Source organism: Salvelinus alpinus, chromosome 1 (assembly GCF_045679555.1).
Source record: "Salvelinus alpinus chromosome 1, SLU_Salpinus.1, whole genome shotgun sequence".
Taxonomy (NCBI): domain Eukaryota; kingdom Metazoa; phylum Chordata; class Actinopteri; order Salmoniformes; family Salmonidae; genus Salvelinus; species Salvelinus alpinus.
Genome location: NC_092086.1, coordinates 101,600,903 through 101,745,081, shown reverse-complemented (window position 1 = coordinate 101,745,081; position 144,179 = coordinate 101,600,903). Strand labels below are relative to the sequence as shown.

The 144,179-nt window shown below is 42.6% G+C and overlaps 2 protein-coding genes and 1 long non-coding RNA gene across 3 annotated transcripts; 2 read left to right on the top strand and 1 right to left on the bottom strand.

Moving 5' to 3' along the window:
- The first annotated feature begins 8,053 nt into the window (after positions 1–8,053).
- LOC139536960 (uncharacterized) lies at positions 8,054–14,003 on the top strand. The gene is made up of 2 exons (XR_011667433.1): positions 8,054–8,844; positions 13,262–14,003. It is a non-coding gene; the product is annotated as an uncharacterized lncRNA (long non-coding RNA).
- Positions 14,004–25,928: 11,925 nt separating this feature from the next.
- LOC139536953 (ankycorbin-like) lies at positions 25,929–111,530 on the bottom strand. Its single transcript, XM_071337720.1, has 18 exons — positions 111,310–111,530; positions 110,677–110,756; positions 66,774–66,904; positions 61,481–61,569; positions 58,775–58,839; positions 57,546–57,603; positions 56,499–56,569; positions 35,770–35,876; positions 35,349–35,536; positions 34,926–34,954; positions 34,355–34,441; positions 33,852–33,941; positions 33,460–33,613; positions 33,016–33,113; positions 31,282–32,814; positions 30,467–30,628; positions 29,315–29,380; positions 25,929–29,215 (listed from the first exon to the last, which is right to left on the bottom strand). The coding sequence occupies exons 2-18, from the start codon at positions 110,710–110,712 to the stop codon at positions 29,129–29,131; spliced, it is 3,051 nt and encodes a 1,016-aa protein (XP_071193821.1). The 5' UTR covers positions 110,713–110,756; positions 111,310–111,530; the 3' UTR covers positions 25,929–29,128.
- A 21,517-nt stretch (positions 111,531–133,047) lies between these two features.
- On the top strand, positions 133,048–135,025 carry LOC139568390 (relaxin-3 receptor 1-like). The gene has a single exon (XM_071390179.1). It carries the CDS (start codon positions 133,373–133,375, stop codon positions 134,633–134,635), a length of 1,263 nt encoding a protein of 420 aa, XP_071246280.1. The 5' UTR covers positions 133,048–133,372; the 3' UTR covers positions 134,636–135,025.
- The last annotated feature ends 9,154 nt before the right edge of the window (positions 135,026–144,179 follow it).

Below are 144,179 nucleotides of genomic sequence, written 5' to 3'. Positions count from 1 at the left end.
TCCGACTTCAACTGTATATGCTTTATTCTATTCCACTGTATTTTAGTCAATGCCACTCCGACATTGCTCGTCCTAATATTTATATATTTCTTAATTCCAATTATTTTACTTTTAGATTTCTGTGTACTGTTGTGAATTGTTAGATACTACTGCACTGTTGGAGCTAGGAACACAATAGTTTTGCTATACCTGCAATAACATCTGCTAAATATGTGTATGACCAATGACTTTTGATTTGATTTAGTGTCCACCTTCCTTTCAAAAAAGCCCACCTTGGTGGAGGGACAGGGCCAGAGCACGGAGCACCGCCCACACAAGTTGTAGTCTTTCAGAGACTGGAAAAAACATGTTACCTTGTATATTTCGTTTTTAATCCGCTGATGAAAGACGTCCAGTGGATCTATCAAACAAGGACAACCTTATCTACCCACAAAAAACATACAGTGCGATCGCTATAACCTAGAGGCTTTGTGATATGCCACAAAGCAGGACTACATTTTTTTTCAGATCTCGCACACCCCTCAGATCTTGCACACCAGAAGTCGTCATTGGGTGTATTGTTCGGCACGTGAAGCCCATCATTGGGTGTATCGTTCAGCTCGTGAAGCCCAGTCTCGCCCTCTTCATGGCCAATTATGTGTGAAACACATCTCACTGACTCTAGAAATCCCTCAGACATGATCAAAACAAACCCAGGGGTCCCCCAGGGGGAATTTCCCATATAATGGAAATACCCAGTCTTTGAGGTGACATTGATCTTTATACTGCTCTCATTGTTTTTCTGTGTAACTACTTTCAACCGGGTCACGTCCCACTAAGGGAAGGTTGGATTTGTGTTTAAAAGTGTCCAATAGGTGGAGAAACAGTTGTCCAAAACAGAGAGTGAGTATTTCAAACCATGTGTTACCCATTCCTCAACCTGGGTTCACAGCATGTATTCTCTTACCTTTGCTTTACTAAAACAGCAATGATACAGAACTCTGTGCTGAAAACACCAACTAAAATATGTGCTGTGGTCCTATGATGTTAGAATCTTTATTAGATTTACCTTTCTCTAACCAACATGTTTGGTTTGTAATCAAACACATTCACGCTGGTGATCTGAGATAAAGTGATTCAGTACTGGGAGACAGTAACACAGCACTGCACATGAAGTTGTGGAATAGCAAGTTGCAGTTTTTTTTTGTGAGAGACATGTATGTTGGCCAGATATTTTTATTTTATTTATTTCACTTTTATTTAACCAGTGAGGCTAGTTGAGAACAAGTTCTCATTTACAACTGCGACCTGGCAGATAGACTATAACTCTTCCAAATCATTAAAAACATATGGTGCAGATGGCATGATTAATTTGGAGGGAGTTGCACTGTTGACCATAAAAGCCTAGAACCGTCCATCTAAGTAACTACATGTTGATGCATTGCCTCTGCAGCTAAAATTAATCAATGCAGGTAACGTGTATTACTTTACCTACATCAAATGATGATTACTAGTACAGATGTAGGATCTTAAGTTGATCACCCTGTTGCCGGAGAACTTCCCTGCAATGCAGAAATGTTTTAACTTGTAGTGTATTTGAGGTTTTAAAAGGCTTCTGAAGTTTGTAATTTCCACTTAGAAATTTCAGACTTGATATTCCCTTAGGAAAAATATATCAACCACTACAAAAATGTCCATTAATTGCAATCCACATAATAATTCACATTTCTTGTTGCTGCAGGACTCATTTCCTGCTGTAGCAAACTGGCTCGAATTAAGAACCTACATCTGTAGCTTAGACAGTACATGACATCATTATAGCAAGAGAGTAGAAATATGTCTCTATTTGGATCAGAATTTTTCTTTGTCATTCTAAAAGAATTTCCCATGTTGATTTGTTGCCACCATTACAGTACTGTACAAACATAACACATGTACTTAATATATTTGTTTTTGTTTGTAATTAAGGCATATTACTTAAAGCCAAGTTTTCCAGAGGCAGAGAGAGAGAAAACGTAATGTCCCATAAAACATAATTAATCACTCTTTAATTATTTTCAGATTTTCTTGAGGAAGCCATTTCAAAGGCTCAAAGCCCAACATTAATAACATTAAAGGCGAAAAACCCTCAGCTGAGGAATTAGACTGATAATAAAACATAAATATAATGAGCTGTGAGTGAGTCGCAGGGACACAGCCAGCAGAGTAATAGGGTTCAGATGTGACAAAGCGATAATTGAGCAATTGTATTGGAATGGATCCACAGGCATTAGCCAGGAGTGTGTGGACAGTTCAAAAATATCTCATGGTTTCATTTCAGAGATTATTAGGAACAGTATTTCACTCCTTGGCCTCCACTCACACCACAGAGCCTATGGGACAATTTTGTATCTTTGTTTGTAAATGGAATGTAAGCGTTATTTACTAAGATGAGATAGACACCCACATTTTTTACAATTCTATACATTTTCACTTCTTATTAATGATATTAAATCTTTAGAGAAATAAGATATATTGCACATATAGAGTTGAAGTCGGAAGTTTACATACACTTAGGTTGGAGTCACTAAAATTAGTTTTTCAACCACTCCACAAATTTCTTGTTAACAAACTATAGTTTTGGCAAGTCGGTTAGGACATCTACTTTGTGCATGACACAAGTCATTTTCCCAACAATTGTTTACAGACAGATTATTTCACTTATAATTCACTGTATCACAATTCCAGTGGGTCAGACGTTTACATACACTAAGTTGACTGTGCCTTTAAACAGCTTGGAAAATTGCAGCAAATGATGTCATGGCTTTAGAAGCTTCTGATTGACATAATATGAGTCAATTGGAGGTGTACCTGTGAATATATTTCAAGGCCTATTTTCAAACTCTGTGCCTCTTTGCTTGGCAACATGGGAAATCAAAAGAAATCAGCCAAGACCTCAGAAAAAAAATTGTAGACCTCCACAAGTCTGGTTCATCCTTGGGAGCAATTTCCAAACCCCTGAAGGTACCACGTTCATCTGTACAAACAATAGTATGCAAGTATAAACACCATGCAAGTATAAACACCATAAACACCACACAGCCGTCATACCGCTCAGGAAGGAGACGTGTTCTGTCTCCAAGAGATGAATGTACTTTGGTGCGAAAAGTGAAAGCCACCCTTTGCCTTGATGACAGCTTTGAACAGTCTTGGCATTCTCTCAACCCGCTTCACCTGGAATGCTTTTCCAACAGTCTTGAAGGAGTTCCAACATATGCTGAGCACTTGTTGGCTGCTTTTCCTTCACTCTGCGGTCCAACTCATCCCAAACCATCTCAATTGGGTTTTGGTCGGGTGTTTGTGGAGGCTAGGTCATCTGATGCAGCACTCCACCACTCTACTTCTTGCTCAAATAGCCCTTACACAGCCTGGAGGTGTGTTGGGTCATTGTCCTGTTCAAAATCAAATGATATTCCCACTAAGCACAAACCAGATGTGATGGCGTATCACTGCCGAATGCTGTCGTAGCCATGCTGGTTAAGTGTGCCTTGAATTCTAAATAAATCACAGACAGTGTCACTAGTAAAGCACCCCCACACCATCACACCTCCTCCTCCGTATGTCACTGTGGGAACCACACATTGAGAGAAAATCCGTTCACCTACTCTGCGTCTCACAAAGACACGGCGGTTAGAACTAAGTATAAAAAATTTGGGCTCGTCAGACCAAAGGACAGATTTCCACCGGTCTAATGTCCTTTGCTTGTGTTTCTTGGCCCAATCAATTATCTTCTTCTTATTGGTGTCCTTTAGTAGTGGTTTCTTTGCAGCAATTCGACCATGAAGCCCTGATTCACACAGTCTCCTCTGAACAGTTGATGTTGAAATGTGTCTGTTACTTGAACTCCGTGAAGCTTTTATTTGTGGTGCAATCTAAGGTGACGATTTCTGAGGCTGGTAACTCTAATGAACGTATCCTCTGCAGCAGAGGTAACTCTGGGTCTTCCTTTCTTGTGGCAGTCCTCATGAGAGCCAGTTTCATCATAGCGCATTATGGTTTTTGCGACTGCAAAGTTCTTTCATTTTTCCGGATTGACTTACCTTCATGTCTTAAAGTAATGATGGACTGTCGTTTCTCTTTGCTTATTTGAGCTGTTCTTGTCATAATATGGATTTGGTCGTTTACCAAATGGGGCTACCTTCTGTATACCACCCCTACCTTGTCACAACACAACTGATTGGTTCAAATGCATTAAGAAGGAAAGAAACTCCACAAATTAACTTTTAACAAGGCACACCTGCATTCCAGGTGACTACTTCATGAAGCTGGTTGAGAGAATGCCAAGATTGTGCAAACCTGTCTTCAAGGCAAAGGGTGGCTGCTTTGAAGAATCTCAAATCTCAAATATATTTTGATTTGTTTAACACTTTTTTGGTTACTACATGATTCAATAAATGTTATTTCATAGTGGTGATGTCTTCACTATTATGTTTCTATTATGTAGAAAATAGTAAAAATAATGGAAAACCCTGGCATGAGTAGGTGTGTCCAAACTTTTGACTGGTACTGTATATGACATATCATGGAGTTACTTTGTTACTTTACGTATTTTCTTATTCTTCTCATTGAACAAAACAAACAGTAAATCTAACATGGTAGTCCTACTAAAGTTTCTGTTACCACTCATTTCTGTGTGTAATCCTAGTTGAGGTTCATGGAATAGCCCAGCCCAGCTCTGCTGCTGAGAAGTACACACAGAGGGAAGAGAGTACACAGAGAAACAGGCTTACAGCTCTGCTGCTGAGGGAAGAGAGAGGAGAGACAGAGTACACAGAAAAACAGGCTTCCTGCAACAACAGTGTGATCAAATTAAGATCCCATATCTGTTCTGTGGTCTGGCTTTCCCCTAGGCTTGTGACCTAGCCAAAGCCTGTATGAGACACAGGATCTGACCAACTCAGTCTGGAGAGGTATAAGTAAAAATGAACTGACATAATGTCTTGTACTTTAATACCCACTAACTAAAACTTAATTACAGATACAGATTATACATTCACAAACAATTATTCAATATACTGTGGAATAAAGCAAGTTATAATGCATATTGTTGGTGTACCCCTGGTTATGGTGCTATGAAATATTGAGCTCTATAAATGGACTGACTCAGTGGCCTTGTGGTTAGAGTGTCCACCCTGAGTTTGGAAGGTTGGGAGTTCCACCCCTGGCCAAGTCATAACAAAGACTGTAGAAATGGGACATGATGTGTCTCTGCTTGGCACTCTGCATTAAGGAGATAGATTGCGGATAAGGCCCTGCGATAGACTAGCGTCCTCTCCAGGGGGTGTACTTGTACATCAAGATGCGTCATGCTACAGAAACAGGAGAACGGCTCCTGCTCCTATGAGATGTTCCGGCTTGCCCAAGGCTACCTTCTATAAATGGACTAGGAGTGAAGATGTGTGGTCCCTTACAGTTGCGTGCATAAAAGGGCCTGTCTGATGAATGGAATATTTCCAGAGCTGTTGATGGGAATGTTAATGTGAGCTCACAATAAGGCTCTGGTTGCCCGGACTCCTCTGAGAGTGTGTGTTTAGTCTGAGTCGGGTGAACCATCTGCTCCACAGCTGCCTGCTTAATTCGAAAATAACAATCTATACAACATTAACATCTAACCAAAGGTGTAAGGGACATACTTTGAGAGTCAAAGGATTTAGCATTGACTTTAAGTTAAACAGCAACCATTTCAAGAAATCTCTCACTCACTAATATGCATTTTCTGCTTACTCATCTCTGGTTCACACCCATTGCACTTCCAGTGCTACAGTCTAAAAGTGTGAGTGTGGCCGATGTTAGGCAATTAACATCTCTCTCCACCAGGGACACGGGGTAATTCAGCATGTCTTAAACCACCTCCTCACCAGTCTTATTCATGGTCCTTCGAGCCGGACAGGGACAATTATCCTGGTCACATGACCAGTATTGAACAGGATGCAGTACCCTCAGCCCCTGGACAACATTCAACCTTAGACCAGGCTTTCGATTTGGTGGTGCTGAGCAACAATTATGTTGAGATCTAAAATTGGGCAGATGGGGAAGATTCTCCCCAATGATTATAATACAAGGAATTATCATGACCTTAACTGCTTTGTTAGTGCAGTGAAAGCTCTCTTCCTTGGCATTACTTCCTACACCTCAGTCTAATCAGGTTTCAGACAGAAATGCTAGTAGATCTGTGGAGCTAATTGTAATGTATTCCAGAGTCAGACTCAAAGCCGTGCGGATTCTGATTCTAACCCTCTTCCTAAAGCCCTGAATAAATTCACAGAGAACAACTAATCCCCACTAGAACAAAGTTTCAATATTGCAGAGGAAGAACCCTGGTGATGTGCCAGTCTGGAAGCAGAGCAGAGCAGGCCCTATGCCACAGAGAATAAACTCAACCTCACCAGAAAATACAGCCATTTCATCACCTCCGCAAGCTGGCAGATGACAGGGTACGACCGTCTGGAATAAATACTTTCAAAGCCCATTGAAGGACAGAAATTGATTAGATATGTCAGTCGGACACAGAATACCTGCTGTAAGATCAATAATTGTCCTTGCCAGACCTCACCCTCAGTGAAAGCTCTCCACGTACAAGGTCACCCCGGTCTTAGTTGCCTTAACCTAATTTACCCTGTTGAACCTTAACCCCAACCCTAACCTGTTCCAGTCCCGTTAGACTCTACCCCAGTCAAGCTTGTTCCTGTCTCCATTGCCCCTGTTAGAGGATTCCAGCAGGGCCTTAACCAGGGTTTGAGTTTTAGTGGAGTCTGGGGGTTTATCCCAGCAATTGTTTTAAAAAGTTCAAGCTAATTTCATACATTTCTATACGATTCAAATGCTATTTGGAGAACAGCAAAAACAAGCTAAAATGACCCAGCCAATATCTATCTTGGCTGCTGTAGGTTCATTCACCTCAGTTGATCTACAAACACCTAGCCTATTAGCTATTAGGGAGAAAATATGATAAATTATTCACACGGACACTTAGCATCAGCGACTGTTCAGTCAGTTGCAATGATTGAATTGCATAAAAACATCAACTATTTTTTCTCAAATTAGATAGCATTCATATTCATGATCAAATCAAATTGTATTTGTCACATGTGCCGAATACAACAGGTGTAGACCTTACAGTGAAATACTTCCTTACAAGCCCTAACCAACAATGTAGTTTTAAAAAAGGCTACAGAAAATAAGAATAATAAACAAAAGTAACAAATAATTAAAGAGCAGCAGTAAAATAACAATAGCGAGGCTATATACAGGGGTGTACCGGTACAGAGTCAATGTGCAGGGGGACCGGTTAGTCGAGGTAATCGAGGTAATATGTACTAATAATGTTCTATTCCAAGCCATTACTAATCAAGCTCTGCACAAACAGACATCAATGGAGCACACAGATGATCGTGTAATCACATTCACTTTAATTATTTGAATATTACTTATGAGTCTGTATTAATATCAGGGGTGTAGTGGTAAAAAAAAGTGGGAAGTGGGTGGTGGGTAAACTATAAACTCCAGTGGGCGACAGAGATAAGACAAACAACTACCGATATAACAAAAAACAAATGACATTTTTAGAACTGTATTGTTTGCATTTTAATATCGGCCTATAGGGAAGATGGGCCATGTGGAGATGTTCATATTTAAACAGATCTTATTTTTTAAGTTCCTAACTTGTTTGAAGAGATTAGTAGTTCCTTTTTCTCAGGGAACCCCACATGGGGACCGACCTAAAGTTTGGAAACCACTGTACTAGCCACTCTCTCTGCTTGCTTCCTCTCGCTCTCTCGGTCTCCTCTGCTTCCTCCTGCATGCATTACAACCTACCTCAGCCTTACCAGTGAGCGCCACATCACTGTCTGTCTCAGTCGCCAACTCTTTGTAAAGCAAAGTTATTATGAGAACATAGTATCCTATTTTTTAGTCCTGCTGAGGTAGGCTCTGTTTAATGTTAGCTTCTTACTTCATTCTTCTAGCTGGCTAAGTAATACTTGTCACGCCCTGACCTTAGAGAGCCTTTTTATGTCTCTATTTGGTTTGGTCAGGGTGTGATTTGGGATGGGCATTCTATGTTTTGTTTTCTATGTTTCTTTATTTCTATGTTTTGGCCGGGTATGGTTCTCAATCAGGGACAGCTGTCTATCGTTGTCTCTGATTGGGAATCATACTTAGGTAGCCCTTTTTCCCTCCTTTCAGTGTGGGTAGTTGACTTTTGTTAGTGGCACTATAGCCCTGTAAGCTTCATGGTTGTTTCTTCGTTTGTTGTTTTGTTGGCGACATTTTAAATAAAAGGAAAATGTACGCTCACCACGCTGCACTTTGGTCCACTTCTTTTGACGGCCGTGACAATACTAGCCAGAGCCCTTCAATGTTACTGTAATAGAAGTCTTTGCCGACAGCTAGCCACCTGACTGACTGACATACAGTACAGTACAGTATCTACTGTTGAATCTGCAGACGTGTTGCTGTGCGTTTTGTTGCTGTGCGTTTTGCTGCCAACTTTACTTTGCTAGCTGACAACTTTACGTTTTTTTGTTTTGTTTTTGTTTTTAATTAACGTTTATATTTTTTGTTTTTTCCATCGCAACTTTTTTCCCTCATTCAACTTTTTCACTCCGGACGCTTTATCTGGACATGGTTCGTCAACACCTTCAACAGCCGAAGCTAAGTAGTAACATTAACATGATGTCTTCTAATTGCAGTCGCTGTACTCATAATATACAGGAGAACGATCGCCTTACGGCGAGAATAGCTGTGCTACAAGCCCAGCTTCAGACGCAATCGTTAGGCAAGGGTAATTTCAGTGTAGGAAAGGAAGAAACAGCGTCTGTGCCACCAGTAAGTACAGATAGTAACGTTAGTATAAATCCCCCCGCACAGTCCCCGCAGCCGGACAACTTTCTCATGGCTTCTGGAGGGAAATGCTGTTGGAATGCTCAACCGGTGTCGCTCATTCAGCCGACAGAAACTTTCAACCGGTTCTCCCCATTATGTAGCGAGTCGGAGTCTGAGTCTGAGTCTTCTCTTGTCTCTACTCCTCCCGTTACGGGGTCTGAGACGCCGAAGGCTCCCACCATTAGCTCTGACAAATTGAAAACCCTAGTCATTGGCGACTCCATTACCCGCAGTATTAGACTTAAAGCGAATCACCCAGCGATCATACACTGTTTACCAGGGGGCAGGGCTACCGACGTTAAGGCTAATCTAAAGATGGTGCTGGCTAAAGCTAAATCTGGCGAGTGTAGAGAGTATAGAGATATTGTTATCCACGTCGGCACCAACGATGTTAGGATGAAACAGTCAGAGGTCACCAAGTGCAACATAGCTTCAGCGTGTAAATCAGCTAGAAAGATGTGTCGGCATCGAGTAATTGTCTCTGGCCCCCTCCCAGTTAGGGGGAGTGACGAGCTCTACAGCAGAGTCTCAGCACTCAATCGCTGGTTGAAAACTGTTTTCTGCCCCTCCCAAAAGATAGAATTTGTAGATAATTGGCCCTCTTTCTGGGACTCACCCACAAACAGGACCAAGCCTGACCTGCTGAGGAGTGACGGACTCCATCCTAGCTGGAGGGGTGCTCTCATCTTATCTACCAACATAGATAGGGCTCTAACTCCTCTAGCCCCACAATGAAATAGGGTGCAGGCCAGGCAGCAGGCTGTTAGCCAACCTGCCAGCTTAGTGGAGTCTGCCAATAGCACAGTCAGTGTAGTCAGCTCAGCCATACCCATTGAGACTGTGTCTGTGCCTCGACCTAGGTTGGGCAAAACTAAACATGGCGGTGTTCGCCTTAGCAATCTTATTAGGATAAAGACCTCCTCCATTCCTGCCATTATTGAAAGAGATCGTGATACCTCACATCTCAAAATAGGGTTACTTAATGTTAGATCCCTCACTTCAAAGGCAGTCATAGTCAATGAACTAATCACTGATCATAATCTTGATGTGATTGGCCTGACTGAAACATGGCTTAAGCCTGATGAATTTACTGTGTTAAATGAGGCCTCACCTCCTGGTTACACTAGTGACCATATCCCCCGTGCATCCCGCAAAGGCGGAGGTGTTGCTAACATTTACGATAGCAAATTTCAATTTACAAAAAAAAAAATGGCGTTTTCGTCTTTTGAGCTTCTAGTCATGAAATCTATGCAGCCTACTCAATCACTTTTTATAGCTACTGTTTACAGGCCTCCTGGGCCATATACAGCGTTCCTCTCTGAGTTTCCTGAATTCCTATCAGACCTTGTAGTCATAGCAGATCATATTCTAATTTTTGGTGATTTTAATATTCACATGGAGAAGTCCACAGACCCACTCCAAAAGTCTTTCGGAGCCATTATCGACTCAGTGGGTTTTGTCCAACATGTCTCTGGACCTACTCACTGCCACAGTCATACTCTGGACCTAGTTTTGTCCCATGGAATAAATGTTGTAGATCTTAATGTTTTTCCACATAATCCTGGACTATCGGACCACCATTTTATTACGTTTGCAATCGCAACAAATAATCTGCTCAGACCCCAACCAAGGAGCATCAAAAGTCGTGCTATAAATTCTCAGACAACACAAAAATTCCTTGATGCCCTTCCAGACTCCAAAAATCAGTTAACCACCTAACTGAGGAACTCAATTTAACCTTGCGCAATACCCTAGATGCAGTTGCACCCCTAAAAACGAAAAACATTTGTCATAAGAAACTAGCTCCCTGGTATACAGAAAATACCCGAGCTTTGAAGCAAGCTTCCAGGAAATTGGAACGGAAATGGCGCCACACCAAACTGGAAGTCTTCCGACTAGCTTGGAAAGACAGTACCGTGCAGTACCGAAGAGCCCTCACTGCTGCTCGATCATCCTACTTTTCCAACTTAATCGAGGAAAATAAGAACAATCCAAAATTTCTTTTTGATACTGTTGCGAAACTAACTAAAAAGCAGCATTCCCCAAGAGAGGATGGCTTTCACTTCAGCAGTAATAAATTCATGAACTTCTTTGAGGAAAAGATCATGACCATTAGAAAGCAAATTACGGACTCCTCTTTGAATCTGCGTATTCCTCCAGGGCTTAGCTGTCCTGGATCTGCACAGCTCTGCGAGGGCCTGGGATCGGGAGAGACACTTAAGTGTTTTAGTACTATATCTCTTGACACAATGATGAAAATAATCATGGCCTCTAAACCTTCAAGCTGCATACTGGATCCTATTCCTACTAAACTGCTGAAGGAGCTGCTTCCTGTGCTTGGCCCTCCTATGTTGAACATAATAAACAGCTCTCTATCCACCGGATGTGTACCAAACTCACTAAAAGTGGCAGTGATAAAGCCTCTCTTGAAAAAGCCAAACCTTGACCCGGAAAATATAAAAAACTATCGGCCTATATCGAATCTTCCATTCCTCTCAAAGATTTTAGAAAAAGCTGTTGCGCAGCAACTCACTGCCTTTCTGAAGACAAATAATGTATACGAAATGCTTCAGTCTGGTTTTAGACCCCATCATAGCACTGAGACTGCACTTGTGAAGGTGGTAAATGACCTTTTAATGGCGTCAGACCGAGGCTCTGCATCTGTCCTCGTGCTACTAGACCTTAGTGCTGCCTTTGACACCATCGATCACCACATTCTTTTGGAGAGACTGGAAACCCAAATTGGTCTACACGGACAAGTTCTGGCCTGGTTTAGATCTTACCTGTCGGAAAGATATCAGTTTGTCTCTGTGAATGGTCTGTCCTCTGACAAATCAACTGTACATTTCGGTGTTCCTCAAGGTTCCGTTTTAGGACCACTATTGTTTTCACTATATATTTTACCTCTTGGGGATGTTATTCGAAAACATAATGTTAACTTTCACTGCTATGCGGATGACACACAGCTGTACATTTCAATGAAACATGGTGAAGCCCCAAAATTGCCCTCGCTAGAAGCCTGTGTTTCAGACATAAGGAAGTGGATGGCTGAAAACTTTCTACTTTTAAACTCGGACAAAACAGAGATGCTTGTTCTAGGTCCCAAGAAACAAAGAGATCTTCTGTTAAATCTGACAATTCATCTTGATGGTTGTAAAGTCGTCTCAAATAAAACTGTGAAGGACCTCGGCGTTACTCTTGACCCTGATCTCTCTTTTGACGAACATATCAAGACTGTTTCAAGGACAGCTTTTTTCCATCTACGTAACATTGCAAAAATCAGAAATTTTCTGTCCAAAAATGATGCAGAAAAATTAATCCATGCATTTGTTACTTCTAGGTTAGACTACTGCAATGCTCTACTTTCCGGCTACCCGGATAAAGCACTAAATAAACTTCAGTTAGTGCTAAATACGGCTGCTAGAATCCTGACTAGAACCAAGAAATTTGATCATATTACTCCAGTGCTAGCTTCCCTACACTGGCTTCCTGTTAAGGCAAGGGCTGATTTCAAGGTTTTACTGTTAACCTATAAAGCGTTACATGGGCTTGCTCCTACCTATCTGCCGTACATACCAATACGTACGCTACGGTCACAAGACGCAGGCCTCCTAATTGTCCCTAGAATTTCTAAGCAAACAGCGGGAGGCAGGGCTTTCTCCTATAGATCTCCATTTTTATGGAACAGTCTGCCTACCCATGTGAGAGACGCAGACTCGGTCTCAACCTTTAAGTCTTTACTGAAGACTTATCTCTTCAGTAGGTCATATGATTGAGTGTAGTCTGGCCCAGGAGTGTGAAGGTGAACGGAAAGGCTCTGGAGCAACGAACCGCCCTTGCTGTCTCTGCCAGGCCGGTTCCCCTCTCTCCACTGGGATTCTCTGCCTCTAACCCTGTTACAGGGGCTGAGTCACTGGCTTGCTGGTGCTCTTTCATGCCGTCCCTAGGAGGGGTGCGTCACTTGAGTGGGTTGAGTTACTGACGTGATCTTCCTGTCTGGGTTGGCGCCCCCCCTTGGTTTGTGCTGTGGTGGAGACCTTTGTGGGCTATACTCGGCCTTGTCTCAGGATTGTAAGTTGGTGGTTGAGGATTTCCCTCTAGTGGTGCGGGGGCTGTGCTTTGGCAAAGTGGGTGGGGTTATATCCTTCCTATTTGGCCCTGTCCGGGGGTTTCTTCGGATGGGGCCACAGTGTCTCCTGACCGCTCCTGTCTCAGCCTCCAGTATTTATGTTGCAGTAGTTTATGTGTCGGGGGGCTAGGGTCAGTTGGTTACCTGGAGTACTTCTCCTGTCTTATCCAGTGTCCTGTGTGAATTTAAGTATGCTCTCTCTAATTCTCTCGTTCTCTCTTTCTCTCTGAGAACCTGAGCCCTAGGACCATACGTCAGGACTACCGGGCATGATGACACCTTGCTGTCCCCAGTCCGCCTGGCCTTGCTGCTATTCCAGTTTCAACTGTTCTGCCTGCGGTTACGGAACCCCTACCTGTCCCAGACCTGCTGTTTTCAACTCTTAATGATCGGCTATGAAAAGCCAACTGAGATTTATTCCTGATTATTATTTGACCATGCTTGTCATTTATGAACATTTTGAAAATCTTGGCTCTCTCTAATTTTCTCCTTCTCTCTTTCTTTCTCTCTGAGGACCTGAGCCCTAGGACCATACGTCGGGACTACCGGCCGTGGTGACTCCTTGCTGTCCCCAGTCCGCCTGGCCTTGCTGCTATTCCAGTTTCAACTGTTCTGCCTGCGGTTATGGAACCCCTACCTGTCCCAGACCTGCTGTTTTCAACTCTTAATGATCGGCTATGAAAAGCCAACTGAGATTTATTCCTGATTATTATTTGACCATGCTTGTCATTTTTGGAAATTTTGAAAATCTTGGCTCTCTCTAATTTTCTCCTTCTCTCTTTCTTTCTCTCGGAGGACCTGGGCCCTAGGACCATGCGTCGGGACTGCCGCCCGTGGTGACTCCTTGCTGTCCCCAGTCTGCCTGGCCTTGCTGCTATTCCAGTTTCAGCTGTTCTGCCTGCGGTTATGGAACCGCCACCTGTCCCAGACCTGTTGTTTTTCAACTCTTGATGATCGGCTATGAAAAGCCAACTGAAAATTATTCATGATTATTATTTGACCATGCTTGTCACTTATGAACATTTTTGAACATCTTGGCATAGTTCTGTTATAATCTCCACCCGGCACAGCCAGAAGAGGACTGGCCACCCCTCATAGCCTGGTTCCTCTCTAGGTTTCTTCCTAGGTTTTGGCCTTTCTAGGGAGTTTTTCCTAGCCACCGTGCTTCTACACCTGCATTACTAGCTGTTTGGGGTTTTAGGCTGGGTGTCTGTACAGCACTTCGAGATATTAGCTGATGTACGAAGGGCTATATAAAATAAAATTTATTGATTGATTGATTGAGTATCTATAAGTGACTAATTGTAGGATTTTAATTTGATCACTCTTTGGTTGCTGAGAATTTTCCAAAACAGAAGGAAATGTAAACTTGAATTGTATTCAAGGTTAAAAAAGGCATTTCAAGTTTGCAATTTCCACTTTAAAATGTCAGACTTGATTTGCCCAAATGAAAAATGTCTCAAACCTTACAATGTTTTTTCATTGATTAAAATCCACATAATATTTCACATTTCCTGCTGCTGCAGGATTATTTTCCTTCTGTAGTAAAATGGTTCAAATTAAGATCCTACATCTGTAACAGTTGTGCACTTATTCCCTGAGAATCTGTTTTTGTTTGTTTGGGGGATGTCTGTAGACACCACAGGAGTCACAGAACAGTTATAAAATGGCAGTTTGTCCAGCATCTCACAAACACACAGTCAGCAGGATATCTAGTTGCCTACTTGAGCTGACTCCAAGCTGGGGTAGTTTGTTTCACGTCTCGGGCCCTCGAACTGTGCTGCGAGAGGGCGGAGTTATCAGTTTGAGAGAGTGGTGAATGTGCTGCTTAAAACGTAAATCCTGGAGGTAAATCCGGGGGACGCAGACAAATATAACGAACAAACCACTTCGTGATTCCACTCGTTCGCAGAGGTAGGTGCGATTAGAACTCTGTCAGATCAAGAATATAAGCATTCTGAGCTTTAATCCTTAAGAGTCTAGCTTACATATGGAATTGTTTTAACTTCTCTGAGATATGTGGGATGGTAGCGTCTCACTTGGCCAAAAGCCAGAAAAAATGTAGCGCGCCAAAATTCAAATATATTACTATAAAAATCTATATTTCATGAAATCACACATGAAAGATACCAAATTAAAGCTCAGATTTCAAAAAGGATTTAAGGCGAAAGCACACCAAACAATTACGTTAGCTCAGTACATAGCCACAGAAAAACACAGCCATTTTCCCAGAAAAAGATAGTAGTCACAAAAAGCAGAAATAGAGATAAAATGAATCACTAACCTTTGATGATCTTCATCAGATGACACTCATAAGACATCATGTTACACAATACATTTATGTTTTGTTCGATAATGTGCATATTTATATCCACAAATCTCGGTTTACATTGGCGCCATGTTCAGAAATGCCTCCAAAATATCCGGAGAAATTGCAGAGAGCCACGTCAAATAACAGAAATACTCATCATAAACTTTGATGAAAGATACATGTTTTACATATAATTAAAGATACACCTGTTCTTAATGCAACCGCTGTGTCAGATTTCAAAAACACTTTACGTAAAAAGCACCATGCAATAATCTGAGACGGCGCTCAAACATAACAACATTTCTCCGCCATGTTGGAGTCAACAGAAATACAAAATTACATCATAAATATTCCCTTACCTTTGATCATCTTCATCAGAATGCACTCCCAGGAATCCTAGTTCCACAATAAATCGTTGTTTTGTCGATAATGTCCATTACTTATGTCTAAGTAGCTACTTTTGCTAGCATGTTTAGTGCACATGTCCAAACGCTCGCGCAAATGCAGGCGAACTCGGACGAAAACTTAAAAAAGTTATATAACAGGTTGAATAAACTGGTCAAACTAAGTAGAGAATCAATCTTCAGGATGTTGTTGTCATAATTATCCAATAACGTTCCAACCGGAGCATTCCTTCATGTCTGTAGAAGTTATGGAACGCAAGGCGATATCATGAGGAAAGCGCATGACCATTAACTGGCAAACTGCCAGACCACTGACTCATTCCCCTCCCATCCGGCCTCACAACACAGCATATGCTTCATTCCACGTTCTACATACTGTTGACATCTAGTGGAAGGCGTAGGAAGTGCAAACAGATCCATATCTTACAGGGAATTGAATCGGCAATGAGTTGAACATTGACCAGTCTCAGAATTCTCACTTCCTGTTTGGATTTTTTCTCAGGTTTTTGCCTGCCATATGAGTTCTGTTATACTCACAGACATCATTCAAACAGAGTGTTTTATATCCAATAGTAATAATGATATGCATATATTAGCATCTGGGACAGAGTAGGAGGCAGTTCACTATGGGCACGCAATTCATCCAAAAGTGAAAATGCTGCCCCCTATCATAAAGAAGTTAAGATGGTCATACCAAGGATCATTTAGCTATTTGATTTTGATCAGGAACCTATATATATATACACTACCAGTCAAAACTTTGATAATAAAAAAAACCTGATATTCTACATTGTAGAATAATAGTGAAAATATAAAAACTAGGAAATTACACATATGGAATCACATAGTGATAAAGGAATGTATATGTTTAAAGTAATGATTAAAGTATTCCACCCTGAATTCATATAATTGTATGAAATGTGTTAGAGTCATAATTTAATAATGTGTGTGACTAGACCATTGTGTTACTATTTCGCAATATAAGCTGGGTAGAGTTGAGACATTCAAGGCCAACTGAACTGTTGACTTGTGATAACTCTGAAAACTGACAACAGGAAAGAGGCCCCTTCCAAGGCCCCTCTAATCTAGGGAGGAGAGGAACGGCTGGAAATGGCTAGGCTTGCAGAAGATAGTGGGGGGGGGGGGGATTATAACATGACTGTGTTCTCATTTTTTACTTCAGAGTACTCTCTGAATAAAGGATTGATCTATTGCAGACTGGGGGCTTTGTCTAATTCTTCATTAACCAGGGTCTTACAAACTTCTGGGAATTGGTCAAAGCTATAGTGATAGTTGAGTTCAACCATTGGGATAAAAAATCTTGTGACACATAGTAATCCAAAATGTGTTATATTTTATATAATATTTGAGATTCTTCAAAGTAGCCACCCTTTGACTTGATGACAGCTTTGCACAAGCTTGGCATTCTCTCAACCACCTTCTCCTGGAAGGCTTTTCCAACAGTCCTGAAGGAGTTCCCACATATGCTGAGCACTTGTTGGCTGCTTTTCCTTCACTCTGCGGTCCAACTCATCCCAAACCATCTCAATTGGGTTGAGGTCGGGTGATTGTGGAGGCCAGGTCATTTGATGCAGCACTCCACCACTCTACTTCTTGGTCAAATAGCCCTTACACAGCCTGGAAGTGTGTTGGGTCATTGTCCTGTTCAAAATCAAATGATAGTCCCCCTGCGCAAACCAGATGGGATGGCGTATCGCTGCAGAATGCTGTGGTAGCCATGCTGGTTAAGTGTGCCTTGAATTCTAAATAATCACAGACAGTGTCACTAGCAAAGCACCCCCACACCATCACACCTCCTCCTCCGTGCTTCACTGTGGGAACCACATATTGAGAGATCATCCGTTCACCTACTCTGCATCTTACAAAGACACGGCTGTTAGAACTACGGTGGGGCAAAAAAGTATTTAGTCAGCCACCAATTGTGCAAGTTCTCCCACTTAAAAAGATGAGAGAGGCCTGTAATTTTCATCATAGGTACACTTCAACTATGACAGACAAAATGTGGAGAAAAAAATCCAGAAAAATCACATTGTAGGATTTTTAATGAATTTATTTGCAGATTATGGTGGAAAATAAGTATTTGGTCACCTACAAACAAGCAAGATTTCTGGCTCTCACAGACCTGTAACTTCTTCTTTAAGAGGCTCCTCTGTCCTCCACTCGTTACCTGTATTAATGGCACCTGTTTGAAAAAAATTACAGGCCTCTCTCATCTTTTTAAGTGGGAGAACTTGCACAATTGGTGGCTGACTAAATACTTTTTTGCCCCACTGTAAGTATAAAAAATTTGGACTCATCAGACCAAAGGACAGATTTCCACCGGTCTAATGTCCATTGCTTGTGTTTCTTGGCCCAATCAAGTATCTTCTTTTTATTGGTGTCCTTTAGTAGTGGTTTCTTTGCAGCAATTCAACCATGAAGGCCTGATTCAAGCAATCTACTCTGAACAGTTCATGTTGAAATGTGTCTGTTACTTGAACTCTGTGAGGTGCAATCTGAGGTGCAGTTAACTGCCGATTTCTGAGGCTGGTAACTAATGAACTTGTCCTCTACAGCAGAGGTAACTCTGGGTCTTCCTTTCCTGTGGCGGGCCTCATGAGAGCCAGTTTCATCATAGCACTTGATGGTTTTTGCCACTGCACTTGAAGAAACTTTCAAAGTTCTTGAAATTGTCCTGATTGACTGACCATGTCTTAAAGTAATGATGGACTGTCGTTTGTCTTTGCTTATTTGAGCTGTTTTCGCCATAATATGGACTTGGTCTTCTACCAAATAGTGCTATATTCTGTATGCCTCCCCTACCTTGTCACAACACAACCGATTGGCTCGAACACGTTAAGAAAGAAAGACATTCCACAAAGAATTTTTTAACAAGGCACACGTGTTAATTGAAATGCATTCCAGGTGACTGCCTCATGAAGCTGGTTGAGAGAATGCCAAGCGTGTGCAAAGCTGTCATCAAGCCAAAGGGTGGCTACTTTGAAGAATCTCAAATATAAAATATATTTAGCTTATTTTAACACTTTTTTTTTATTACTACATGATTCCATTTGTGTTATTTCATAGTTTGGTTGTCTTCACTATTATTCTACAATATAGGAAGTAGTAAAAAATTAAGAAAAACCCTGGAATGAGTAGTTGTGTCCATACTTTTGACTGGTACTGTACAGTATATATATATTTTACATGAGGTTAACCCCTTATTTTAGGCACTAAACTATCTCTATATATACTATACTTCCATACATTTTTTTACTGGTGTCCAGCTACCTTCAGACTAGTGTTGTGAGGCTTGTGTGCGTCCTAGAGCAAAACAATTGACGTACGTTTTTGTGAGAAACTCACCTTTCCATATATGGGTCATATTATCGTGCAGTCCAAACTGTTAGAAGGCTACAGACAGAAGTTGGGAGATCAGCTGTACCGACTTCAGATGAGTCCCATGATGCTTGTGGGGGCCGTAGAGCAAAACGGAGAACACCATCGTTTTCTTTCATCTTTCCATACTTTCTAGGCCTAACCGTTCAGACGCTACAGACTGATTTTCGTAATGTATCATGGTCTGACAAACATTGCTCTAGCTCTGCCACCTTTCACTGCAGATGGAGAGGGGCAAAATCAGTGGATGCAGTGGATTGCAAAAAAAACCATATCTCCAGCTTAAATAGCTGGATTTTGATGGGGATGTTTCTATTATGCTAATTAGATTTCCAGCTGCGGCGGAGCCATTGACTCTAGGAGATTAATCAATGCTGGGAGATGCTGGGAAATGTTGACCCATAATTTATTTTCTAATTTATTTTCTTTATTGTGTATAAAATATACACAGAGTCCACAAAAGATTAAGAACACCTTCCTAATATTGAGTTTTTCTTTAATCTCTCTCCTCCCCTTCATCTACACTGATTTGAAGTGGATTTAACAAGGGACATCAATAAGGGATCATAGCTTTCACCTGGATTCACCTGGTTAGTCTGTCTTGGAAAGAGCAGGTGTCCTTAATGTTTTGTACACTCAGTGTATATATATATATATATATATATATATATATATATATATATATATATATATATAAAAATAAAAAATAGAAACAATTACAGAGGTCCAGACCTCGTTGTCCTCATATGTAGTTACGGCCATGGCTACCTGGACAGATGTCTGTGCCTCTTTCAACCTTCCCTCTCCAACCAGGCGGTGTGTCTCCCTCCACCTCCCCTCTCCAACCAGGTGGTGTGTCTCCCTCCACCTCTCCTCTCCAACCAGGCGGTGTGTCTCCCTCCACCATCCCCCTCCAACCAGGCGGTCTCCCTCCACCTCCCCTCTCCAATCAGGTGTTGTGTCTCCCTCCACCTCCCGTCTCCAACCAGGCGGTGTGTTTCCCTTCACCTCCCCTTTCCAACCATGTGGTGTCTCCCTCCACCTCCCGTCTCCAACCAGGCGGTGTGTCTCCCGTCACCTTCCCTGTCCAACCAGGCGGTGTGTCTCCCGCCACCTCCCCTATCCAACCAGGCAGTGTGTCTCCCTCCACCTCTCCTCTCCAACCAGGCGGTGTGTCTCCCTCCACCTTCCCCCTCCAACCAGGCAGTGTCTCCCTCCACGCCAAAGAAGCGAACCCTTGCTCCCTGGGTTCCCTTCACATGTTTGCTAACACTGCACCAACACCGCTGTCCTTTTTAAAAGCACAAATATTCCCCCCTCCAGACAGTACACTCACTTCTCACCTTTTTAGTAAGCCACTCATAGACACTTTGGCAAAGGTGTCAGACTCTTAGACCTTAAGTGTGCCCATAAATTCTTTGTCACTTGGTTGCAAACATTTAAACCTCTTCCCCCAAGGTGTCTGTTTGCTTGTTTTTTGACTCGGTGCAAATGCAGCTTGCACACCTTTTTGGTGAATCAGGTGGGACTGGATGTTAAAGAAGCCATTTCTTAGGGAGCTGGGTGCGCTAATTGCTTTATATGTGCCACCCTGAGTTCAAACAAGGCACATTGGGCTGGTGTGGTTAGGGTTAGAGTGGCACCTCGGCGGGTGGTTAAGGTCAAAGGGGACCAGGGTTTTAGTTCAAGGCGGTAGCACCTCTGTTAACAGCATGTGTCTAACAGAGTGTGTGTGGGGTCGGCTTGGGATCGGGGTAAGCTCTGTGTGTTGAGCAGTTACTAATGAGACAATCAGAGGCATTCTCCGGTTCTCCCTGCTCAGAGAAACTTCCTTAGTAGAAACCGTGTGTTGAGCTATTTAAGCCCAGCCTTTGAGAAGTCCCCCCCCAGCTTGAAGCTCTCTTTGTCATTAATAATAAAATATTACTGGTTTTGAAATCCAGTTGTGGCACGTTTCAATTTAGGCTCATCAGAACTTGATGTGGATGCTGTGTGCGGATTTAAGGATCCAGAGGGCAATGGTAGGTTGCCTGGTTCAGCAGCACAGTGTGCTGACACTACCTGTGATGAGTGAGTCTCTGCCCTGCGTACTCTCAAAGCCTGCGTCCCAGGGAAAAGGCATGTCTGCAGAGTATTGTGGATATCCTAAATAATACATAAAGTTAGGCTATATGAGTGAACACTCACACATGAATACAGTCGTTACACACAGAAATAAGAGATAAAGAGAGAAAGCCATTTGCCCGTATATGATTAGATTTGCCATTCGCTGTGGATAGATCTTTTCAAACCCACATTATAACTCAAATACCTAGCTGTGTGTAAATGTACCAGAGCAGGCTCTAGGATCCCACAAATTCTGATTGCAAATTTGCAGCGGAACTCAATCTCCCTGACCTGGGTTCATGAGCGAGCACCACCACACTATGTGTGATCTATGGGTAAGAAGTTGGCCATCCATCTTGCAGCAATTTAGCAGCATGCGTCTTGTAAAGTGAATACATTAATCAGTTCTGATTCTGGGCCAGTCTATTAGGCACAAATTTTGATGGCACGGTTGAGGCATAATGAACAGAGGCAGGAAATGTTGCGGACATCAGTAAATTACTCAACAATCAAATGCGGTTGCCCAGATATCCCTGGAGGTTTGGGAAAATCATGGGCCTGTGCTGCATAGATGCATGTTTGGCTGAAGACAACACCATTGTTTTGGAAATCAAATATTGACAGCACATCAGTAGCAACACTGACTGATTTGAAAACGTCATAAATTATTGGGTGATGAATTACAACAATACAATAGGAGTTTTGTATAGTAGAAATAATAAACTTTAACCTAGCTAATTTCTCTCGTGGACAACTTTATAACTTTTTCAGAGACAAGAGATCATCTTTCTACAAGCATAGTTTTTATTTGTACCTATAATTTTATTTAACTAGGCAAGTTTAAGAACAAATTCTTATTTTCAATGAAGGCCTAGGAACAGTGGATTAACTGCATTGTTCAGGGGCAGTACGACAGATTTTTACCTTGTCAGCTCGGGATTCAATCTTGCAACCTTTGCGGTTACTAGTCCAACGCTCTAACCACTAGACTACCTGACTTTATTGAAAACTTCATCAACACATCTTTCATATTTTTTATTTCCCCCAAATTTCCTCTATGTCCCTATAAAGTCCAGATGCAAAGCCTAGAGACAGGGTATTGATTAGTATGACTTACTTTTACTGCAGTTGAGATTGATGACTTCACAAAGCAATAACTCACACAAAGTTGAACTTCTGTCTATAATTTAGCCAATATTGTGTGTGACCATAATGTTGGTAAGTCCATACTGCCACCTACCAGAGGCTGAGAGAATTGCTATGAAGATGTTTCCACATTCCCAAAGAGATGTTTAATACAGTATATGGTAAATAGTAGACTTCTTCACTGGTGAAGTAAAGATATATGGTCAATGACACCATTAACATAGTGCATGCGAACCATAATTCTAAAACCATTTTCCTGAACTTCGTCAAACTAATTTTAATTTGAGTTGGACCTCACAATCTTGCACTGGCTTCAATGCACTGGAAGGCCTAGTGCAGGGTTCCCCGACTGGTGGGGAATATGGCCTGCAGGTGGTTTTATTTGGCCCCCCAAGTTTTCTGAGCACAATTCTTTTTAATTATTATAATTTTTTATTGTTGGACATAAAAGACTGTAAAAACACCAGGAAATCAACCAAGTAATTTTAATTTAAGAAATCTGTTCCAAAGTATTCCCATGCATAATAGAGAGACACGTGATCATATACAAATGTAAGCAAGGTTTGAAATGATTATGTTTTAGTAAAACATATCTCTTTGGGCTTCTTGCGGTCAATTTGCAGTCTACAAATTATTTGTAATTATGTTCCGGCTCCCCGACCATCCACTCAAGAAAAAAATTGGCCCGCGGCTGATGATCCCTGGAAACTGCCTGATTTGAGGAAATATGGCAGTAGGATTGCAAAATCACTTTCCCACATTTCCAAGGTTTTCCAGAAAACCTGTTTTGGAACCTGGGAATTTTGCAACCCTACATGGGAGTGTGGTTGACCTAAATCCTTGAAGTTCTACAGGTTTTATCATTGCCTCTCCTAGCAACAATTCAGCCATTAGCCCACCAGAAAAACAACAATTATTGAGAGGTTATAAAGATCTATTGTTATGAGTCATGAGATGTGTACTAGTCTGTTGGAGTGGTTTATAGTGGTGGCTCTCTGTTCTAGCCCTAGGGGGATGATAGTGGGCCAGGGGAGGAAACTCTAAAGGGTCGTGCCACTGGGAAGAGGAAAATGGAGCGGATAAATTACCCGAAATTCAGCTGGCAGCACATCTGAGACCACGGCACAGCAAGGAAAATCTGTTGACGTGAGTGTGTCGGGTGCATACCAAAAGGAGCTGTCAATGTCCTGAGGTCAGCACAGGCCTGTGGGGAAGTAGAGTGCCCTCCATCCTTGTCAGCCCATCTCCTAACTTCCCTGAATCTTTTAACAGAACAGCTTTCCTGTACCGAGGTATAGCAGTGATGTCGATATGAGTTTCAGGAGAAATTAGAATGCTATTAGAAAACCACTTTCAGGGTAGATTACAATCATAAAGAACCGCAGATACCAGTCATGCTCGTCTGAAGGCACAATCATATGGACATACAATTAGTGTGTGTCAGCAAGAGCATGACTGTGCAGTAGATGTCCACAGGGTACAATAACCTTATTTCCACTTCTCTGAAGCACATTATCAATTTCAATTATCAATAGAATGTCTTCAGGATAAATCAGATTCTCATCTCAGCCTCAATATCTTCCTATGCCACATGATGACTCGCTAGCAGCTAGCTGGAGGGAGAGACTACAGCAGCAGTCAGTGAGGCTACAGCAGCAGTCAGTGAGGCTACAGCAGCAGTCAAGTGAGACTACAGCAGCAGTCAGTGAGACTACAGCAGCAGTCAGTGAGGCTACAGCAGCAGTCAAGTGAGACTACAGCAGCAGTCAGTGAGGCTACAGCAGCAGTCAGTGAGGCTACAGCAGCAGTCAAGTGAGACTACAGCAGCAGTCAGTGAGGCTACAGCAGCAGTCAAGTGAGACTACAGCAGCAGTCAGTGAGACTACAGCAGCAGTCAAGTGAGTCATGAGTCCTCCAAATGCTCCTTCTGTCTCCTGGAGGGGAAAAGAGGGGGGTTCTGTAGCAATCTGAAAAGGGGGTGGAGGACAGCTCCAATTCTCACACACTGATAGACAATTTACCTCTACCTACATGTACAAATTACCTTGACTAACCTGTACCCCCGCACATTGACTCGGTACCGGTACCCCCTGTATATAGACTCGTTATTGTTATTTTATTGTGTTACTTTTTATTTTTCGTTTATTTAGTAAATATTTTCGTAACTATTTTTTGAACCGCATTGTTGGTTAAGGGCTTGTAAGTAAGCATTTCACGGTAAGGTTGTATTCGGAGCGTGTGACAAATAAAATTTGATTTGATTTTAGGGTCTCTGCATTGGCTGCCTGTGAGTTTTAGAATTGATTATTCTATTGGTTTTTAAATCAATCCACGATTGTGCACCCCAATACATGTCAGACATGCTTTTAAGTTATGTACCCAGTAGGTCCCTCAGGTCCTCCGACACAGGCCTTTTAACTATTCCAAAGCCTAGGACCAAGAGGCCTGGAGAAGCAGCCTTTAGTTAATATGCCCCACGGCTCTGGAATAGCCTGCCAGAGGATCTGAGAGGGGCTGAAAATGTGGACATATTTAAAAGATATCTTAAAACACACCTTTTTAGCTTTGCTTTTCCTTAGTGTACTTTTTAATCTGTCAGTTTTTATTGTTATTCATTAGTGTTTTATCCTCTTATGTTTGTTGTGTAGTAAATATTTAAGATTTTATTTGCATTCCATGTCTGAAATGTGCTGTATAAATAAAGCTTGATTTTTAATAATAATAAAGAAATAGCTAAAGCAACACAATATGGAGAAAAGTATCAACTAGATAGAATACTTTGAGCTTTTCCCACTGTCAGAAGGGTTTGATCGGAACCTCCAGGGTGGGTTTACATACTAATAAGAGTGTTGGACACTGAGGGCTATACTTTTCGTTGCACGAAAGATCTGTGTTACAGCGCAATTGTAAGGTAATTTCTGATTGAGCAGACATATGCAGTTTACCGTGAATGCGGTCTCAGCGAATGCGGGAACAATGCCTATAAATTCAAATTGCGCTATAGCTCAGATCTTCCGCGGTACGGATTGAATCTAGGCCTGAGAGGAACAGACGTGAATAATGACCTGAGATGGGGCATTGTGACGGTCCAGACTTTTATACAAAAGGAGGATGTCATCAGGGCTGTAAATGCAGTCTACTGTCAGGCTAGTAGAGATAAATCCTTATCTAATAGCCATTATCAAACACAACTATCCATGCCTGGGGTAACCTAAGCAGCTACCCATATCAACATCCATCTAATGCTCTACAACTTCTATAAATAACAAGCTAGTTTTGCAATTATTTCCACCTGCTTTACATCACCAAAAGTGGTGTGTGTGTGTGTGTGTGTGTGCGTGTTGAAATCAGAGCCTAGCCATTCTTTATTGTTTGGCAGAAGCCCCTCTGTCATCATCATTGATTACCTCTATCATCCTAATTGATTAATGATCAATTGATCAAGGGCCCTTGCGCTCTCTGGCGGGTTGAAATAAAAAGTAATCATCACCACAGCCATTCAATGCCATATTTATGGATAAGGGAACAGGCGAGGCATTCACAATTTATTGAAGTGGGTGAAAAGCAATTGGCAAACAAACACAAAAATCAGTTTGAATTACAAAAACAAGTTGGAAAACAGGAAACACAAAGGACATGTATCCTTCCTTATCCCTTTCTAAATTTAAAACATTCAGGCAACGCTTATTAACCTCTCTGTCATTGAGAGAGGAGTCTTCTTTTTTACCTTATTAACAAGAGTTATTTGAGAAACTCTTAGGCTGCGTTTACATAGGCATCCCAATTCTGATATTGTTTTCACTAATTGGTCTACGGACCAATCAGATCAGCTCTGAAAATAATTTGATGTGAAAAGATCTGATGTCATTGGTCCAAAGACCAATTAGTGGAAAAAATATCAGAATTGGGCTGCCTGTCTAAACACAGCCTTAGTGACCTGCGATAAAAGGACAACTTCACTCCTGTCTTTACCGTATACTTAGTCTGAAAGATCAAGTACTGATAGATATTGTAAAGGTAATCTTTTCTAAATGTATTCCAATGAGTAGTATGAAGATGTAGTGCATAATCCTAAATCATTTAGGCTGCGTTTACACAGGCAGCTCAATACTGATATTTTGCCACAAATTGGTCTTTCTTTTTTTCTCCATTGGAGAAAAGAGCAGAATTGGGCTGCATGAGTGAACACAAGCTGTAAAAAAAAATCCTGTCGTTTTTACAGTAACTTACTGGCAGCTGTACGTTACCTGTAAGTTACTGTAAAACTAAAAAAAAGTACAGTATGTACTGTTAAACCCAAGTTTATTTGGAATTTATGGTAACATATTGTATTTATTTTTTTACAGTAACTTACAGGTAACTGGCTGCCAGGTTTAAAAAAATGTTTTTTTACAGTGCAGCATCAGAGGAGCCTTAAGAGCAGAAATGTATGATAAGAACATCAAGTACAGCACTTTGGTGGGTTTGTGTTATGTACAGTATGTCATCCATATCTGGAGCTATCCTGCATATCACAGCTCTGATGTAATTGTACATCAATCACAGTGATCATTCTATGGGAGTACACTATGTGTAAGATATGTCACATTCCATGTAATTGTGACAATCCTGTGTGTTCAACCCACTAACATACTCAGCTATTTTTCATTGGATGCATCTGCTGCATTGTTCCTTGTAACATTGCAGTTGTACAACCGTAAAGTTGCTTGTACTGAAAAGAGTTCAGATTTCCTAGGCTGTTGAAAAGACATGATTTGTAGAGGATAACAGTGGAAGTGAAGGGCTGAAATAGTGCAGTTGTTACACTTACCAGGCTACAATGAGATCATACAGCACTTGATTTAAACTTAATACAGTACAACAAACAGCACCACAGACACATTGGAGCCATACTTATCTAGGACACACGGAACTAAAATCTTGAGTGATTGTGTCAGATGCTTGTTTAAATTTTGGGGGGAGATGTGTTAGAAAAGGTACTAACGAGGCTAGCGAAGTCTTCGCCCCTCTATACGTAAAATCTCAGCCAGTTTCGGGCAAGTCTAGGGGTCAAATATCCCCTCCCCTTCTGAAATTTGAAAGATGTGGGCACCTGCGAAATTGTGATTTGTCCAAATGATCAGTGACAAAAAATCTGCATACCGGTACAAAGTTTCTCGTTAGTCGTCAGATCCCACAGTCTGTGGACAGATGCTACTACCATTTACTGTATGTTACGAGCATCTGTCACCGAGGATTAGAGTTTTCTTACTTATGCGTAATGAATTTCACATTTCACAATGCAATACAATACATACTGTACTGCTCAGGTATAGTAAGTAGGTGGATGAAATGGATTGAATGAGGCTGAGCAACTTGCTCAACAGCCCAAGAGCCTCACATGCTGCCATACCAACACTGAAATGGATGGATGTTTCATCCCCAAAAAATCAAGAAACTATATGACTACCTGATACAGCTTACACTATAATGATATTACAAAAGGACGGAAGAAGAACACTGCAATATAACTTTTAAACCCTTCAAGAATCAAGACATCTGTCAGGCTTCAACACAGAAAGAGCTAGCACAAAACAAAGGTGTAACAGGTAATCTGCAGAAGCCATATATTCTTGCAGACTATAGAGTTTGAACGGGAGGACAGCATGAGGAAAGTGCATTAGTCACATGGGTATGTTCTGTCCTCAGAGAGACTACCCAGAGCTCTGATACCACATCCCCCTTCAAGTACTGGATTATTGCTCAATAAGTATAATTGTTGAAGCAACGAAAGGTGGGTTTCATTATTTTAAAATTCAATTCGGTTCATAAAGTCATATTGAGTTAAAAAGACTCCAAGGGAATATAGTGTAAATGAGGACAAAACCCACAATTGGGTAAAATTGGCATTCACAGATTGCAGACACTAAAAAGGGCCTAGGTTATCACACACAATATTGAATTCATACAAAAACCACCAAATAGGGTTGTTAAAAAATACAACTGCCAAACTTTGTTTTCATTTATAAATGTATCTTGAAAAATCTTGCATATATTTGAAAATATGACTTTTATAATTTGAAGTGTCGCTAAAGCGTTTAGCAGTGTTCTTCTTTTGTTGATTTTGGAAGTTGCATGCAGAGATCTAAAAAGTCATTTTGATTAAATCATGAAAACCATTAGCCTGGCTGACGCGACTCACATGGTACACAGCCGAAAGAGAGCTGTGACACAATGGTCTGGAGAGGAGTCTGTTGTGAATGCAGTATTTGCGCAGAAATGGGTTGAGCTTTGATTGGTTCTCTCAAAAATGGCTTCTTTCCTGGGGGGTTGAGACCTCACGTTGTTTGGATTTGAAAATCCAACAGTTGTATTGGAAGGGACGGCGCTCAGGGGCTGTGAGTGGTCGTGCCGACAACATCAAAATAGCCTTTTCAGACTGTGAAGTCAGAAGGACTTCGAGTTAGGTGTTAGCCAGACTAGAAAACTAAAAAACATTACAAAACGAACACTGCTAGTTCAAAGGTAGGATGGCTGTCGAATCTATTGACAACAAGTCTTTATAGGTCCCCTCTGACATCATTTGTAGACAGATGAAGAATGTATTTTATTTAAATGTTTTATCATTATCTTTGCTTTTGATGGGCACACGTGCACTGTAGTGTGATAGATCAGATAGGTTAGGAGACCAAGGATATAGTTTCCTTGAGTCTCCTCTCCCGCATGGTCAGTAAACAGATAGGCTGTTCCATTTCAGACGCTTAATTTGGCTTCTGTTGGCATCTTGCACATCATCAGAATCTGCTTCAAGGCTTTCTGAACATCCTCATCCATCTGACCCTGTAAAGAATAAAGTAATGGTGACATAACATTAAAACTACACCTGCAACGTTTAATATGAGATCATATACAGAGTACACAGTATGCATAAAAACATACCTGGACGGCGTATAGGAGATGCATCCTGTAGACGGACACTATCTCATGGTGCTGCCTCTTTGACTCCTATAGTAAAGAGATGCAGAAACAGTTTAGGGTGTTATTTTTACACATAGCAGACGCTCTTATCCAGAGTGCCTTACAGGAGCAATTAGGGTTAGGTAACTTGCTCAAGGGCACATTGGCAGATTTTTCACCTAGTCGACTCAGGGATTCGAACGAGCAACCTTTCGATTACTAGCCCAACTCTCCTAACCACTAGGCTACCTGCGGCCCAATTAGCTAGTGAAATATCCTTCATCAGCTATATAACCATGCTGAAATTGCTCAGAATTATGAAAGATAACCATAAAAAACTAAGACTGCATATTCAGGCAAACCCCCAGCAGTGACATAGAAAAAACGCATAACCTTCAGTAGACTTTCTAGATCAGCATCTACATTGTCTTTAGTCATAGCTATCGAAGTACTTCCAAAGAAACAGGGTGGTCAATAACTAAGAAGCCGTGTGTACTGCAGCCTGTGAGAAGCAGCCACAGATAGGGAGATGCAGCCCGCTGGGCACAGACATCAGTTCAACGTCTATTTTAAATGTACATTTAGTTGAGTTGTCAACTAATGTAAATTCAATGTGAAATCAACAAATCATTTCACCATGTAATTGGATTTAGGTTAAAAGATGAAATTCCCTTATGTTGATGACTTTTTGCAAATCCAATCAGTTTTCCATGTTGATTCAATGTCATGACATATAATGTTTTTGTTGAAATGACGTGGAAACAACGTTGATTCAACCAGTTTTTTCCCAGTGGGAGTATGATCCAGTGTGGCTGCCCAGTCCACACATGCCTGTGACTCATTATGTCTTGGACCAGAGGAGGCTGCCCTGTATCAGGACATTAGATGTCTTGGCTCTAAAAAACTAAAGGTATTGGCTAATCATGACAGTACAGAGATTCACAGTAACTCACCCAACTGTTAGCTTCTAACTGTCTGACAGATGTTCCAGCAAAGTATTTAGTCTTAGGAATTCGTGTGAAATGGTATATCCTGTCTATTGTCTCTGATACTATGTGAGTGAGGTTGAATGCAGTACACTGATTGTTGGTTGAATAAGCCATATTATATTTAGTTTGAACGAGTATGACTTACCCCTAGCTGGTACTGCAGCTGCTTGACTTGCTGCTGTAGGTTGTCCAGCTGCTGCTGCTGCAGGGTCTGCTGTCTCTTGGCTGAGCCTGCACTGTAAGACAGCTGGGATAGGCTGTTTAAGGCATCCTTTAATTTCCCCACTTCTCTCGACAGGTCATCAATCTGAGACACAAACATGGGGATCAATAAAAGTGCTTAGACAAAACTGCTTTTCTATCATAACCAAAGACGAAACAAAATGTCATAAGAAAGCAAAATAGAGGGATACCTCTCTAAACTCTTTAAAGGTCCAATGCAGAGGTTTTTATCTCAATATGAAATCATTTCTCGGTAGCAATTAAGTACCTTACTGTTAAAGTATCTGATTGCTTTCAATTAAAATGCTCAAAAAGAAATACAAATTAATTTATTAGCAAAGAGCAATTTCTCAAGCAAGAATGGTCTGAGTGGGGAGGGGAAAACTGTAAACTGTCTATTATTGGCATAGGGGTTTGGAACTCTCTTATTGGTCTATTAACTAATTTAACACCTGGTGATGGCACCAGGCAGGCCAAAACTCCATCCCACCAACACAGACTGATGGTGGTCTTTTCAAACAGCTCTTACACTAAAAAGGCATTATCATCATTTTCACAATTTCACAGTATTATTCCAATCATAGTGTGGAAATATATATACAACACAGGAAATTCACGTGTTTGACTGCACTGGGCCTTTAAGTGTTTCCTTTGCCAAACCAGGGAATTTGCGAGCTATTCATTACCATTGAACGTTGTATAAAGCACTCTACCAACAGAAAGCAGTACATAACAAACCTTCTTATTCTTCTCTCTCTCTGAGCTGACATGTTCCTCCACCAGTTTCTTCAGCTGAACGATTGCATCCTGGGCTTCTCTGAGCTTGGTGCTCAGAGTGTGGTTCTCCTTCTCCCTGCTGATGGCCAGCTCCTGCAGGGCCTCCCTCTCACTCCTCCCCTCTCTCAGTTCCTGCCACGCTGCAGCCGCCTCCAGAGCCATCTCATCCTGCTTCCTCAGGGCCCCCTGGAGGAGCTGTGTCAGGTTGCCCTCCTCCTTCTCCAGGCCCTCTCTCATCTGCTCGTGCTCCAGCCGTGATATAGAGTCGTCCGGTGTGTGGTCCTTCTCCATGGTCAGTCTGTTCTGTAGGGTGTCCACCTGCAGGGTCCTCTGGGACAGCTGTTGTCTTAGAGCATCTGCCTGGGCCTCCAAGTCCTTGATGGCGCTGCCCAGAGAGGACACCATCTGGGTGTGGTCAGATAACGCCACTGACTCCTGAGCCTCAGCCTCTTGCTTCAGGAGGGCAATCTCCTCCAGAGAGGCTGAGTACTTGCTCTGTGTGTCGGCTAGCGATGCCTGCAGCTCCTCTACTCTGCTTCTCAGCATGGCCTGCTCCTTGTCTGGGGAGGCTACAGGGCTGCCAGGCTTAGACTTGACAGCCCGGATCTCCTCCAGCTGGTTCCTGGTGGAGCTCAGTTCACTCTTGGCCTCACTGTAGGACTTGGATAGTTCCAGCAGGCGGCGCTGCAGCCCATCGATCACGCTCCCCAGCTCGCCTTTCATCTCCTCAAAGTCTTTAGCTGCTGCCTCCACGGGGACCGTCCCCCTCAGAGCCTCCTGCAGCATCCTGATTTCCTCCTGCGCCTCCTTGTACCGGTCCACCAGCAGGCTCTTCTCCCGATCACCGCTGTCGTCTGCTGCCTTCAGCCTGGCCTCCTGCTCCCTGATCCGGCCTACATCACTCTCCCTCTGCTGCTCTGACTGGGCCAGTTGGGACCTCAGCTCTTTCACTTCCTGCTCCAGAGAGCTTCTCAGTCTCTGGAGCTCTTGCTCTGTCGTTTCACTTCCTCCACCACCTCCTCTTTCAATATGTGCCATGAGGGCCAGCACCTCCTCTCTGGCCTGCTGGTGTTTCTCCTGTGTCTCCGTCAGCTTGTCCTGGAGCTCTGCTAGACTCTCCAGCAGCATCTCCCCCTCCCTCCCTGTCACCTCCCCCTGCTCAGGTTTGAGCCTGGCATGGAGCGTGCGGTTCTCCTTCCGCGTCTCCTGCAGTTTGGAGTGGACTCTCCCTAGGGTCTCCCTCAGCAGTCGGATCTCCTCCTCGCCTCCCCCCTTCCCCCGCTCCCCACTCTCTTCCTCTTCTTGTCTCAGGGAGGAGCTACTGAGCTCCAGGGCAGACCCCTCAGACATGTCCTCCTCCTCCGTCCCCTGGGGCTGGAGCAGGGGCTCGCTGGGGGACTTGTGGGTGATGTGGTAGGAGGCATTAGAGTTCATACTGTTGGGGCGGGACGAGTCCTCTTGGCCAACCTCACCTCCCTGGGGAGACGGACGCTTCTACAGAGAGATGTAGATAGAAGGAAAGATGAGATGGGGAAAGATAAGTAAACAAGATTTAGTTGATTATTTAGGATCTTATTAAGTGGATCTTTCTTAGGTAGAAGGCCTAATTACAGTAAACACCACACTGGGATATCACCATATTTCACCATATTGGGATATCTACGTCCCTGGGATGACAAGTTATATTGAGTATACCTTGAGTATTTGGGCTAACTGCTGGTTCTCCAGAGACAGAGCTGTAATCTTGGCATGTAGGGCCACTACCAGAGCTGAGTCTGCCTTCCCACAGTCCTCTGCCTGTATCAACACAATTATACAGTTAACATACAATGGTTTGGACCACCAGGGAATATTATGTTAGGGGTTTGGGACATCTCATGACACTTCCATTAGTAATATCTGAGGTACATGTAGTAATATTAGTCAACAGTTCAGACTGTGTTAAGTAAAGTAGTGCAGCGGGTGGTTAACTTGTACTGTAACTGACTAGATTACAGTGTGGGTTTTTGAGCTGCTGTGCTGTGTAAATGGATTCCAGAGAGAGAGAAATGGGACCGAGAAAGCTAGTGGACTGGGATCAAAGCAGCGCAGGCAAATTATAAATATATAAATATTAAAGGCCTGCGCTGTAGATGTAACTCGCCTTGGGCTCCGGCCCCGGCTCCGTCTCAGTCTGGCTTATAGTCACAGTCTGGTCCACAATCTGCTTCAGTTTCTCAATGGTCTCCAGCAGCATGCACTTCTCCTCGTGTAGCTTCTCCACCTCCTGAGACACGCCGCGCAACTCCTCTTCCTGACAGAAAGAGATAGGAGAGGGAAAGAGGAGGGGAAGAGAGAGAGAGAGAGAGAGAGAGAGAGAGAGAGAGAGAGAGAGAGAGAGAGAGAGAGAGAGAGAGAGAGAGAGAGAGAGAGAGAGAGCAAAACCAACATAAACAAAAGTTGGTGACACAGAAAATAAAACATGATGGAAAACAACCAAATGAGAGGCCTAATGACTGATAAGAAATGTTCTTGATTGTAAGTGCATGTACCTTATAATTAAATATTTTAAATCCACAACTTTTACTGCAGACTGGAGTTTCATTTGGGGTCATGTACGCTGGAGAGTTGGGACTAGACATCTAGAAAGTTTGGAAACATGAATTACATTTCTTATTGATTACTCCTGCGTTCTGCACCATAGACACAGTAATTACTATCTACACATACAAACACACTCACACAGACAGAAAAACAACACTAATGCAGCACTGAATTCAAGAGTCCTTGAATAAAAGCAGCAGACAGTAGGGTGAGGCTCCGGAAAAAAAAACACGGGAATTCAAACAGAACCTGACAAGGTAAACACATATTATAACGTTTAAGAACTTCATTAAGAGTAAAATGGTATCTGACACAAGCAGGGCTGAGGACCATTCAAAACGGACCAAAAAAGGAAGACAACAGACAGAAGGGAGACAGACAGACCAAAAACAGACAGGCAGACCAACATGATGACAGACAGACTGACAGACAGACAGAGACATGCCTTTACCTGCACAGGGCTAATGGGAGGTGGAGGTGCTTTTCGTTTTTTGGGAGTTGTGCTTCGATCGCCACCTAACCTAGCCACTTGATCATGCTGAGGTGTGAGTGAAGGAGTGGGAATAAAGAGAAGAACAAAAACAACAGAACGATCCAGCAGTTTTTAGTTAGGTTAGTTAGTCAAAGAGAAGAAGAATCAAACATTTGGAGAATTTGTGATCAAAGAGAAGGTATTTATCGAGGAGTAACAAGGCCCTGAAGATGTATCTGTTTAGCTATTGTTGTTATATTCGTGCTCATACATGCTGCTTGAGGTGCATTTCAAAACGAGTCATTACGTAAAAGAAACATAAGGTTTAAACAAAGCTATCCTCTCATTCAAGATAAGGTTGTCAATGACAACACTACAGTGGAAAGAGGTTGGTTTGACTGTCTAATGTGTACTATTCCTTCTGATTAGACTAATAGGTGTCATTTATCACATTGATATCAAGTTAAATGTGTGTAGGTTTAATGATTAATGGTTGCAGTTATAAAGCTTGGAAGAAGATAGAAAGACTGCACAAGCTGACCTAACTTACCTGAGGAGTTTTGGGGGACTTTGGGGTGTCTGTGTATAGGGAGGAGAGAGGGGAAGAACAACATTCAAGACACAGCCTGAAGATGGCAGTGTTGGATAAATTCTGCATGACAGGCCAACTGAAAAGTTGCATTTCAAAGCTTGACCACAAGGAGGTCAATGACGTATCTGGGTTGATTATGGAGGAAAGAAAAGCCTAAAGTTCTTCTAGTCAAAGCATCTCTCTTTTTATAACTTTACAGAGTGAACAATAGAACAATGCTTCATGTTACAACCATTTACATGCATCCGAAAGCTTGAATTTCATAACTTTCAGTCACCTCAAATGGATTTGAAGGGAAAATAAGCCTGAAGGAGTCTGCTAGTGTCTGGTTAATTGCCTCATAGTAGGCTCGATCAGTACTAAAGACAGTTCCTATCTCACCGCTGTCTGAGTGTGCACTGTGCAACTCGGCAGTGAGGACGGCCCTGATCTCACTGCTGCCAGACAGCTTGGCGTAGTGCAGAACGTCATGACCCAAAGAGTCCACAGCCTGAAGAGCAGCTCCTCTCTGGACCAGAACCTCCACTACAGACATACTGCTGCTCTCACTGGCCAGCATCACTGCTGTCCTGTATCAAACAGTCAGAAATAGTATAATCATCATCATCACCACCACCACCATCACAATACTCATCATTATCATATTCTTCTTCATCATCATCATCCTCATCCTCATCACCATCAACCACAACATCACCATCAGGTTATTATAATGTAATGTGCTTGAAGACAACCCTGTAATGATTAAATGAAGATATGAAGTAGAATGCACGTGTGATCTGACAGATGACTCCTTCCCTACCTGCCGTTCTTATCACACGCGTTGACGTCAGCTCCCCAGTCCAGGAGGCTGCTACAAACATCAGCATGGGCGTGTCTGGCGGACAGCAGCAGGGGGCTGAGGCCATCCTGCAGGACACACACACACACATCATAGTTCACTAACAGTATATTGCATACAGTGTGTTCAGATGCCTTGATCATAGTAACACGGAACAGAAGTTTGCATACTGTACTGACATACTGAAGTTCACATAATGTACTGTAAAAGGCTCCATGACCTTGTTTCTCGGGAAGTGAAAGGAAGAAGTGGTTGGAATGTAAGCTTTACAGTACATTCAGCTGGTGTACACTAGAAGATAGTACATTGTTTGGTCTGCTGCAATGAAAGCATACCATACTAGAAACAAGCTGTTTCAGTCATGTAGTCCATGACCACAATGCAATTCCAAAGACAACACTATGAGCGGTAACAGGCTGAGCTACATCCTTCAGCATCCTGCTAAAGTAGAAGCATGACTTTATAGCTCCAACCTCCACTGAAACACATGAAAGTAAAGCAGCCAAGTCCTTTTATTGTATCCTTTTGGCACACTGAGTTAGCCATTCTCCCCCACAGCTCAGAGAGAGGGAAAAAGAGAGAAAGAGAGAAATAAAAACTTTACTCTACCACCCCCTCTCTCTCTACCAGGCAGCCACACACATCCACATCCACCCCTCCACAAACATCCACCCCTTCTCCTCTGATGCGCAGACAGTCCTCACTATCAAATAATGCACACAACACAGCCAGACAGTCCTCACTATCAAACAATGCACACAACACAGCCAGACAGTCCTCACTATCAAATAATGCACACAACACAGCCAGACAGTCCTCACTATCAAACAATGCACACAACACAGCCAGACAGTCCTCACTATCAAACAATGCACACAACACAGCCAGACAGTCCTCACTATCAAACAATGCACACAACACAGCCAGACAGTCCTCACTATCAAATAATGCACACAACACAGCCAGACAGTCCTCACTATCAAACAATGCACACAACACAGCCAGACAGTCCTCACTATCAAATAATGCACACAACACAGCCAGACAGTCCTCACTATCAAACAATGCACACAACACAGCCAGACAGTCCTCACTATCAAACAATGCACACAACACAGCCAGACAGTCCTCACTATCAAACAATGCACACAACACAGCCAGACAGTCCTCACTATCAAACAATGCACACAACACAGCCAGACAGTCCTCACTATCAAATAATGCACACAACACAGCCAGACAGTCCTCACTATCAAACAATGCACACAACACAGCCAGACAGTCCTCACTATCAAACAATGCACACAACACAGCCAGACAGTCCTCACTATCAAATAATGCACACAACACAGCCAGATAGTCCTCACTATCAAACAATGCACACAACACAGCCAGACAGTCCTCACTATCAAATAATGCACACAACACAGCCAGACAGTCCTCACTATCAAATAATGCACACAACACAGCCAGACAGTGTCAGGTTTTGGCCAGGACTGTTCTGGTTTTGGTCACTAGATGTCCCCATTGCACCTTTTTTGTACCTTTTGTTTTTTCCTTGCTCTAATTATTGTTTGCACCTGTGTGTCGTTCCCTTGTTAGTATTTAAACCCTGTGTGTTCCTCAGTTCTTTGCTCAGTGTTTGTATGTTAGCACCCAGCCCCAGCCTTGTTGTGAACATATTTTTCTCTTATTGGATTTTCCAGAGGTTCTCTGGTTTAGTGCTTGTGTATTTTTGAGTAGTCTTTTGAGGTTTGTTTTTCCCTGCTGTTTTTACCACTTTGTGGAGTTTCTTTGTATTTTGGAGGATTTCCATTTTGTGCCTCTTGGCTTTATTTTTGGACGTGGTGGATTTATATTCTTTGCCTGAAGATCTTGTCCTTTTATTAAACCACCATCTCTAATACTGCTGAGTCTGCCTCATCTTCTGGGTTCTGCCGACTATTAGTGACTGTTTCTCTCACCGGGTCCTGACGGAAGCACTGAGCCCTTAAAATGAATCCAGAGGCAGCCAGTACCCAGGACTTTTTTCCCATGCTGTCCCACCACGAGGGGACTGTCCAACGTCACGAAGCTGCTCTGGTTCAGCAAGAGGCCTTACTGGCTGGACATTCTCAACTTCTGTCGGAGATGATGACTTCCATAAAGCAGATTTCTGATCAACTTTCCCCTGCAACCGCTTCTGCTCCAGTTCATCAGATTCAAGTGCCCGTGGCAGTTAACCCCCTGGCTGAACCTCGTCTGCCGCCTCCCCAACGGTTCTCAGGTGATCCGAGTGTTTGTAAAGGGTTTTTCACCCAATGTTCTCTCTCCTTCGAGCTGCAACCCTCATCGTTTCCCACCGACCGGTCCAAGATAGCATATATCATCACCCTGCTGTCGGAAAAAGCCCTAGCCTGGGCTACTGCTGTGTGGGATGCCCAAAGTCCCTGCTGTGCCAGCTACTCTACCTTTGCTGAAGAATTCAAGCGAGTGTTTCAAGATCCCACCAGGGGTCCTGACTCAGCCAAACAGCTCCTGACTCTCAGCCAAGGTCGGCGCAGCGTGACGGACTATGCCATCCAGTTCCGCACGGTGGCAGCAGCGAGTGGCTGGAACGACGAGGCGCTCACAGTGTGTTTTTTGAAGGGTCTTTCCGACACCATCCAAGATGAACTGGCCACTCGGGAACCACCGGACAACCTCGAGTCCCTGATCAAGTTGGCTTCACGCATAGACCAGCGTCTGAGAGAGAGAGAGCTCAACCGTAGATCTCTCACCCTAGCTCCTATCGGTCCCAGCTCCGAGTCTCCACCTTTATCCTCGCTGACTCCACCGGAACCCATGCAGGTTGGACGCATCTCCCAGGCAGAGAGAGACCGCCGGATAAGGGAGCGATGCTGTCTATATTGCGGCAAACCGGGCCATTTCCTCTCCACGTGTCCCGGGCTCCAGGGAAAACGCACTCTCCCGTGCAGGCCTGGGAGGACTGTAACGGGAAACATAACCTCCTCCCATCCATCCAACTCCCGCCTGCTTATTCCAGTTACCCTTTCCTGGGACAACCACGAGCTTCCCCTTCAAGCCTTGGTAGACTCTGGAGCCGCAGGTAACTTCATGGATGGTGTCTGGGCGAAGGAGAATGGCGTTCCCTCTGAACCTCTTAGTGACCCCATAAGGGTTACTACGTTGGATGGAAGCCCTTTGGGATCTGGACTTGTCACTCGTGTCACTACCCCCTTGCGACTTTCAGTTTCCCAACACCAGGAAGTGATGAACCTCGTGTTCCGAGTTCCCTCTCGTCCTTGGATACCCCTGGCTTCACAGCCATAACCCTCACATCGACTGGTCTGTGGGCACTATCAAGCAGTGGGGTCCTACGTGCCAAGCCACTTGTATCTTCCCTAGTTCCCCGAGTTCCCCTCCCGAGTCTCTAGAATCCATCGACCTGTCCCGAGTTCCCGAGTGTTACCATGACCTCAAACCGGTATTTAGCAAACAGAGGGCCACCAAACTACCACCCCATAGACCTTACGATTGCCCCATCGACCTGTTTCCGGGCACCTGCCCCCCCAGGGGTCGGATCTTTTCCCTATCTCCTCCCGAACGAGCTGCTATGGATACCTACATCAAGGACGCTCTGGCAGCAGGCCTCATGCGTCCATCCACCTCGCCGGCGGGAGCAGGGTTTTTCTTTGTGGCCAAAAAAGACGGTGGATTACGTCCTTGCATCGACTACCGGGAACTTAATGCCATAACCGTCCGTAACCGCTACCCGCTACCCCTTATGGCCACAGCCTTTGAGCTGCTCCAGGAAGCAGTGGTCTTCACTAAGCTTGACCTACGGAACGCATACCATCTTGTGCGGATCAAACCCGGTGACGAGTGGAAGACCGCTTTCAACACGCCTACTGGTCACTACGAATACTTGGTGATGCCCTTCGGTCTGACCAACGCCCCGGCTGTGTTCCAAGCGCTCATAAACGATGTGCTTAGGGATATGCTTAACATTTTCGTGTTTGTTTACTTGGATGACATCCTCATCTTTTCAAGCTCCCTTCAAGAACACACTAAGCATGTCAGACAAGTGCTCAAACGCCTCCTAGACAGCCATTTGTACGTTAAGCCGGAAAAGTGTGAATTCCATTCCTCTCGAGTACAATTCCTGGGATTTGTAGTGGAACCCGGTCGAGTCCAGATGGACCCCAAGAAGGTAGGGGCGGTAGCGGATTGGCCCACCCCCAAGTCCGTTAAGGAAGTTCAGCGTTTCCTGGGCTTCACTAACTTTTACCGCAAGTTCATCAAGAACTTCAGCTCGGTGGCAGCCCCTCTCTCAGCTGTAACCAAGGGTGGCAACACAAGGTTTCTGTGGGGAAGAGAAGCTGAGACGGCCTTCCAAGGACTCAAGCAGCGCATCCTCTCTGCTCCCATCCTGACACTACCGACGGCGGATGAACCTTTTGTGGTGGAGGTAGACGCATCAGAGGTTGGTGTTGGAGCTGTCCTGTCTCAGAGGGGGGAAGACAAGAGGCTTCATCCTTGCGCCTTCTTCTCTCACCGGCTTACCCCGGCCGAGAGGAATTACGATGTGGGGGATCGCGAACTCCTAGCGGTTAAGATGGCATTGAAGGAATGGAGACACTGGCTCGAGGGGGCTTCTCAACCATTTCAAGTGCTTACGTACCACAAAAATCTGGAGTATATCCAGCAGGCGAAGCGGTTGAACTCCAGACAAGCTCGATGGTCTCTTTTCTTCAGCCGATTCCAGTTTATCCTCACCTATAGACCCGGGTCGAAGAATCTCAAACCGGACGCCTTGTTACGAGTCTACTCTCCTGCCATTCGAGAAGATACTGACATGACTGTTCTTCCTGCCGCTAAGATCGTGGCTCCAATCTCGTGGCAAGTTGAGGATACCGTGAGACAAGCTCAAGCCATCGAACCGGGTCCTAAGGGAGGTCCTGCCAATCGGTTGTTTGTTCCCAAGGCAGCAAGATCCCAAGTCCTTCTGTGGGGGCACTCCTCTCGCCTCACCTGTCACCCGGGCGTAGGTCGCACCTTGGAGTTCATTCAGCGTAAGTTCTGGTGGCCCACCATAAGAGAAGACGTTGCCACTTTCGTCAAGGCCTGTCCCGTGTGCTGCCAGGGCAAATCTTCTCACCTCCGCCCTCAAGGACTCCTTCACCCTTTATCTATTCCCCACCGACCCTGGTCCCATATCTCGTTGGACTTTATTACTGGTCTTCCTCCGTCCCATGGTAATACTACTATCCTAGTCATCATCGACAGGTTTTCTAAGGCGGCCAGGTTTGTTCCCTTGACCAAATTACCTTCTGCCAAGGAAACAGCTGAGTTGGTGATTAACCATGTGTTCCGAGTCTTTGGCATTCCGCAAGATATGGTTTCCGACAGAGGTCCCCAGTTCGCCTCAAGGTTTTGGAAGGCCTTCTGCCAACTCATAGGGGCCACGGCCAGTTTATCTTCAGGGTACCATCCGGAGTCCAACGGCCAAACCGAGAGGATGAATCAGGAGTTGGAAACCACCCTCAGATGTATGGTTTCCAACAACCCGTCCACATGGTCATCCTTCATTGTTTGGGCCGAGTACGCGCACAACACCTTGTGCTCCTCCTCCACTGGTATATCCCCGCAATAAAGGCTATGCTCCTTTATTGTTCCCGGACCAGGAGGCAGAAGTCAGAGTGCCTTCAGCCTCGAGGTTCATCAGACGCTGTCGGCTTACGTGGAAGAAGGCCCGTCTTAATCTTCTGCATTCCTCACAGCAGTACCAGCGACAAGCCAACAGACGTCGCCGTCCCGGTCCTACCCTGTACCCCGGCCAGAGAGTATGGCTCTCAACAAAGAACTTACCGCTACGGGTGGAGTCTCGTAAGCTGTCCCAGAGATTCATCGGTCCCTTTAAGATTGCCAGGAGAGTCAATCCCGTTACTTTTCGCCTGCACTTACCCAGATCCCTTAAGATCAATCCAACATTTCACATTTCTTTATTAAAACCTGTTGTTTTTTCTCCCCTTATCCCGGCAGGCAGACCTCCCCCTCCGCCCCGTGTCATCGGAGGCCAGTCGGCTTATACCGTCCACCGGATACTGGATTCCCGCCGGGTGCAGCGGTCCTGGCAGTATCTGGTGGACTGGGAAGGCTGTTTCTCTCACCGGGTCCTGACAGACAGTCCTCACTATCAAATAATGCACACAACACAGCCAGATAGTCCTCACTATCAAACAATGCACACAACACAGCCAGACAGTCCTCACTATCAAATAATGCACACAACACAGCCAGACAGTCCTCACTATCAAACAATGCACACAACACAGCCAGACAGTCCTCACTATCAAACAATGCACACAACACAGCCAGACAGTCCTCACTATCAAACAATGCACACAACACAGCCAGACAGTCCTCACTATCAAATAATGCACACAACACAGCCAGACAGTCCTCACTATCAAATAATGCACACAACACAGCCAGACAGTCCTCACTATCAAATAATGCACACAACACAGCCAGACAGTCCTCACTATCAAATAATGCACACAACACAGCCAGACAGTCCTCACTATCAAATAATGCACACAACACAGCCAGACAGTCCTCACTATCAAATAATGCACACAACACAGCCAGACAGCCACCCATGTGTTTCTTTTTTTTATATTCCTTTCTGTCTATCCTTTCATTTCTACCTTTCTTTCCCAGGGTTTGGCTTGCCTTATTAACAAGGTTCAGGAAACTGACACCTCATCAAAAGCAGAGTCAGGCAATATCTACAGGCCCAGTCTTTGCTTCACGGAACATTACACACTGCACTGGGCATTGACTCGTTACTTAACAGGATCATATGGATCTACTGTCTCACTGGTAGATGGAAAATGTTTCAAAATCACATAATATCCCTGAAAGCTCTCTGAAAACACTTACAAGGACAACCATAAAACGTGAAATACTAATGGCTGACGCTAGACTTCATACTCAACTTCAAATTAACTTCGTAACTTCAAACTTCTACCATAGATTAAAACCAGGAGCCAGTTGAAAGATAATTCCACCAACGTACTTTCCCCAGAGACACATCACACATCACAACCCGTAGGTTGAGTGATTTCTCTGGTGATACAGTGAGCTCCAAAAGTAGAGACACATTTTGTTTTGTTTTGGCTCTGTACTCCAGCAGTTTTTTATATATATATTTATTTTTTATTTATTTATTCCAGCACTTTGGATTTGAAATGATAAAATAACTATGAAGTTAAAGTGCAGATGAAGTTAAAGTGCTTTCATTTGAGGGTATTTGCATCCATATCGGGTGAACCGTTTAGAAATTACAGCACTTTTGTACATAGCCCCCCCATTTTAGGGGACCAAAAGTATTGGGACAAATTCTCTTATATGTCTATTGAAGTAGTCAAAAGTTTAGTATTTGGTCCAATATTCCTAGCACACAATGATAACATCAAGCTTGTGACTCTACAAACTTGTTGGATGCATTTACTGTTTGTTTTGGTTGTTTTTCAGACTATTTTGTGCCCAATAGAAATTAATGGTAAATAATGTATTGTGTCATTTTGGATTCACTTTTATTGTAAATAAGAATAGAATATGTTTCTAAACACTTCTACATGAATGTGGATGCTGCCATGATTACGGAAAGTCCTGAATGAACTATGAATAATGATGAGTGAGAAAGATGCAGACGCGCAAATACATCGATAACAACTTGTCAAGACGCTGACTACCAGCCCTGTCCACGTGGTGAGGCTTCTGACAGCCAAGTGTGAGAACACTGACAGCACTTAAACACCAAGAATGACCTCCGATGACTCTTGGTGTATAAAATGGAACCTTCAGAGCTGCTTAAAGGGGGGCTGAACTTCCTGATTTAGCATCGGTTTCAATTCTCCTCATTAGGAAATGCGACTGAGAACGAGATTTGGGTTTTGGAGGCGTGCTTTGATGTGGGTATCTCGTGTGTTTGTTTGAAAGTGAGAAGCGTTTGAACTTTCACTCTGCCAAAACAGTACACAGTTACAGTCACTCACCCTTCTAGATAACTTGAAACAGTCTAACCAGGTCTTGTCTAGAAGTAGCCTAGACTAGCTGGCAAGCTAGCCAAATTCTTTCGCCAATTAGGTTCAGCCGGTCGGTGTGCAACCGTGGCAAAAGTTGGTTTGACTTTGGATAGCCTGTCTGTAGGGTCTGTTAGAGAATGTCAATAAATTATACAATATAAATTGGACAATTATTTCATATTGCACACCTTTTTGTTGTCTTATATGTATATGAATTCCTACAATTTATAGTTGTTTGTGGTTTTTATGTCATTGAAATGTGGAGCTATTGATAGTTTCAAATGTTGTCCCATGTACATTGTGTAATTTACTAATGGTCCCTAACTATCCCCATAGGGACATCGGCATTGTGCCACCCGATCAGGGTGGTGTGCAGCTGTGCTCCAAATTGATGATTAGTTGGGTGTTGCAATCTGTGGGAATTTGGGCAGGATTTAAAACCAACCCAAGGAAAACTGTTACGGTACCATTCATTCTAACATAATTTTTTTTAAACGAATTATCTCGCAAATCTCAGTTTTGGACGATACTGAATTTATGACCAAAATTATCTTATGTACACTTTGTAGTCAATTTGAACACTAGAATAAAAGTTTCTGACTCATATCGAGGCCACATACGTCGTCATCAAAAGGCCAGTTTCCACCTCATACCTTATTCTTATTCACTGAAATGACATTTGGTAAATAACATGGGAATCTTTTCAGACCACACTGTACAGTTTTAATAAGTGTTTGTATGTCTATAGGTGAGAGAGGACAAAATCAACCTTGGTAGGAAAGAGGAAACATTACTAGCCATTGTGTGCAGGTGTGACAAATATGACATTTGACACTCTTGGGGAATCTAAATGGGGATAGGAGATATGTCAGAGTCCACTGGAAATGTGTCAGACTTGCTTAATGGTACACTACTAACATATATCACAAAGGGCACAGCTATTATGCAGGTTTCTAAGGATTTATACGACAAAAAAACAAATCTCTGGCAGCCGCAGAGTGTGAATGTTTTCATACTCTCGCAGCCTGGGGGGATGAGAAATACGTGGTCTGATCCTCATGCCTAAATAAAGCCACAGGATGGCATCTGTGATTGAGGCCAGCGGAGCAGAGGCTGTCTGCCAGGGCCCAGGAAGCTTTTGTAACAATCTGACATTTAAGCCATGTGTAATCTCAGCACTCAGCACAGTGCACCACAGAGAGCTGTGGCTAAGGCTGTCTGGCCTGACACAGAGAGCTGTGGCTAAGGCTGTCTGGCCTGACACAGAGAGCTGTGGCTAAGGCTGTCTGGCCTGACACAGAGAGCTGTGGCTAAGGCTGTCTGGCCTGACACAGAGAGCTGTGGCTAAGGCTGTCTGGCCTGACACAGAGAGCTGTGGCTAAGGCTGTCTGGCCTGACACAGAGAGCTGTGGCTAAGGCTGTCTGGCCTGACACAGAGAGCTGTGGCTAAGGCTGTCTGGCCTGACACAGAAAGATGTGGCTAAGGCTGTCTGGCCTGACACAGAGAGCTGTGGCTAAGGCTGTCTGGCCTGACACAGAGAGCTGTGGCTATGGCTGTCTGGCCTGACACAGAGAGATGGAGAGGGTTAATCATGAAGGAGTGGGTACACCATGAAGGAGTGGGTACAGGGTCCTAGCAAAGCCACAATGGTACATCAATTACAGTGCCTTTGGAAAGTATTCAGACCCATTTACTTTTTCCACATTCTGTTACGTTACAGCCTTATTCTAAAATGGATTAAAAAATATATATAATCCTCAGCAATTTACACACAATAGCCCCCCATAATAACAAAGCAAAAACTGTTTCGAGGCACAGATCTGGGGAAGGGTACCAAAACATTTCTGCAGCATTGAAGGTGCTTTGGAAGAGTCTTTGGAACCACCAAGACTCTTCCTAGAGCTGGCCGCCCAGTCAAACTGAGCAGTTGGGAGAGAAAGGCTTTGGTCAGGGAGGTGAGCAAGAACCCGATGGTCACTCTGACAAAGCTCCAGAGTTCCAGAGTTCCTCTGTGGAGATGGGAAAACCTTCCAGAAGGACAACCATTTCTGCAGCACTCCACCTATCAGGACTTTATGGTAGAGTGGTCAGACGGAAGCAACTCCTCAATAAAAGGCATGTGACAGCCCACTTGGAGTTTTCCAAAAGGCACCTAAAGACCTGGCACCATCCCTACGGTGAAGAATGTTGGTGGCAGCATCATGCTGTGAGGATGTTTTTCAGCGGCAGGGACTGGGAGACTAGTCAGGATCGAGTGAAAGATGAACGGAGCAAAGTACAGAGATCCTTGATGAAAACCTGCTCCAGAGCACTCAGGACCTCAGACTGTGGAGAAGGTTCACTTTTCAACAGGACAACGACCCTTAGCACACAGCCAAGACAACACAGGAGTGGCTTCGGGACAAGTCTCTGAATGTCTGTGAGTGGCCCAGCCAGAGCCCGGACATGAACCCGATTGAACATCTCTGAAGAGACCTGAAAATAGATGTGCAGCAACACTCCCCATCCAACCTGACAGAGCTTGAGAGGACCTGCAGAGAAGAATGTGAGAAACTCCCCAAATACAGGTGTGCTAAGCTTGTAGCGTCATACTGAAGAAGACTCAAGGCTGTAATCGCTGCCAAAGGTGCTTCAACAAAGTACTGAGTAAAGGGTCTGAATACTTATGTAAATAAAATATTTCAGTTTTTCTATTTTAATAAATGATCAAACATGTCTAAAAACCTGTGTTTGTTATGGAGTATTGTGTGTAGATTGAGGGGGGGAAAAAACAATTGAATCAATTTTAGAATAAGGCTGTAACGTAACAAAATGTGGAAAAAGTCAAGGGGTCTGAATACTTTCCGAAGGCACTGTATGTATGTGTCCCACTGTCTATAGATCCCCTTTATTCTACTCTGTTTGTTCTTGCAAGTGAAAGGCAAGGCATGAGTGACTACACCATCCTGTATAATACTGAGATACTTCTGTCTCTGTGTGTTGTATCGGTACGTTGACATGAACATGGTTTACAGACAACCACACTATAAACATCCACTCCTCCATGACCGTGAATGTTTAAAAACTCTATGTGTGTAACAAGGACATTTTGTGGGGACATTTTGCTTGTCCCCACACGGAAAAAGGCTATTTTACGGTTTGGGTTATAATTAGGGTTAGAACTATGGTTAGGTTTAGGGGTTAATGTTCGGGTTAAAGGGATAATTAGTCAATTAAGCCCTTTATCTACTTACCCAGTGGATACCATTTGTATGTCTCTGCGTGCAGTTTGAAGGAAGTTTCTAACTAGCATTAGCACAATGACTGGAAGTCTATGGTAACTGCTAGCATGCTAGTAGATACCATAAACTGCCAGTCATTGCGCTAACACTAGTTTGCTTTGGCTCGCGAAACTACCTCTAACTTCCTTCATACTGGACGCAGAGACTTATAAATGGTATCCAATAGTTCATCAGACTATGGGGAAGTAGATACAGGGCTTAATTGTCAAAATCCCGAAGTAACCTGTTAAGGTTAGGGTTTAGGGAAAATAGGATTTTGAATGGGAATCAATTGTTCGGTCCCCACAAGGATAGTAAAACAAATGTATGTGTGTGTGTGTGCATGTCCACAGTACATAAGCTACAGCTCATCCCACTGAATGTGAAATGCAGCTAAATTACATTCTTTGACCTGACCTTGCTGACGACCGTCTCCATCACCTTCTAGTGTGGTCATACTCTGTAAAGTTACAAAACCTCTCAACAAGGATACCTACTACTCCCTATCTCCCGCCCCCGACTGTTTCTCTGTCTGAACAGCAGGCTCTGCCCACACAGCTAAAGTACCTCTGTTCAGATGGCATCAAAGCCCATTTATATCTGATGGATAGATCACACTGTGGAGCACTACACCATTACACTTGATTGTTTCTGAGAGACAATTTTGATTGCAGCAATAGCTCTCTGACAGAGACACAACACAGTCATCTTGTGTGTTTACCATCTAAAGGATTCAGTAATGATAACAAGCTCACAGTAATGAAGACGTGTCAGGCTTTGAGTGGGGCGAGAAAACAATGGACTTTTAAATGCTCTGACTGGTGTGTGACTCCCTTTCAGGACCCTCCACAGAATCCAGTTAGTTCCTTGGAGAATAACTGTCATGTTTTGTCTTTGATCATGTCTTGTCCCTGTGCTTCCCTCTGCTGGTCTTATTAGGTTCTTTCTCTTTCTCTCTCTCTATCGTTCCGTTCATGCTCCCAGCTGTTTCTCATTCTCCCTACGACCTCATTTACTCTTTCACACCTGTCCCCTATTTTGCCCTCTGATTAGAGTCCCTATTTCTCCCTCTGTTTTCCGCTCCTGTCCTTGTCGGATTCTTGTTTGATGTTTGCAGTTCCTGTGTCTTGTTCCGCCCTGTCGTGTTCTTTTACCTTCTTCAGATGCTGCGTGTGAGCAGGTGTCTATGTCAGCTACGGCCTGTGCCTTCCTGAAGCGACCTGCAGTCTGTGGTCGCGTCTCCAGTCGTTCCTCTCTATTGACGAGAGGATTTCAGTTTCCTGTTTTGGATTTCCATTGATTTATATCCAGGAGTATCATTATTTGTTTTATACTGGAATAAAGACTCTGTTACTATTACGTCGCTTTTGGGTCCTCATTCATCTGCATAACAGAAGAATCCGACCAAGAATGGACCCAGCGACTACGGATTCTCTCAACACTGCCGTCGAGTTCCAGGGAGCTATGCTCGGCAGACACGAGCAGGAATTGTTTGCTGCTCGTCATGCCGTTGAGACCCTGGCCGCTCAGGTCTCCGATCTCTCTGGACAGTTTCAGAGTCTTCGTCTCGTGCCACCAGCTACTTCCTGGTCTTCCGAGTCTCCGGAACCTAGGGTTAATAACCCACCATGTTACTCTGGGCAGCCCACTGAGTGTCGCTCCTTTCTCACCCAGTGTGATATTGTGTTCTCTCTCCAGCCCAACACGTACTCAAGAGAGAGAGCTCGGATCGCTTACGTCATATCACTCCTTACTGGTCGGGCTCGGGAGTGGGGCACAGCTATCTGGGAGGCAAGGGCTGAGTGTTCTAACGATTATCAGAACTTTAAAGAGGAGATGATACGGGTTTTTGATCGTTCAGTTTTTGGGAAGGAGGCTTCCAGGGCCCTGGCTTCCCTATGTCAAGGTGATCGATCCATAACGGATTACTCTATAGAGTTTCGCACTCTTGCTGCCTCCAGTGACTGGAACGAGCCGGCGTTGCTCGCTCGTTTTCTGGAGGGACTTCACGCTGAGGTTAAGGATGAGATTCTCTCCCGGGAGGTTCCTTCCAGCGTGGACTCTTTGATTGCACTCGCCATCCGCATAGAACGACGGATAGATCTTCGTCATCGAGCTCGTGGAAGAGAGCTCGCGTTAACGGTGCTTCCCCTCTCCGCATCTCAACCATCTCCTCCCACCGGCTCAGAGACTGAGCCCATGCAGCTGGGAGGTATTCGCATCTCGACTAAGGAGAGGGAACGGAGAATCACCAACCGCCTTTGCCTCTATTGCGGTTCTGCTGGACATTTTGTCATGTCATGTCCAGTAAAAGCCAGAGCTCATCAGTAAGCGGAGGGCTACTGGTGAGCGCTACTACTCAGGTCTCTCCATCAAGATCCTGTACTACCTTGTCGGTCCATCTACGCTGGACCGGTTCGGCTGCTTCCTGCAGTGCCTTGATAGACTCAGGGGCTGAGGGTTGTTTTATGGACGAAGCATGGGCTCGGAAACATGACATTCCTCTCAGACAGTTAGGGAAGCCCACGCCCATGTTCGCCTTAGATGGTAGTCCTCTCCCCAGTATCAGATGTGAGACACTACCTTTAACCCTCACAGTATCTGGTAACCACAGTGAGACCATTTCCTTTTTGATTTTTCGTTCACCTTTTACACCTGTTGTTTTGGGTCATCCCTGGCTAGTATGTCATAATCCTTCTATTAATTGGTCTAGTAATTCTATTCTATCCTGGAACGTTTCTTGTCATGTGAAGTGTTTAATGTCTGCTATCCCTCCTGTGTCTTCTGTCCCCTCTACTCAGGAGGAACCTGGTGATTTGACAGGAGTGCCGGAGGAATATCATGATCTGCGCACGGTCTTCAGTCGGTCCAGAGCCAGCTCCCTTCCTCCTCACCGGTCTTATGATTGTTGTATTGATCTCCTTCCGGGGACCACTCCCCCTCGGGGTAGACTATACTCTCTGTCGGCTCCCGAACGTAAGGCTCTCGAGGATTATCTGTCTGTTTCTCTCGACGCCGGTACCGTGGTGCCTTCTTCCTCTCCCGCCGGAGCGGGATTTTTCTTTGTTAAGAAGAAGGACGGTACTCTGCGCCCCTGCGTGGATTATCGAGGGCTGAATGACATAACGGTTAAGAATCGTTATCCGCTTCCCCTTATGTCGTCAGCCTTCGAGATTTTGCAGGGAGCCAGGTGCTTTACTAAGTTGGACCTTCGTAACGCTTACCATCTCGTACGCATCAGAGAGGGGGACGAGTGGAAAACGGCGTTTAACACTCCGTTAGGGCATTTTGAATACCGGGTTCTGCCGTTCGGTCTCGCTAATGCTCCAGCTGTCTTTCAGGCATTAGTTAATGATGTACTGAGAGACATGCTGAACATTTTTGTTTTCGTTTACCTTGACGATATCCTGATTTTTTCACCGTCACTCGAGATTCATGTTCAGCACGTTCGACGTGTACTCCAGCGCCTTTTAGAGAATTGTCTCTACGTGAAGGCTGAGAAGTGCGCCTTTCATGTCTCCTCTGTCACTTTTCTCGGTTCTGTTATTTCCGCTGAAGGCATTCAGATGGATCCCGCTAAGGTCCAGGCTGTCAGCGATTGGCCCGTCCCTAAGTCACGTGTCGAGTTGCAGCGTTTTCTCGGTTTCGCTAATTTCTATCGGCGTTTCATTCGTAATTTCGGTCAAGTGGCTGCCCCTCTCACCGCTCTGACTTCTGTCAAGACTTGCTTTAAGTGGTCCGGTTCCGCCCAGGGAGCTTTTGATCTCCTCAAGAAGCGTTTTACATCCGCTCCTATCCTTGTTACTCCTGACGTCACTAAACAATTCATTGTCGAGGTTGACGCTTCAGAGGTGGGCGTGGGAGCCATTCTGTCTCAGCGCTTCCAGTCTGACGATAAGGTCCATCCTTGCGCTTACTTTTCTCATCGCCTGTCGCCATCGGAACGCAACTATGATGTGGGTAACCGCGAACTGCTCGCCATCCGCTTAGCCATAGGCGAATGGCGACAGTGGTTGGAGGGGGCGACCGTCCCTTTTGTCGTTTGGACTGACCATAAGAACCTTGAGTACATCCGTTCGGCCAAACGACTTAATGCACGTCAAGCTCGTTGGGCGTTGTTTTTCGCTCGTTTCGAGTTCGTGATTTCCTATCGTCCGGGAAATAAGAACACCAAGCCTGATGCCTTATCCCGTCTCTTTAGTTCTTCTGTGGCTTCTACCGACCCCGAGGGGATTCTCCCTGAAGGGCGTGTTGTCGGGTTGACTGTCTGGGGAATTGAGAGACAGGTAAAGCAAGCACTCACTCACACTGCGTCGCCGCGCGCTTGTCCTAGTAACCTTCTGTTCGTTCCTGTCTCTACTCGTCTGGCTGTTCTTCAGTGGGCTCACTCTGCCAAGTTAGCTGGCCACCCCGGCGTTCGGGGTACGCTTGCTTCTATTCGCCAGCGGTTTTGGTGGCCTACTCAGGAGCGGGACACGCGTCGTTTCGTGGCTGCTTGTTCGGACTGCGCGCAGACTAAGTCAGGTAACTCTCCTCCTGCCGGTCGTCTCAGACCGCTTCCCATTCCTTCTCGACCATGGTCTCACATCGCCTTAGACTTTATTACCGGTCTGCCTTCGTCTGCGGGGAAGACTGTGATTCTTACGGTTATCGATAGGTTCTCTAAGGCGGCACATTTCATTCCCCTCGCTAAGCTTCCTTCCGCTAAGGAGACGGCACAAATCATCATTGAGAATGTGTTCAGAATTCATGGCCTCCCGTTAGACGCCGTTTCAGACAGAGGTCCGCAATTCACGTCACAGTTTTGGAGGGAGTTCTGTCGTTTGATTGGTGCTTCCGTCAGTCTCTCTTCCGGGTTTCATCCCCAGTCTAACGGTCAAGCAGAAAGGGCCAATCAGTCGATTGGTCGCATTTTACGCAGCCTTTCGTTTCGAAACCCTGCGTCTTGGGCAGAACAGCTCCCCTGGGCTGAGTACGCTCACAACTCGCTTCCTTCGTCTGCTACCGGGCTGTCCCCGTTTCAGAGTAGTCTTGGCTACCAGCCTCCTCTGTTTTCGTCCCAGCTCGCCGAGTCCAGCGTTCCCTCCGCTCAGGCTTTTGTCCAACGTTGTGAGCGCACCTGGAGGAGGGTCAGGTCTGCACTTTGCCGTTACAGGGCGCAGACTGTGAGAGCCGCCAATAAGCGTAGGATTAAGAGTCCTAGGTATTGTCGCGGTCAGAGAGTGTGGCTTTCCACTCGTAACCTTCCCCTTACGACAGCTTCTCGCAAGTTGACTCCGCGGTTCATTGGTCCGTTCCGTGTCTCTCAGGTCGTCAATCCTGTCGCTGTGCGACTGCTTCTTCCGCAACATCTTCGTCGCGTCCACCCTGTCTTCCATGTCTCCTGTGTCAAGCCTTTTCTTCGCGCCCCCGTTCGTCTTCCCTCCCCCCCCCCCGTCCTTGTCGAGGGCGCTCCTATTTACAAGGTACGGAAGATCATGGACATGCGTTCTCGGGGACGTGGTCACCAGTACTTAGTGGATTGGGAGGGTTACGGTCCTGAGGAGAGGAGTTGGGTTCCATCTCGGGACGTGCTGGACCGTTCGTTGATCGATGATTTCCTTCGTTGCCGCCAGGGTTCCTCCTCGAGTGCGCCAGGAGGCGCTCGGTGAGTGGGGGGGTACTGTCATGTTTTGTCTTTGATCATGTCTTGTCCCTGTGCTTCCCTCTGCTGGTCTTATTAGGTTCTTTCTCTTTCTCTCTCTCTATCGTTCCGTTCATGCTCCCAGCTGTTTCTCATTCTCCCTACGACCTCATTTACTCTTTCACACCTGTCCCCTATTTTGCCCTCTGATTAGAGTCCCTATTTCTCCCTCTGTTTTCCGCTCCTGTCCTTGTCGGATTCTTGTTTGATGTTTGCAGTTCCTGTGTCTTGTTCCGCCCTGTCGTGTTCTTTTACCTTCTTCAGATGCTGCGTGTGAGCAGGTGTCTATGTCAGCTACGGCCTGTGCCTTCCTGAAGCGACCTGCAGTCTGTGGTCGCGTCTCCAGTCGTTCCTCTCTATTGACGAGAGGATTTCAGTTTCCTGTTTTGGATTTCCATTGATTTATATCCAGGAGTATCATTATTTGTTTTATACTGGAATAAAGACTCTGTTACTATTACGTCGCTTTTGGGTCCTCATTCATCTGCATAACAATAACAGTGTTCATTGCTATTTTAGGACCAGGGAGGATCGATAAGAACCCACAGATTGATTGGAGAGGGTTTTTTCATCTACACTACAGCACACAAGTGCTTATTCTTATACTTCTGCAACAAAAGCTAACAGCTTTGATTGCGCCAAATGGATTCCTTTGTTAACAAAATAGTTTTCTAATTCCTATCTTGTTGTGTGTATAATTTTCTCTCAGGTGTTATAAACTTGGTAATGCAGGATTTGAGAAACGTTTAAAACAATCAAGTATGGAGGATTTTATGTAACACGAACCCTCACTAAAGGAAGAGTATGATTCTCTATGGCAGAGTTGAATCAGAGGTTCTGAATGTGCTGTATTGGTTATTTAAGCAATAAGGCCCGAGGGGGTGTGGTATATGGCCAATATAACAGGGCTAAGGCTGTTCTTCTGCACGACGCAATGCGGAGTACCTGGACACAGCCCTTAGCCATGGTATATTGGCCATATATCACAAACCCCCGATGTGCGTAATTGCTATTATAAACTGGTTACCAACTTAATTAGAGCAGTTAAAATAAATGTTTTGTCGTACCTGTGGTATACGGTCTGAATATACCCTGGCTGTCAGCCAATCAGCATTCAGGGCTCAAACCACCCAGTTCATAATACCAAGTTATACATTCTTAAACATGTATCTCCATGTTAGATTACTGGATCAGAATAACTGTTAAAAAAAATATTTAAAAAAACATAAAAGTCCTCACAGCTCTTTTTACGACCCCTGTGCTGCAATGAATGTAATTGGGGGAAAAACATGAGCATTTTTACATGTGGATGAATGTGTGCTGGGAGAGTTGGTCAGTGAAGCTGGTGAGAGGGAGGGAGACATCTTGTACAGCAGGGATGTGGCCTCACGCATCCCAAAGAGGAGGAGGAAAAACAACACAGAGCTGAAAGAAACCACAGACATGTAACCTCGCCCCAATGGAGACCACAAGTTTGCGGCTACTAGGGCTGACCCCATTTAGTCGGCTGGTCGATTGTTTGGCCGATAGGCTGTTGGTCGACCGAGATTGTAAAATCTATTCTGGAGAGGACTGCGCAAAGAGATCCAGACGGAGTTGGCGTGTCGGGAGGACAACCTATCCGTGGATGCACTCATCGCGATGGCCATCCGTCTAGATAACCTTCTTCGGGAGCGCCAGTGCCCACCTGGCCACTCGCCTCCCTCCTTTGGCCATCCAGAGAGAGAGCCTGAATCCATGAAGATATGGTCCACACACCTCCCTGCAGCAGAGCTGCGTCGCCTGAGGCAGCTGGGGCTCTGTGCATATTGTGATAAGGAGGGGCACTAACTTCAGCGATGTCTGGTACGTCCCAGCCCGGGATCCATAAGAGCAGAGGGGCGGTCATCTGATCATCCGACTCCCAGGAAAGGCGTAAGTACTCCATCATCATACTTTTCCACAAAACAGCTCCTGGTTCCCATTTCACTGGTTGGGTGTCCCACATGTGTTGTTTCTACCGCTCTAGTGGATTCCAGTGCCGCAGGGAACTTCATCGACCAGGCCCTCGTCTCCTTTATGAAACTCTCCTCGTACCCGCTCTCCTCTCCTTTTCCGGTCCTCGCTCTGGATAATCAACCAGTGGGATCCGGCATTATCACCCATGTCACAGCACCACTCACCTTCACCATGGGATCCATGCACCAGGAGAGCCTTCCCTTCCTCATCATCACCGCACCAATGCACAAAGTCCTGCTCGGCCTCCCGTGGCTCCTTCGTCATGATCCCACCATCTCCTGGTTGAGGATGGAAATAACCAACTGGTCACCCGGATGCCAGAAGACCTGCTTTCCCTTGTCCTGCGGTTCAACGTCGGTTGAGAGTCCTGTGGTTGCCCTCCAGCCCGACATCCCGAAGGTTTACCAGGATCTTTAGGAGGCTTTCTCCAAGACTCAAGCCACCTGTCTCCCTCCTCATCGCCCCTGGGACTGTGCCATCGACTTTCTTAAAGGCTCTGCGACACTGCGCAGCCGCGTCTACCCTCTGTCGGTGGCTGAGACAGAGGCCATGGAGGAGTACATACAGAAGGCTCTCCAGCAGGGTTTGCACACATAATACTCATGCAAGGCTTGCTCCTATACCCTCCTTTTTCTTGATTTCCAGTAGTTTCCACAACTAAGTCAAATGTCTTCCACAGATCTGACTTCCACATTCCCTCCTGAGCAACCAGTAAACATTTGCCCATTTCAAGTTTATTTTTCACATGCTCCGCATACATTTTGCTGTCACGTGTTACTGTGTTTGAGGGTTTGTAATAATCCATTTACTGATGTCAGGCCCTATTGGTCACATGCATGCGATGGTTTACATGTTTCACGTAAAGAGAGCAAGGGTTGAGGGGATAGGGAATGTTTTTCCTAAACAAATTAGGGATTTCGGAAACAGAACTTTTCAGTCAGAAACAAATAAGAAACTAAATGGCTGAAATGATGTTGCAGCTTTAGCATGGACAGTGCAATACACTTGCTGTGCTGTGGTGCCTTTTAGCTGCAGTAGGGAGGAGAGCGAGACAACGTGCGCCAGTCACACAGTCATTCGTTGTCATTCATTGTCATTTTTTTTAACACAGTGTGACCATTGGGCTCTTTCTTGAGTCATTTGTGTTTCTTAATTATTTAATCAAACAGTGTGCTTAAAGCATCAGACAAGCATATGTAGGCAATTTTATTCAAACACATAGGGTGTGTCTGTCTATATATGGACAAATAAGTTTAAACATTTCAACCAATCGATTGGTCAAGAGACAGGATGACTCTCGGTCAACCAAGATTTTTTTTAGTTGGGGACGCAGCCCAGCTACCACAACACAAATACGCAATGCATGCCTCTCACACACAGCAAACCCACATCAAACACACAGTTAACACCACAATAACATGACATCAACCCAAGAAACATACACTCACATGCACACCCCCACACAGTCAGTCATTCAGAGGATGTTAGTTTGTTTGTCATGTTTAAGGCACAGCAGAACCAGTACAATAGGACTGCTGCATGCTGCATTTATGTGGAAGTATTTTCCCTATTTCTTTAGTTTGAGTTGAAGACCTTCAAATAAGCCCTATACAAACAATTACTTTAAACTGAATGAGGGAACTGGACTGTATCTGATTGAATGGCATACATACCATGTCTCTGACGTTCACCGGACACTTGCGCTCACATAAGGTTTGGACAATCACAATGTTTCCACTGGCAGCTGAGGGAGAAAATAAGAGAATCATTAGAACTCCTAAAATGTCTTGTCTACCATGGAGTTATATATGGCACTAATACAAAACGACATGTCAAAGATCTCCCACAGGAGCCAGGCATGACTACTTCTATAGCCGTTCATTGCCTGAATAGAACTCCACTGTGTCCAACATGGTGGAATTATCCTACAGTTGTTCATAGCTGGAAGTTGGAACCCTGGAGATAATTAGGCAGAACCTGGCAGTAGAGAGTCTCCTGTGTAATTGATATGGTCCCTTTATACAGTTCTCTTTGATCCAGGTCTTTCATCCAAAGATAAAAGCATCCCCTGCCGGCTGAAAGCTCTCTAAAATGGTAGGAAACTCTCCAGTACGCCTCCAATTTCACAAACACTAACAGTTGGAACAGCACTCCTGTATCTAATATCTGTCTAACTAAGTTGCCTATTCATTGACTAGTGTCACAGTGAGTGTACAGCGAAAGATGTTCTTCTTTGAGCCATTCAAGAGTACAGTACATGTATGGTTCACTCCAGGCTTAGAAAAATTCCTGTCATCTACTGTACGGAGACACATAATGGGTAGTCTGGTGTTAGAGCTGCAGCTAATCTTCTGTAATCATAAGCAGGCCTTTTAGCTGAGGTACAGCAGGGTGCAATGGATGGATGGTGAGATAGATTGGTACTGTCATAGTTGCAGCTGGAGGACCGCAACTGAAAGAGGGGAATGGGGATCAGGTGCTTAGTAGATTCGCTATCTGCTGCTTTGCGTCTAAGAAGAAGAATCATTGAGACGTGTTATCCTCCTAGTTTGATGGGTGTCAACTTAAGTAATACAAATTAATCTAATTTCAGGTTGAATCTTTAATTAATGGTTAAATTACAATTTCCCAGCCATAACTTTTCATACTTTTATGTAGGCATTATAGAGCCCTTAATCATAGGTATAACACTCATTAAGTTATTTCTAACCAAGTCTTACCTGCATGGTGAAGAGCTGTCTTCCCTGAGCAGTCCAGAGCATCCAACACACATTTACTCTGGTGGGAAAACACAGGTTTAGGTCAACATCTATATGACCATATACATTTTTTTATCACTGTGATGGTTGATCTGAAAAATGTGACTGAGCCTTAATGAACTGTGTTTGCTAAGAGTATGTCAGATGTTTTTGAGATGCATTTTAATTTGGAGTTAATGAGAGTGCCCTTGCATCGGATTTCTGACTGTGTGTCAAGTCAATCTGTATGGGCAATGGCTTAGCTGGCCATTAATTTGACAGGTATTACCAGAGAGGGAAGGATATGTATTACATCTGACTTCAGCTTCCCAACTGTTCAGAAAATGTTCTCAATCTCAGCATAGATAGACATAAAATTAACCCACTGAAAATAGGCTACATATCATCTAAAAAATAGCCTTAGTACATAATTGCTACACCAAAGCTTTGAATTGCATGTACCACAGAGCTGCTCAAAAAGTTAGATCCATTCTCTAAACAAGGTATAAGGATGACTGATATTAGCATTGAGTAGATGAAACCATTCACTCAGATCATATTAAGAGTCAGCGATTCTGATTGATGGCTAAGTATAATCTTGTATGGACAGTGAGTGTGGTGCAGCCTTGAGTCTGACAGCTTCATAAATCATTTTATCCACACAGTTATGACATGCTGAATAATACTAACTAACAACAGTTCATGCACAGATTATGTATTCTTAATATTTGAACTACACAAAACTCCCTGAACTACAATAGGACTTGAACCAGCTGTCCACTGTACTGTACTGTACTGTACTGTTTTCCACAGGCTATCAATATTGCTCCTGCAGAAGCCTTTTATAGTGTGATCTTATGTATGGCTAAACTGAGGTCATATCAGGGTTGTGTGGAAGATAGAGAGGAGGGCATGTGTTAGATCAGCAGATACACTAGGACAGACAGGAGGATCACCAGACAGAACACAGACAGATATCACATGCCTCCCATCACAAGACTGTGTTACAGTCAGTCAGTGAACCCATCTTCACAATGGTCAGAGTACATTTTTAAATTGTGATTCAACAACAAGCACAACTGTTTTAGCTCTCCGGCATAGAAATGACCTACCCAAGAACAAATCAATGGCTTCATCCGATACAGTCAGTGAGTGAGTTATCGGTCACTATTTATGTTTGCAGTTTCATTCATTCAGTAGCTCCATCTTACCTGTATAAGGTTTTTGGCACACTCCTGATGGTTGTTTTTGGCAGCGAGGTGTAAAGCACTAAAACCTGAGGAGAAAAAGACATCCAGGTAAGACATATTTTCGTTGCATTCAACTCCCAAGTACAAATCAAATCAAACTTTATTTGCCACATGCGCCGAATACAACAAGTGTAGACTTTACCATGAAATGCTTACTTACAAGCCCTTAAACCAACAGTGCAGTTCAAGAAGAAGAAAAAATGTACCAAGTAGGCTAAAAATAAAAAGCAATGATAAAAAGTAACACAATAAGAATAACAATAATGAGGCTATATACAGGGGCACCGGTACCGAGTCAGTGTGCGGGGGTACAGGCAGTTGAGGTAATCTGTACATGTAGGTGGTGGCGAAGTGCCCATGCATAGGTAACAAACAAACAGCGAGTAGCAGAAGTGTACAAGAGGGGGGGTCAATCTAAATTGTCCAGCTGCGATTTTTATGCAAATTATTTACTTAAAAATCATACAATGTGATTTTCTGGATTTTTGTTTTAAATGCCGTCTCTCACAGTTGAAGTGTACCTATGATAAAAATTACAGACCTCTACATGCTTTGTAAGTAGGAAAACCTGCAAAATCGGCAGTGTTTCAAATACTTGTTCTCCCCACTGTAGGTGTTCCTTTTGTCCAGGTGAGAAAGGGCAGTGTGGAGCGCAATAGAGATTGCATCATCTGTAGATCTGTTAGGGCGGTATGCAAATTGGGGTGGGTCTAGGGTTTCTGGGATAACGGTCTTGATGTCAGCCCTGACAATCCTTTCAAAGCAATTCATGGCCACAGACATGAGTGCTATGGGTTGGTAGTCATTTAGGCAGGTTATATCCAGGTGAGAAAGGGCGGTGTGGAGTGCGATTACATATCTGCAACCACTAGCAGTCATGTCTGTAAACACTATCAGTCATATCTATAACCACTAGCAGTCATGTCTGTAACCACTAGCAGTCATATCTGTAACCACTAGCAGTCATATCTATAACCACTAGGAGTCATATCTGTAACCACTAGCAGTCATATCTGTAACCACTAGCAGTCATGTCTGTAACCACTAGCAGTCATATCTATAACCACTAGCAGTCATGTCTGTAACCACTAGCAGTCATATCTGTAACCACTAGCCTCTAACCACTAGCAGTCATATCTGTAACCACTAGCAGTCATATCTATAACCACTAGCAGTCATATCTGTAACCAATAGCAGTTAAATCTGTAACCACTAGCAGTCATGTCTGTAACCACTAGCAGTCATGTCTGTAACCACTAGCAGTCATATCTGTAACCAATAGCCTCTAACCACTAGCAGTCATATCTATAACCACTAGCAGTCAAATCTGCAACCACTATCAGTCATGTCTGTAACCACTAGCAGTCATATCTGTAACCACTAGCAGTCATGTCTGTAACCACTAGCAGTCATATCTGTAACCACTAGCAGTCATATCTGTAACCACTAGCAGTCATGTCTGTAACCACTAGCAGTCATATCTGTAACCACTAGCAGTCATATCTGTAACAACTAGCAATCATTTCTGTACCACTATCAGTCATATCTGTAACCACTAGCAGTCATATCTGTAACCACTAGCAGTCATATCTGTAACCACTAGCAGTCATATCTATAACCACTATCAGTCATATATGTAACCACTAGCAGTCATATCTGTAACCACTAGCAGTCATATCTGTAACCACTAGCATCATATCTATAACCACTAGCAGTCATATCTGTAACCACTAGCAGTCATATCTGTTACCACTAGCAGTAATATCTGTAACCACTAGCAGTCATATCTGTAACAACTAGCAATCATTTCTGTACCACTAGCAGTCATATCTGTAACCACTAGCAGTCATGTCTGTAACCACTAGCAGTCATATCTGTAACCACTAGCAGTCATATCTGTAACCACTAGCAGTCATGTCTGTAACCACTAGCAGTCATATCTGTAACCACTAGCAGTCATATCTGTAACAACTAGCAATCATTTCTGTACCACTATCAGTCATATCTGTAACCACTAGCAGTCATATCTGTAACCACTAGCAGTCATATCTGTAACCACTAGCAGTCATATCTATAACCACTATCAGTCATATCTGTAACCACTAGCAGTCATATCTGTAACCACTAGCAGTAAAATCATACTTGAGAAAAGTTTTTGGGCAGATTAGTTCTACAGGGAATGTTCACCTACAGTATGCTCAGGATATATTCACATTATGTAAATAGCTCTGCCTTCAAATATTCATCTGGATCTCAAATCAAAACAAACTTTATTTGTTACTCGCGCTGAATAAAACAGGTGTCGACCTTACCGTGAAATGCTTACTCACAAGCCTTTAAAAAACAAATCAGTTCAAGAAATAGCAACAAAAAAAATAAAAATAAACTAAAGTAAAAAATTATAAAAAGTAACACAATAAAATAACAATAACGAGGATATATACAGGGGCTACCGGTACAAAGTAAATGTGCGGGGGTACAGGTTAGTCGAGGTAATTTGTACATGCAGGTAGGGGTAAAGTGACTATGCATAGATAATAAACAGTGAGTAGCATCAGTTTAAAAGCAAATGGGGGGGGGGGGGGGGGGGGTGTCAATGCAAATAGTCCGGGTGGCCATTTGATTCATTGTTGGGCAGGCACAGTACCAGGTTTGTAGTCCACTAACCTGAGGCATCTATGACAGATGTGTCCGCTCCATGGGCCAGCATGACTGCCAGACATTCAGTTTGACCACGGGTGGCAGCCACATGGAGACTGTATGGGGAGAGAGAGACAGCACAGAGCAACAACATGATCAGTCTAACAGAAGGGAGATTCAACAGGTCATTGGATGAATAAACAGAAAGTACAGCAATCAATTCTGAAAAAAGAAATCCCTACAATTCCTTCTACAAAAAGAAAATAAAGGTCATTGACATCGGTCAATTTAATTTTCACTGGCTAGATCTGCTTCTTTAAGGTGGAAACATCAAGAAAAGGTTAAGTAGTGTGGGGACTATTGAATTCTGTGCTAGAGAATGAGTTTATTCAGCATTCGCCAATGTACTGATTATGTTCTGAGCTTTGCCTTTCGCATGTGTTGTTAGAACAGGGTTAGTGCACTGCTGTGGATCAATGAGCATTGCTCTCTAGGCCATCACGCAGACTCACAGAGCTAACACACACACAGAGCTAACACAGGCAGCCGGGTGACCCATAGGACCACTCCACTGAAGAACATGAAAACAGAGCAATGACCACTGCTATAGAGGATGTCTTCACTACACTGAACAGACATTGAAACAGGAAACAGCATAGCAGATTTGGAAGAGAAAGCAAAACCATTTCTTCCAAATAGTTGTTGTCACCTATTTAATGAACAGGGATTATCTAATATAGGAATACTGAGATAAGCAAGTGTTTAGACTATTTCATTGACCTTTCTCATGAAATGTATTCCCCTCAGAATGGAAAGCAATTTAAAACACACTTGCCTGAAGAACATGTTTGATATGCCTGGCACAGACCGATAACTTTCAGGAGTAATTCAGTATTCTACAACAGCTTCCTCAGATAGCCCATATTTCAACACCAATTACACTTCCTCAAGTACATCAACTGCAAGGTCCATGCAGGGAATTGTAATCTGCTTTACCAAATTTCTATCAGCATGTTAAATGTGCAACCAGAGGGAAAAAACTCTAGACCACCTTTACTCCACGCACAGAGATGCATACAAAGCTCTCCCTCGCCCTTCATTTGGCAAATCTGACCATAATTATATCCTCCTGATTCCTGCTTACAAGCAAAAATTAAAGTAGGAAGCACCAGTGACTCGGTCAATAAAAAAGTGGTCAGATGAAGCAGATGCTAAGCTACAGGACTGTTTTGCGAGCACAGACTGGAATATGTTCTGGGATTCTTCCGATGGCATTGAGGAGCACGCCACATCAGTCATTGGCTTCATCAATAAGTGCATCGATGACGTCGTCCCCACAGTGGCCGTACGTATATACCCCAACCAGAAGCAATGTATTACAGGCAAACATCCGCATTGAGCTAAAGGCTAGAGCTGCCACTTTCAAGGAGTGGGACTTTAACCTGGAAGCTTATAAGAAATCCTGCAATGCCCTCTGACGAACCATCAAACAGGCAAAGTGTCAATACAGGACTAAGATCGAATCGTACTACACCGGCTCTGAAGCTCGTCGGATGTGGCAGGGCTTGCAAACAATTACAGACTACCAAGGGAAGCACACTCGAGAGCTGCCCAGTGACACGAGTCTACCAGACGAGCAAAACTACTTCTATGCTCGCTTTGAGGGAAATAACACTGAAACATGCATGAGAGCACCAGCTGTTCTAGCCGATGTGAGTAAGACCTTTAAACAGGTCAACATTCACAAGACGGATTACCAGAACGTGTACTGTGAGCATGCACAACTAAATGGCAAATGTCTTCACTGACATTGTCTTCATTTTGTCTTCATTTTCAACCTCTCCCTGTCCAAGTGTGTAATACCAACATGCTTTAAGCACACCACCATAGTCCCTGTGCCCAAGAACACTAAGGTAACCTGCCGAAATGACTACCGACCCATAGCACTTACGTCTGTAGCCCTGAAGTGCTTTGAAAGGATGGTCATGGCTCACATCAACACCATTATCCCGGAAACCCTAGACCCACCCCAATTTGCATACCGCCCTAACAGATCCACAGATGATGCAATCTCTATTGCACTCCACAATGCCCTTTCCCACCTGGACAAAAGGAACACCTATGTGAGAATGCTGTTCATTGACTACAGCTCAGCATTCAACACCATAGTGCCCTCAAAGCTCCCTGTTCACTCATGACTGCACAGTCAGGCACGACTCCAACACCATCATTCATTTTGCTGACGACACAACAGTGGTAGGCCTGATCACCGACAATGACGAGACAGCCTACAGGGAGGAGGTCAGACCCCTTGCCGTGTGGTGCCAGGACAACAACCTCTCCCTCAACGTGATCAAGACAAAGGAGATGATCGTGGACTACAGGATAAAGAGGACCGAGCACGCCCCCATTCTCATTGACGGGGCTGCAGTGGAGTAGGTTGAGAGCTTCAAGTTCATTGGTGTACACATCACCAACAAACTAAAATGGTCCAAGCACACCAAGACAGTCGTGAAGAGGGCACGACAAAACCTATTCCCCCTCAGGAGACTGAAAAGATTTGGCATGGGTCCTCAGATCATCAAAAGGTTCTACAGCTGCACCATCGAGAGCATCCTGACTGGTTGCATCACTGCCTGGTATGGCAACTGCTCGGCCTCCGACCGCAAGGCACTATAGAGGGTAGTGCGTACGGCACAGTACATCACTGGGACCAAGCTTCCTGCCATCCAGGACCTCTATACCAGGTGGTGTCAGAGGAAGGCCCTAAAAATTGTCAAAGACTCCAGTCACCCTAGTCATAGACTGTTCTCTCTGCTACTTGCACATGACCATCTGATGATTTATCACTCCAGTGTTAATCTGCTAAATTGTAATTATTCGCTCCTATGGCCTATTTATTGCCTACCTCCTCATGCCTTTTGCACACAATGTATATAGACCCATTTTTTCCCTACTGTGTTATTGACTTGTTTATTGTTTACTCCATGTGTAACTCTGTGTTGTTGTCTGTTCACACTGCTATGCTTTATCTTGGCCAGGTCGCAGTTGTAAATGAGAACTTGTTCTCAACTAGCCTACCTGGTTAAATAAAGGTTAAATATTTTTTTATTTTTTTTAAATACCGCATGGCAAGCGGTACCGGAGCGCCAAGTCTAGGTCCAAGAGGCTTCTAAATAGCTTCTAGCCCTAAGCCATAAAACTCCTGAACATCTAATCAAATGACTACACAGACTATTTGCATTGCCCCCCCCCCGTCTTTTACACCGCTGCTACTCTCTGTTATTATCTATGCATAGTCACTTTAATAACTCTACCTACATGTACATATTACCTCAATTACCTCGACTAACCGGTGCCCGCGCACATTGACTCTGTACCGGTACGCCCTGTATATAGCCTCGCTATTGTTATTTTACTGCTGCTCTTCAACTACTTGTTACTTTTATTTCTTATTCTTATTCGTATTTTTTAAACCACATTGTTGGTTAGGGGCTTGTAAGTAAGCATTTCACTGTAAGGTCTACACCTGTTGTATTCAGCGCATGTGACTAATACAATTGAATTTGATTTTATATTATGATTCATTTATAATAACAAGCACTAGTGGAAGGACACAATTTAACTCCTAGAAGACAATAAATCAGTATTAATTAATGATGATGTCTTTGTTCTTGCAATAACACATCATGCAATGAATGGAATTAGGCACATTTTCCTAATGATTCAGACTACATTGGTGACGTGCATGATTCCTGTGTTTTTGTCTAATTGTCTGTGTGTGTGCATGTGTGTTTTGTAATAATAATCATGAAATGTATTGTGCTTTTAGACACCAGCAGTTTCCATACATTCCAATCATTATCCACAAATTCTCCATGGTGACACTGGCTGTTTACGAAGCATGTTGGCATTTATTGGGATGACTCATGTATTGGAGGCAGCTCTGCAGGGTAGTCACTAGCCATACAATCTGAGTTTAACCTTAATTAACCACACTGCTAACTTAATTCCTAATTTTTGTTTTCATGATTTTTAACAACAATTTTTAACAATATATAGCCAATTTTGGCCCATCTAGAGGAAATCGCTCAGTGCTGCCTCTAGGACAAGATTCATCCCAATAAATGTCAACCTGCATTTGGGAATGCCATGCCAGTCAGTGTGTGTCCTTCTGGGAAACCTGGGAAGGTCAGGGATGTAAACAATGGTCTCTTCGTACGGGTGACTTAAAAGACACATTGTGTGGCTGCCCATTGTGAGCGATTCCCCCTCAAAGTAAATCACTAAATATATCTAGGTCAGTGGTGTTGACTTTCACTAGTCTCTGGCAGTGCAGCTCTATCTGTAGCAGTCAGAAAGAGGTCAAACATGAACATTATCAGGTCCAGTTAGGAAGCATGGCGGTCACATCCATTCAGAGCCTATAGAAATCAGGAAAATATCAGGACACAATCATGCTGTGTAATAATTGGGAGCTTCTTAAACACACAAAGGAGACCATGCCTACTGTACATTATGGAAATTGTATATATTTTTTATAGGTTATCAATGAAAGGCCATTGACCATCACAGGTCTGTGCACATGGAGTAAGACACTAAAATAGAACAGGAATTCCTGTTGACATTCATACGTGTTACAATATAATGCAATTTAGCTTTTAGCACATATTCATTATGGAATAAGAGGAAGGGCAAAGCAAAAACCAAAAGGAGAAAGAATAAAGGAGATGACTGATGACATGACTCAAGTAATTAAATAGCATATAATTATATTTCTATTGTGCTATACTTAGCAACTCATTGTCGGTGCAGTCAATAAGAACCAGTGATTTGCCTAACTTTTTTTAATTTATTTTTTTTACTTTCTCTAACCATGATAAAATCTCAAACTAATCTAACTCCACATGACTGATTCCTCCTTCAACAGAAGTCGTCTCAAGGTACTGTATCTAGGGCAGTTCAGTTCAGTACAGTAGCATCTCCAATAGTGACAAGGACTATGGCTTATCGATCTGAACAGTTGCCTGGGGGCAATTCTATCACTATCAACTATTGTAGATGTGTCATCATAGAATTTTGAGGGAATATCTAAGTACTGTAACTTCACTGCTGCACTGAAACGGTATCAATATTGGAATGTTAGATGTTTCAGGGAAGATGAGCAGAAATGTGATTGATTTTAACAGTAAACATTACTATACTGATATTCCACAATGTCCCTTAATTCAGTTTGCACAACACACATCCTAAGCGGTCCCAATTCCCTGTTTCTAATCTGTGTCTGACCAAACCCTGTCCCTCAACCCTTGATACTCACGCTGACTTGCCCTCACTGTCCAGTTTGAACGCGCTGGCTCCTTTCTTGGTGAGGAGGGAGGCCACCTTCTCTACCTCCCCATGTTCCACAGCTGCCATGAGGCGCTCATCATTTTTGCTCCATTCATGGGCCTGAGCAGAGAGAGATATAAAACATTACAGAGGTTAATGCTTCTCATTCACAGTTGAATATATCTATTACTGAATCATTACTGTTCAAATCCTGTGTGGCGAAAACCACAGCCCCTTACCCGTTGTAGACAATTAGCATAAAAGATGAAAGACGTCATAGCTGTTCGTTGGTTTTACTCCACCGTGAACCTAACGCAATTCAGCCTGTGAACGCAGCCAGCCATGTCTCTCTGGTAACCTCTAGTATAGAGGGTGATTATCCCATTTAGGCTTAATCCTTAATCCCACACATTTCATTAGGCATGCTGCACCAGGGCTCTGTTTCAACACCATCAACAGAAGATTGTTTCACTTTCAACATATTTTCAACCTTGAAGACCGTGGCCAGTCATGACACGACAGTCATTCAGTTCGAAACGCTTTTGCTTATCCTTTGCTTTCTCACCTGAAAGCATTGGATCATATTTCTGTGATAACACAATGCCTAGGGAAGCCAGCATCCCCCTGCACCTAAACCATGAAATCAATTCCTCAAATGAAAGTTTCTCTGCAGAGATTTACATGGGCATGAATTTCACCAGAGCCCATGAACGTTTGAAATGCACCGAAAATGACTAATGTCCTAAACTCAGTTGCAGTCCATTTTCACAACGAATTTCCCTCATTTGTAATCCTGACTGACTGTCAAGATGTACAGGGCTCCAGCCTGACCTCATAGTGGGGGCTGTGTGTTCCTTCTGGAGGTTACTGGCTGGCCTCACTGACTCTGTCCTACCCTGCCTGGCATGCTCATACACACAGGCTTGATTATAGCAGCCATGCACCCATTCACTTCCATCTATTCGTAGGGTTAAGGCACTGGCTTAACTGTTAGGATGATGGGAGGCTCAGTCTGAAAGAGAAGAGTTATGAACCGGGGGAAAGAGTATCTATTCTCTCCACGCACGCACACACACGCGCACGCACGCACACCACACACACACACACACACACACACACACACACACACACACACACACACACACACACAGACACAGACAGACAGACAGACAGACAGACAGACAGACAGACAGACAGACAGACAGACAGACAGACAGACAGAGAAAGGAGGAGGAGGGAAAGTAAGGTGCATGACGCATGTACTGAGCTTTACAAATCTGACATCTTAATTTGATCACTCTTTTGTCACATAGAATTTTCCTGCATGGCAGGAAATGCAAAATCTAAAGTTTGTAATTTCCACTTAAAAATGTGCTCTAATGACTTGATTTGCCCCAACCCCTACAAAAATGTAATAATCCACATAATAATTTACGTTTCCAGTTGCTGCAGGATTATTTTCCTGCTGTGAGAAGCAGGGTCAAATTAAGATAGCGCACCTGTATGTGCTCCTTTGAAATAAACTGTCTGGTCTGGTAGCTCGCATCAATTCAGTTTTTTTTAGGGCCATGATCCTTCAATAGAAGTGTCATCATAAGTCAAGATTTCTATAATAGACAGATATTTCACAAGGCCAAGAGGTTTTGAAGTATATGAATGGTAGGAGATGCTATTCCATGGTGTCCTTTCCTAAGCTATTTCAAAGTTAAGCTATGTTGTTAGTTCTTATGGGTTCTACCATCTCTACACTGCCACGTGAGTGTAGTGTAGAGGTATGCATAGATCACCTGCAGAAAGAGCAGAGGGGTAGGACTGTGATGGGTATTGAATAACCGTGTAACTGACGGTTACGGATAAAGACCGCCATGAAAATAAAATAACAGTCAAAACCATTTAAATAGGCCTACTTAAAAAAAAATATATATTAACATGTATATAAACTTGACTAATTATTATAAGCAATTGATTTGCTAACTTAATCTGTGTACATCTCCTCCTCTTTCCAACATTTGTTTGATGCACCAGCAGCTAATCCATTAGTATACGGACTGGTATACAGTCTGTTATAAACTGGGTGGTTCGAGCCCTGAATGCTGATTGGCTGACAGAAATGGTATATCAGACGTATACCATGGGTATGAAAAAAACATAGATTTTTACTGCTCTAATTACGTTGGTGCCCAGTTTATAATAGCATTAAGCTATTAACGGCTAAGGGCTGTGTCCAGGAACTTTGCGTTACGTCGTGCCTAAGAACAGCCCTTACCCGTGGTATATTGGCCATATACCACACCTCCTTGGGCCTTATTGCTTAAATATACCACGGTTGTCAGCCAATCAGCATTCAGTGCTCAAACCACCTAGTATATACCGTAATTGCTGGACTATTAAGCGCACCTGAATATAAGCCGTACCCACTGAATTTTTTTAAAATATGTATTTTGTACATAAATAAACCGCACATGTCTATAAGCCGCAAGTGCCTACCGGTACATTGAAACAAATTAACTTTACACCGCCTTTAAACGAAACACGGCTTGTAACAAAAATAAATAGGCTTTAACGAAACACGGCTTGTAACAAAAATTAAAAAAATAGCAGTAAACAGTAGCCTACCAAGAAAGTCAAACTTCATTGCGGTGGCGATTGTTTTGGCTTTCAGTCGGATCTGCACAGTTGAAACACCTCGGCCGTCTGCTCTCTGTGTGTTGACCAAGTCTTCAAGCTCATTTTCTAGTTCGGGCCATCTGCTTTTCTTCTCTGAAAGCTTTTGTTGTCTTTTTGCACTGAGTCAGTTCCTCACGCTGCTGTTTCCAACGTCTTATCATCGACTCATTAAGGCCAAGCTCCCGTGCAGCAGCTCTATTTCCTTTTCCAACAACCAGATCGATCGCCTTCAACTTGAAAGCTGCATCATATGCATTTCTCCGTGTCTTTGCCATGATGAGGGTGACAAAATGACTACCGTAATCAGAATGATGGGAAGTTTGAGCGTGCTCGATTTACGTCACATTATGTGACGGTGCTCAGTTTTTTGGCGGCGTGAATCTTGTGAAAAAAATTAAAAATCATAAATTAGCCGCGTCATTGTATAAACCACGAGGTTCATAGCGTGGGAAAAAAGTAGCGGCTTATAGTCCGGAAATTACGGTAATAGGCTATATATTATAGGCCTGCTAAAGTGAATATAGGCCTAGACCACCTGTGCTATAGGCAACTCTAAAAGACAGAAGAAAATAAATATCAGCTGGAGTTTACCCTTATCAATAAGTGGTTGCACAAATTTAGATAAAGCACTCTCTCAAAATGTAGTGTCAACATAACCAGCCATTGCTTTACTAAAATTGATCCAGTTGATCAATGGACACGTTGATCATTAGACTATGGACAGGCTGATCATTATGCTATTGACAGGTTGATCATTAGGCTATGGACAGGTTGATCATTAGGCTATGGACAGGCTGATCATTAGGCTATGGACAGGCTGATCATTAGGCTATGGACATGCTGATCATTAGGCTATGGACAGGCTGATCATTAGGCTATGGACAGGCTGATCATCAGGTTGCCTCTATACACTGAGAGTACAAAACATTAGGAACACCTGCTCTTTCCATGACATAGACTGACCAGGTGAATTCAGGTGAAAGCTATGATCCCTTATTGATGTCAACTGTTTAATCCACTTCACTCAGTGTAGATGATGGGGAGGAGACAGGTTAAATAAGGATTTTTAAGCTCTGAGACAACTGAGACGTGGATTGTATGCAATTCAGAGGGTGAATTGGCAAGCCAATGGGCAAGCCAAAATATTGAAGTGCCTTTGAATGGGGGATGGTGTGTCAAGAATGGTCCACCACTTTAAGGACATCCTGCCAACTTGACACAACTGTGAGAAGCATTGGAGTCGACATGGGCCAGCATCACTGTGGAACGCTTTCGGTACCTTGTAGAGTCCATGCCCCAATGAATTGAGGCTGGTCTGAGGGCAAAAGGGGGTGCAACTCAATATTAGGAAGGTGTTCCTAATCTTTTGTACACTCGGTGAATATCACCCGTAAAACCTTTCTCTGCAATTTATATGATAGGCTACATTGATGTAGCATCATCCTATAATGTAGACAATTTTTTTCCTATCCTACAGAAAGGATTTGAAGCTAAGTTTTTAATACGTTTTTCGGAAAGGACAAATTTGATTTGCTTACGTGTCTGAGTGAGATGTGCTGCAGGTGGCTTTGATTGATGGGTCATTTTAGGTGGGTGGGTGAGCATGTATGAGTTCACTAATTCTCTATATCCATTCAGAAAGTTTCCCTGAAATAGGCCTAGACTGTCTGGACTTCATCTCTTTAATCAGATAGAAAAAAAGCTGTGTCTTGTCAGCATATGTGCTAGGAATGATGACAGGAGACAGTTTTGCATTTCTTCTCTTATTAAATGGGGTGCAACAGACTGAAACGTAGCCAAGCTCCTTTCATGATTCATCCTATAGGATGCATAGCCCATATTCTAATCTTTTCAGCAGCATATTATTTTTCCAGTAGTATATGGTTTCTCTCATTACTGCATCCATCCTCTCTAGCCACTTTGAACAACAAATTGCCACAGAGAATGACCGTAGAAACGTTGGTGACCTTATGCAAATTGTTCGGAAAAGTGGAGGGTAAAACACATCGAACTTGGTGTGAATGGTTTAGTGCGTCAATATCGGGATCTGTATTTTTTCGGAATTCCTCTCCTATCTGACATTCCTTAATTTGTATACTAGACTAATATTTAGAGGTAATAACTTGAATAATAATTATAATTATAATGAAATGCTACTGATAATAACGAAGTGTAATGTTAATAGTGAAGTTGCAGAGAAAAACCAACTGTTTCTTTTGAGTTTGATATGTGCCAATCCCCCCCAACGGTTCTGTTGGTGACCATGTACATTGGCCTGGCCAATTAACATAAAGTCAAATTCCAAGACGATCACGGTCTCATACCCCTTTGAAGTCTATCACCCCTTTTACATTTAAACACTTGCCCCCCAGTACCCCATTCCCTGATACATGTATAAATATTTTACTATAAATTCTGCTTTCCTGTATTATACTTCTGCAAAAATTATTATCCTATTCCACTAAGCAATTTACTTTATATTCGTATTCTAATCTTTTCTTATTTCTTATTGTTGTTGCATTGTCGAAGAAAGAAGCTGCAAGTAAGCATTTCGTTGGATGGTGTATACCGTGTGTATCCTGTACATATGACTAATAAAAATGTTAAATTATGTTACAACATTACATTTTGGGAATGTTGTAACAGAAGACAACTCACAGACAGTCCGGGAATAACAAACCTTACCCAACTCCACACCAGCAAAAGGCACTATTTGACCTGGTAAACACAGCAGGGTATGACTAAAAACTAACATACCTAAGTGGACAAATATGTAAAGAAATCTGAAACCTCTTTACAGCTGACTGATTTCCAACTTCCCATACATGGCAATAGAGGGCATCTGGATTTAGACAACTAGTATTCTTTAATAAACTCAGACCTGTCTCTGTTACAGCATTAGGTGAGACAAGATTAGCGGTACCAATTAGTGAATGCATGTTTCTGCCCTGTAGAACTCCTGCTCTTAGTAGTGGTTAAGTGGTGAAGGAAATATACTGTCAGGATGATCTGACATTGATGTTATATGTAGAGATTAATCATCTTATAAACATCAAGATCAAGTACTGTAACAGCAGACTAGTCATCTCATCTGAAAGCTGTGATCTGTAGATAACCTGATATGTATATAGTCTGGAGAAAGGCACTTTTAAAGCTCCTATAGATGTACAATATGACATATTGTGCACTGCAGGAACATAAAAAGTGAATTGTTAAATCAGATATCAATACAACATTTCTAGCATGTACAGTGTCTTCAGGAAGGATTCAAACCCATTAACGTATTCCACATTTTGCTGTGGTACAGCCTGGATTCAAAATGGACTAAATATATATATATATATATATACACTGCTCAAAAAAATAAAGGGAACACTAAAATAACACATCCTAGATCTGAATGAATGAAATATTATTATTAAATACTTTTTTCTTTACATAGTTGAATGTGCTGACAACAAAATCACAGAAAGAATTATCAATGGAAATCAAATTTATCAACCCATGGAGTCACACTCAAAATTAAAGTGGAAAACCACACTACAGGCTGATCCAACTTTGATGTAATGTCCTTAAAACAAGTCAAAATGAGGCTCAGTAGTGTGTGTGGCCTCCACGTGCCTGTATGACCTCCCTACAACGCCAGGGCATGCTCCTGATGAGGTGGCGGATGGTCTCCTGAGGGATCTCCTCCCAGACCTGGACTAAAGCATCCGCCAACTCCTGGACAGTCTGTGGTGTAACGTGGCGTTGGTGGATGGAGCGAGACATGATGTCCCAGATGTGCTCAATTGGATTCAGGTCTGGGGAACGGGCAGGCCAGTCCATAGCATCAATGCCTTCCTCTTGCAGGAACTGCTGACACACTGCAGCCACATGAGGTCTAGCATTGTCTTGCATTAGGAGGAACCCAGGGCCAACCGCACCAGCATATGGTATCACAAGGGGTCTGAGGATCTCATCTCGGTACCTAATGGCAGTCAGGCTACCTCTGGCGAGCACATGGAGGGCTGTGCGGCCCCCCAAAGAAATGCCACCCCACACCATGACTGACTCACCGCCAAACCAGTCATGCTGGAGGATGTTGCAGGCAGCAGAACGTTCTCCACGGCGTCTCCAGACTCTGTCAGGTCTGTCACATGCTCAGTGTGAACCTGCTTTCATCTGTGAAGAGCACAGGGCGCCAGTGGCGAATTTGCCAATCTTGGTGTTCTCTGGCAAATGTCAAAAGTCCTGCACGGTGTTGGGCTGTAAGCACAACCCCCACCTGTGGACGTCGGGCCCTCATTCCACCCTCATGGAGTCTGTTTATGACCGTTTGAGCAGACACATGCACATTTGTGGCCTGCTGGAGGTCATTTTGCAGGGCTCTGGCAGTGCTCCTCCTGCTCCTCCTTGCACAAAGGCGGAGGTAGCGGTCCTGCTGCTGGGTTGTTGCCCTCCTACGGCTTCCTCCACGTCTCCTGATGTACTGGCCTGTCTCCTGGTAGCGCCTCCATGCTCTGGACACTACGCTGACAGACACAGCAAACCTTCTTGCCACAGCTCGCATTGATGTGCCATCCTGGATGAGCTGCACTACCTGAGCCACTTGTGTGGGTTGTAGACTCCGTCTCATGCTACCACTAGAGTGAAAGCACCGCCAGCATTCAAAAGTGACCAAAACATCAGCCAGGAAGCATAGGAACTGAGAAGTGGTCTGTGGTCACCACCTGCAGAACCACTCCTTTATTGGGGGTGTCTTGCTAATTGCCTATAATTTCCACCTTTTGTCTATTCCATTTGCACAACAGCATGTGAAATTTATTGTCAATCAGTGTTGCTTCCTAAGTGGACAGTTTGATTTCACAGAAGTGTGATTGACTTGGAGTTACATTGTGTTGTTTAAGTGTTCCCTTTATTTTTTTGAGCAGTGTATATATATATATACATACAGTGGGGAGAACAAGTATTTGATACACTGCCGATTTTGCAGGTTTTCCTACTTACAAAGCATGTAGAGGTCTGTAATGTTTATCATAGGTACACTTCAACTGTGAGAGACGGAATCTAAAACAAAAATCCAGAATATCACATTGTATGATTTCTAAGTAATAATTTGCATTTTATTGCATGACATAAGTATTTGATACATCAGAAAAGCAGAACTTAATATTTGGTACAGAAACCTTTGTTTGCAATTACAGAGATCATATGTTTCCTGTAGTTCTTGACCAGGTTTGCACACACTGCAGCAGGGATTTTGGCCCACTCCTCCATACAGACCTTCTCCAGATCCTTCAGGTTTCGGGGATGTCGCTGGGCAATACGGACTTTCAGCTCCCTCCAAAGATTTTCTATTGGGTTCAGGTCTGGACACTGGCTAGGCCACTCCAGGACCTTGAGATGCTTCTTACGGAGCCACTCCTTAGTTGCCCTGGCTGTGTGTTTCGGGTCGTTGTCATGCTGGAAGACCCAGCCACGACCCATCTTCAATGCTCTTACTGAGGGAAGGAGGTGTGTTGGCCAAAATCTCACGATACATGGCCCCATCCATCCTCCCCTCAATACGGTGCAGTCGTCCTGTCCCCTTTGCAGAAAAGCATCCCCAAAGAATGATGTTTCCACCTCCATGCTTCACGGTTGGGATGGTGTTCTTGGGGTTGTACTCATCCCTCTTCTTCCTCCAAACATGGCGAGTGGAGTTTAGACCAAAAAGCTCTATTTTTGTCTCATCAGACCACATGACCTTCTTCCATTTCTCCTCTGGATCATCCAGATGGTCATTGGCAAACTTCAGACAGGCCTGGACATGCACTGGCTTGAGCAGTGGGACTTTGCGTGCGCTGCAGGATTTTAATCCATGACGGCGTAGTGTGTAACTAATGGTTTTCTTTGAGACTGTGGTCCCAGCTCTCTTCAGGTCATTGACCAGGTCCTGCCGTGTAGTTCTGGGCTGATCCCTCACCTTCCTCATGATCATTGATGCCCCACGAGGTGAGATCTTGCATGGAGCCCCAGACCGAGGGTGATTGTCCGTCATCTTGAACTTCTTCCATTTTCTAATAATTGCACCAACAGTTGTTGCCTTCTCACCAAGCTGCTTGCCTATTGTCCTGTAGCCCATCCCAGCCTTGTGCAGGTCTACAATTTTATCCCTGATGTCCTTACACAGCTCTCTGGTCTTGGCCATTGTGGAGAGGTTGGAGTCTGTTTGATTGAGTGTGTGGACAGGTGTCTTTTATACAGGTAACGAGTTCAAACAGGTGCAGTTAATACAGGTAATGAGTGGAGAACAGGAGGGCTTCTTAAAGAAAAATTAACAGGTCTGTGAGAGCCGGAATTCTTACTGGTTGGTAGGTGATCAAATACTCATGTCATGCAATAAAATGCTAATTAATTACTTAAAAATCATACAATGTGATTTTCTGGGTTTTTGTTCTCCCCACTGTATATATACAGTGGGGAGAACAAGTATTTGATACACTGCCGATTTAGCAGGTTTTCCTACTTCCAAAGCATGTAGAGGTCTGTAATTTTTATCATTGGTACACTTACACTGTGAGAGACGGAATCTAAAACAAAATTCCAGAAAATCACATTGTATGATTTTTAAGTAATTCATTTGCATTTTATTGCATGACATAAGTATTTGATCACCTACCAACCAGTAAGAATTCCAGCTCTCACAGACCTGTTAGTTTTTCTTTAAGAAGCCCTCCTCTTCTCCACTCATTACCTGTATTAACTGCACCTGTTTGAACTCGTTACCTGTATAAAAGACACCTCTCCACACACTCAATCAAACAGACTCCAACCTCTCCACAATGGCCAAGACCAGATAGCTGTGTAAGGACATCAGGGATAAAATTGTAGACCTGCACAAGGCTGGGATGGGCTGCAGGACAATAGGCAAGCAGCTTGGTGAGAAGGCAACAACTGTTGGCGCAATTATTAGAAAATGGAAGAAGTTCAAGATGACGGTCAATCACCCTCGGTCTGGGGCTCCATTAAAGATCTCACCTCGTGGGGCATCAATGATCATGAGGAAGGTGAGGGATCAGCCCAGAACTACACAGCAGGACCTGGTCAATAACCTGAAGAGAGCTGGGACCACAGTCTCAAAGAAAACCCTTAGTAATACACTACGCCGTCATGGATTAAAATCCTGCAGCGCACGCAAGGTCTCCTTGCTCAAGCCAGCACATGTCCAGGCCCGTCTGAAGTTTGCCAATGACCATCTGGATGATCCAGAGGAGGAATGGGAGAAGGTCATGTGGTCTGATGAGACAAAAATAGAGCTTTTTGGTCTAAACTCCACTCGCCGTGTTTGGAGGAAGAAGAAGGATGAGTACAACCCCAAGAACACCATCCCAACCGTGAAGCATGGAGGTGGAAACATCATTCTTTGGGGATGCTTTTCTGCAAAGGGGACAGGACGACTGCACCGTATTGAGGGGAGGATGGATAGGGCCATGTATCGCGAGATCTTGGCCAACAACCTCCTTCCCTCAATAAGAGCATTGAAGATGGGTCGTGGCTGGGTCTTCCAGCATGACAACGACCCGAAACACACAGCCAGGGCAACTAAGGAGTGGCTCCGTAAGAAGCATCTCAAGGTCCTGGAGTGGCCTAGCCATTCTCCAGACCTGAACCCAATAGAAAATCTTTGGAGGGAGCTGAAAGTCTGTATTGCCCAGCGACAGCCCCGAAACCTGAAGGATCTGGAGAAGGTCTGCATGGAGGAGTGGGCCAAAATCCCTGCTGCAGTGTGTGCAAACCTGGTCAAGAACTACAGGAAACGTATGATCTCTGTAATTGCAAACAAAGGTTTCTGTAGCAAATATTAAGTTCTGCTTTTCTGATGTATCAAATACTTATGTCATGCAATAAAATGAAAATTAATTACTTAAAAATCATACAATGTGATTTTCTGCATTTTTGTTTTAGATTCCGTCTCTCACGGTTGAATTGTACCTATGATACAAATTACAGACCTCTACATGCTTTGTAAGTAGGAAAACCTTCAAAATCGGCAGTGTATCAAATACTTGTTCTCCCCACTGTATATATATATATTATCACCCATCTACACACAATACCTCATAATGACAAAGTGAAAACTCTAAGAGCTTTGCACACCTGGATTGTACAAGATTTGCACATTATTATTTTTCAAATTCTTCAAGCTCTGTCAAGTTGGTTGTTGATCATTGCTAGACTACCATTTTCAAGTCTTGCCACAGATTTTTAAGCAGATTTAAGTAAAAACTGTAACCAGGCCACTGACATTCAATGTCATCTTGGTAAGCAACTCCAGTATTTGGCCTTGTGTTTTAGTTATTGATCTGCTGTAAAGGTGTATTCTGTACAGGCTTCCTTCTTTTCACTCTGTCATTTAGGTTAGTATTGTGGAGTACCAACAATGTTGTTGATCCATCCTCAGTTTTCTCCTATCACAGCCATTACACTCTAACTGTTTTAAAGTCCCCATTGGCATCATGGTGAAATCCCTGAGCAGTTTCCTTCCACTCTGGAAACTGAGTTAGGAAGGACACCTGTTTTTAGTGTTGCTACCATGCTACCATGCTGTGTTGCTGTCTTAGGTCTCTCTTTATGTAGTCTTGTCGTGATGTGTGTTTTGTCCGATAATTTTATTTTTAATCTGAGCACACGTCCCCGCAAGAGACCTTTCGCCTTTTGGTAGGCCGTCATTGTCAATAAGAATTTGTTCTTAACTGGCTTGCCTAGTTAAATAAAGGTTAAACAAAATAAATGAATCAAATAAATAGCGAATGGGTATATTAATACACCATCCAAAGTGTAATTAACTTCACCATGCTCAAAGGAATATTCAATAGGTGCCCTTTGCGAGGCATTGGAAAAACACACAGGATCTGTTAAGATGGCGCCGAAGAGGATGGCTGACGTTTTACATGCCAATAACCAATTGTGCTATTTAAAAAAGAAAGAAAATTGCGTGGTTTGTAACTTATTTGTTTTACTTATTTTGTACATAATGTCTCTTATGACTGAAAAGAACTTTGAACATCAGAAGTGGGATTATTCAAAACGAACTGGAAGAAGATTTTTCCTTTAACGAGTCCAATGAGAAAAATATACTGTTCTCCCGGGAACAGGCCCAGATCCCCGTCATTTGCGTGAAGAAAAGACGGAGGAAAAGAGGACGCCGATCGGTTGCCTTTTGAGAATCCGTAGGCGAGCGAGTAAACTCCCACTGCCATCAATTCTACTTGATAACATGCAATCATTGGAAAATACAATTGATGACGCACGATTACGATTATCCTACTGTTGGAATCGGCTAAACTTTGAACATTGAGATATTAAATAAATTATAGAGAAGAAGCCTTGAATAGAAAGAGTGGAAGAGAATGGGTTTTGTGTCAGAAGTTAGGGGGCTGAGTCACTGGCTTACTGGTGCTCTTTCATGCCGTCCCTAGGAGGGGTGCGTCACTTGAGTGGGTTGAGTCACTGACGTGGTCTTCCTGTCTGGGTTGGCGCCCCCCCTTGGGTTGTGCCGTGGCGGAGATCTTTGTGCCGTGGCGGAGATCTTTGTGGGCTATACTCGGCCTTGTCTCAGGATGGTAAGTTGGTGGTTGAAGATATCCCTCTAGTGGTGTGAGGGCTGTGCTTTGGCAAAGTGGGTGGGGTTATATCCTTCCTGTTTGGCCCTGTCCGGGGGTATCATCGGATGGGGCCACAGTGTCTCCTGACCCCTCCTGTCTCAGCCTCCAGTATTTATGCTGCAGTAGTTTATGTGTCGGGGGGCTAGGGTCAGTTTGTTATATCTGGAGGACTTCTCCTGTCTTATCCGGTGTCCTGTGTGAATTTAAGTATGCTCTCTCTAATTCTCTCTCTCTCTCGGAGGACCTGAGCCCTAGGACCATGTCTCAGAACTGATGACTCCTTGCTGTCCCTAGTCCACCTGGCCGTGCTGCTGCTCCAGTTTCAACTGTTCTGCCTGCGGCTATGGAACCCTGACCTGTTCACCGGACGTGCTACCTGTCCCAGACCTGCTGTTTTCAACTCTCTAGAGACAGCAGGAGCGGTAGAGATACTCTTAATGATCGGCTATGAAAAGCCAACTGACATTTACTCCTGAGGTGCTGACTTGCTGCACTCTCGACAACTACTGTGATTATTATTATTTGACCATGCTGGTCATTTCTGAACATTTGAACATCTTGGCCATGTTCTATTATAATCTCCACCCGGCACAGCCAGAAGAGGACTGGCCACCCCTCATAGCCTGGTTCCTCTCTAGGTTTCTTCCTAGGTTTTGGCCTTTCTAGGGAGTTTTTCCTAGCCACTGTGTTTCTACACCTGCATTGCTTGCTATTTGGGGTTTTAGGCTGGGTTTCTGTACAGCACTTTGAGATATCAGCTGATGTAAGAAGGGCTATATAAATAAATGTGATTTGATTTAAGGGTTCTCTGTAGAAAGCCAGAATGCTTTGGAATGTGTTTGATGGAGGAGAGGAGAGCGATGTGTTGATATAGGGAAGACAGATGGATATCTGTGGATTAGGTGAAGAAGGGGTTGAGGTCAGGAGGTGAGGGGTGAGGTCAGTTCCCCTTAAGGGAGTAATCAGGGTTAGTATATGGTTACCTTCTTTCTCTTGGGCATAAACTAAGGATTGGAGAGAGGGAGTGTCTTAACTTCTCTAGGGTAGGGGGCAGCATTCGGAATTTTGGATGAAATGCATGCCCAAATTAAACTGCCTGCTTCTCGGGCCCAGAAGATATGATATGCATATAACTGGTCGATTTGGATGGAAAACACTCTAAAGTTTCCAAAACTGTTAAAATAGTGTCTGTGAGTATAACAGAACTGATTTGGCAGGCAAATACCTGAGAAAAATCCATTCAGGAAGTAGTTTTTTGGGGGTTTTCTAGTTTTCTATTCAATGCCATTACAGTATCCATTGACTTAGGACTCAAATTGCAGTTTCTATGCCTTCCACTAGATGTCAACAGTCTTTAGAAATTGTTTCAGGCTTGTATTCTGAAAAATTAAGAAGTAAGAGCAGTCTGAATGAGTGGACCCTAAAGTGTCACAGAGCTTTTTCATGCACGAGACCGAGAGAGTGCGTTTCTTGTTAACCTTTTAAATTGACGACGTTATTGTCCGGTTGAAATATTATCGATTATTTAGGCTAAAAACAACCTGAGGATTGAATATAAACATCGTTTGACATGTTTCTATGAACTTTACGGATACAATTTTGATTTTTTTGTCTTCCTGTTTTGACTGCGTTTGAGCCTGTTGATTACTGAAGAAAACGCGCAAACAAAACTGTGGTTTTTGGATATAAAGAGACTTTTTTGAACAAAAGGAACATTTATTGAGAAAATGAATGTCTGCTGAGTGCAACCATATGAAGATCATCAAAGGTACGGGATTAATTGTATCTCTATTTCTGACTTGTGTAACTGTTCTACTTGGCTGGTAACTGTTTGTAATGATTTGTCAAGTGGGCTATGTTCTCAAATAATCGTAAGGTATGCTTTCGCCGTAAAGCATTTTTTAAATCTGACACCGTGGTTGGATTCACAAGAAGTTAATCTTTAAACCTATGTAAAATATGTTTTGTTTTCTGAATTTATTTCTGTATTTCTGTATTTGAATTTGGCGCCCAGCAGTTTCACTGGCTGTTGAAGAGGTGGGACGCTAACGTCTCACGTACCCAAGAGAGGTTAAGTAGGATGTATATAACCACTGGAGAGAAATGTTTTGCTGTCTGATTACAGCTGTACAGAACCTTTGGGAAGAATTAAACTTGGTTAAAGCTTCTCTAGTGTCCGTGGGTTATGTCGTCTGAAAAATAAGAACCTAACACTACCAACAGGACATAAAGAACTGTAATATCTTATGTTTCACCGAGTCGTGGCTGAACGACTACAAAGATAATATAGAGCTGGAGGGATTTTCAATGCACCGGAAGAACAGAGAAGCTACGTCTGGTGGGGGTGTCTTTTTGTCAATAACAGCTGGTGCGCAACGTCTAATATTAAAGAAGTCTCGAGGTATTGCTCGCCTGAGGTAGAGTACCTTATGATAAGCTGTAGACCACACTATCTACTAAGAGATTTCTCATCTATATTATTCATGGCCGTCTATTTACCACCACAGACCGATGCTGGCACTAAGACCGCACTCAACCAACTCTATAAGGCCATAAGCAAACAAGAAAATGCTCACCCAGAAGCGGCACTCCTAGTGGCCGGGTTTTCAGGTTTACCAGGTTTTCACATGTGCAACCAGAGGGCCACCATTACTCCACACACAGATATGCATACAAAGCTCTCACTCACCCTCCATTTGGCAAATCTGACCATAATTCGATCCTCCTGATTCCTGCTTACAAGCAAAAACCAAAGCTGGAAGTACCAGTGACTCGCTCAATACGTAAGCGGTCAGATGACGCGGATGCTACGCTACAGGACTGTTTTGCTAGCACAGACTGGAATATGTTCCGGGATTCATCCAATGGCATTGAGGTGTATACCACCTCAGTCATCGGTTTGATCAAGAAGTGCATCGACGACGTCGTCCCCACAGTGACCGTACGTACATATCCCAACCAGAAGCCATGGACTACAGGCAACATCTGCATCGAGCTAAAGGCTAGAGCTGCCGCTTTCAAGGAGCGGGACACTAATCCGGACACCTAAAAGGAATCCCGCACGCCCTCAGATGATCCATCAAACAAGCAAAGCGTCAATACAGGATTAAGATTTAATCCTACTACACCGGCTCCGACGCTCATCGGATGTGGCAAGGCTTGAAAACTATTACGGATTACAAAGGGAAACCCAGACGTGAGCTGCCCAGTGACGCGAGCTAAATGCCTTTTATGCAACAGTTCAGTGAGGGAGTGAGCCAGATCAAGATACAGACCAAGGCTCTGGCGTCAGACCAAGGCTCTTCGTTCACCACATTCTTTTGGAGAGATTGAAAACCCTAATCGGTCTACGAGGACAAGTTCCTGCCTGGTTTAGAGCTTGTCTATCAAGAATACACCAGTCTCAACGTCAACAGTGAAGTGGCGACTCCGGGATGCTGGCCTTCTAGGCAGAGTTGCAAAGAAAAAGCCATATCTCAGACTGGCCAATAAAAATAAAAGATTAAGATGGGCAAAAGAACACAGACACTGGACAGAGGAACTCTGCCTAGAAGGCCAGCATCCCGTAGTTGCCTCTTCACTGTTGACGTTGAGACTGGTGTTTTATGGGTATCATTTAATGAAGCTGCCAGTTGAGGACTTGTGAGGCGTCTGTTTCTCAAACTAGACATTCTAATGTACTTGTCCTCTTGCTCAGTTGTGCACCGGGGCCTCCCACTCCTTTTCTATTCTGGTTAGAGACAGTTTGCTCTGTTCTGTGAAGGGAGTAATACACAACGTTGTCCCAGATCTTCAGTTTCTTGGCAATTCCTCGCATGGAATAACCTTAATTTCTCAGAACAAGAATAGACTGATGAGTTTCAGAAGAAAGTCCTTTGTTTCTGGCCATTTTTAGCCTGTAATCAAATGCTGATGCTCCAGTGTCACGCCCTGACCATAGAGAGCCCTTGGGGTTCTCTATGGTGCAATAGGTCAGAACGTGACTAGGGGGTGTTCTAGTCTTGAATTTCTATGTTGGTGTGAGTATGGTTCCCAATTGGAGGCAGCTGATGATCGTTGCCTCTAATTGGGGATCATACTTAGTGTGGTCCTTTTCCCACCTGTGTTTGTGGGATATTGTTTTGTTTTGGTTTAGTGCTATGAGCACTACGAACTTCAGGTTCGTTTATTCTTTGTTGTTTTTTGAAGGTTCACTTTAATAAATATGTGGAACTTTACTCACGCTGCGCCTTGGTCCGCTTATTATGTATACGACGAACGTGACAGAATATCCCACCACTACAGAACCAAGCAGCGTACCATGGAGGTAAAGGAGAGCTGGACATGGGAGGAAATAATGGGTGGATGCGAGACCCTTCCTTGGCGGGAGTCGCCAAGGAGTATAGGAGGACAGCGATGACACCAGGGTCCGCGGCCACAGAAACCCCAAGATTTTTGGGAGGGGGCACAAGGGGCTGTCGGTCGAGGCGAGGAGAGAGCCAGAGACTGTTGGGGAGTCGATGGAGCTGTTGGAGGAGGGAGACCGAAGAGAAATGTTGGTTAGGTGTATTCGGTGTAGGGTATGGTTCTCAATCAGGGACAGCTGTCTATCATTGTCTCTGATTGAGAATCATACCCTGTCGTTCTCAACTAACATCAAGGCGGTGACCCGTTCCTGTAGGTTCATGCTCTACAACATTCGCAGAGTACGACCCTGCCTCACACAGGAAGCGGCGCAGGTCCTAATCCAGGCACTTGTCATCTCCCGTCTGGATTACTGCAACTCGCTGTTGGCTGGGCTCCCTGCCTGTGCCATTAAACCCCTACAACTCATCCAGAACGCCGCAGCCCGTCTGGTGTTCAACCTTCCCAAGTTCTCTCACGTCACCCCGCTCCTCCGCTCTCTCCACTGGCTTCCAGTTGAAGCTCGCATCCGCTACAAGACCATGGTGCTTGCCTACGGAGCTGTGAGGGGAACGGCACCTCCGTACCTTCAGGCTCTGATCAGGCCCTACACCCAAACAAGGGCACTGCGTTCATCCACCTCTGGCCTGCTCGCCTCCCTACCTCTGAGGAAGTACAGTTCCCGCTCAGCCCAGTCAAAACTGTTCGCTGCTCTGGCACCCCAATGGTGGAACAAACTCCCTCACGACGCCGGGTCAGCGGAGTCAATCACCACCTTCCGGAGACACCTGAAACCCCACCTCTTTAAGGAATACCTAGGATAGGATAAAGTAATCCTTCTAACCCCCCCCCCCCCTTAAAAGAGTTAGATGCACTATTGTAAAGTGGTTGTTCCACTGGATATCATAAGGTGAATGCACCAATTTGTAAGTCGCTCTGGATAAGAGCGTCTGCTAAATGACTTAAATGTAAAATGTAATACTTAGGCAGCCTTTTTTCCTTTTGGGAGTTGTGGATAGTTGTCTGTGTTAGTGGCCTGTATAGCCCTAGTCAGCTTCACGTTCGTTTTGTTGTTTTTGTTGGCGACATTCATAAATAAAAAGAAATGTACGCTCACCACGCTGGACCTTGGTCCGGTCATTTCCACCCTGACGACGTTCGTGACAATATTACTCCAAAGCTAGCCCTGTTATGACTAGGGCTGATTTCAAGATTGTACTGCTCACCTACAAAGCATTACATGGACTTTCTCCTACATATCTCTTCAATTTGGTCCCGCCGTACATACCTACACGTATGCTACGGTCACAAGATGCAGGCCTCGTTATTGTTCCTATAATTTCTAAGCAAAGAGCTGGAGGCAGGGATTTCTCCTATAGAGCTCAATTGTTATGGAATGGTCTGCCTATCCATCATGAACCACCCTTGCTGTCTCTGCCTGGTAGGCTCCCCTCTCTCCACTGGGATTCTCTGCCTCTGACCCTATTACGGGGGCTGAGTTACTGGCTTGCTCGCGCTCTCCCAGGCCATCCCTAGGAGGGGTGCATTATGTTGTGCCAGGCTTTTCTCACTATACTCGACTTGAGTGGGTCGAGTCACTGACGTGATCTTGCAGTCCAGTTTTGGCTCATGCGGAGGGGGAGATCTTTGTGGGCTATACTCTGCCTTGCTACCCCTCCCATCTAAGTCTTCAGTATCTATGCTGCAATCGTCAATGTCCCGGGGGCTAGGATCGTCTGTCCTATCTGGTGTAATTCTCCTGATTTATCTGGTGTCCTGTGTGATCTTAGGTATGCTCCCTCTAATTCTCCCATATCTCTCTCTCTACTCCCCTTCCCAGAGGACCTGAGCACTAGGACCATGCCTCAAGACTACCTGTCCTGACGATTCCTGGCTGTCCCTGTCCCCAGTCCACATGTTCCACCTGGTCGTGCTGCTGATCTAGTTTCTGCTGTTCTGCCTGTGGCAATGGAACCCTGACCTGTTCACCGGAAGAGCTACCTTGTAATGCTGCTGATCAAGTTTGTTGTGTTCTCTCTCTCTCTCTCTCTCTCTCTCTCTCTCTCTCTTGACCTCTGAATGCTTGGCTATGAAAAGCCAAATTACATTTACTCCTGAGGTGCTGACCTGTTGCACCCTCTATAACTACCCTGATTATTATTTGACACTGCTGGACATCTATGAACGTTCGAACATGTTGAAGAACAATCTGGCCTTAATGGCCATGTATTCTTATAATCTCTATCCCTCAGAGCCTGATTCCTCTCTTGGTTTCTTCCTAGGTTCCTGCCTTTCTAGGGAGTTTTTCCTAGCAACCATGCTTCTACATCTGCATTGCTGGCTCTTTGGGGTTTTAGGCTGGGTTTCTGTAAAAGCACTTTGTGACAACCACTGATGTAAAAAGGGCTTTATAAATACATTTGATTGATGACATTTGATTGATCGGTCAGTATAGTAAAATAATCAGTAGTAGGTGGTATTGCAGCAAGAGGTGAACCAGATCAAGACACAGACAGTAACAAACTCGGTCAGTGTAAAGTAAAGTAAGGGAGTGAACCAGACAGCCAGATAAAGGGACTATAGCGGCTGCAGACAGAATGTGTAGGAGGGTTAACACTAACCACAAGGATTACAGATGAATAAAGATACACAGTGTAGCTACTGTATTTGGTGACAGGCCTGCTCTGCTCTGTTCTCCAACACCTCTGACATATAGACTGGGGTCAAAGTCCACATTAGCTTCCTGACCATTAGACCTACACTCCATCTAGATGTTCACATTTAGAAAAAGGTATAGAAGAAAGTTGTTTCACAGTTATTATTAATTGTTTTGCATACACTGTGTTCCTTCTGATGAGGAGCCTGCCGAAAAAAACATTTCACAGTTTCAAAACTCTCTGCCGTTCCGACCTACATCCACATCCAGAGTTCACAGTTTTCTTTAATTTGCACCCAGGGGATGTCTGTGGAACTGTGGTTGCACCAGAATTACTCAAACTGCAGCTGAACAGAGAAGAACGTCATAAAACTTAAAAAGACTAATGTGCTCCAGAAGAACTGACCAAACAGAACACTGAACAATATCGTGTAACTGTACTATGTAATACGGTAGATGAGACAGACACACAGGAAGAGGGCTATTGCTGCAGTGGTACAGTATGTGGATGCCTTAATAGCATTATATTTGACAGATCTACAGTAGAGGACTAAGTAAAGCGGAATGCAACGCTCAAGTTTCAAAGGAAGTGACATTACATGGAATGGAATTCAAAACCACTGTAATATTGTCATGACTGGATGCTGTGCTGTCGTAAAATGCACAACAGTAAACCCCGCAATGAAATGTAACACACTTACCAGTGCCTTCAAAACGTATTCACACTTTCTGAAGGCACTTTACTTATAGAACACTCAGTCACTGCACATACAAATATTTAGCAGATGTTATTGCAGGTGTAGTGAAATGCTTGTATAATGTAAGAAATAACACACACAAAAACAAAATACTGCAAAGTTGCTTGGGAGCTAGAAGCAGAGCTGCCATGTCTGTCGGTGCCATCTTCCATCAGCCCTTGCACATGAGGCATGAGAGGAACGAGATTCCTCCCTGCTCAGAGCTTAGGGCCTACTTATAGGGTAACCAGCACAGATTTATACGCATTTAAAACAAATCTGGAGCAACAGCTAATCCACAGTTTACCAAATGAACTCTTAACTCAGAATACCGTATCCGGCTGCATCAGGGGAGCCCCATCAAACAGCATGGAAACACTAGCTACAGATCAGTAGAATGACATGGATCACATTAGTGACGGCATGGGTCGACTCGGGCTGGAATATGCTTTTTTGTCTAACATGAACATGGAGACAGGTGATCAGTTTGAGTGGGGTTCGAGGCATATGCTTAGACTCAAACTAATGCAAAAGTGAAAGGGTAAACAATTGAACAGGTTTTCAATTCGTTTTGGATTGAAAAATGAGTTGTTCATGACAGAATTAAAAAGCAATTTTGGACTGACCAATGTAAAATTTTCAAATACATGCAACTTAAGTTTCATATGATGACATTTCTATTTGAAATCTTTTGGACATCAGAGCAATCTTGAAGGAAACTATTGGAGTCAGAAAAGGATATTCACATGACTTTTTTTTAAACTATTGGAACAAAGACTTAAAAATAAATGATATTGGAACAAGATGGAGGGAATGTTGGAACATAACTAACAAAATTACAATTAACAAAAATGTATGCTTAATCCAGTATAAATTAATGTATAGAATGTATTATACGAGACAAAATTCTCAAATTCTACAGCACAACGGAGAGTCATGTCTTAAGTGTAAAACTAACAATGACTCAATAATCCATGCCTTCTGGGGGTGACGTCGAGAAACAAAATGGTGGAGCTTGAGGTCAGGGTAGGCCGTCATTGTAAATAAGAATTTGTTCTTAACTGACTTGCCATGTTAAATAAAGGTTAAATAAATAAAATAAAATAAATGTGGCAGAGAGTGATGTGGACGCTGGAGATGGGGGTGTGAGCAGGTGGGTCTGGGCAGGTGTGATGTTCTTTGATGTTTGTGTGCGTTTGTATGCTGTCGTGTGTATGTGTATGTTTGGCATTGTTTGATGAAGAAAACAATCATAAAAAAAAGGTATGCACACATTGTGTCCTGTCCGTTAGACTGTCCATGAACAAATTGCAAGATGCCTGATCTAGCCTATTTCAGACAAACTTAAGAAATGATCAACCCTATCAAACGCCTTCGACAGGTCAATAAATGAGGCAGCACATGATTTTTATGGTCTAAAGTCTAAACAATACAGCACATCATCTAATAAAAGTGTAGCCGCTGAAACTGTGCTATGTCCAGGTCTAAAAACAGATTGGTGCTCATTAACTTCTTTCAGCTAGGGGGCAGAATTTTTATGTTTGGAAAAATAACGTTCCCAAGGTAAACGGACTATTTCTCAGGTCCAGATGCTAGAAAATGCATATAATTGACAGATTAGGATAGAAAACACTCTAAAGTTTCCAAAACTGTCAAAATATTGTCTGTGAGTATAACAGAACTGATTTTGCAGGCGAAAACCTGAGGAAATCCAACCCGGAAGCGCCTTTTATTTGGAAAAATCCCTGTTCCGTTGCCTGCCACTCCTCCATTTAAAGGGGTATCAACCAGATTCCTTTTCCAATGGCTTCCTCAGGCTGTGACCAGGCTTTAGACATAGTTTCAAGCTTTTATTTTGAAAAATGAGCGAGATTTTTCAAAACGCATCAGGTGTCCTTTGATTAGTTCCTGCGCGCGAGAGATGTAGCTCGACATTTTCTTTCTCTGTTGTATTGAATAGGTTAACCTTTTGTCAATAAGGGGTGCTGTTAGCACTTTATTTTTTTTGACATTGCCAAATTAAACTGCCTAGTAGTCAATTCTTGCTCGTACAATATGCATATTATTGTTATTATTGGATAGAAAACACTCTCTAGTTTCTATAGCCGTTTGAATTATGTCTCTGAGTGAAACAGAACTCATTCTACAGCACTTTTCCTGATATGGAGTGAGATTTCAGAAATTTTGGCCTCTGGTCCCAGGTCAGTTTTAAAGTCCCTGTAAATCCTATGAGGATACAAACACTGCCCATGCCTTCCTCTAGATGTCAGTAAGAGGTGACAATTTGAATGGAGTCGATTGCGCAATCAGGGCCCGTATAAAACGCAAGAATTTTGTCAAGACGGAGAGGTTAGCACGGCATGGCCAGTGTGTCATGCTAATTCAACAGGGACATCGTTCGTTCTAGGTCCAAATGAACACGGTTCTGAACAAAGGACCCTTTGGAGAACATTCTGATGGAAAATCAACAAAGATAAGGACCCAATTTGGGATGCTTTTTCATATATCTGTCGAACTGTGCTATCGCTAGCGTTTGACTAGAATCAATGCTGCTGTGTGTTAGCTATTGTAGTAAGCTAATATAACGATATATTGTGTTTTCGCTGTAAAACACTTCAGAAATCGGAAATATTGTCTGTATTCACAAGATCTTTCTCTTTCATTAGCTATCCACCATATATTTTTCTGAAATCTTTTCTGATGTGAAATTAGAAGTTGACGTTGGTGTCTGTTTTCTCTGGCTACTGCCGTGCGATATCTGACTGTAGCTATGATGGTGGCTAAGATGGTAGCAGTAATGTAAAACTGATTTATAGCTAAAATATTCAACTTTTTCGAACAAAACATAGATTTATTGTGTAACATGTTATAGGACTGTCATCTGAGGGAGTTTTTTCTAGGTTATTTAGGTTAGTTCTAGGTTAGTTAGGTTGGCTTTGCATGCTAGCTGCATGCTAGCTGCATGCTACCGGTGCTGTGAAAAATATCTGTCTCTCTTTTTGTATTTGGTGGTGAGCTAACATGAATATATGTGGTGTTTTCGCTGTAAAACATTTAAAGAATCTGAAATATTGTCTGTATTCACAAGATCTTTGTCTTTCATTAGCTATCCACCATATATTTCTCTGAAATGTTTTCTGATGTGTAATAAGGTAGTTGAAGTTGGTGTCTGTATTTTCTCTGGCTACTCCCGTGCGATTTCTTACTGTAGCTATGATGGTAGCAGTAATGTAAAACTGATTTATAGCTAAAATATGCATTTTTTTTGAACAAAACATAGATTTATTGTGTAACATGTTATAGGACTGTCATCTGAGGTAGTTTTTTCTAGGTTATTTAGGTTGGTTTTAGGTTAGTTAGGTTGGCTTGTGCATGCTACTTCATCCTACTTGTGCTGTGAAAAATGTCTGTCCTCTTTTTTATTTGGTGGTGAGCTAACATAAATATATGTGGTGTTTTCTCTGTAAAACATTTAAAAAATCGGACATGTTGGCTGGATTGACAAGATGTTTATCTTTCAAATGCTGTATTGGACTTGTTAATGTGTGAAAGTTAAATATTTTACAAAAATAGATTTTGAATTTCGCGCCCTGCACTTGCAGTGGCTGTTGTCATATTGATCCCGATGTCGGGCTTGCAGCCTGAAGAAGTTAATGGCCATGTATTCTTATAATCTCTATCCCTCAGAGCCTGATTCCTCTCTTGGTTTCTTCCTAGGTTCCTGCCTTTCTAGGGAGTTTTTCCTAGCAACCATGCTTCTACATCTGCATTGCTGGCTCTTTGGGGTTTTAGGCTGGGTTTCTGTAAAAGCACTTTGTGACAACCACTGATGTAAAAAGGGCTTTATAAATACATTTGATTGATGACATTTGATTGATCGGTCAGTATAGTAAAATAATCAGTAGTAGGTGGTATTGCAGCAAGAGGTGAACCAGATCAAGACACAGACAGTAACAAACTCGGTCAGTGTAAAGTAAAGTAAGGGAGTGAACCAGACAGCCAGATAAAGGGACTATAGCGGCTGCAGACAGAATGTGTAGGAGGGTTAACACTAACCACAAGGATTACAGATGAATAAAGATACACAGTGTAGCTACTGTATTTGGTGACAGGCCTGCTCTGCTCTGTTCTCCAACACCTCTGACATATAGACTGGGGTCAAAGTCCACATTAGCTTCCTGACCATTAGACCTACACTCCATCTAGATGTTCACATTTAGAAAAAGGTATAGAAGAAAGTTGTTTCACAGTTATTATTAATTGTTTTGCATACACTGTGTTCCTTCTGATGAGGAGCCTGCCGAAAAAAACATTTCACAGTTTCAAAACTCTCTGCCGTTCCGACCTACATCCACATCCAGAGTTCACAGTTTTCTTTAATTTGCACCCAGGGGATGTCTGTGGAACTGTGGTTGCACCAGAATTACTCAAACTGCAGCTGAACAGAGAAGAACGTCATAAAACTTAAAAAGACTAATGTGCTCCAGAAGAACTGACCAAACAGAACACTGAACAATATCGTGTAACTGTACTATGTAATACGGTAGATGAGACAGACACACAGGAAGAGGGCTATTGCTGCAGTGGTACAGTATGTGGATGCCTTAATAGCATTATATTTGACAGATCTACAGTAGAGGACTAAGTAAAGCGGAATGCAATGCTCAAGTTTCAAAGGAAGTGACATTACATGGAATGGAATTCAAAACCACTGTAATATTGTCATGACTGGATGCTGTGCTGTCGTAAAATGCACAACAGTAAACCCCGCAATGAAATGTAACACACTTACCAGTGCCTTCAAAACGTATTCACACTTTCTGAAGGCACTTTACTTATAGAACACTCAGTCACTGCACATACAAATATTTAGCAGATGTTATTGCAGGTGTAGTGAAATGCTTGTATAATGTAAGAAATAACACACACAAAAACAAAATACTGCAAAGTTGCTTGGGAGCTAGAAGCAGAGCTGCCATGTCTGTCGGTGCCATCTTCCATCAGCCCTTGCACATGAGGCATGAGAGGAACGAGATTCCTCCCTGCTCAGAGCTTAGGGCCTACTTATAGGGTAACCAGCACAGATTTATACGCATTTAAAACAAATCTGGAGCAACAGCTAATCCACAGTTTACCAAATGAACTCTTAACTCAGAATACCGTATCCGGCTGCATCAGGGGAGCCCCATCAAACAGCATGGAAACACTAGCTACAGATCAGTAGAATGACATGGATCACATTAGTGACGGCATGGGTCGACTCGGGCTGGAATATGCTTTTTTGTCTAACATGAACATGGAGACAGGTGATCAGTTTGAGTGGGGTTCGAGGCATATGCTTAGACTCAAACTAATGCAAAAGTGAAAGGGTAAACAATTGAACAGGTTTTCAATTCGTTTTGGATGCATATAAAACTGAACCATGATTAGCTACATCAATTCAGAAACCGAAAGCCCAGAGAGAGATTGTGTAAAACGGCCCAGGTCTCTCTTGAGTCGGGGCCAGGCCCTAGAAAAACAAGAAACACTCAACGTTATTATTTGGAGGGGCTTGTGTGGCTAAAATGATGGTCAGGGAAAAGAAAGACATGGGTCAAACATAACCCCCACCCTCTTCCCAGAGTTAACATTAAAATAAAATAGAATTGTATTTGTCACATGCTTCATAAACAACATGTGTGGTCTATTTTTATTTTTTATTTAACCTTTATTTAACTAGGCAAGTCAGTTAAGAACAAATTCTTATTTACAATGCTTATCATCAATCTAAACACCCAAGTACTTATAATGGGGAACGTGTTCAATTTGGGCTCCCTTCAATGTGCAAATATGCATGTCCTCAGGGTCAATATAACAAGACCTAGAGAACAACATAAAGTTGGTTTTATTAGAATGTAATACTAGTTTAAGAACGGTAAGCGATTTTTGAATTGAGTCAAAACCATGCTGAAGGTCATGAATGGCCTGCTGTACTGAGAGGACACAGGAGTAAATAAATATCATCCACATAGACATGAATGTTACAGGTTTTAACAGAAATACCAATATTATTTATAAAATAGTGATGAGAGCAGGGCCCAAAATCGACCACCGCGGCACATTATGTAATATTGAGGCTCTAACCAGAATAGAGTAGATTTGATACCGTCAGTAAGCACACTTTGTTATATTTATTCTCGGTAATACCAATTACCCCAACGAAAACATTATTTAAAAAAGTACACTACCGTTCAAAAGTTTGGGGTTACTTAGAAATGTCCTTGTTTATGAAAGAAAAGCACATTTTTTGCCCATTAAAATAACATCAAATTAATCAGAAACACAGTGTAGACATTGTTAATGTTGTAAATGACTATTGTAGCTGGAAACAGCTGATATTTTATGGAATATCTACATAGGCGTACAGAGGCCCATGATCAGCAACCATCACTCCTGTGTTCCAATAGCACGTTGTGTTTGCTAATCCAAGTTAATCATTTTAAAAGGCTAATTGATCATTAGAAAACGCTTTTGCAATTATGTTAACACTAGAGGTCGACCGATTAATCGGAATGGCCGATTAATTAGGGCCGATTTCAAGTTTTCATAACAATCGGAAATCGGTATTTTTGGACACCGATTTGGCAAGTACATTAGAGTGTCTAGTTTGAGAAACAGACGCCTCACAAGTCTTCAACTGGCAGCTTCATTAAATAGTACCCGCAAACACCAGTCTCAACGTCAACAGTGAAGAGGCGACTCCGGGATGCTGGCCTTCTAGGCAGAGTTGCAAAGAAAAAGCCATATCTCAGACTGGCCAATAAAAATAAAAGATTAATATGGGCAAAAGAACACAGACACTGGACAAAGGAACTCTGCTTAGAAGGCCAGCATCCCGGAGTCACCTCTTCACTGTTGACGTTGAGACTGGTATTTACGCCTATGTAGATATTCCATAAAAAAATCAGCCTCTTCCAGCTACAATAGTCATTTACAACAATAACAATGTCTACACTGTATTTCTGATCAAATTGATGTTATTTTAATGGACAAAAAAGTTGCTTTTCTTTAAAAAATAAGGACATTTCTAAGTGTCCCCAAACTTATGAACGGTAGTGTATACTTGGTCATAACAGATTATATGGGCAACTAAAACTCATAGAATAAAATCTGAGGGTGGTTTTAACCTTCCAGATTTGGAATTGTATGAACTCACCACCCAAGGCTTTTACTTGAGACATATAGTTGAATGAACTAAAGAGGAACAATGGGTACGTTTGAAGATGCGCATGCTCACATCCAAAAACTTTTCACATGTCTATTTTCAAAGGATGGAGCTAAGAACATTAACAACTTCATAGTTAAGAACACTATAACAATATTTTTTATTTACATTTTACTAGGCAAGTCAGTTAAGAACAAATTCCTATTTTCAATGACGGCCTAGGAACAGTGGGTTAACTGCCTTGTTCAGGGGCAGAACGACAGATTTGTACCTTGTCAGCTCGGGAATTCAATCTTACAACCTTTTAGTTATTAGTCCAATGCTCTAACCACTAGGCTACCTGCCGCCCCTAATATGGAAGAACATTTTCCTTATTTTCTACAAGAACCAATATCACTCCCTAAAAACACAACCCTATGGAACAATCCTTGGATAGGTTTAAAGAATTCACTGATTAATTGGTCCACATGGAAAACTAAAGGCATAGTAGAAACTGTAAATGAGTTGTTCATGACAGAATTAAAAAGCAATTTTGGACTGACCAATGTAAAATTTTCAAATACATGCAACTTAAGTTTCATATGATGACATTTCTATTTGAAATCTTTTGGACATCAGAGCAATCTTGAAGGAATCTATTTGAGTCAGAAAAGGATATTCACATGACTTTTTTTTAAACTATTGGAACAAAGACTTAAAAATAAATGATATTGGAACAAGATGGAGGGAATGTTGGAACATAACTAACAAAATTACAATTAACAAAAATGTATGCTTAATCCAGTATAAATTAATGTATAGAATGTATTATACGAGACAAAATTCTCAAATTCTACAGCACAACGGAGAGTCATGTCTTAAGTGTAAAACTAACAATGACTCAATAATCCATGCCTTCTGGGGGTGACGTCGAGAAACAAAATGGTGGAGCTTGAGGTCAGGGTAGGCCGTCATTGTAAATAAGAATTTGTTCTTAACTGACTTGCCATGTTAAATAAAGGTTAAATAAATAAAATAAAATAAATGTGGCAGAGAGTGATGTGGACGCTGGAGATGGGGGTGTGAGCAGGTGGGTCTGGGCAGGTGTGATGTTCTTTGATGTTTGTGTGCGTTTGTATGCTGTCGTGTGTATGTGTATGTTTGGCATTGTTTGATGAAGAAAACAATCATAAAAAAAAGGTATGCACACATTGTGTCCTGTCCGTTAGACTGTCCATGAACAAATTGCAAGATGCCTGATCTAGCCTATTTCAGACAAACTTAAGAAATGATCAACCCTATCAAACGCCTTCGACAGGTCAATAAATGAGGCAGCACATGATTTTTATGGTCTAAAGTCTAAACAATACAGCACATCATCTAATAAAAGTGTAGCCGCTGAAACTGTGCTATGTCCAGGTCTAAAAACAGATTGGTGCTCATTAACTTCTTTCAGCTAGGGGGCAGAATTTTTATGTTTGGAAAAATAACGTTCCCAAGGTAAACGGACTATTTCTCAGGTCCAGATGCTAGAAAATGCATATAATTGACAGATTAGGATAGAAAACACTCTAAAGTTTCCAAAACTGTCAAAATATTGTCTGTGAGTATAACAGAACTGATTTTGCAGGCGAAAACCTGAGGAAATCCAACCCGGAAGCGCCTTTTATTTGGAAAAATCCCTGTTCCGTTGCCTGCCACTCCTCCATTTAAAGGGGTATCAACCAGATTCCTTTTCCAATGGCTTCCTCAGGCTGTGACCAGGCTTTAGACATAGTTTCAAGCTTTTATTTTGAAAAATGAGCGAGATTTTTCAAAACGCATCAGGTGTCCTTTGATTAGTTCCTGCGCGCGAGAGATGTAGCTCGACATTTTCTTTCTCTGTTGTATTGAATAGGTTAACCTTTTGTCAATAAGGGGTGCTGTTAGCACTTTATTTTTTTTGACATTGCCAAATTAAACTGCCTAGTAGTCAATTCTTGCTCGTACAATATGCATATTATTGTTATTATTGGATAGAAAACACTCTCTAGTTTCTATAGCCGTTTGAATTATGTCTCTGAGTGAAACAGAACTCATTCTACAGCACTTTTCCTGATATGGAGTGAGATTTCAGAAATTTTGGCCTCTGGTCCCAGGTCAGTTTTAAAGTCCCTGTAAATCCTATGAGGATACAAACACTGCCCATGCCTTCCTCTAGATGTCAGTAAGAGGTGACAATTTGAATGGAGTCGATTGCGCAATCAGGGCCCGTATAAAACGCGAAAGACCGGATGTACCGTTCTTTTCCTGCTGCGCATGACGCGAGATGGACGTCGCACTGGCTCTCTTTCCAAGCGTTGGTTTAGCCACTTATATATCGCCGGTCATGTTTTTACTCGTTATAGGTGTTAAAGACATCATAAGGTAGTTAATTTAAACCGTTTTATAGCAACTTATATCCGTTTAGTGCGATTTTGAGGCATTGCTTTGTGATGCACTTTGAAGCGCCGGGCACGTTTCGGGGTCCCGGTCGAACGTTAGTGGGCATTTCGAAGGACAAGAGGACATCTTTCGACCAAAAGAAGATTAGACCCAAGAAAGAATACATTGCCCAAGATACTGATGGAAGAACAGCTCACAGTAAGAACTATTTATGATGATAAATCGCTGTTCTGTTGAAAAATTTTAAACGCATATATCGCCATTTTGTTATGTGTAGCTTCGCTTGGCGGACCCGGTATTGCACAGTAAGGATAATTTTAGAAATGTAAGTCAGCGATTGCATTAAGAACTAATTTGTCTTTCGATTCCTGTCAACCCTGTATTTTTTTGTCAAGTTTATGATTAGCTATCGATTAGACTAGATCACTCTCAAATATAGCGCCCGACATTTTCAGGCCAGTTTTGCTACTATTGTCATTGTATAACCACGTTTTTTTGTGGCTAAATATGCACATTTTCGAACAAACTCTATATGTATGTTGTAATATGATGTTACAGGACTGTCATCGGAAGAATTCTGAGAAGGTTAGTGAAAAAATTAATATATTTTGGTGATCATAACGTTATCGCTCCCGTTGCCATGAATTCATGCTGGGGTAACGTTTGCACATGTGGTATGCTAATATAACGATTTATTGTGTTTTCGCTGTAAAACGCTTAGAAAATCTGAAATATTGTCTGAATTCACAACATCTGTGTCTTTCCATTGCTATGCTTTGTCTATTTTTATGAAATGTTTTATGATGAGTAAATTGGTAATACACGTTGCTCTCTGTATTTATTCTAGTCGAGTTGTGATGGTGGGTGCAATTGTAAACTATGATTTCTACCTGAAATATGCAAATTTTTCTAACAAAAACTATCCTATACAATAAATATGTTATCAGACTGTCATCTGATGAGTTTTTTTCTTGGTTAGTGGCTATCAATATCTTTATTTGGCCGAATTGGTGATAGCTACTGGTGGAGAGAAAAAATGGTGGACAAAGAAAAATGGTGTCTTTTGCTAACGTGGTTAGCTAATAGATTTACATATTGTGTCTTCCCTGTAAAACATTTAAAAAATCAGAAATGATTGCTGGATTCACAAGAAGTGGATCTTTCATCTGGTATCTTGGACTTGTGATTGAATGATATTTAGATGCTACTATTTACTTGTGACGCTATGCTAGCTATGCTATTCAGCTTTTTTACTGGTGGGGGGTGGGGGGTGCTCCCGGATTCGGGTTTCTGACTCGGTAGAAGTTAACGTCCGGTTGAAATATTATCGATTATGTATGTTAGAAACAACCTGAGGATTGATTATAAAAAACGTTTGACATGTTTCTACGAACATTACGGATACTTTTTGGAATTTTCGTCTGCCTTTCAGGACCGGAACGAGCCTGTGGTTTTCTGAACATAACGCGCAAACCAAATGGAGGTTTTTGGTTATAAAACTAATCTTTATCGAACAAAAATAACATTTATTGTGTAACTGGGAGTCTCGTGAGTGCAAACATCCGAAGATTATCAAAGGTAAGCGATTAATTTTATTGCTTTTCTGACTTTCGTGACCAAGCTAATTTGCGGCTAGCTGTTCTTACTGTTTTGTCTAGTGATTGATAAACTCACAAACGCTTGGATTGCTTTCGCTGTAAAGCATATTTTCAAAATCTGACATGATAAGTGGATTAACAACAAGCTAAGCTGTGTTTTGGTATATTTCACTTGTGATTTCATGATTATAAATATTTTTTGTATTATTTTTGAATTTGGCGCTCTGCAATTCAGCGGTTGTTCACGAAAATGATCCCGCTAAAGGGATCCGTGCGGCAAGAAGTTAACTGACTTGCCTAGTTAAATAAAAGTTACACACACACACACACACACACGACACTGACCAAAAAGTAATTTTGTTGGCATTTATGTTTGTCCCCATTACCAGTAAAACATCATCAAAACCTTTTTCTTTCAATTACTTGCTGTGCTGTTTCGTTGTTCATTTGTTCAGTAATTTCATTCTCAACCAGGATTTCTATGGAACGCCGTTTGGGTCTTTGCTATGGAACGCCGTTTGGGTCTTTGCGTGTCAAAAAAGAAAACAATGACCAGTAGATAACACTATTTGACGTGTCAAAAAAGCTTGTTGACCAATCACGAACTGAATATGACTGCACGTCACATAATAATTTAACACGTTCATACATTTTTTACAGAGTTATTACACATTGATTACACTATCACTATTTCATGTCACAACGATTCATCGATACGTATGCTATGATGCTAGTAAAGTTGCCTTGCGCACCTACAGTGCTGGTCATAAAAAAGCTAGCTAGCTCATGGATGCAAACAATGTTCTTCCCTAAAAACATAGCAAAACGACATAATCTGTTTCAGTAGCTACAGTTAGCTAGCTAACTATATAGCTAGGTGTCATCATCTAAAATTTACAAGACAGTTTTTATTTGATTAATGGTGGTCGGACCCATCTATGTGAAGCTAGCCACAATAAGGATTAGCCACAATAGTGGACTTTGCAGTTAGCATTCAAAATAAAAGTATGGCATAATTCTACTATTTGTATTCATTTGCATCACTATCAATTATATACTTTTATTTTGAAGGCAACCCGCAAATTCCACTATTGTGCCAAGTCCAGTCGAGCCTCACTAGCCAGATGAAGCTAGCACGACTGCTTATAATGTTAGCGTTGGGCAACAGGGTTAAGTAGCTGGCTAGCTATTTATTTTCATGAACTGAAGTTCAATTTCAATAGGCGAACAGCAAGTGGTAACCTAGCTAATACTTACACACAAGGATTCCTAAATCATTGCCAAGAATAATGAAAATTACTGCAGTTTCCACTGGTCATTGTTTTCAGGCTGGTTGTATTGGTGCTAGCTAGGTACCAAGCTAAAGCTAGCTACCCCAGAAGTTGCGGTCGAACAAATTGTGCTTTATTACCAACGCGGTATTGTAAACACATAGTTCGTGGCCGGTGTTTGCTTGTTTGCAGACTTTTTTGTACAGCTTTGACAGTGCTACTGTATATTTTTGACACCCAAATGGCTTTCCATATTATGTATGTCTTCAAGCTAATAACAGTGACGCTATTACTGTGTAACTCCGGTATGGCAACATCTGAAAAATAGCGCACTTGGTATTATGTACCGGTGCTCGACCAGTTGGCGAAAGCCAACATCACCCACGACAGAGAACGGTTGATTGTCAAGGGCAATGAATTCCATTATCTTGGCTTTAATGGATTTAACTTTTTGAGTTGTCTCGCTGAAATGTCCTTACTCTTTCAAATGACTGCTCGATCCACACAGCAGACATTGTGGGCTAGGTTATGAATGCTGTGTCGCACGTATAGCGCAAAATTTTATGTGGCGTCATTACGGCATGTACCTAAGTTATATAGGTATGCACGTCAGCTTTGACAACGGTTTAGCATATCGGCGTTAAACTAGACATTGGCCGATACCGATGTTGGCATTTTTTGTTAATATCAGCCGATTCCGATATGTTCACCGATATATCATGCATCCCTACTAAATTTGCCATAAATTAGCCTGACAGTATTTTTGAAATTGTATTACGGTAATGTATCCGAGCATGTTTTCCACAAACAGCTCTATCCCTGGTGAGTCCGGTTACAGTACGGTGTCCAGAGGGACTACTTTATGTGAGAACTGTAAACCTCACTGGACGTGTCTGTCAAAACCCCAACAGGTTATCAATTTAGTCTCTGGGATGGGAGACATTTAGGTGACAGATTGTATCACTTTAAATGCTTATCCTCATAGCAAATATCAAAATAAGTTTTGAATGCAACACATATATACAAATGCATCACAAATCATCATAATCATTTTGCTAAGAAGCCTGAAGAAAAAAAAAAGACATTAATTAGGGGAACGTAAATGTTCACATCAAATGTTATTCCAAATCTGTCCTAGAGTCCATTTCCTGTCCTCTGAGGCCCCCATGTCTCCAAAAGAAAAAACAAACCTGGCCCGCAAAGTTGTAATTCCTTCAGCTACACTCAAATTATTTGTTTAGTTTTACCCACTTTATAAATCAAAAAGGAAATGTCTACATCAGAAAACTTCCACATCCTCTCAAGCAGTAACCTGAGTATGAGGCTAAAACAAAAAAACGTATCAATGTTGTTAATTACATAATAACAATAACGCATCAAAAGACTTAGTGCCGTCTGTCTAAAAAAACTGTAGGGCCGACTTATTTAGCCACAGGTCATGCAAGCACCTGGGTCTGCTAGCTGTGCCAAGTATGTAATAAACATAACGTACCACTTACATTACAGTACAGCAAACAACTGGGCCAACATCATAAACACACTGTAAATGATGCTCACTGGGTCACACCAGTTTAGCAGCACAGCTTTCCCTGGATAGCAGAGATTGACCATGAGAAATGCAGATGCAGCATTTCTGGAAACTGCTTCAATTGCACTGTTGTTGTTTTCCACTCAACAAAGATGAGGACATCTTGCAAAGCTCTATCCCGGATGCAATTTCCTGAGGGCAAAAGTACACTAAAGCCATAATCTGCAGCCCAATAGATTTTCTTCTGCTCTACATATTGATGAAATCCATAACAGAGGGAGAGGGCAGTGACCTGGGAGAGAGGGATCATGGAGCTTGTGGGGGGGACAAACTCAACATCAAGCAGTCCATGGAAAGTGTGTTCCTTCAACATCAGTATTCCTGTAAATACTGCGAAACAAGGCATATACTTTCTACACAATACTAAAGTATATGGGGTGTCCGTGTTCTGGATTGCCATTCCACCCAACTTTTCCAATATGTAGACTTGTTCTCAAGCCAATGCTCACGGTTGTGTAACTGAGCCGGCTTCTGGTATTCTCACTATACTCTGTTTTGCCCACCACCCAGGACAATGGATCGGATCCCAGCCGGCGAACCAAAACAACAACGCCGTAAAAGGGGTAGACGAAGCGGTCTTCTGGTCAGGCTCCGGAGACGGGCACATCGCGCACCGCTCCCGAGCATAATACTCGCCAATGTCCAGTCTCTTGACAACAAGGTAGACGAAATCCGAGCAAGGGTAGCATTCCAGAGAGACATAAGAGACTGTAACGTTCTTTGCTTCACGGAAACATGGCTCACTCGAGACACGCTATCGGAGTCGGTACAGCCAGCTGGTTTCTTCACGCATCGCGCCGACAGAAAAAAGCATCTTTCTGGTAAGAAGAGGGACTGTGGGGTATGCCTTATGATTAACGAGACGTGGTGTGATCATAACAACACACAGGAACTCAAGTCCTTCTGTTCACCTGACTTAGAATTCCTCACAATCAAATGTCGACCGCATTATCTACCAAGAGAATTCTTCTCGATTATAATCACAGCCGCATATATTCTCCCCCAAGCAGACACATCGATGGCCCTGAACGAACTTCAATTGACTCTATGTAAACTGGAAACCACATATCCTGAGGCTGCATTCATTGTAGCTGGGGATTTTAACATGGCTAATCTGAAAACAAGACTCCCTAAATTCTATCAGCATATCGATTGTGCTACCAGGGATGGTAAAACCCTGGATCCTTGTTATTCTAACTTCCGCGACGCATATAAGGCCCTCCCCCGCCCTCCTTTCGGAAAAGCTGACCACGACTCCATTTTGATGCTCCCCGCCTACAGACAGAAACTAAAACAGGAAGCTCCCGCGCTCAGGTCTGATCAACGCTGGTCCGACCAATCTTATTCCACGCTTCAAGATTGCTTCGATCACGTGGACTGGGATATGTTCCGCATTGCGTCAAACAACAACATTGACGAATATGCTGATTCAGTGAGCGAGTTTATTAGCAAGTGCTTCGGCGATGTCGTACCCACTGCGACTATTAAAACATTCCCAAACCAGAAACCGTGGATTGATGGCAGCATCCGCGCGAATCTGAAAGCGCGAACCACTGCTTTTAATCAGGGCAAGGTGACCGGAAACATGACCGAATACAAAAAGTGTAGCTATTCCCTCCGCAAGGCAATCAAACAAGCTAAGCGTCAGTAGAGAGACAAAGTAGAGTCGCAATTCAACGGCTCAGAGACAAGAGGTATGTGGCAGGGTCTACAGTCAATCACGGATTACAAAAAGAAAATCAGCCCCGTCGCGGACCAGGATGTCTTGCTCCCAGACAGACTAAACAACTTCTTTGCCCGCTTTGAGGACAATACAGTGCCACTGACACGGCCCGCTACCAAAACCTGCGGACTCTCCTTCACTGCAGCCGACGTGAGTAAAACATTTAAACGTGTTAACCCTCGCAAGGCTGCAGGCCCAGACGGCATCCCCACCCGCGTCCTCAGAGCATGCGTAGACCAGCTGGCTGGTATGTTTACGGACATATTCAATCAATCCTTATCCCAGTCTGCTGTTCCCACATGCTTCAAGAGGGCCACCATTGTTCCTGTTCCCAAGAAAGCTAAGGTAACTGAGCTAAACGACTACCGCCCCGTAGCACTCACTTCCGTCATCATGAAGTGCTTTGAGAGACTAGTCAAGGACCATATCACCTCCACTCTACCTGACACCCTAGACCCACTCCAATTTGCTTACCGCCCCAATAGGTCCACAGACGACGCAATCGCAACCACACTGCACACTGCCCTAACCCATCTGGACAAGAGGAATACCTATGTGAGAATGCTGTTCATCGACTACAGCTCAGCATTTAACACCATAGTACCCTCCAAACTCGTCATCAAGCTCGAGACCCTGGTTCTCGACCCCGCCCTGTGCAACTGGGTACTGGACTTCCTGACGGGCCGCCCCCAGGTTGTGAGGGTAGGTAACAACATCTCCACCCCGCTGATCCTCAACACTGGGGCCCCACAAGGGTGCGTTCTGAGCCATCTCCTGTACTCCCTCTTCACCCACGACTGCGTGGCCATGCACGCCTCCAACTCAATCATCAAGTTTGCAGACGACACTACGGTGGTAGGCTTGATTACCAACAACGACGAGACAGCCTACAGGGAGGAGGTGAGGGCCCTCGGAGTGTGGTGTCAGGAAAATAACCTTACACTCAATGTCAACATAACAAAGGAGATGATCGTGGACTTCAGGAAACAGCAGAGGGAGCACCCCCTTATCCACATCGACGGGACAGTAGTGGAGAGGGTAGTAAGTTTTAAGTTCCTCTGCGTACACATCACGGACAAACTGAATTGGTCCACCCACACAGACAGCGTTGTGAAGAAGGCGCAGCAGCGTCTCAAAGCGTCTCAAGCGCGTCTCAAGCGTCTCAAACTCAGGAGGCTGAAGAAATTTGGCTTGTCACCAAAAGCACTCACAAACTTTTACAGATGCACAATCGAGAGCATCCTGTCGGGCTGTATCATCGCCTGGTACGGCAACTGCTCCGCCCACAACAAAGGCTCTCCAAAGGGTAGGGAGGTCTGCACAATGCATCACCGGGGGCAAACTATCTGCACTTCAGGACACCTACACCACCCGATATCACAGGAAGGCCATAAAGATCATCAAGGACAACAACCACCCGAGGCACTGCCTGTTCACCCCGCTATCATCCAGAAGGCGAGGTCAGTACAGGTGCATCAAAGCAGGGACCGAGAGACTGAAAAACAGCTTCTATATCAAGGCCATCAGACTGTTAAACAGCCACCACAACATTGAGTGGCTGCTGCCAACATACTGACAACTCCAGCCACTTTAATAATGGAAAAATGTATGTAAAAAATGTATCACTAGCCACTTAAAAAATGCCACTTAATATAATGTTTACATACCCTACATTACTCATCTCATATGTATATACTGTACTCGATACCATCTACTGCATCTCGCCTATGCCGTTCTGTACCATCACTCATTCATATATTTTTATGTACATATTCTTCATCCCTTTACACTTGTGTGTATAAGGTAGTTGTTGTGAATTGTTAGGTTAGATTACTCGTTGGTTATTACTGCATTGTCGGAACTAGAAGCACAAGCATTTCGCTAAACTCGCATTAACATCTGCTAACCATGTGTATGTGACAAATAAAATTTGATTTGATTTACTGGACCGTGCCAATTCTTCAATGATTACTTCTCCACACAATAAGAGCAACATACTGTAAGACATACCTGCTGCTTCTGGTATTCTCACTATACTACAGTAGCATCCAGGTCTGGGGTCTGGTCTGAACGACTTCCACTATGGCCTGCTGGTGAAATCATCAGCCTAGATTTATACTGATACCAGTAAGTGCAGACAGACAGCAACTGTAAAAGTCACTCTCTCTTTCTCTGCTCTGGACCCCCAAAGACAACCGAAACCCCAGAGCCATGATCTAGTGTATGCCTTATTGTATGTAGACTAGTACGCTTTTCATAATTGAAATGTGAGTAAAGTTTTATACTGGAGCAAAAACTTGCTACAGGCAATGCCGTATGTCTCTCAGTCTCAGCAAAGAAAACTGTACAAAACAATGATCGGAGGAACAGCTGATGACCCGAGTTCTGACACCAATTCCAATGTGTCCCTATGGGTATTGTCTGTCTACCACCACAACGATGCATGTTTGTGTAGAAAGTGTGGCAAGTATAGTATCTACAGCCTTACGATACACAATCAATTAAATGTTCATTTCAAGCACTTCCTAATACAAAGCATATGCACAATGTCCCCAAACAATGCCTCCGTTCTACTAAATAACAGCTGAAACTGCTTAAGCAGTCTCAAATAGACTTGAGCCGTTTACATGACTGAAACTCTAACCAACATAAGGGACTGGAAACCACAGAGAAATCATGGCTAAACAAAGACCATATGGTAAGTTTCAGACAGACTTCCACTCTCAGATACTACAGCACAACAGTGTTATTTTTTCATACATAATTATACATTTTCCCATATATCACCTCATGGGTATTAAACATCTAAAATGTGCTTGAATGCACACCCGCACATTTAGTCAAATTAACTTTAGCGTATAAACATGTGGAGTATTAAAATCATGCAAACACACTCTACTGTATACAGTATTGCCATGGCATCAACAGCTGCTATATAAACAACTGCTATATATTATAATTTCAACATTTCCTTTTGCCTCAAGTCCCCCAGTTGTTCCCTCCCCATCACCACAGAGCTGACTCTGAGCTTGGCTAGATGGCCTTCACTTATTGTGAAGGTGCTGAGTAGGCCAAGGCAGAGTACAGACAAGGGACTGTTGTTGGACGGAGCGCTGAGTCAGAGAGAGAGCAGAGCCAAACAACACAAAGTCACAGACATAACGTGGCATATGTATCTATGTTGAAGAGTAAGAACAACATCATGTTTTCCCTCATATGTGATCTTGGTGAAGATGTTGGTTTTCTGAACCATTGCAGTTAGTGGAGTGAGGTTCATTGTGCAGGAGTTTCCTTACATTTACGTCCCAGAGCAGAGGCCTAACTGTCACTTTTGAAGCATATATAAAAAATAGCCAGAGTACTACACTTCCTTTAACAAAAATAGCCTGTTCTATAAATAAACATTTCTGAAAAGACTGAATGCCTGTTCAGAAATTGGGGTTGTGGAAAAAACACCTCTCACTCACAGAAACACATTCATACATGTAACATGGTTACTGTTAGGCATTTTCTTCTTCTTCTTACCCTGAATCTATGCAGTAGGAGGAGCAACTGACAAAATACCAGCTAAATCAGATGACTGAGGAATGTTATGAGAACAACAAATGAACACAAGGTTGCCAAATCTTTACAGAGAGCAGTATGACCTTGTCATTGATCTCACGCCAAGCTTTTCACCTGAACTCTTTCAGTTCACTTGCCATGGATCCAGTAACACAATATGCTCCAAGTTAACGTTAAAGTGAGGCCTTCCTTGACTTCTCTGCTCCCCACTGCTTACATTTCTCTCTTCCTCTGCTCTAGTACCTGTAATCATTGGCATGTACCATTACCTCGTTCCTGGCGATAAAGTAACCGACACCAGCCTGAGCCCAGGGAGGCAAGGAACATTTGATTTATTAACACATTTTTTTTCATTATTGTGCTCAAACAGAGACAGAATTAGTGCCACACTAAACATCTCCAACATCCACAGAGTGATTCTATACCATGCTCAAGGTCAGAGTCAGCTCAACCTACAATTAGAGTCAAGCCATCTGTTGTTGACCAGAAGTTCCCCTACTGTCTCTCTGCTTCTGTAAACAACAGATAAAGAAATCGCATGGTCCTATTTTTAATAGACTCAATGGCAGTGTTTGGGCTGTCTCTGGGACCCCCCTAAGACAAGCCTCCAGGGTCCATCCCCCCACACCCCTTCAGGCAGCCCAGATTAATGCCCTACTACACTGGTTTACTGTCATTGTCCCCCATTAAGAGGCCTTTCAGTGAGATGACAGCGATAAGAAACAGTCTGCTCTGAGATCATTCTAAGCCATTCAGACAGCTGTGTTTGGTGAGTCGAGGATGCATAATCCACCACACACATGAATTAGGCACAGTCTGGAGGCTGGAGAGGGTTGGAGGGGGCAGTGTGTTGGGACAAGCCTTACTTAATCCCTCTGAGCAGCCAATGCAAGGCAGCTGGGAGCAGTGTAACGTATAAACTGTACTGTAGGAGTATGGTAGTAAGCTAAAGAGTCTGTCTGGGAAGGAGAAGGGTAGTGTAAGAACACTCTATGGGACATTTCCACTGACGATTTACCAAGGTGTTTTTAAGTGACTTTTCTGTTTCCATCTACATGGACCGGCACCCGTGTCTCACTGGCCAAGACGACAACCTGCTCTGACTTGGAGCCAAGGCAAGGCACTGGGTACTTTTCAGCTGTCATTTACATAACAATGGCTAACTATGAACTTTAACACCTCCTCAAAAAGCAACAGTCTTGAGTGATGCAGAGGTTGTTGATACTGCTCACCACAAGTCTTTAGGAATCACAATAACACTAGAGCTCAGAATAACATAAAAACATAAAACACTGGCGATACCCTGGTGTGGGGGTAAGTCTAGATGGAAAAGCACGATACTCATATTAATTAATGGAACGACCTTGACTACACTCCCAAGATTTATATTTCACTAATATTTCAAATGAGGAATATTGTGAAATGTGTAGGTGTGTGGTGCATGATAACTTAGCCAGACCAGAAGGGAGCTCGCTGGAACAGGAATAGGGCTCTACAAGGACTCTAATATCGTAGTACTTCAAAAGGCTTGATGCACCCAGCCAGTCTCATTCCTTTTGCTGAACCACTAACAGATTCTATGACTGGTCACCTGCAGTTTGGCCAGGTCTCAAGTTCTCTCCTGATTGGCTCTGTGGTCAAGATGCAGCTATGGATTTCTGATTGGTGCCTAGGATGGAGCAGCCTGGATATAACCTGGTTTCTGGGAATGTGCTTGGCCATTAACCACAGACGGACTTACTGAGACAGAAAAACAGGGCTCTCACTTTTGTTGCTGTCGCCAAATAGGCTTAGACTAAAATGCTAACAATGTATCACAGACACAAAAAAATGCATGAGCTCTTCTCCTTTAGTATGACCCTGTATAGCTAGGAACTGTAAGACACCTGCTACTGTTTTTTGTTGTTTTTTCTTTACCGGTGAAACTTCTTTTTAGACATGGCTTGCTTCCTGATATAACAGTTTCCTTCATGCAATATTAAATGTGTTTAATACTAAACTGGGAGAGTACATTTACACCACCTGGCCCTGTCAATACATGTCTACAATAAATGATCCAGTTCCAATTTGGGTTTTGAAGGCGCTTGCGTTTCATAACAGCCTCAGGTCAATGCAACACTGTCTAACCTGTATGAAACAGTTGCAACAGGATCTAGCCTAACCAGTAAGATAAAGTTGCAGCAACATAGGCTAACCTGTAACAGACTGGAGGTGTCAGGTGAGGACATGCCTTTAGAGGATTACTGTCTGGTCTGTCTCCTATTTCAAAACATAAAAAGATGCACTTGGGCCGTGAGAAACAGGGGGGCGGGGAGGAGGTGCAGAGGGAAGGGTAGCTGGGACTAGGATGTACTGTATGTACTATAAAGACACAACTGGAAGCGCTGAGCAAGACTTTTTAATTACTGTAGACACAACTCCACTTAATTCCTGATCATTCTTGATCAAGTATGTTTGTTTATTCCATGTGTAACTCTGTGTTGTTTTGTGTCGCACTGCTTTGCTTTATCTTGGCCAGGTCACAGTTGTAAATGAGAACTTGTTCTCAACTAGCCTACCTGGTTAAATAAAGGTGAAATAAAAAATAAATGTAAATTAAATTAAAAATTCTCAGCTGAGTTGCTCATTAACTTGAATCCCTATTGCAGGTAGATCGTTGTAGATTAAAGGGATCCTGAAAGACTTTTAGCATTGATTTGACACTAACATTGTGGTAGTCCTTGGATAAAATAACTATTATATTACAAGGGCTATTTGGCAAATGGCTGTCTTCATAAAACTATTTATACTGGCATTCCAGATCTCCTTGTTTGTGAAAAGAATGAATGTCTGGCTCCGGAATGAATTCCACTGCAAGGTCAGGCTGACACATAGCCCTAAAAGAATCAGGATATTTTGTTTCTATTGCTCTTGATGAGCTCTTTATAAAAAGCACATTATGTGGTATTGCTGAAAGCAAAATGAACGTGGTCTGTGGAGCTAGGTAATCCACAGTAATCCCACTACTACAGTATATGCGGAGGGTTTTCTCAGTCAATAGACATAATGACACATTGGGTATGGTATTGACTAAGGCTGTCCATCTATAGGCCACATAGAATATGTAAGGGCCAATAGCTCAACTTGAAAACCTCTAATGAGCCACTTCTCAAAACTAGTAAATTCATATGATGGGGTGAATTCTATGCAAAACCAGAATTCAACCAAAACATAATAAATCCATTATTAAAAGGCAGGTCTTCAAATGTTTTTTTCATGAATGAACACTTTGGAAAGTGCGTTTTAATGTATTCAGTCCAAGACTCTTCCACAACCGCCAATGACATGTTTTGCCGGGGAGAATGAGAGTAGACTATCGGATCACAGTTTAGGTCATTTTCTATCTACTAACACTAAGGCCACCAGTGGAAACAGTAAACTGTAGCCAAACTTGTGGACAGAAAATGATTTTTTTTAATAGCAAAGCAAGTGTGAGAAGTGGTTATGTGGGTGTGAACTATCAAAGTAGATGGTTACAGAGATACAGACGGACTGTTCCTAAGCAACCTAAATGTGAAAAACACCCACGGGTTGCAACTCCCACTGTTAAAATACATTAGTCAGCCATAAGCAATGGTTATGTTTTAAAACAACAGCATCAGATACAATACCCTGTTATTTGTGGAAATAATATTTGCATATAGTCTCTCACTTTTATCATTACAAGCTAATAAAGGTTTATAGGTTTATAATCTACGTATGTCTTATCTTCCGTATGTCATATAGGCACATTAATAGTACTAAACACAGAGTACTTTTCCAATAGACAATCACACCCCAAAACTGCTTTGGGCATCTTGAAAACTCTAAGTATTCCAGTGACTCAGAAGGAATCTTCAACTCCTACATATTTCAGTGAAGGTATTCTGCCTCAAAAATCCATCTGTCAATAACATTGGAACAGTTCTGAAATGTACATTGATTTATGAAATGTAATGTGTTCAAAGAAAACAAACTCTAGTTGCCTGACTTTTGGTTTATCCCCAGCTTCCAGATTAGGTACGTACTCATCCAAGATGACGGATGTACCCAATTTAAAGTGTTTAAATCACCCCCTTCATAGCCACACTTCCTCTCTGGCACTGATGCCGTCTGATTATAGTCTCTGTTTTAATTTTTTATTTAAACTTTATTTAAGTAGGCAACTATTTAACTGTGACTACTGATGAGTCACACTCAGTGGAAGTTAGTCACTCCCTGTAGGATCTTTAGGAAACACAGTCTGGAAAAGTCACTCCCAAATGATTCAGTCACAACTATGGAGCAACTACCCATGGAGGCTGTTACTGAAATAACTTTATGGCAGAGGGCTTCATTGCTATGACAGTCACAGAGCCATACGGATCGATGAATGAATGAAAACATTCTGTCAGGCAAGAACATACACCCACCACCGCAAAACCCCATTGTAAAGTAATGCATGTTCTTACATCGCTCTTCCTAAACTTTGCTTTAAAGCTCTTCATCTTAGGCCTGGTCCATACAGTTTCCCACTTGTCCAGGTGAGCCTCTGAAACAAAAAAAATGAGTTACACATCTTATACTTTTAATAAGTCTAACTGCTGAAAATTAAGTTAGTCTCTAAAGTGCAACAGGGAGAGGCAACATGTACAAATGTAACACTTTTCTCTGATTTCATGGTAACTTATTTGAGAGTTGGCCCTTGTTATTATGCATGTGTAACTGTGTAATATTAACCATTTGCAATATAAACGTGTCTTGCACTCATCCGCGCAATAGCCTACCCAGCACCTAATGAATAAAAACAAACTATGGGACAGAACGTATAGGCTGATACAAAGTATCCATTTCGAGTCCCATGGCACGGTTTGAAGTTATTTTCAGGTGGTTACAGTAACGTTGGCCTGTAGCAATAGATGTATGTATATAATTGCTACAATTAGTGCACAACGTTCAACGGCAACATATTTTATTTTTACTCCGATACATTTGTATCATTCAACCACGCTTGCTCGTTAGCGAAAGATAGGAACAGCTAGCAAGCTAACAATTCAGTCTAGCATCAACTTTGTAAATAATGTATGAACACACTGCACACTTACCCTTTAAAAGTTGGGACTCACAGTAATATTCTGTTCGACAGCCTAACGTTACAGAGTTGACTAAATTGTCAGTCGGTATAAATATATTATAATAGAATCGACAAACAGAAAAGGAATAGCTAGTGTCAACAAATAGCCCGCCTGGATAGGCTATGCTGGCTAGGTTCAGGCTGAATACATTAAAAGTTGGACTATTCAAGTGCCTATCGCTTTGCTCGGAAGATAGCTCACTCTGAGTGTTACGCGAGTTGAAATGGTGACGTCATTCCTCCCCCGTGACCAAATATTTCTGCATACTCCCAATCATGAATAAACATTTTGTAGGCTAAATGTGCAATTGAATTATAGTCTTGTGTTTATTGTAATATTTGACAACAATTACAACAGGTAAACACTGTTTACAACACAAACGTGACTGATCACACTTCTCTAATAGGTAGACAGCAATAGCATATACGCAAAAGCACACTACATTTCTGCGAATTCAATTTCTCCTAAAGGCTGCACCCCATAGGTATGCGCAAAAATAGCAACACTACTGTATAAGCTAGAAATAGACAGTGGTCTGCCCTTCTGTCTATTTTTCATATTTTCTTCAATGCAAATCTATTCTATCACTGTTAACATTAATTGTTTTACTTCTGAGATGGTTTCTGTCTGCTTTAATGCTCTGTCTATCCCATGTGACCATCTGTGATATCATCAGGCTCTTGATCTCTCAGCTCAGCACAATGGTTTACAATACTATACAAACATTTAGAAACCATACATCAGTGCAATCTAGCCTCACCAGATATATAGGCTATTTCATGGTAGACGTACAGCATTTGAATCATGCATGAAGCCATGTTACAAAGACATTTGGCTGGATTAATGAAACAACAAAAGCTGCCTCAGACAGTGGCAGCCTACATCTGTCCATCTAATCCACATTGCCATAAAGGCTTTCACCAGCCTGGTTAGATTTTTGTCCTGCAGTCAAGGCCCCCAGACATAAGCGATTTAAGCGGTCGCTTATTAGAGCCCCTGGCCACTAGGAGGCCCCAGACCAATTTGAAAATAAATATATTTAATAATATATACACTGCTCAAAAAAATAAAGGGAACACTTAAACAACACAATGTAACTCCAAGTCAATCACACTTCTGTGAAATCAAACTGTCCACTTAGGAAGCAACACTGATTGACAATAAATTTCACATGCTGTTGTGCAAATGGAATAGACAAAAGGTTGAAATTATAGGCAATTAGCAAGACACCCCCAATAAAGGAGTGGTTCTGCAGGTGGTGACCACAGACCACTTCTCAGTTCCTATGCTTCCTGGCTGATGTTTTGGTCACTTTTGAATGCTGGCGGTGCTTTCACTCTAGTGGTAGCATGAGACGGAGTCTACAACCCACACAAGTGGCTCAGGTAGTGCAGCTCATCCAGGATGGCACATCAATGCGAGCTGTGGCAAGAAGGTTTGCTGTGTCTGTCAGCGTAGTGTCCAGAGCATGGAGGCGCTACCAGGAGACAGGCCAGTACATCAGGAGACGTGGAGGAAGCCGTAGGAGGGCAACAACCCAGCAGCAGGACCGCTACCTCCGCCTTTGTGCAAGGAGGAGCACTGCCAGAGCCCTGCAAAATGACCTCCAGCAGGCCACAAATGTGAATGTGTCAGCATATGGTCTCACAAGGGGTCTGAGGATCTCATCTCGGTACCTAATGGCAGTCAGGCTACCTCTGGCGAGCACATGGAGGGCTGTGCGGCCCCACAAAGAAATGCCACCCCACACCATGACTGACCCACCGCCAAACCGGTCATGCTGGAGGATGTTGCAGGCAGCAGAACGTTCTCCACGGCGTCTCCAGACTCTGTCACGTCTGTCACATGTGCTCATGTGCTCAGTGTGAACCTGCTTTCATCTGTGAAGAGCACAGGGCGCCAGTGGCGAATTTGCCAATCTTGGTGTTCTCTGACAAATGCCAAACGTCCTGCACGGTGTTGGGCTGTAAGCACAACCCCCACCTGTGGACGTCGGGCCCTCATACCACCCTCATACCACCCTCATACCACCCTCACGGCCTCCTCCACGTCTCCTGATGTACTGGCCTGTCTCCTGGTAGCGCCTCCATGCTCTGGACACTACGCTGACAGACACAGCAAACCTTCTTGCCACAGCTCGCATTGATGTGCCATCCTGGATGAGCTGCACTACCTGAGCCACTTGTGTGGGTTGTAGACTCCGTCTCATGCTACCACTAGAGTGAAAGCATCGCCAGCATTCAAAAGTGACCAAAACATCAGTCAGGAAGCATAGGAACTGAGAAGTGGTCTGTGGTCACCACCTGCAGAACCACTCCTTTATTGGGGGTGTCTTGCTAATTGCCTATAATTTCCACCTTTTGTCTATTCCATTTGCACAACAGCATGTGAAATTTATTGTCAATCAGTGTTGCTTCCTAAGTGGACAGTTTGATTTCACAGAAGTGTGATTGACTTGGAGTTACATTGTGTTGTTTAAGTGTTCCCTTTATTTTTTTGAGCAGTGTATATAGGAACTCAGTTAGCTTTCAACTTACTGTTGATAGTTAGAACAGTAGACTAGTGCAAGGTTGGAATTTGGTTGTTCATCAGCAGTTTTTCTCTTGTTATGTCAGTCACTGACAGTCACTCAATAAGCTACAGTATGTCAGCTAACAATTTTAGATTGGTAAATTAGTCAAACCAGCTATCTAAACGTGTAGTAATCATGAACGAATACCAACTGGGCACGGAAGTCACGTGCACAGGGGACTTCCAGTTGGCTCCGATTGATTTTTGTCACTCTCACTCAGATATCTTCAATATGGCATTAGTCCTGGCAAAATGTGTAGAATTGCAAGAAATTAGCTGTAAAATTGCACATTTTTTCTCTCTCCCCCATGGCAAAATGAGTAGAATTGCATGAAATTTGTTCTAAAACTGCAAAATGATCTCTCTGCCCCATGGCAAATTGTGTAGAACTGCAGAAAGCTTGCTTTAAAACTGCAAAACTTTCTCTACGTCCCATGGCAAAAGGTGTACAATTGTAAAATTGAAGGACATTTTCTTTAAAACATTTTTTTTTCTCTCTCTGTCATCAACAGGAGGGACACTAAAATGTTTTGCACGCAAGGTAGATCTCGCTCAGGGCCCGAAAAGGCTAGGGCCGGCCCTGCCTACAATACTGGGCTGGAACAAAAACATGCACACCCTATAGGTCTCAACACAACGACCAGTACTGAAGAACAGCCTCTCCCAGTCTGACCTCAACTTTGCCTCAGCATGTTGGATATTGAGCTAACTCTACCCTGGAGATTAAAGGAGCATCATTGCTCCAGTCTCATTCATGATGTAATAGCAGTGAAATATCATCCACTGAGAGTTTTATGGCAAGACTTTAGCAATTGACGAGGGGCATGAGCAAAAAGGGATTGAATAGTATCGGTCTACACCTTTTTTTCCATTCTGTTTGACTGTTAACAGAGGTTGGCAATTACTGCACCAAAACCCTCCTTCTATGTGGGCTTTGTAGTCAGGACTGCATAATACCCGGAGTGAGATTGCATCAATGCTGCACGCTCTGCAGGGATTACACTGTTGGTGCTGTTACACTATGGGAAGTGCTTTCTATAAATCTGTCCAGTAGATGGTGGTAATGCTCTGTAATTTCCTCTCTACTCATTCATCCCCACTATGGTTCTGAGATCGTGTAGGGGCATGTGGGCTGTAAAGTGCAAGATGCTCTGTCTCTAGAGATATATACACTCAGTGGACAGTTTATTAGGAACACTCATCTAATACCGTGTCAGACCCCCCATTGCCTCCGGAACAGCTACAGATACGCTGTGGCGTTCAAATGTTGCTCAATTGGTATCAAGGGACCTAATGTGTGCCAGGAAAAAATGCCCCACATCATTACACCACCGCCACCAGCCTGTACCGTTGACACCAGGCAGATTGGGGCCATGGACTCATGCTGCTTATGCCAAATCCTGACGCAACAGGAACTGGGATTTGTCGGACCAGGCATTGTTTTTCCACTCCTCAATTGTCCAGTGTTGGTGATCGCGTGCCCACTGGAGCAGCTTCTTGTTTTAAGCTGATAGGACTGGAACCCGGTGTGGTCGTCTGCTGCAATAGCCCACCCATGACAAAGACCAACGAGTTGTGTGTTCCGAGATGCCAGTCTGCACACCACTGTTGACCTGCGCTGTTATTTGCCTGTTTGTGGCTCACCTGTTAGCTTGCACGATACTTGCCATTCTCGTTTGACTTCTCTCATCAACGAGCTGTTTTTGCCCACAGGACAGCCTCTGACTGGATGTTTTTTTGTTTGTCGCACTATTATCGGTAAACCCTAGACACCCTTGTGTGTGAAAAGCCCAGGAGGCCGTCCATTTCTGAGATACTGAAACCGGCGCGCCTGGCACTGACGATCATATCACGCTTAAAGTCACTTCGGTCACCCGTTTTGCCCATGTTAACGTCCCATCTAACAGCAACTGAATGCCTCGATGCCTGTCTATCTGGCTATTAGATGGCCACTCTCTGGCCTCTCTTGGCCTAGAGATGAGATTGCTTGGCTCGGTCATAGTGGGGAGACTAAAAAGAAACTCCTGACTTGTAAAACGACTAAACAACATCTAAAACGGACCCTTACCTTAACCATAGCCTTAACCAAACCCCTAAACCTAACCTTAACCCTAAACCTAAACCTAACCCTAATCCTAACTTTAATTTAATTTGAACCAATTCGGTAATAAAATGTTGGTTTGCAGGTCAGGAGTGTCCGTATAGCCTTTTCTGTCATAGTGCCTGAACGCACCTTTAGGCATCTACTTTTGGATTTAATAAACTGTCAGCTCTTACATTGATTGAAGCCTTTTCGGCGAGCATTACTTTGACATGACACATCCACAAAAAAGTATCTCATGACAGCACAGCAGTCATATTTCAACATTTTGTATGTTTATTTTGATATTTTCCACCAATTTCCACAGGTGTTTTGGGAATAAGATTTGTACTGAAAGTCCTGCTGCAGTCCTCCAGCAACGAGAATTCTGCTCCCATGAGTCTCTCTTCTCATTAATATTTTAGTCCTTTTCATCCATCCTTAGTCTGATGTTGGTGTTGTAATATTTGGAAATTCAAGAATACCACTATATTCGTTTTAGAAATAATGGTAGACTGAGAATAGTGCTATTGTTGGAGAAAATAAATCCTTCAAACTAGCTGCTTTTCTTGTTTTATGGATTTTGTAAATTATTAAGTGACAGGATCTGTTTTACTGCATAATAAAATATATTTTGCAAACAAAACAAAAGTTAAAAGTTATTATTGTGCTTGTCCTTGCTGTGGTCTTCGCTGTGCTGTGGTCTTTGCAGTTCATTCTTGCCCTGTGAATCTTCACATCTTTGCATAATGTCAATATGTGCTGTAGGCATCCAAAATCTGTGTGAACAAAGGCAGCGACTAGCATGTACTGCCGAGCCCAATGCTTAATGTTTACCTCACCTCATCCATGTAGCTTACCTAATGGAGCCTGCCTAAGTTTCAAGTCAGCTTGAGAATGCATTGAAAAGCCCACTGAAAAGCCCCTCTCTATTTTTCATTGAACCATGCATCCTCTAGAAAGAAAAATAAAACTGTCAGGAAAAAGTTGGCACCACTGTAGTTACACATTTGACCTTTCATGCAAAGTAGCTAGACCTCATGGCATCTAACTGGTTCAAAAGGTAATTCACCATGGAAAAATGCCCACACAGTATGCTGCAACAAAGTGGTAATCAATAGAGTTAGATCTATCAGTTCCCCCACACACCATACTTGGCAAGCGTCTGCCTTTGTTGTCTTGACTCTGTTGTGCCAGACTTTGAAAACTCTTTCACTTTCACTGTCTTGCCGTTTGTCTTGACTTACGTCTTCAGCTTTAAGAACAAAAATACCCCCCTACTGTTTAGCATCAGGTAATTATCTTGTGATGATGACATCCAGAGTTTTTATTTTAAAGGTAATATACTATACCACATCCTATGTCTGAAATGGATATTGGTGTATCTTGCGCTACATGATGCAAGCGTCCTCATGGCATCTTCAATAAACAAATACATCCAGACATCAACCTGAACAGAATTATTGATGCTGCATGTTCTACTAATGAGGCCCTAATGTGTCTGCAGTTGCTGTGATTAATTCAACTTGATCAACATGATGTTTTCTGCCTATGTTTTGTCACTGTAGGTGCCCGGCATATAGTACTCCTCTATGTCCACCCACTGTGTGTGTTTGCTGCTCGTCAGAGAGTGAGCTCCAAGGAGGGCTGTCACTGATTTCTTAGACTCCCCAAAGAAACTGCAATTCAAGACATAGTTTTTCTTGTTCACATTATGCAGTATACTTTCCTCTGAACTGGCCATTTCTAAATACTATAATCACACACAATATAAATGAAAGCAAAAAAACTCTTATTTTTACAGTACGGTGTATGTATGGTGTCCTTGCCTGAACTCTGTAAATAAGATACTGTATTACCATGGTGTTAATACAGGCTATCAGTCAATTAACCTACCCCTTACAGTATCACCGCCTGGTACGGCAACTGCACCGCCAGCAACTGCAGGGCTCTCCAGAGGGTGGTGCGGTCTGCACAACGCATCACTGGGGGCACACTGCCTGCCCTCCAGGACACCTACAGCACCCGATGTCACAGGAAGGCCAAAAATATCATCAAGGACATTACCATCCGAGCCACGGCCTGTTCACCCCGCTACCATCCAGAAGGCGAGGTCAGTACAGGTGCATCAAAGCTGGGACCGAGAGACTGAAAAACAGCTTATATCTCAAGGCCATCAGACTGTTATATAGCCATCACTAGCCGGCTACCACCCATTTATTCAACCCTGCACCTTAGAGGCTGCTGCCCTACATACATAGACATGGAATCACTGGTCACTTTAATAATGGAACACTAGTCACTTCAATAATGTTTACATACTGCTTTACTCATTTCATATGTATATACTGTATTCTATTCTACTGTATTTTTGTCAATGCCACTCCGACATTGCTCGTCCTCATACTTTTACATTACTTAATTCCATTATTTTACTTTTATATTTGTGTGTATTGTTGTGAATTGTTAGATACTACTGCACTGTTGGAGCTAGGAACACAAGCATTTCGCTACACCCGCAATAACATCTGCTAAATATGTGTATGTGACCAACACAATTGGATTTGATTTGAGCTGCTGTTAGGACCCACTGGTCTTGGATCAGAGTCCCTCCACAAACGTGACTATATCGACCTGAAGGGACACCATCTTTATAGACCTCATTATAGACCTGAAGGGACACCATCCATGGCTTGGAGTGAGGCTTGACGTCATGTCCTCCCACGATGGTAACCTCAGAGCAAGCTGAGAGAAGACATCATCATCATCACAATGTGTCACAGTAGATACAGTACAGCACAGTGCTTTAGAGTAACACAACGTGACAGCCACGGACATATTGAAAGATGGACATAAAGGTAACTACTTGCTAATTTCCAAACAGAGGCAATCAAGAGGGTGGTTTGCACTAGTGTTCCCCAAAATGTATGATTCTGCTGAATCTCTCCATCCTGTGGCCTGGTAGAGCAGCCCACTGAGTCCATAGAAGAAGGCACCTTGTATGAGTGTTCAGCAGTAGGGGTGAGGGGGCTGAGATGAGATAGGGCTCTGCTTTTGCTGTGGTTATTTTTTTTCTCTTGTGGTTTTGATTTTCAAGTTTGGAAAATACAAACACATAGCCAATATGCTGTTCACACCACCTGCAGACAATGCCTTGGTTTTGACACCTTTGACTTGAAAGATGTTTTCTCAAGACTGTGTTTCTGGTCTCTTTCCAACTGTTACACCGCTTGAAAAATGTGTGAACTTGAGCTGGAGAAATGTGTCATGTGTTTTAGCACCTAAAGTATTTACAGTGCCCTCCGTAATTACTGGGACAGTGAAGCATTTTTTATTATTTTAGCTCTGTACTCCAGCATTTTGTATTTTAAATTATACAATGACTACAAGGTTAAACTGCAGAGTGTCAGCTTTACTTTGAGAGTATTTTCATGCATATTGTGTGAACTGTTTAGAAATTACAGAACTTTCTGTACATAGTCCCCCCATTTTAGGGGACAAAAAGTATTGTGGCAAATTCACTTATATGTTTTTTCAAGTATTCAAAAGTTTAGCATTTGGTCCCATATTCCTATATTCCCATAAATCAAGCTTGTGACTCTACAAACTTGTTGGATGCATTCGCTGTTTGTTTTGGTTGGGTTTCTTTCAGATTATTTTGTGCCCTTTAGAAATTAATGGATAAATAATGTATTGTGTCATTTTGGAGTCACTTTTATTGTAAATAAGAATAGAATAAGTTTCTAAACACTTCTACATGAATGTGGATGCTGCCATGACTAGGGAAAGTCCTGAATGAATTGTGAAAAATGATGAGTGAGAAAGATACAGACGCACAAATACATAGATAACAACTTGTCAATACGCTGACTACCAGACCTGTCCACGTGGTCACTTTTAAATGTTTCTAAACACTTCTACATTAATGTGAATGCTACCATGATTACGGATAGTCTTGAATGAATTGTGAATAATGATGAGTGAAAAAGTTAGACGCACAAATATCATACACCCCCCCCAAAATGCTAACTTCCCCTGCTATTGCAATGGTGAAAGGTTAGCGTGTCTTGAAAGTATGATATTTGTGAGTCTATAACTTTCTCAGTCTTAATTATTCACGATTAATTCAGGACTATCCGTAATCACGGTAGCATCCACATTAATGTAGAAGTGTTTAGAAACATAGTCTTTTTTAAATTTACAATAAAAGTTAAACCAAAAATGACACAATACATTATTTACCATTATAAACTGGATGGTTCAAGGTTGCATCGTGCCTAAGAACAGCCCTTAGCCTTGGCATATTGGCCATATACCACACCTTCTCTGGCCTTATTGCTTATTTATAAACTGGGTGGTTCGAGCCCTGAGTGTTGATTGGCTCACAGCCGTGGTATATGAGACTGTATACCATGGGTATGACAAAACATGTATTTTTACTGCTCTAATTACGTTACTAACCAGTTTATAATAGCAATAAGGCACCTCGGGGGTTTGTGATATATGGCCAATATACCACGGCTAAGAGCTGTGTCCAGGCACTCCACGTTGCATCGTTCATAAGACCACCCCTTAGCCATATGCCACACCTCCTCGGGAATTATTGCCCTAATTATACCATGGCATTGTTGAATACTCCTTTCTGATTGCCATTCTAGAACATGTATTATTTCCCTATAACACACAGTGTATTTGCATGGTAGAATTCAATGGCTATAGTTCATTTTTACATGTTTTGTTTGAGCTGCTTTTAAAATCAAAAGTCAAATTGAAAACAGTATTGGTATTGTTGAATTTGATTTTCATAATAGCAAGCTAGGACTGACGGTTTGGTAAGCCAAACTAGCAAGTCTATGGTTACCACGGCAACTACTGTAGCTATCTAGTAAACTTGCTAGCTACTTCAGTGGATGTTGAACACATTTCTACCAGCAACTGAACACATTTCTAGTGGCAAATGTGTTAAATTATAGCCATGGTATAAAAGGGATAATCAACTCGGGGCTCTATGCGTTCTCTGGAAAATAATGCAACTCCGTGGAAGGTCAGTTACACACCTTCCACGTTTTTCATTATTTTCCAAGGAACAAACACATAGCCTCTCTTTTATTATCGCTTACTTAGTTTCTATTGCGAACCAAATCATCTGAAACACAACCAAAACAAACAGCAAAGGCATCCAACAAGTTTGTAGAGTCACAAGCTTGATTTAATCATTGAGTGCTAGGAATACGGGAAACAAATTCTAAAGTTATGAGTACTTTAATACACATAAGTGAATTTGTCCCAATACTTTTGATCCCCTAAAATGGGGGGACGATGTACAAAAAGTGTTGTAATTTCTAAACGGTTCACCGGATATGGATGAAAATACCCACAAATTAAAGCTGACAGTCTACACTTTAACCTCAGAGTCATTGTTTGATTTAAAATCCAAACTTTTGGAGTATAGAGCCTAAAGAAGAAAACATTCTTCACTGTCCCAAAAATTACAGAGTGCAGTGTATGCAATGCATTCGGAAAGTATTCAGACCCCTTGACTTTTTCCACATTGTGTTACGTTACAGCCTTATTCTAAAAAAAACTACACACACTACCCCATAGTGAAAAGAGAAAACAGGTTTGTAGAATTTTTTCCAAATTATTTCAAATAAAAACAGAAACACCTTATTTACATAAGTATTCAGACCCTTTGCTATGAGACTCGAAATTGAGCTCAGGTGCATCCTGTTTCCATTGATCATCCTTGAGATGTTTCTACAACTTGTTTGGAGTCCAACTGTGGTAAATCCAATTGATTGGACATGATTTGGAAAGACACACACCAGTCTATATAAGGTCCCACAGATGACAGTGCATGTCAGAACAAAAACCAAGCCATGAGGTTGAAGGAATTGTCCGTAGAGATCCTAGACAGGATTGTGTTGCATTACAGATCTGTAGAAGGGTAGCAAAACATTTCTGCAGCATTGAAGGTCCCCAAGAACACAGTGGCCTCCATCATTCTTAGTGGAAGAAGTTTGGAACCACCTAAACTCTTCCTAGAGGTGGCCGCCTGGCCAAACTAAGCAAACTGTGGAGAAGGGCCTTGGTCAGGGAGGTGACCAAGAACCCAATGATCACTCTGACAGAGTTCCTCTGTGGAGATGGGAGAATCTTCCAGAAGTACAACCATCTCTGCAGCTTTATGGTAGAGTGGCCAGATGGAAGTCACTCCTCAATAAAAGGCACGTGAAAGCTTGGAGTTTGCCAAAAGTCACCTAAAGACTCTCAGACCATGAGAAACAAGATTCTCTGGTCTGATGAAACCAAGATTGAACTCTTTGGCCTGAATGCCCAGCGTCACATCTGGAGGAAACCTGGCACCATCCCTACGGTGAAGCATGGTGGTGGCAGCATCATGCTGTGGGGATTTTTTTCAGTGGCAGTGGCTGGAAGACTCGTCAGGATTGAGGGAAAGATGAGCGGAGTAAAGTATAGAGAGATGCTTGCTGAAAACCTGCTCCAGAGCGCTCAGGACCCCAGACTGGGGTGAAGGTTCACCTTCCAACCCGACAACGACCATAAGCACACAGCCAAGACAACGCAGTAGTGGCTTCGGGACAAGTCTCTGAATGTCCTTGAGTGGCCCAGCCAGACCCCGGACTTGAACCCGATCTAAACATCTCTGGAGATACCTGAAAATAGCTGTACAGTGACACTCCCCATCCAACTTGACAGAGCTTGAGAGGATCTGCAAGAAGAATGGGAGAAAATCCCCAAATACTGGTGTGCCAATTTTGTATCTTCCTACCCCAGAAGACTCGAGGCTGTAATTGCTGCCATAGGTGCTTCAACAAAGTACAGAGTAAAAGGTCTGAATACTTATGTAAATGTGATATTTCAGTTTTTATTTTTCATAAATTCGTAAAAAATTCTAAAACCCAGTTTTTGCTTTGTCATTATGGGGTATTGTGTGTAGAAAACCATTTAATTCATTTTAGAAGGCTGTAACGTAACAAAATGTGAGGAAAGTCAAGGGGTCTGAATACTTTCCCAATGCACTCATTCCCAATGCACTCACTCATTCATGCTCTCATTCAGACCAGACTCAAATTGAAATAGTGTAAATGATAAGTTGATAAAAGTTTGATTTAAGGTGGATCTTCTGAAACAACACTTGTCTAAGGCTGTTACTTAAGGTTTAACACTGTTATTTTAATAAATGTAACAACATGTAATCTAAAATGTAATCTACGCAGTGCTGTAAAGTACTTAAGTAAAAATACTTAAGTCGTTTTTTGGGGTATCCGTACTTAACTTTACTATTATATTTTTTGACAACTTTTAGTTTTACTCCACTACATTCCTAAAGAAAATTATGTACGTTTTACTCCTTACAATTTCCCTGACAACCCGCAATTGACTCAGCGTCGTCAGAGTTAGGGGAGGGTTGAGTTGGTTCAGTCAGGAGTTGATGTACAGTCGAAAGAGAAAATTAAATGGTAGGAGGGACATCCCAGCATCAAGTGGTTTCAGATTTCACATCCTACATCAGACAGGTGCAAAAAATGTGAACGAGGGCTTTCGCTCAATGCAAGCCATTTCGATCTAAGGTGTCCACAGTTTATAAGCTTATCAGTTTATTGGTTTATAAGCAGAAATGCCGGTCTGAACTGGTACCAGAATCACGCAGGTCGCCGAAACAGGGAACTTTACATCTAAGAGGTGTTAAAAGCATTTTGAGAAAAGGGCTTTCTCCCCGGTGAACAAAGGAATAAACCCCACCCATTTCCACAATTTATGCTCTTAAAATATTATTTTAAACCTAACTCTAACCTTAACCCTAACCTTAACCACACTGCTAACCTTAGGCCTAACCCTAAACTTAAATTAAGACCAAAAAGCACATGTTGACTTTTTGGCTGTGCAATCTGACTTTTTGGCTATGGAAGCTAGTGGACTCAACCCAGTGCTTGCTTCTCAGTCAGACACAGCAGAGCATAGATACTTCCTGTCAACACTGTTCACTCACAATGTTTATTTAAATGTTTATAACAGACAGTAATGTACTATTTTCAAGAAAATGCAGTATGTGTCACGCCCTGACCGTAGAGAGCTTTTTATGTCTCTATTTTGGTTTGGTCAGGGTGTGATTTGGGTGGGCATTCTAAGTTCCTTTTTCTATGATTTGTATTTCTTGGTGTTTGGCCGGGTGTGGTTCTCAATCAGAGGCAGCTGTCTATCGTTGTCTATGATTGAGAACCATACTTAGGTAGCCTTTTTCCCACCTGTATTGGTGGGTAGTTGTCCATGTATAGTTGCCTGTGAGCCCTACGTTGGCGTCACGTTTTTGTTTTGATGTTTATTGTTTTGTTGGCGACATCTTATAATAAAGAAGTATGTACGCTCACCACACTGCACCTTGGTCTACTGTTTCCACCTTAGACGATCGTGACAGAACTACCCACCAAAAATGGACCAAGCAGCGTGGTAAGAGGGAGCAGCGGTTTTTGGAGAGTTGGACATGGGAGGACATCCTGGACGGCAAAGGATCCTACACGTGGAAGGAGATCCTGGCTGGAAAAGATTGTCCCCAGTCCCAGTCTAGAGGCGCCACCTAAGTGGGCCAAGCCGGAGGTGGAGTGGAGTCTACGTCCCGCACCAGAGAAATGCCCACCCAGACCCTCCCCTATAGGTTCAGGTTTTGGGGGGGGGGGTACTCTCACCAGTTTGCTGTTTGCACCTTAGACGATCGTGACAGTATGAGTTTGAAGATTTGAATTTGTCTCAGAGGTTTTTCTAAATCTCTAATGTGTCATGTTAAATATATTGTCTTGCTTAATCCATTGTCATTCTTGAAATGTTAGCGCTGTGTCAAGATATTAACATTTAAAGACACAACTCTTACACTGTAAAATGTGGCACTTTTAAAAGTTTTTGACACTGACAATCAAACTTAAGTTTAGACCTAGGGCTGAGTTGTTACCTTTCTATCAGTTCAGAGACAGGGGTCTTGTACACCAGTAGATCACCTTTCATCATATTTCAGAATTCTTTGAAGAAGAGTAGCCCGAAGAAGTATACAAATCTCTTATCAGCTGCACTGCCTGAGATAAAAGTGTCTTGCTTAATCCATTGTTAATTAACTTTGTCGCTGTTTTAGGCCTACCTCATACCTGCAGATTATACACATATTCATCTTTATACTTTCTGTACTTTCTGTCTTTTAAACTTCAAGACACTTGTATTTTTGTTTCCCCATTAGTTCTATCATAGACAAGCAAACAGACAATTAATGGCCAGATTGTTCTTTATGCTGTGTCAGAGATGTACAGCACACCATCCAATCCGGTTCCTTGGTCACTCAAAGTTGACATCTAAGACATTGTCAACTCAACTGTCCTTGAAAATGTTTCCAGTTGTAGACACAGATATGGACTGTTTTGTTTTTGTGCAATAAGAAATATAATTTCTGTCCTATGTAGTCACGGGCACACACATACAAATCAAATCAAATGTATTTATATAGCCCTTCTGATATCTCAAAGTGCTGTACAGGAACCCAGCCTAAAACCCCAAACAGCAAGCAATGCAGGTGTAGAAGCACGGTGGCTAGGAAAAACTCCCTAGAAAGGGCAAAACCTAGGAAGAAACCTAGAGAGGAACCAGGCTATGAGGGGTGGCCAGTCCTCTTCTGGCTGTGCCGGGTGGAGATTATAACAGAACATGGCCAAGATGTTCATAAATTACCAGCATGGTCAAATAACACACACACACACACACACACACTTCATTGACGAGGAAAAGACTAAGCAACTACAGTTCAGTATGTCTTTGTTCTACTTTAACTACAGATGCTCCGGGTGTATGAACAATGGTTGGCGAAGAAACATCACTAGAGGAAATGTACTGCAGACAACCTTTATAAAAGATGAAGAATGTCAATTGCAACTTCTATAACTGTTGCAACTGCTTATGAACGATTGAAGGGGCCAAATGTTAGTTGCTGTTAGACACAAAAACATGTCAGATGACCTGGGACCAAGAAAACTGCCATATGACAAAGATAATAATAACTGAGGGGTGCTTATATTTGTCCTGTTACACACAAGTGTGTAATGGAAACATTTTCTTTGCATATTTCAACTCCCAGGGGCTCCATTGTACAGCACCCCTGGATCAATTAGGGTTAAGTGCCTTGCTCAAGGGCACAGCAACACATTTTTCAAATTGTCAGCTCCAGTATTTCAACCAGCGACCTTTCAGTTACTGGCCCAACGATCTAACCTCGAGGCTTCCTGCCACCAGTATAGAGTGTGAGGTTAACTGTTCAAACAAGGTATAGGGACTATGTGGTATGTATGAGTAACTTGTGGTCATCAACCCTCTTCCCAACTTCTGAGTTGAAGATGACAGACACATAGAAACTAAGAGTGTACAAAACATTCACAGTATCTTTCTCTCACTGTTTTATCTGATGACAATAACAGTACAACTAAAATCTCACGGGGAGGCTAGCTGGCATTATACCTCATAAGAAACTGATAGCAATACACCAAAAGGCAGGTAGCCTAGTGGTTAGAGCATTGGGCCAGTAAGTGAAAGGTTGCTAGATTGAATCCCTGACCTGACAAGGTCACATCTGTTGTGCTGCCCCTGAACAAGGCAGTTAACCCACTGCTCTTAGGCTAGTCATTGTAAATAAGAATTTGTTCTTAACTGACTTGCCAGGTTAAATAAAACATTTAAAAATAGTGTGGGGGGGAAGTATATGCAATTTTTCCTAAGGAGAGAACAGGAAGGATAACAGTCCAAAGTTTGGAAGAAGAAGATAAGAGACACATTTGAATGCCCATGGGACACAGCTCCTTCTCTGACTGACCCTATTACCATGGCCATCCGTTAGCCTCGAGGTAAAAAAAAAAAAGAATAGTCTGAATGAATTGACCAGGCTGTCGATCAAGAGTCCTCGGGGGGTGGGGGTATTCTTTTTCTTTTTTCGTTGTTGAGAATACCAATTATTTTAATTGGTCCAGTATAAAAACTACTAAGCAGAATACAAATTGGCAGCTGAAGATGGTTCAGCTGAATATCTGTTTTCAAAGCAAGCTGCTGTTTTCAAAGCAAGCTGGAACAATTGAAGCAAGGTGACATATTTTAAGTTGCAATGCCTCAAGAGTATATGACATAGGTCGCCAGGTGACAGTGTCAGAAAATAATATTGCTGGATGTGAACAATTTTTAGAGGCCACATTCTCAAGAGGAGGCGATGGTAAATGATAACAAGCAGGCTTTCAAGTAAGACACCTACACAATGTCCTTCAAACCCTTCTACTGGGATTGCTGTGTGAGTGTGTGTGTGTGTGTGTGTGTGTGTGTGTGTGTGTGTGTGTGTGTGTGTGTGTGTGTGTGTGTGTGTGTGTGTGTGTGTGTGTGTGTGTGTGTGTGTGTGTGTGTGTGTGTGTGTGTGTGTGTGTGTGTGTGTGTGTGTGTGTGTGTGTGTGTGTGTGTGTGTGTGTGTGTGTGGTGAACAATAATAATAATAAAAAAGCAATTATTGTAACCTGTGTTGTATCACCTGAAATTCATTTAGGCTTTCTCTTCACTACTGCCAAATGCGTTACTTAATTGCTAACGAAATATTACAAATTGGGAAAAGTGAACAAAAATAAAAAATAATAGGAAAAGATCAAGCTAACTACCTCTAGGGTATAATTTTGCCATGGAAATATTATAGTTTAGATGTGAAATAGTAAATCAAACCTCACACACTGTATTTTGCCTCTAGGTAATTCATATCGTGTAAATTATTAATGTAGTTTTCTGTACTCACCTGAATAAAAACAGCAGAGAAAGCACTCTATTCAACTGAAAAAGTTATATTGCTTTTTCTCTTCTTCCAAGTCTCTCACTGAAAGTATTTTCAAAACATGGTGGTGTCCAACTGTCATCTTCCCAGGGCTCATATCTAGACCCATTGACTTGTGGTTGATTTTGCATAGCGAGTAGAGCAAAAGCACACTGGCAAATCTTCAATTTTACATATCAGCTGGGTGTCTCTCCACAACATGCTCTTAGATGTCCCTGTGTTCAGCGCTGTAGCAGAATTCACTGATTATTCTCACGCTGTCATGACATACTCTTGAATAAATAATGCAGTCTGAAGGATAAAAAACAAACTTGTTTGACATTTTTACTGCATTAGGCGCTAGTAACACAAGCACTTCGCTGCACCTGCTATAACATCTGCTAAACTATGAACACAACCAATAAACATTGATTTGATTTAAAGATGAAGGTACGATGTCACCTGAGAATTTAAGTGTTAAAGAGAGTGCAGCATAGAGGAACATGAGGTGATATAACAGAGACTAGGATCAAATTGTCATAAATGTAATACATAGTGTAAAGTTCTAAATCATATTCATGATAACCTTGGGTTGGCATTAGGACAGAACTCAATTTAAGTGTAACTGAACTTTATAATCTTTCACCTGAGGCATTTTTGTAAATCTTTGTATATAACGTACACTCAGGGATGGGGAGTAACAGATTACAAAAAAAGTAACTGTAATCCGTTACATTACCAGCAACAAATATTGTAATCAGATTACAGATACTTTTGAAAAACTAGATGATTACTTCAAGGATTACTTTTAAATTCAGAAAGGATGTCTGAGGAAAAAATCTTTGACACTTCTCTGTTTTCTCAATGACATTCAAATCAGCATTGAAAAAAAAGGGCAATTTTAAGTTTGTTCCACCTGAGCGAGTCTGACCACAAGTCAAAGACCACTACGATGACACACCAAGTGTGTTTGATGGATCGCAGGAAAAGGCTTTTGTAGCCTACAGTCGAAGCTATGTCTTCCAATGGTACGACTGCTGTCAGCATCCAAAGATTATCCAACTTGAATAAATGCTTGGAGATAAGAATGAAAGCAGTGGTTTAGTCTACGGCGATACGGATATCACTTATTACTGATATCCAGTGGTGGATTTAGGTATAGGCGACATGGGCAGTCACCCGGGGCGGCATCTTGCCGGGGGCGGCACGTGGTGCCCGCACAAAAAAAAACGTAATGGTGACATTTTGCGCAATCGGTTTTCTATCGCTCAGGGAGCCATACAAGCTAGAACCGCAGCTGACTACATACAGTAGCGCACTGATGTGAATCACACTGCTAATCTCTCATTTAACTATTTGCGCCTTACTGATTGTGGTTGTTGTGGATGGCTGTTCACAAATCTAAATGTGTTTTTGAACACAATAATTGTTGAATTCAAGACGTTTAAGCTGCCTGTCAATCATTGTTTTTGACACCAGTGGACAGCCAGTGAAAAAAATGGCTCTTGCAACAGCTGCATAGTGTGGTTCCAAGCCTATGGAATAAAAATTGGACTTTTCATGCTCAATCTAATTCATGCTGATCGAAATAATAATAATCCATAGGCCTAATGGACTCATACTCAAACTTGCACACTTTTGATAGACTTAAAAGAGCAATCAGTAATTGCTACATACATTTTTAGACTTATAAATTATAGATATATATACATTTATTCTTGAAGAATATAACTTACATACTGTATATACCTCTTGAGCTTAGATCAACTGCCACACTACATGAGAACCCAAAATATAAGCTTGTTTTATTCCAATGTTTGTAAACATTACAAATGTAAACAAGCACTGTATAGCCTCATAACATGGTTAAAACAATACTTTTTATATCATGGATGGTCAGTCCTATTAATCTGAAAGTGGTTACATTTCTTCAGGCCCATCCCTCAGCTTTTTTACCGAAACAGATGCGGGACAACCGTTTTGTTATTGTTTCATCTCTGGATTTGCCCTCTAAACAGCTGCATATTACCAATATATCAAAAGTGTCACCAACAAAAAGGTAAACAATAGGCCTCTAGCAAATGCAGCATTTGGCATTCTTTTTTCACATGTAAATAGCACTTTTCAGTAGTGCACAAAGCATGCCATTCCATGAGCGCAGCATTCATTTTTCAACTTGAATCAATGAGCCCAATCAGTCCTCCATGACAACCAAATCACAAACAACAGAGTAAGGATGGCTAATAAGTCCTTCGTTTTGGGGTCATGCTCATGTAAAACAATTTGGCTAATCTATACTTCCATATTTCCAAGTCCTATTCTTGAAGATCAAGGGGTATAACATTTATTGGAAGGACTGGAATACTGATAGACTTTGGATTTTAATGTAAAGATTAATCGTATTATTTAATCGTATTATTATATGTAGTAGAAAGCGATGGGTTAGAAGCAGCCTACTATACACAACCAACCCATAAAGTAAAATGTAACATCCATTTATGGCCAGCTATGTAAACTTTAACATTGATGTATCCTGCAATAGATGACATTCAATTGGTAACATACATTTTTGTAATGTAATTACATTACTGAGTTTGGGTAATCCAAAAGTTATGTTATTGATTACAATTTAGGACAGGTAACTAGTAACTGTAACAGATTACATTTAGAAAGTAACCTACCCAACCCTGTGTACACTTACAGTTTGTGTCACAGTAAAGGCCTTATGTCTCCACAGGTGACAAGGGGCTTTATGTAAGTAAGAGCGCCAAAGCCCTTATTCTGGGTCCTGTGATGTGAGACCCTCAATAAGTATTGTGGTAAAACAAGAAAATAAAAATTATGTCCTACTAAGCAGAATACAAATTGATTCGACTGAGTATGTGTATTAAAGCAAGCTAGTACAATTGAAGGAAAGTGACTTATTTTAAGTTGCAATGCCTCAAGAGTATGTGACAGAGGTTGCCAGGTGACAGTGATAGAAAGAGGATAGCTGGATGTGAACTATTGTTAGAGGCCATTCTGAAGAGGAGATGGTAAATGATAACAAACATGCCTTCAAGTGAGACACTCACACCTACACAATACACAAAGTGTGTGTGTGTGTGTGTGTGTGTGTGTGTGCGCGCGCGCGTACGTGCGTTAGTACGTGCGTGCGTGAGTGAGTGTGTGTGTGAGAAAGCAAAAGAGATGTGGGGGTCTTGATATGGCCTTTGGACATGTGTTTCTACCATCGAGGAGCAGGTATCATGCATGTTTTTCTCCCCGGGGCTAAATCAAAGCTTTTTATTCAGAGGTGAATATAATCACACTGTGTCGCTCAAAGGTTTTACCAGCAAAGCACAGTTCTCTGTTAACCCATAAGTTAACCTTTCGATTTCTTTTATTTGAAAAACAACTGCTTTCTTTTTCTTTCAACTCTTACTTTTCATCACTGCTCAAAGTACAACAGAAAGGACAAACCACCCATAGCCACGGGAAGTAGGGGTGCTGAGGGTGCTGCAGCACCCCCTGAAAAATCGTGATATTTAATATATATACAGTGCATTCGGAGCGTGTTCTACAGTTTGTTAGATCACAGCCTTATTCTAAAATTGATTAAATTAATAATGAGGGTAAATGAGGGTATGAATCAATGGGGTATGAATCAACTGTTTCCAGTGAGTATCAAGAATGGTCCACCACCCTAAGGACATCCAGCCAACTTGACACAACTGTGGAAAGCATTGGAGTCAACATGGGCCAGCATCCCTGTAGAACGCTTTGACACCTTGTCAATATTAGGAATGTGTTCCTAATGTTTGGTATACTCAGCGTATATAAATGGTTTGTATAGACAATATGGACAGATATGAATAGAAAAGGTGTGTACAGCAGTAGTTATATAGGATGAGCCATGACAGAATTCAGTATATTCATAAACAGTGGGTTAAACAGTATGTAAACATTATTAAAGTGACCAGTGTTCAATGACTCTATTTACAGTGCATTCAGGAAGTATTCAGACCCATTACATTTTTGCACATTTTGCTACATTACAGCCTTATTCTAAAATTGATTAAATCGTATTTCTTTATTAATAAAAACATGTCTAAGCAATCTACACACAATAGCCCATAATGACAAAGCGAAAACAGTTTTTTTGAAAATGTACGTCACGGCAAAATGTCTGTAATTCAATACATGCCATAGATAATTTAGCCTCCGGGTATCAACATTTTTTTAAACAAATTATTTAACAAAATATAGAATTTCACCTGAATAACAAATTCATAAATGGCTAAAAAGACAGTCAAAAAATAAATAATAAGAATAAGGTTTTGAAGTGTCTGTCCTATATCTAGGAAATGTTTTGGTTTTCTTGGACACATATTTAACCCTTTATTTTGTTGGCACAAAACTACCTCCATATTTCCATTCCTTTGTATGGATTACCTTCAGAAGGAGAGTACCATCGTGTTCGTGAGAATCTCCCCTTTCCATGGTGGGGTCATATTAGTTTGTAGCTCAAACGGTTCATACGCTACAGACAGAAGTTGCCATATCAGCTTTACCGACTTCAGACGAGTCCCGAGACACGTGTTGGGGACGTAGAGCAGGGCGACGTGCCTGGTAAAACAGATGAGGATAAAGATAATTATTGTTTTATTATCTCACTTCATCAAATCAATCAATTACATTATATGTAGTAATCCCTTTTGCATCAACAGCTGTCAAAAAGGGGTTTACAGTTGATGATTGAGATAAAGAAAATGTATTTATAATCAAAATAAATGTATGTAATGTACTGTAAAGCCTAACTGGAAGGCATGGCTCTCTCACACAAGTGCAGATCACATTGCTGTGGAATTGAAGCCACAAACTTACGTTTACCTCATACGTTTTGCAGGTGATATGGAGCTCTACAGGATTAATGGCAGAGTAATACAAGTATGGGTCTATGATATAATGCATGAGCTCAAATGGTTTATGACTCCCTTTTCGTTCCATTAAAGATGTACTGCAGCGGGGAGAAGAGATTTGGATAGATCCATTTGATTTGCATAGATCCATTGTCGCTCATGTAAGCAAACTACCTAAAACCAGCACTGCGGACAGCGCCATAAGTGCACATGCGTAAAAAGGCACATTGTCCAATCCCTGCGGCGATGTTTAAATAAGACACGTCCCAGGTAGATCCTTTCTAGTCACACCCCACTTAATACTCAGAGGAAGGGTCCCTTCATTTCTTCATGATGATATAACCGTTCACACAATATTAATGCTTTTACGCATTATGTTTTATTGATAAAAAATTAATAATTTAGTTTTTTTATTCAAAACTTAATAATGGATACATGTATGAAAACCCTTTTACTTTTATGTTAGTTGTCATCTGGGATCGTGATTCGACCATTTCAAAGCGGATTTGGCATCTAGCAGGTTGTTGTGTGTGTTTCAGCAAGACGCAACAAGAACACTACCCATAACATTGTGAGAGAGACCAAGCTGCAGCAGGTGCGTCTCAACACTTGGGATACCCATAACATCCACGGCAACTGTCAGGACATGAGATGGATTTTCTGAGCGGCAGCAGTGCAGGGCTGAGGTCAGAGATGCATGGGGAACAAACCGAGGAAGGTTCAGGATTATATCCTGTTGCTGACTTGAACTTCTCTTTCATGTTTAATGAAACGAACCAGTCCTTTGGAGAGTACGCTCACTTGTCTGATTTGGAGAAAAGTGATTTATTCGGGGATGGATCCGCCGTCCTGAGAATAATAATCTCTGTGATTTACTCTGTGGTCTGTACCTTGGGGTTGATAGGAAACATCCTTGTCTTATACCTCATGAAGTCTAAACAAGTATGGAAGAAATCGTCCATTAACCTTTTCGTGACGAGTTTAGCATTGACTGATTTCCAGTTTGTATTAACTCTTCCTTTTTGGGCAGTGGAGAACGCTCTGGACTTCACCTGGCTTTTTGGAAAAGCCATGTGCAAGATAGTGTCTTACGTGACAGCGATGAATATGTACGCAAGTGTGTTTTTCCTGACTGCTATGAGTGTGGCACGGTACTGGTCGGTTGCATCGGCTCTCAAGAGCAGGCGGCGCCGTCACCGCTGCTGCTCCGCGCGCTTTATGAGCATTGTCATATGGGTTGCTGCTATGTCCGCAGCTTTCCCCCATGCGGTGTTCTCCACAACGGCGACTGTCTCCAACGAGGAACTGTGCCTTGTTAAATTTCCAGACACTATTGACGCACAATTCTGGCTTGGACTTTACCATAGCCAAAAAGTACTGATCGGGTTTCTAATACCGCTGGGGATCATCTCCGTCTGCTACCTGCTGCTTTTGCGCTTCATCACATCCAGGAATGTGAACACCTCCAGCTCAAAGAGACGCTCCAAAGTGACAAAATCTGTGACTATAGTGGTTCTGTCATTCTTCCTCTGTTGGTTGCCGAACCAGGCACTAACGGCGTGGGGGATTCTCATAAAACTCAACGTTGTGCATTTCAGTTGGGCATATTACACCACGCAGGCATATGTATTCCCAGTGTCTGTCTGTTTGGCGCACTCTAACAGCTGTCTAAACCCCATATTGTATTGTCTAATGAGAAGAGAGTTCAGAAAGGCTTTGAAAAAACTTTTTTGGCAAATAACTTCTCCATCCGTGACCAACATGAGACCATTTACGGCGACGACCAAGCCAGAGCAAGACGAGCATGGACATGTGTTGGTACCGTTAAGTCCGGCAGAGCCAGCTTTGGTTTTCTATCCACCTGGTGTTGTCATTTACAATGGGAGAAACGATATGCTCCCGAACAGTACGTAGCCTGTCTTAATACATGCAGCCTACCAAGCTGTCGAGGTGCCAAGTCGATTTGTTTGGATGTATTAATGTGTTGATCGATTTATTTATTTATTAAATATGTATACATGTATTTATTTATTTCTATCAACACTATTTTTGTCAATTTTACGCATCAGTGAGAAGTGACATGCCCTGGACTGATTGAAGCCAAAACTTGCCTAGACAGATTCAGAAATGTGTTGTAGAGACCTTTTCCAATGCCAATCAATCGTGTTACAACTGAATAAAGGGCATTTCCTTCTTCGAAATGTGTTTCATAGATGCACATCATTCATGTGTAAAACCAGTCAGTCGGTTAATCTTATGTAAATTGTGGGTTTTAATGTCTGTGTGTGGCACATCAAAATAAAGACCTGGATCATCTTGACATACACAGCTTGATAGATTACAACTGTGATGTGGTAAATAAATCTTACACATGCTCCTTGATTTTACATGACTTGCACTGCCTTTTTACAATTACTGTGATATATCTAACCGGTAGGGAATGTATTCAGTTGTGCAGAATCTATTTAAGTTGTGCAAAGATGTTATAAGAGTAATTGAAGTGGAAACAAACAGTGGGCTATCTTAGCCTCTTCTCTCCCCCCACATTTATTTGAATGTTCTGTCCTTCAATGTCTTTCAATTTAGAGGTGCAGTGTGTGAGATAGTTATTTCACATCACTTGTAATCATGACTATTATAAGAGCATACACCAGCAGTTAGTCCTTTATTCTGAGCTAATTGCTTCTTGGAAAAATTGGCATGCCAGAGGTGTGCAGTGACCTGTAAAGGTGCTTATGAAAGGTGGGGGGTTGACAGACACCTACTCACACCTACTCACTCGCACTGCAAGGGGCACATCATTGACAAAGACCCTCAGGGCAGACCGCATGACATACTGCATCTCTGTGGATGCATACCACGCGATAAACTGCACAATACATGCTTCTGTGTAAATCTCTTTCAGAGGAGTTAAACTTCTTCATTTTTATTAATTACATTTCGATTTATGTGCTTGGCAGAATTCATCTGGGGCCACTTGGTTCACGGTTTAGTCTTTAATAGATGGATTGATGTTGGAGAGTAATCAGGTTAAAAGCCTTGCCTAAGGGCACAACATTAGAATGCCTCATATGTTTTTATCAAGATCTTTTTGAGAACATCTACACCGGAAGAGAGGGAGGTGGAATGGAAATCATTGATCTGCACACAGTTCTGCCTTGCTCAGTAACATATACAGTTGAAGTCGGATGTCTACATACACTTAGGATGGAGTCATTAAAACTAGTTTTTCAACCACTCCATAAATGTCTTGTTAACAAACTATAGTTATGGCAAGTCGGTTAGGACATCTACTTTGTTCATGACACAAGACATTTTTCCAACATTTGTTTAAAAGACAGATTATTTCACTTATAATTCACTGTATCACAATTGCAGTGGGTCAGAAGTTTACATACACTAAGTTGACTGTGCCTTTAGACAGCTTGGAAAATTGCAGGAAATGATGTCATGGCTTTAGAAGCTGCTGATAGGCTAATTGACATAATTTGAGTCAATTGGAGGTGTATCTGTGAATGTATTTCAAGGCCTACCTTCAAACTCAGTGCCTCTTTGCTTGACATCATAGGAAAATCAAAAGAAATTGTAAAACAAATAAAAATTGTAGACTTCCACAAGTCTGGTTCATCCTTGGGAGCAATTTCCAAACGCCTGAAGGTACCACGTTCATCTGTACAAACAATAGTACGCAAGTTTAAACACCATGGGACCATGCAGCCGTCATACCGCTCAGGAAGGAGACGGGTTCGGTCTCCTAGAGATAAACGTACTTTGGTGCGAAAAGTGCAAATCAGTCCCAGAACAACAGCAAAGGACCTTGTGAAGATGCTGATGGAAACAGCTACAAAAGTATCTATATCCACAGTAAAACGAGTCCTATATCGACATAACCTGAAAGGCCACTCAGCAAGGAAGAAGCCACTGCGCCAAAACCGCCATAAAAAAAGCCAGACCCACTGGGAATGTGACAAAGGAACTTTAAGCTGAAATAAATCATTATGTCTACTATTATTCTGACATTTCACATTCTTAAAATAAAGTGGTGATCCTAACTGACCTAAAACAGTTTTTTTACTAGGATTAATTGTCAGGAATTGTGAAAACTGAGTTTAAATGTAGTTGGCTAAGGTGTACGTAAACTTCCGAATTCAACTGTATAATGGAGCTTTTGAAGCCATTTACAAAACCCTTCAAAGGATTTAAAGAATAGAGGGAGACCAGATTAAAGGGTATTCGTATTATCTGGCAACAGCTCTGGTGGACATTCCTGCAGTCAGCATGTCAATTGCGAGCTCCCTCAAAACTTGAGACATCTGTGGCGTTGTGTTGTGTGACAGAATTGCACATTTTACAGTGGCCTTTTATTGTCCCCCAGCACAAGGTGCACCTGTGTAATGATCATGCTGTTTAATTAGCTTTTTGATATGTCACACCTGTCAGGTGGATGGATTATCTTGGCAAAGGAGAAATGCTCACTAACGGGGATGTAAACAAATGTGTGCACAATATTTGAGAGAAATAAGCTTTTGTGCATATGGAACTTTTCTGGAACCTTATATTTTAGCTCATGAAACATGGGACCAACACTTTACATGTTGCGTTTATATTTTTCTTCAGTGTAGTATTAGTTTGCTATGTCTGACAAGTAGTATGGAGCTGTGGCAAATAGTATTGTTTCTTCATCCTATGTCCTGTATTCTCAGTGAGTTGTGGGATTTGTTTTCCTCTGTTCAGAGAAATTAGTAATTGAAGATACTATGTTTATGTCCCATCCTACATCCTAATATTAAGGATAGTTCACCCAAATTACAAAATGACATATAAGTTTCCTTACGTGGCACAAGTCCAATGCAAGTGAATGGTACTGTACCTACTGTAAATTAGCATTTTCGTGCCTCATATCCAAATCATCTATAAGTAACACAATTGAGTTACACAATACATTTTTAAATACTTTTTGCTGATTTGTTTATGAAGCATGAACACAGTAATATACAGTGCATTTAGAAAGTATTCAGACCCCTTCCCTTTTTCCACATTGTTACATTACAGCTTTAATCTAAAATGGATACCATTTTTTTTTCTCCCTCATCAATCTACACACAATGACCCTTAATGGCAAAGCGAAAACAGGTTATGAATTTGAGCAAATTTATAAAAAATCTAAACAGAAATACCTTACTTACGTAAGTATTCAGACCCTTTGCTATGAGAGTCGAAATTTAGCTCAGGTGCATCCAGTTTCCATTGATCATCCTTGAGATGTTTCTACAACTTGATTGGAGTCCACCTGTGTTAAATTCAATTGATTGGACATGATTTGGAAAGGCACACATCTGTCTAAAACAGGATTGTGTCGAGGCATAGATCTGGGAAAGGGTACCAAAAACAATTCTGCAACATTGAAGGTCCCCAAGAACACAGTGGCCTCCAACATTCTTAAATGGAAGAAGTTTGGAACCACCAAGACTCTTCCGAGAACTGGACACCCGGCCAAACTGAGCAATCGGGGGAGAAGGGCCGTAGTCAGGGAGGTGACCAAGAACCTGATGGTCACTCTGAGAGATGTCCAGAGTTCCTGGGAGATGGGAGAACCTTCCAGAAGGACAACCATCTCTGCAGCACTCCACTAATCAGGCCTTTATGGTATAGTGGCCAGACTGAAGCCACTCCTCATTAAAAGGCACATGACAGTCCGCTTGGAGTTTGCCAAAAGCCACCTAAAGGACTCTGACCTTAAGAAACAAGATTCTCTGGTCTGATGAAACCAAGATTGAACTCTTTGGCCTGAATGCCAAGTGTCACGACTGGAGGAAACCTGGCAGCATCCCTACGGTGAAGCATGGTGGTGGCACCATCAATCTGTGGGTATATTGATGAGGGGGGAAGGTATTTAATCCATTTTAGAGTAAGGTTGTAACGTAACAAAATGTGGAAAAAGTCAAGGGTTCTGAATACCTTCCGAATGCACTGTATGTACAGTTGACTTGCGAAACAACATTTGAAACAGTGGCCAACAAAAGTATCCGATTGTCACCTAATAGAGGGAACACCACCATCTATTGGTCAGAACCTGGTAATATCAGGATGTGGGGTGGGACATAAACCTAACAACTTCAATTACTAATTTCTCTAAACATCACCAAATTCACTGAGAATATGTTACATAGGGTGAAGAAACAATACTTTGAGCTGCAGCTCCATAATACTTGTCAGACATAGAGAACTGATACTATATACTGGTTGTTATGGTAGGATTGGCGTGGGGTGTCCGTGGGTGGCTTTTCATCATTTCTTTGGATTCCTAACTCATTCCTAACTCAACTTCCCTCCGAAGTTGGCTCCCCTGCCTGTTCGGGCAGTGCTCGGCGGTCGTCGTCACCGGCCTACTAGCCGCCACCGATCCCTTTTTCCTTTTCTGTTAGTTTAGTCTTATTAGTTGCACCTGTTCCTATTTGTGTTTTCTTGATTTTCTAGCCTATTTAAGCTTGTTAGGCCCGCTCTAGTTTGTGCGGGATTATTTTGTGTTCACGTTTAGTGTTGGCTGTGGTTTTGTGCTCCGGACCGTTTTTACCCTGTGTTTTAGGTTGGTCAGTGTTTTCCGCCCTGTGTTTGGGCATGACCGTTTGTGCCGGAATAAAAGTGCCTATTTTTCTTGAACCCTCTGCTCTCTGCACCTGACTCCTACCTTCCACTCCTATTTATCCGTGACAAAAATAATGTTGCAGGAATGCTAATCTATCTGTTTCTAACAGAAAGATTTCAGAACAGTCTGAGATGGTGGGTGTTGTCATGACGTTGGCCTGGGGGTAGGTTTATGACAGTCATAAATACCTCTTCCCCCCTTTTTCCTCTCCCTTTCCTCTTCCTCTCCCTGTGACATTAGAAAACCCCTTGGTTAACATAGAGATTCTGGGAACATCAGAAGTTGGGGGAAAATGAACTCTATTCTGGTAATCCGACCAATTGAACATATGCGGTGGTACTTAAGGTATATTATGTCAGTTCGGTTGTCATCTGGCACATTCTCATCAATGATAGAATGACATAAACTCTACTGTAGAAAGTCTACACATTAGAGGTATTGGATTCACATGGAATTGTTGTTCAATTCAAATGTTTGAATATGAAATTATTTGTGAAGAGTTGAAATGTAATTTTAGCTTCCAAATGAGAGATTTGGGTTTTCATAAATTTAGGGCTCTGCTCAACCAGTGGCCCGCCCCTGTGAAGAGACATGGGTTATAAACTTTTCAGACACACCTTTCTCCCTCCACTATATAAGCCATTGACGAAAATGTAACTTCCTGTTCCGAGGATGTGAGGACGACGGTCCGATGTCAGAATGGTTCAGATAATAACTACAGAACGAAGCCAACATCATAGAAGGGATACCCCCCCCCTATAGAAGGGATACCTCCTAGACGTTGAGTTAGCAACAGCAGCTGCAAACGTAAATTAGGACAGACAGAGTATCCCGTCTACCACCCAACGACGTTACTACAACGTATTCAATTTACCAGCAGCAGCAGACACATTCTTCAAAGGACAAAGGACCCGGTTGGGCAACACGGCCTTCCATCTACCACCAACATATCGAAGCGCAGCTCAGAGTAAATATTTATTACATTTTCCTTTTCCAAACGGGCGGTAATTTAGAATGCATAAGATATTGTATTTTTGATAGCACAGCTTCGCCCTTTGTTCCTCAGTCTTCCCGCTCTTTCACTCAAACCCAGACCCTTTTCTTTTGTGTAACCAGCTGTCATATCTGTTCCGCCCGCTAGGGACATTTTCCTTTATGACGTAATTTGTAATCAAGGTATGATTCATTCTGTGTATATGTAATTCTGTGTGATTAGTTAGGTATTTAGTAAATAAATAATTAAACCCAATGTTGTATTGCTGATTCAACTTGTTAGCCAGGGTTCGTGAAGATAACCAAGAATTTACAACTTTCAGATGAGACTGAAATAAGGTGACGATTAATATTGACTGCTATTGATGTAAAATATTACTAGGTCTTTAAGAGTTTATTCGGAAGATAACAGCTCTATAAATATTATTTTGTGGTGCCCCACCTCTCTAGTTAATTACATTTACATAATTAGCTCAATCAGGTAATATTAATTATGGAGAAAGTATTTTATAGAATAGCATGTCATAACACTTAATCCGGCATAGCCAAAGACACGAAAGTGTTGAAATCTTCTTTCTTGTACTTTTTGAGCTGGGATGACCCATCTGCGTTAAAGTTAAAGGGTCAATCAGCCACATACATTTTTGGACTTATGAATTAATGATATGTACCCAAAGCCTCATGAGCTTTGTCCATCAGAACCCCAAATAACATCTTGTTTTATTTCAAAATGTTTGAACAAAGAAAATATAAACAAACACTATATAGCCTTAAAACATGGTTAAAACAATAATTGTGATATCATGGATGGTCAGTCCTTGCATCCATAGCTCTGTCTATGAATTTGAGAGTGGTTTAAATTTCTCCAGCCCCATCCCTCAGCTTTTTACCAAACCAGGGCCGGGGAGACGGCTTTGTTATTGTTTCTACAGCTTACTGCTGATTTAAGGAGAGGAAGACGTTGTCCTGCCTGTCTTATAATATAGGGTGATTCTATGCCAGCATGGCCTCAAGAACATTTTCACATAGAAAACTTCATGGGTAGGAAGGATGTTTGATATACTTTTTACATTTGTAACAAACAGGTTTTTTAGAAAATCATGATGAAATTAGCAATTTTAGGCCCTTTTTAGACCTATACATGCAAGACCCAATGATCCTTGAACCGTACATGATACAGACAGCACCTTCGTGTCATTAGACACCTAATAGTGTCCTCTAAAATATAGAGTATTGCTACATTCTGAAATACAGTTTTACACATTCATTTGTTCAAAATTAAAAGTATTAATATTAACAGGGGTGCAACTTCCACTGGGGACGGGGGGCGGGGGACAGGGGATGGGGGGGACATGACCCTCCACATTCTAAAATTGCATTTTTGTCTCCCCCAGTTTTTTCATTGCACTGTGATACCAGAAGCGCCATTGGTGTGCTTTAGGACCATGCAGATGCGTCAGAGCAGTCGGGTAGGCTGTTTGGCAGTTTCAGCAGGCTGGATAGATTTAGTACCACGCAGACACCACAGAGCGCGCAGATAGGCTGCGTGAAGGCAAAGCTTCTGAAAGACACTCTGCAGCTGCTGTCGCTGTGTGTGTTGAGCATTTTCTCTTAGTTGTAAAAGCGAGCAGAGCAGAAACTGGCTACTCTTTATTTAACTGATGTAGCTGGCGAGGTAACTGCTGAACTAGTAGTGTAACTGACATGTAACTTTAGCTATGGTGATGTTTCATTCTTTCTCGACTGAAGTTCTGTCTGAAGAGAATGAACTAACTAGCTAGTTAGTAGCTACCACAGCCAGTGCAGCTCGAGCTGTCTGTCTGGTAGCAGTATCTAACAGCTGTGGTGTGTATGGAAATGTTTTGTATCCTTTTTGTCCCGTTTCAACAGAAGGCAATTAACTTGGCTAGTTTTCGTCAGTTGATGTACCATTAGAGCTAGCAATAAGTTGGCAAACATTAGCTAGCTATCTTACTAACTTTAGCTATTATTTTTGCCTCAATCAACTAGACCTGAATCAAACAATGCAACCAGCAGCCAAATGATTGAAGACCGATATTCTGACTTTTTTTGACAGCGCAATGTGAGTTTTTATTGGAATCAGTAAAGCAATGTAATGTTGTTGATCTTTCAGTTTCCCTAGCTAATTCCCTACTTTTCACACTGACACGGTATAAACAGCTCTACAGGCTATGCTGTCATGGTGCACAGTCAGTACATAACACTATTATCATCATGTCTTAGCAGGATCAGATGGTGACAGGTGTCCCAGCAGGGTCAGACAGCCAGGGAAGACCAGTCTACGGAGAACAGGTGAATTTTGCAGTGTATTATAACAATCAATGAATGCATAAAGTTCCTTCTTGAGTTGATGGGTGGGCTACAGTCTGGGATCTGGGAATAATGCTTATTTCAATTATAGAACCATTTATTCTATTATTGGATAAAACAATGTATAAATGTACACCAAGGTAATTTGTTGTCATGCCTCATTTGAGCAGGATCAGATGGTGACAGGGGTCTCATCAGGGCCAGGCAACCAGGCAAGACCAGTCTGTGACGTCGCTGAGGTGAACTTTTGCAGATACAACACTTTGTTCTCTCAGTGCAGAAAACACTGGACAAGCCAGAAACTTCAAAATTTGAAACTATTTTAAGGCAGTCTGACAAACCTCAAGTTGATTTCCGAACTGTATTTAAGGTTGATAGAGGCTTTCCCGATAACACAAAACATGTCAAACAAAAATGTGAGGAAGACCTGGGAGACACTATTGATGATGATGAGTGGATACAGATATTTTTGAATGCCCAGTCATGTTCATATCATCTCAGACATAAATTACTGCAGATTAAGACCATCTATAGAACATACTACAGTATCTGCCAGTGAAACTGAATATCATGCACTCAGAAATGTTATTACGGGCTCTCGAGTGGCGCAGCGGTCTAAGGCACTGCATCTCAGTGCTTGAGGTGTCACTACAGACACCCTGGTTTGAATCCAGGCTGTTTCAAAACCAGCTGTGATTGGGAGTCCCATAGGGCACAATTGGCCCAGCGTTGTCCAGGTTTGGCCGGTGTAGGCCGTCATTGTAAATAAGAATTTGTTCTTAACTGACTTGCCTAGTTAAATAAAGGTTCAATAAAAAATTTAATAACATTTGTGGGCGATATGGCGTTGAACTCTGAGCTGTAGTCAATGACCAGCATTCTCACATAAGTGTTCCTTTTGTCCATGTGGGAAAGGGCAGTGTGGAGTGTGATTGAGATGGCGTCATCTGTGGTTCTGTTGGGGCGGTATGCGAATTGGGTCTAGGGTTCCGGGATGATGGTGTTGATGTTAGTCATAGCCAGTCTTTCAAAGTACTTCATGGCTACCGATGTGAGTGCTACGGGGAGGTAGTCATTTAGGCAGGTTACCTTCACTTTCTTGGGCACAGGGACTATGGTGGTCCACTTGAAACATGTAGGTATTACAGACTTGGTCAGGGAGAGTTTGAAAATGTCAGTGAAGACACTTGCAAGTTGGTCCGCACATGCTCTAAATACACATCCTGGTAATCCGTTGACCTGTTTAAAGGTCTTGCTCACATCGGCTACTGAGAGCGGGATCCCACAGTCATCCGGAACACCTGGTGCTCTCATGCATGCTTCGGTGTTGCTTGCCTCGAAGCGAGCATAAAAGCCCTTCAGCTCATCTGCTAAGCCTGCGTCACTGGGCAGCTCATGGCTGGGTTTCCCTTTGTAGTCCAAAATATTTGCAAGCCCTGCCACATCTGACGAGCGTCGGAGCCGGTGTAGTAGGATTAAATCTTAATC

Coding starts and splice junctions, on each gene's coding strand:
- LOC139536953 (XM_071337720.1), bottom strand. CDS start 110,712: ATGAAGAGCTTTAAAGCAAAGTTTAGGAAGAGCGAT. Junction 66,905..110,676: donor CAAAGTTTAGGAAGAGCGAT/GTAAGAACATGC, acceptor CTCTCTGCTCAG/GCCCATGAATGGAGCAAAAA. Junction 30,629..31,281: donor AGAGAGAGAAGAATAAGAAG/GTTTGTTATGTA, acceptor TTTGTGTCTCAG/ATTGATGACCTGTCGAGAGA.
- LOC139568390 (XM_071390179.1), top strand. CDS start 133,373: ATGGATTTTCTGAGCGGCAGCAGTGCAGGGCTGAGGTCAGAGATGCAT.